The sequence below is a fragment of the Liolophura sinensis genome, chromosome 7 (genome assembly GCF_032854445.1).
Source record: "Liolophura sinensis isolate JHLJ2023 chromosome 7, CUHK_Ljap_v2, whole genome shotgun sequence".
Classification (NCBI taxonomy): domain Eukaryota; kingdom Metazoa; phylum Mollusca; class Polyplacophora; order Chitonida; family Chitonidae; genus Liolophura; species Liolophura sinensis.
The window spans coordinates 20,710,234-20,820,806 of NC_088301.1; the positions used below are offsets into that span (position 1 = coordinate 20,710,234).

Consider the following 110,573-nt stretch of genomic DNA (forward strand, 5'->3'; position numbering starts at 1 on the left):
TTAAAGCATATTTTGTTGTCATTAACAGTGTTGGGATATGATTACGTACGTACACCAAACATACATCAAAAATTGCGTCAGTTCTGTGGCATATCCAATCATAATTCACTCCTCCACATGACCACAGCTATTGGTGGTTAGATTGTTATATTTATTTGGGGTTTTAATGTCACTTTCAGCATCATACCACCACAACGAACACGTGGCAGCATTCCGGTCCCACTGACAACATACCTTTACTGGATGAACACGTCGAAGACACCTGTCCGCTTTAAGTAAAACGTTAGTTAAGTATGCTTAAGTAAACTACTTACAGCTACACGATGCCATTTGTCGTATAAGTTGGTCGAATTCGAAAAGTGGAGTGAAAATAACTCGTTCATAGCGATACGAATTGCTAAAATCGCATGAAATATTGTTCAATTTTCATTTAATTCGACGGCTCGAATGGACAATTGCGCCAATTCTTAAGACGTTCCCTAAACCGTCCCCTTGGCAGACACGACGCAGCCTTTCAGATGTCTGTATACTGGCATGTTCTATCCCATTTTATATACTGAATTACCCATTTAAGGCAAATACTAAGATTGATTACATTTATTTTAAAGTCTTAGTTATCACCTGACAGTGGACTAACCTCGGATCTTCCGCTACGCTAAAAAAAAATCTGTTAATTTTAACAAAGTCTGTTGTCTGCGTGATGCTAAATGTGTCTGACTGTATTCTGTTATTGCAGCAGATTATTCTGTTAAATGCAGCACACATATTCTGTTAATTTAACACTTTTAAGATTGTATCACACTAACAGGATATCATGTTGATTATATCATTATCAGTATTCTGTTCAAACAACAGAATGGATTCTACCATCACATGGACAAGAGACTTTCTGTTAAAACTGACAGATTATCTTTTCCGCCAGGCAAGCACTGCAACCATGAAGTCAAAATAATAATAATAAGAGAAGAAAAAAGTGAAAGAAAAGGAGTTACAATATGTCTAGTTTATTTTAACTGAGTAATTGTTTCACATTTGTGAGAGATCGTGAGATTGTGATTCACGTAAAAGGGCGTGGCTTTGAAGCTCAGAATTTCCCCTTAAAAGGCCGATAAGAACACAGCTGTGTGCAGAAGGTGGGGGAGGAGTCGGGGAAGTTGGCCGACCCCCATGACGACTACGTGCCTGACAGCTGTTCGCTGTAGGAAGCGTGCGCGTGAAATCCACGCACTGTTTAAGGGAGCTTGCAGTTTTTGTTTCAGAAGTCCAGACAGATAAAGAGAGGGCTTTTGCCTGACCCCTGGCAATAAGCTGCATGAGACCATGCATTGATACGCCAGAGACCGTCCCCTGTCCAACGGGATCTCACAAACCACTTCACATAGTACACTTTCAACAGACTGTATTGGTTTAATGGTTAATACTGGTATAACACAATATATTGAGTCTCTCTTGTTGGCGGAGCTGAAGTTTGAAAAGTGGAATGAAAATGGAAGTGGTATGCGTCCAGTCCTACAATTGCATACACTTACATGTTTTACTTTTATACCACGCGGATTAGGTGACAAGAACTTTCAGCAGTGCTCTCGAGGCGTTCTGCAGTCCTATAAGACGCGATCACATGGTGCGATTTGTCGCATCGATTCGTCCAATTCGATTAGTTGAGCGAATACAGGACAAACGTTATTTCGTACAATTTTTACATTTCCACAAATCGAAAGTTTAAAGACGATTTTTAAAATATAGCTGGACTCATTTATGTTCAGATATAATCAAATTCGACTATTTTATACGGCAAATGGCATCGAGTGAATGCGGTTTTATGTTTTTATGTTTGAATTTTTTACTTTTATGGTTTTAGGAAACCTGACAACCAAAGGCAAATTATGGATTTTCGTCAGGTATATGTGAAACTCCCCCTGACTTAAAGCAGCAGCGGAAACAGCCAGAGCTGGATTCGAACACGCGGCTTAATTTGTTAGAGGCCTGACAGTGGCAGCGAACAAGCTTTTTGAACCATGCGGCAAGTCCCCGTTTTCTCTTTTGAGGAAGTGGGCTATAATGCCATTATGCAACAACACTGAAAAACTAATTTCCAGATGGCAATCCCATCGCTTTCTGATTCTAAGAGTCGAATCACATTTATACAGAAAAGCCTTTGATACATGCGCACTAACTGATATTCATATATGTTAGCCTTTAAGAATTGTTCATTAGGAAAATAATAGTGTAAGAATGAAAACCTACGGTGCATGACATCTTTCCATACTGAGTTAGGAAATGGAACCCATGAGTCGAGATCAGGTGGCAAACTAGGACATAAAACACACCTTAATAAATATGTACATGTAAGCAATATATTTCCATCTTATATACGTTGATGTGTGAGTCACATTTTCAACTTTTGTATAAACTGACCTATAGGTCAATTCATGCAGTCTGTATACATGTTGATGATCAATGTTTTCATAGCTGAGGTTCCTGCACCGGGACTACCTACGTCAGATATGGTTTTGAATCGGCCAATTTGTTGTTTTACTCCCGATGTGACCGATAGCTGTCATTTTGCGCATTCCCGTAGCGTCGTTCCGCCAACAGCTGCATTTCCGTAGACAGCTCAGTTCACAACAACGTATAGGTTAGTCTCTGGATCACAGTTCGGCCTTTTTCACGTTCAGGTCTGTGTTAATATTTAGGCCTGTAATCAAGCTCCGGATATTTCATAATGGTATGTATTTTCATACTACGTTCATTAGACTTTAACCATGATATATATTATTTATTAACACTATTTTTAGATTTATTGCTGTTTTCATTATGATCTAAACGAATAGACCTTTCATTGATCACTCAGTTTCCATCAGAAACTTTGTTCCCAGAATCATCAAAACGTAATATATTATTTGCTTTTCATTAGGCCTACGTGTAGAAATATTTAGAATTTCAAAAAAAACCTGCTCTTATAAACGCAGTTGTTAGAAGTTGTCTTGTAACATTTTTATAGGGTTGTATGATATAGCCTTAAATTTTTTTTATGTCTGTATGGCCATATATATATATATATATATATATATATATATATATATATTTTTTTTTTTTTTTTTTTTTTTTTGGAGACCCAGTGTAAGAGAGGCCGCAGTGCATATTATTTATGGGTGAAATCCTGCAATTAAAATCTCAGAAACGGGAAATTGTAGAGAGACAATTTAGTACCATCAATTCCTGACAGTGTATTTATTTATTTGATTAGTATTAGACTATACTATAAGAATAGTACACTTCCATGACGGCGGCCATGTTCACACATAAATCATGAACTGGCTTTCGATTGTTCACCAGATATCTTCCAAGTTCCCTGACTTAATCCCGAGTCAGTTGTAAGAGATAAGAATGTATTTCTGTTAGACAGAAATGATAAAACGATAAAGAAAGATGTGTGCGTTGGTACATATAATTTACCATCGCCTTTCCCTTTAAGGGCACTTTTACCTCTGACTCCATGCACGCTTTAATCAGAGTAGGGCAGTTGGGCGATATATATACGTATTGCCATGCTACATTGCTTGACACATGCATTGTACCCGTAATTGTTAAAGGATATGGTGGTGAGCTCAATATAACTTGAAACCTTTTTTACGATTTGGACAGTAATTTTATCATGCGGATATAGACACGGGCTAATTACCACTAAATCGTTTATACTCTCTCCTGCTAATTTGCCGAGAACACTTTTGTAACAAATTTTTGTCGAATATCTCTTGGGCAGTTTCTCTACTGGGGATAACCGCATCATGTTACCATGTAGCCGGCTAGTGTTAGATTAGATTTGAAAACTGAGGCAATGGGATTGGCCCAAAATAAGTCACCATCTGAGACGTGGACGTCTACGTACAGCTCTCTAGTACATGTACTGATATATGAGCTTGCTACTTTGGCTTTATTAATGGTAACATTAATATCTTATGTTCGACTAACAAAAAAAATGCGCTTTTTAAAAGTAATACATAGGCGAAATACTGGAAGTGTCTGCGCGTGTGGTAAGATGTACCACACGCGCAGTTTGTTCTTTCTTCCTTCAAAGTTTAAACCCAACAAGTATACAAACAAAGATGTTATAGTGCAGTTTATATTCAGTGTAAATTTATCCACCGGTAGAAAACATAAATAAAACGTTATTAACTCGTCAGACCGTTCAAGTAGGCTGGCTATTACATTTCTTCTATCGTATTTCTTTTTTTCTTTTTTTTTAACTCAGGCAAATCTCGCGTGCTGCTTTAGACATAGAGAGTTGACAGATTGTGATGGTGAAACAGATCGCCTTTGGCGGGGTCCCTCGACTAGATACGTGGATGTATTTGAGAAGGCTCGCTATCTAGAGAAATACCGATCCCGCACACGGTCAGATATTGCCGGCGACGAAATACGAAGCAACACTGACGATGGTAAAGGCCAGAGGTCACCGAAAACTACTATCCCGACTGGAAAGTCAGTCTGGACAGAGGCACCTTGGATTCGAAAGAAAATGGCCACGTCGGATGTTAAATCTCCTGAGTTGGACGGAAACTCAAAGAAACTCGTCGAGAATAGTAAGGTAGTGGGACTTAAACTTCAGTCCAGTGACCAATTTTTTAATTTCAACGACTCACGTGATCAGTATACGTGTTTGACAAGGAGCACTAGTTCTGTATTTGGATGTAAGCTGTTAGAAAAGGACAACAACTCCAATTCTGTACACCCGTTCGATCAGAAAAGCTCTAACGAGAAACAAGCACTAAGCCTGTTACAGAGACACCTGCCCTCTTGCATATACAGCAAGTCGCAAAGACATACTGACCGAAAATTCGGTTTACCAACCCTTCCTGGGTCCGAGCCGAAAAATTATTGTTGTGAACATTTGAACTCTACGCCAGTCGATTGTCACGAAACGCTTCCACCAGATGTAGAAATTCCCTTTGGAGTTTGCTTGACGAAAGAAACCAGATCAAAACGCCAACCTGTGAGAAAATGTAAAAGCCCAGATCCTGATGTTCCCGATCATCTGCGAGTGTTGTATAATAAAGAAGTAGTGTGGGCTCACCATGTCCAGAGGCCTCTAAACTGCTGGCTGGGGAAATTCGGGGTTCCTCACGTGGGTGTGATCGTAACCACGGAGGACGGCGAAAAGTGGCTCGTGCACAAAGCCAAGACGAATGGCACCATGGATACTGTCGTGTCCGATCTGAACTCTTTGAAGCCCAATTGGTCGGTGAAATCGTCAAAGCCCGTCGCAGGCCACACCGTAGGGGACTTCGTCAAAGCCAGCGGCTCTAAGTACAACCTTCTTACCAACAACTGCTGGGATTCACGTAAACGTATGATGAAACTATGTGACAATGACTAACAATTTTTTTTTTTTGGTTATAATTTTTATCTATATACAGTTATCTCCCTTGAGTAAAATCAAATCCGGACTTCTTACCAAGCAAAACAGTTGCAGTAACTCGGGTAAACGTATAACGAAACTATCAGACAATGAACATCTTGAAATTCGCATACATGTTTACAGTTATCTCCCTTGAGTAAAATCGATTTTACATGTAGAGAATCGAAAACACTGACTTACAATATGCGAAGCACATACATGTTCAGTATGCGCTTTGATGTGGCATTTTCGGCCAAATATGAGGTAAGTCAGCTATGTCATTTTCAAATAGTTCCAGTTCAGTGATGTATTGCAAGAAACCTGTGAAATAAATGAAATATATCCTGCGCGACATGGCGCGTGCGCAATCTGTACAACTGGAGAGCACGATAAAAAAAAAATTCATACGAAAAACCCAACTGAACAATCTTTTCAATGACACTTCATTGAACGCATTAAGAAAGTGAATTTCAGTTTTACACTGACAAAAATGTAGTTCATTGTTCAACACAAAATGATATTTCGCTCTCTGTAAAAAAGCATCAAAACGAGATTGACTTTTCGCTTACTTCAAAGGCCAAAACAGATATCAACGCCATATAATTATTATGTTAAAGTGAAAGACAGTACCTGACTAATGTTTATGTCCACTGAAAGACTACCATTCACAGTATCTTAAACCGACATGTTTTTTTTAGATATTTTTCAATCCAAGTGATAAATAGTTTTCTCGGAAACTGGACATTCCATGAAGGATATTTCTTCCACTACTTCTACTTTTGATACTGTAAGCCTGCTATGTCATTTACAGTTTAAGCAGATACACGACCGGGGTATTACTGGTTCAGGTCGTATCCTCCAGAGGGTGAGTTTGATCCGTATTAAACATTTACAAAATTACAATAGGGCTGACCTAGTTATCGCGGAAGTCAGAGAAAGCACATCGGCTTGAACGCGGCGTTCCAATAATTTTACCGTATTTCATGAAAAAAAAAGAACAGAAAAAAAAATCATCCCTTGTATGCAAGAAAGACAAAGGAGTAAAATTTAAATTCTTCAATTCTCATGAACTTAGAGAAAGAAAATTATATCATAATGGTGTCTTCTCATTCCCATCAACTTTCGGTATCCCTAAAGAATTTTTCACTGACCCTGATATTTGTTATTTAGAAACTCCTGACTAAACGGTAAAATGAACGACAAAACATGTGTTTGTATAATTTGAACAGCGTGTCTTAGTAGGATTGGGGTCTACTGTGGAGATGAATGCGGTTCCAGTGAGCCGTGCTGGTATACTGCTGTCTCGCATAACTTGTGGTACCGTCGTTGAATATTACACGTAAATCTTGCTGCTTGTAAATCAACTCCTAGGCCTAATAACTTTACGTCTCTGGTGGTCTGTATAAATGATACAGACCTGTCCCACAGCATGTGTGAAATTGCCTATCGGTTGTAAATAACTAAATCGTTGTAAACAATCTTAAAATGATGTCTTATGCAGTAGCTCTGTGTTATCATGTGTCACTTCATAGAGCGAATGGGTAAAGGCTGCGTCACAGCGCCGGCCGCGCAATCTGATAGCAACGTGTTTGATTGAATAAAATTCTCAAGATGTCTGCCTGGATTCACACCAGCCATTTGTGCAGTACCGACATTTTGTTCTACATGTTATTCGATGAAATCTCGTTAAAATAATAAAGTATGATACTTTTTATCTGAAATTAAAATACACTGTATGCCAGAATTTTGTCGTTTTTGGATGGAACTGAAAACTTTTTTGCCAGGTAATAAAATTCAATGTCTTCACTTCCAGCAACCACGGTTCAAAAAATGGTGTTCATGGTAGATTGACTTTTGATATATTGTACAGAAAAGAGCACGCTGCATGTGATGGTATGACGTTGTACCACACGAAGTGTTAGGGACATATATTTGTGAGGTTGAAGTTAACAAATTTACTACATAAGTAGTAAGGAAAATCAATACACTCGTGAAACGTATTAGCACAGAGACACAAACACATAAAGCCTAGATCCAAAATTCCGCCAAAATGCATGGGGATATAAAAGCACAGTACAGGGCCACCTTGGCTAACTAAAACACCAATTTAGCTACAACACGAAACAAACTGATACGTGTTATACAAACTACCTAGTTCTCACACAATTATTAGAAAGCTGTGATCGATGAACAAGATTGTTTACAGGAAACAACACAGTTAATTCCCCTTGTATCTACGTTACTTCTATAGTATGGACACGCAAAGTAAAGTTGTAACCTAATTTTGACTCATGCTGCGTATGACATGTCTTAAGTTTTTTTTTTTTTGATAAAATGAGCCCTTTACACAGAACCACAGACAAATATTTTATTTATTTATTTATTTAACTGGCGTTTTAAGCCGTACACAAGAATAATTCACTTACACGACGGCAGCCATGCAGCATTATGGTGGGACTCCCATGCAGTCCCAAGATTAACTTGACCATGATTAATTGTCACACCACAATTTATTTATACTTTTATTCATTTATGCGACGTGCTCAAGAATATTTCACTTATGCAACGGGCAGCCATGCAGACTTATGGTGGGAGGAAAACCCGAAGGACCCACGGCCATCCGCAGGTTCATGGAAAACTACATACCCCATATAGGCTCGAATCCAGTCGGTAAACCCTACGTATGCCACATACCAGCCTCCTGTCATGTGGATTTTTCTAATACTAGTAAATATGTAGGAGACTGGTATATGGCAACTCTATATACACGCGTTTGAGTGTATTTGAAGAGAAAAAATATCCACCCTCCAGGCTGTGACGAAACAAACCGCACATTTTGGCACGATTTTAATAATGGGATCGATTCCATACTTTACACGTAAAACATTAGTTGGAACAATATCTGTATATTTCTGGAGACGTCCGCTACTATGGATTCTTTTGAATGTCAGCTCCGTGCGTGTGTGTGTGTGTGTGTGTGTGTGTGTGTGAAGGTGCAGGTACTGTATACAGGAACTTGACATCTGTACTTGGTGCAGGTAACTGTGTTAGGGATATCTCAGGGAGGTATTAATCCTAGCTCTGTTGTGATACCTGTATGTCCTACTGTTGTTAATAGACAATATGTCAGCCATATGTGGGGAAATTATCAGCAAATAATACTTACAGGTCTTCTCTGGGAGTAACAGTTCCAGAAATGGTCGAGTAATAACTTGGGAAAACGAGTTCCAAATTTGGGACTCAGCGTCTCACTTTGCCGAAACTGGGAATCCCAGTCCCACTGTTGCTCAGGTGCACTTATATGTAAAGACAACTTCTCCCAGTATACATGTTTCAGCACATACTTAGGAATTATAAACTTTAAATTATAAGAAAATCCCAGTTACAAACTATATACTGTCTCAATCATGGTTGGGAATACCAGTCCCACAGCCTGGGAAAGTCGGTCCCACAGCCTGGGAACACTTGTGTCACAATTTGGAACTAACAGTCTCACTGCCTCTTGGTATGCTCTAAAGCTGAAATCCCACTACAATGCTGACAACTTGTCTAACTACTACTTTAACTGCTGATATAGATGCAAAATACCTGCCTTAGAAAGCTAGGTGGAAATTGAGATGTTAACACGACGGTGGTCCGAGATCATGTGGGACTAAAAGTGAGCGAGTGAAATTATAAATTTGGCGTTTTCCAAGCCCTGAAAAGGGATTATGCACGCCAAGGGACTAAAAGTGGGAATTTGCCCAGTATTTATAGTCTACCCTCATAAATATTCATGAGTATCAAGAATGGTACTCAGGGCACTCATTGGCTAATATCAGTCACAACATCTATGTATAGAAATACTATACATGTACATGCGTATCTAATCTGTGTACATGGCGCATCCTATTTCTACGTTATAGACAAGGCTGTAAATTAACACCTATCCTGCCATACAATTATATGAAATAATATACTGTCTCTAGCAAAATCGCCACAGTATTATCGCCTTGATGAAAATATGCCATAAAATAGAACAAAGACTGAGTTTTGCTCCTGGATAGGATTTATTGATTTATTTATTTGGTTGGTGTTTTACGCCGTACTCAAGAATATTTCACTAATACGACGGCGGCCAGCATTATGGTGGGAGGAAACCAGGCACAGCCCAGGGGAAACCCACAACCATCCGCAGGTTGTTGTCAGACCTTCCCACTTAAGGCCGGAGAGGAAGCCAGCATGAGCTGGACTGGCGCATAAGAAGCCTTTCGGAGGAATTTGTAGACGTACATAGCTTCACTCCGTTTAAACCTTCCGTTTGAGTTACATTGGCCGACTTTACAAATTGCAAAATTTCGGACAAAAATTTGCGTTTCCCGAGTTTATAATACGCGCCCAATAAAATTATAGTGCGTGAATTTGCTCGAACGAATTAAACGAAATGTTTCACACCCGATTCAAACCAGTGAAGACAGCATTGAACATTCACAGCGGTGTATTTTTTTTTATATGGTTGGATCGAAAAGTAGGGGGCCAGAACATATGTTGCACCCCCACCACATCTCTTTTGAAAGTGTTGCTCCCTGCCCCCCCCCCACCCCAACCACCGCTTCATGCGCAACTGAAATACCCGCACACAAATATTAAACCTAACTTCCGACTGAAAACGTTTCTTCTCTGTAAGCACGACTGAACACCTGCACATTAGCATTTGAAAACCCACTGTGAAAAAAAAAACAAGGGGAAAAAAAAGCAAAATAGGATATAAACTTAAAAGAAGCCATATGAGGGGTCAGGATATAGTTACGTGGATCAGAATTAATGACCAGACTATATACACCATGACCAACGTAAACAACCAACAAAATAATATCTCTAGTATATAAACCTTCGACATTTTATTTATTTATGCTGATGAAGGATTGAAAGACAGCTTAAAGGTCAAAATAGTTGGCCCAAGCGGCGAAAATTATATAGACCGAACACCCCAACATTTGACGGTGCGGTGGGTATAGGTAGTGCAAGATATGGTTCTTTGTTAAGGAGACCAACTTAGTTGCGATTTAGGGCGATGCACTGTATTCTGTGACCTGTACATCACAGCGTGAATGCCATTTATACGTGGCAGCCTGGCTTATTTCAATAGGATGATAAAGTGAACACTTCTAAAATGTTGTAGATTATATGACCGTGGGCATATGATGGGGATTCCCTATGATAATACCCCGCATAACGAAACTTATTTGACACACTGTATGTATAAAATCAGTGTTTTTCTTGTCGCAGTTCTACCAACACCAGTAGAAACAAGCATACCATTATTGAACCGAAACGTCAGTTGTCACTGACGACTGGTACACGAATGCCTGGATTCGGTAAGTTCGGATGTGACTTTAATATTGTTTTCATCGCAAACATGTTTGATGGCTAGCATTCATGGCTCGGGTTATCTACGTAGGCCTACTCTGTATTGTATATTATATACCCGCTTTAAATGAGGGCATAACAAAGATATAAATAGCAACGCTATAGACTGGTATATGGCAACTCTATATACACGCGTTTGAGTGTATTTGAAGAGAAAAAATATCCATCCTCCAGGCTGTGACGAAACAAACCGCACATTTTGGCACGATTTTAATAATGGGATCGATTCCATACTTTACACGTAAAACATTAGTTGGAACAATACCTGTATATTTCTGGAGACGTCCGCTACTATGGATTCTTTTGAATGTCAGCTCCGTGCGCGCGTGTGTGTGTGTGTGTGTGTGTGTGTGTGTGAAGGTGCAGGTACTGTATACAGGAACTTGACATCTGTACTTGGTGCAGGTAACTGTGTTAGGGATATCTCAGGGAGGTATTAATCCTAGCTCTGTTGTGATACCTGTATGTCCTACTGTTGTTAATAGACAATATGTCAGCCATATGTGGGGAAATTATCAGCAAATAATACTTACAGGTCTTCTCTGGGAGTAACAGTTCCAGAAATGGTCGAGTAATAACTTGGGAAAACGAGTTCCAAATTTGGGACAAATTTGGGACATTCATGGCTCGGGTTATCTACGTACTCTGTATTGCATATTATATACCCGCTTTAAATGAGGGCATAACAAAGATATAAATAGCAACTGGATCTTGCCTCTCATTCACTTATACGCACACCCTCACATACGCGTATTTATATATGTATATATACATATACATACGTATATACAAAGTACATTTTAATGTAGGTCAGACTTTTGTAATATTAGATATCAGTTATCAAACGTGGCCCCGTAACTGGATATAGGAAAGAATATTCATATCACATTGAAAGGGAGCGAAAAAACAACATCCAAAGACCGACCTTTTTTGATTTCGAATTTTTCTGAAAATTTCAGCTTTTTCTCTTTAACTTTAATCCTTCTCCTACAGAATCAAAACGTATACAATAAAGTATAATATTCATTTATTTATTTGATTCGTATTTTACGCCCTGCTCAAAAACACTTCACTTATACGACGGCGGCAATGGAGCATTATAGTGAGAAGAAACCGGGCATAGTCCTTGGGAACCCACCCAGCAGGTTGCTGACAGACCTTCCCATGTATGGTCGGAGAGAAGACAGCATGTGCTGGACTTGAACTCACAGCGACTACTTTGGTGGCAGTGCGCCCTGTTGGCATGCTTCCTCAGTCACACAGGCCCCCTAAAGTATAATAAAGCAGATATTAGTCATAGTGTAAAATTATAAACAAATGGTTAAATGACTGTGAGACTGCTAGACTAAGATCCGGTTACAGATACCTATTACATATGAAAACCCTCATGATATGACTGAAAATTGTTAAGTACGACATAAAACCCCAAGCATACATACGTACATACTTACTTTCGAATTAATTGTAATGTTAATTGTTTGTTGTCCTTTCTTTAACCTGAGAAGAGCACTGGACGATGAACTTCCTGTTTTGAATGCAAAACAAAAATCAGGATAAATCAGGTAATTGACTATAATTTAAATCTTGCCTCGGGGAAAATGATATTGGGGTTCCTGACCCCACCTGGAAGCATCAAACGAAGTTGTCGTGTTTAACTGGTGTTAAAGAGGGCCTTGAGATCCGTCATAGGCCTAATATCTGTTGAAGTAGTCAGTCACACAGACGAGATGGAATATTTTTCACCTGACGTAAACATAGCGCCATGCCAGAGTGCATGTGATACACTGGGCTTCGAGATTTAGTGGCTCTGACATACTTCTTCATGTAGGTAGAACATCGAAAAAGGGGCTTACCCATGGCAATCCCATAACTTTTTTATAACTGATCTTGGAGATTTTCATACGAAATCCTGCGGAACATTATTTTGCCTGTGGCTATGTGGACAGAGCTGCGAGAGATGCGAGATCGAAATTTTCTCGAACCACACCAGTCCCGATAACGGTAAGTCAGTCCTTGTCTGGATTTGTTCCCTTAGGGCAAGACTTGTACTGCAGAACCTTTTACAATTTGTCCATATCTGATTATAATATGCTGAAAAATTCTTCAAATTATAACAAAGGCTTGAAAGAAATGTGCACAAAGAACAATCATCCATCATCCAAATGTAATTATTAATTATCATTATTATTATTATTATTATGAATTTATATTCGTTCAACTGATCCACTTCCACGTCATAAATCTTCTCAGCTGTCATTATCATTCTGGGTTCATAAACAGAGGCTGAAAAAGGCCTGAGTGAGCATATACATGGGTTTGCACACAAAACCAACCGTTCTTCAAATCCTCCAATATTCTAAGTGACTTTCAGTGAGCTTATAAATGGGTATGAACACACAATCCTACCATTCCTCTAACAAAAAATCAAAACAAGGGCTTAGTGAATCAAAGAAATGGACATGTCAATAAATATTTATTAATAAGTAAAGACTTTAAAACTATACATGTATATATATAAAACAATAGAAATACGGTACACTGGGTTATGTATATTTCCTAGGGATTCGCAGGATTTATAATCACCATATTTAAAGTAGCACATAGTGGCCAGGGTAGGTTTAGGCTACAGTAGCGCAGTAATGATTACTTGGTGATTGCGCAATGCTTGGTGATTATCTACATTGGGAAAAAGATGTATACGTGACGGTCGCGATGTATATCGCGTAACGTACAGATATTTGACAGCCCTAGCCTGGATTCAGTTCAGGCCGAGAGTTTCTCCTGTAAACATGATGTGCGCGTAATTCATGACGTCAATACATATATATACTTCCTGATGTTTGGGTTATGAATACATGAATCCGTGTACCCAATGTCATCCCACTGGTAAAGAGGGCTTTATGACCTCTCTAGGCGTCAGTGATCTCACACTTTTCTTATTTCGTGCCTTATATAGTTGGATTCTGCTGGTGGACATAGCATGTCCAAGATCTGGTTACTTCTGCTTATACTATGGTGGTAAGGGGCGTGTAATTTGTTACTATGTAAAAATTTAAATAGCGTGAAATGTTTGAGTAAAACCAAAAGTGAGGTTTATTGACAAGATGGCGTACTTCTCTACCACGCTCTACCAACTAAAATGACCATGTTCACGTTCATTCTGGTTAAACAACAAATTTTTGGTAGCAGTGAACCTCCATTAAAATCGTTATTGACACTAGACTTTTCGATTTTTGTTTGCACTTGGCCATCAGATTACTAAGATTTCAGTTTGAATATTCGGTTTCAGGAAAGTCCATGTCCTAGATATAGAGACAGTGACGAGGCCCTATACCAGGTTAAGTAACAATAAGAGAAATGGGCAACAACATCAGTGCTATTTATATTTTTATATTCAGTATCAAGTCACGTGTAAGGTTTACGGTTACACTCTGACGCACGAACACTATTCGAGATCACGGATATACGGGCATTTGCCGTTTTGCTCCCGCCAGAGACCTGTATACATGTATCTATGGAAGCACCTAGGTTAGTGGTGTAACTCAGAATGTCTGTACACTGTTTATCTTTGCGACAATAGCTTACATACAGTTGGTACAAAGCCACGCTTGGATTTTAGTGCGCCACTCTAGAGATCGGTAACAGAACTTAGCCAATCTGTATACCAGTCTTCAGGACGTACTTGTCATGAGTAGAACAAAACGGTGTAATATTATATATTTGATAAAAAAAAAATTCACTGCTAAATGTTCACGTCGCAAGTCCTCTTACACTGGGCATGCAAACAAGAAATGAAAATGGTTTTCGATTGCACACGGAACATTTTCTATCTGAACGTAGTGTATTTGTAAATCTACCAATATCAACGTGTAAGTCTGCAATACCGACTCTCAAACTTGTCAAAACTCACTTGTATTGAGAATTTCTAACAAGACTCAGACTCTTCACAAAATAAGTTGTATTCATTCTATACAAATCATATCTGCTGTCAGATGTCAAAGTGAAACTGCTTACACATGTTTTCACCTCACTGTAAATTCTGCCCCACTACGTACGCATGTTTTCACCTCATTATAAATTCTGCCCCACTACGTACACATGTTTTCACCTCATTGTAAATTCTGCCCCACTACGTACGCATGTTTTCACCTCATTATAAATTCTGCCCCACTACGTACACATGTTTTCACCTCATTGTAAATTCTGCCCCACTACGTACGCATGTTTTCACCTCATTATAAATTCTGCCCCACTACGTACACATGTTTTCACCTCATTGTAAATTCTGCACCACTACGTACGCATGTTTTCACCTCATTATAAATTCTGCCCCACTACGTACGCATGTTTTCACCTCATTATAAATTCTGCCCCACTACGTACACATGTTTTCACCTCATTGTAAATTCTGCACCACTACGTACGCACGTTTTCACCTCATTATAAATTCTGCCCCACTACGTACGCATGTTTTCACCTCATTATAAATTCTGCCCCACTACGTACACATGTTTTCACCTCATTGTAAATTCGTCAGAAAATTCAACAATTTTCCGTTCAATCCATAGCCAGAGATACGAAAAATGAGCTTATTTATGTTCACTGAATCGAACGCTGAATTTTATAGTCGACAAAAACTACATACAATTTGCCCCTGCGTTTACATAGGTGTTTCTGTATACATGCATATAGTAAGAAAATGTTATCTGAGGTCTGCCCATGCTGTCCATCGCTTGTTAAAAATGCTTGTAAATATTTTACTTAATATGCTAGTTCCCGGGATCAGCTTTATTGCCGCTTTTAAATAAAGGGACAAGTATAGCAACTTTCCATTGTTCAGGAAATGGTCCATTTTCAAAAACATGACAACTTTAACAGGTAATCGTTTACTACTGATGGGTTCTTGAAGTATTCTCTTAGCAGATTATCTACTCCTGGGGCTGATTCCACAAAGCTGTTTTTCACTGAATTCAAAAATTAAAAACTCTTTACGATGCTTAGCTTTTGATACTGGAAATTGAAATTTAGACACGTTCGCCTTTAGATAACATTGACGAGGGAGGACAAGATTTGAATTTTCAAAGCCCCAAAATAAGCCTTAAGATCGTATTTCAGATTTTGACTTCAGTCAGAAATGGTTCGTGAAATCTGACCCATGTGTTTTACATGGATGGCCTGTTTTGTTTCCTCTCATGTAATAGGGGCATTAAACAGAGCTTCTGTACAATCATCATGTACATATTTAAAATTTGCGCCTGCTCCACTCAACTGGTCTGACAGTCTGATTCATCGTCTTTTATGTTAAAAGAGCTGCACTGTATACTGATTCTCGTTTTCCTATTCGAGCGTTAAAGTCACCCTTACGTAAAATGGCTGTTTCGGAACCTACAGAACCTCATGTCTGGTGCTGAGATACTGTAACGGGTTTTGACTTTATATCTTGTACTGCAACTGGGTTCGACATCATGTTTGGTGCCAAAACTGTAACTTTGAGGGACGTTATGTCTGGCGCCAAGATACTGCCACTAGGTTTGACGTTATGTCCGGTGCCAAGATTGTAACCGGGTGGGACGTCATTTCTGGTGCCAAGATACTATGACTGGGTGGTACGTCATGTCTGGTGCCAAGATACTGTAACTGGGTTTGACGTCATGTCGGGTGCCAAGACAGTAACCGGATGGGACGTCATGCCTTGTGCTAAGATTATAACCGGGTGGGACGTCATGTCTTGTGCGAAGATACTATTACTGGGTTTGACGTCATGTCTGGCGCCAAGACACTGTAACTGGGTGGGACGTCATGTCTGGTGCGAAGATACTGTTACTGGATTTGACGTCATGTCTGGCGCCAAGACTGTAACCGGATGGGACGTCATGTCTGGTGGCAAAACTGTAACTGGGTTTGACGTCATGTCTGGTGACAAGATACTGTAACTGGGTGGGACGTTATGCCCTGTGTCAAGATACTGTAACTGGGTGGGACGTCATGTCTTGTGTTAAGATACTGTAACTGGGTGGGACGTCATGTCTTGTGTCAAGATACTGTAACTGGGTGGGGCGTCATGTCCTTGTGTTAAGATACTGTAATTTCACCCCGTGTGAAATTACACAGTAAATACGCCTGTTTGGGTTTTTTGATGGTCACAGAGATGACCGAAAATGAATTGAAAATGACGTTAAACGACCTCAAGCAACCCAAGCATGTTTCGCCTAACTAGTTTATCTTTGTTCAAACTGACCTGCATGTACCCATGTGTTACACCTACTTCCTTGTCCTGCCGTCAAGAATATCAAGGATAGATTGTGGTTGAGAGTTCAATGAAATATGTTCTCCCTCTCCATAATCTGTCGAGTAATTTAACACGGAACACGCGGGTATTTCAGACAAAAAGATAAATACATGTATACCAATTTTGTTGATTACTTAAGAAGTTCTTTCTGCATGTACAAGTAATTGCCGTTCAATTATTTCAGAATCGATACGCACATCTTGACGTGGCAGATTTATCTACAAAATGACAGATGCGGAGGAATACCGGTATGGCGTTCACCTAGCTAAGTGCTCCAACTCCTCATGCGCCTGTATGCATATTCAGGAACGTTTACACGACGGCATCAAAACACTGGGTGTGACAACGGTGGTGGGTGATAGTGTATACTCCAAGGCTGGGTCGCGAAGTGACGAAATCCTCAAATACGCCGGACAGAGTTTGTTTACAGTGATTCCAGCATGTCGTGACGCGACTGTGAGTTTCCAGTACTGCTTTACCAAAGCACCAAAGAGCCTCACTGGTCGATTCGTTGTGGTAATGTCGGAGCCAATAAAAATTCCACCATTTCTAAAAGATTTTAATTGCATTCCTCTTTACAATGTTAAAGAAACGAACGAGTACACCAGTCTCATAACCTGGTTTGACAATAATGTGACACCGTCGCTAAGAGTTACTCGCAGACCACCAGTTCGAGTCGTCCCTAAACCTGTGCCTGATCGGCCCTCTCAGATTGTATCGGAGTACAGAAGACCAGAACCGTTACCTGGTGAACATAGCGTCCATTTGTCCGTGGAAAATGAAAGTAGCACTTACACCTCCGACTCCCTGTCCACCCTTGGCACTGAAGGAAGAAACAAGTTTGTGTCTCTGCCAAGCCTAGAGATCTTGGAGCATCCGGACAGCGGACCAACTGCCCGTCAATATTGTACTGACATAGATGATTGCCTTAGGACTGAGTGTAAGCGTAAATTATTATCATTTATTCATTTGTTTATTTATTTGATCCATTGGTGCTTAGTTCTTCACTTGTTCGATAGCTGTACGAGTTTCATCGTACAGAAGTTTCCCACATGTGACGTACAGATATTTATATACTGATGGAAGAGAAGTGGTCTTAAGCGAACATCAGACAATGTAATCGGCCACAGGTTTTTGTGGACCAGTTAGTGTCACCAATGCCCCATAAGCAACGTGAGCTTATCCACGAGAGCCCTCCAAGGATGACGCACTACAGACTGTTGTGGGGTAGTGAATAAAAAGCAGTCCTGTTCACTAGAATTATTCAAAATAGTGCCATAGATTACTCGCTGATGATTGGTGGAACAGTATTCCTCACCACAACTCTTCAAAATTCAGTGTGCCATAGATTAACCACTGGGTCCCAGGAGCCTCTGATTCTGAGCTCATTGTGACTTCCTCTCCGGTCGTCAGCGGGAAGGTCTGGCAGCAACCTTTGGATAGTTCACGACCTCTGCCGAGTTTACTCCCACCATAAGGCTGGCTGCCGTCGTATAAGTGAAATATTCTTGAGTACGACCTAAACAACAATCAAATAAAATAAATAAATATTAGCCATTGGTGATTGGTGCCTTATTCACTAGAACTCGTCAAAACAGATCTGATATAAGTTTCATTCTTCCCGGCTTAGTTTTCAAAAGTATAGATCTGTACCCTTCCATTCACCAGGCTGGAGCTGGGCCTTTTCGACTGTGCTGCAAAAGATGTACGCTGTGAAAGCAGGATTCTTTAATATTGCAATAATTGTGACGTCATAGCGCGTGAATAATAAAGATTATAACGTCACAATTGACTCGAATGTGACTGGCGCATCCACTGCCAGCCGAACAGCCACTTTCAAATCTATATTCGACCGCAGTCGACATCGTCCAGACGATGAACATCATTGAAGGACGATACAAACGACTTTGAGGGTCTTACTTTTATTAGTGTGAAAATATATGAAGAGAATCAACTAAATGCAACTATTGAGAAAAGAAAAGATTTTTATTTGGCAAGAGCAACAGGGTAAGAGTCCACACTAGCACCGAAGATACATGTGAACTGTCGGTTTCGCGTAGTTCGGATGCTGCCCGAGTAGATACGTCGGTTACATACTAATTACGACGTTCTGGTCATTATCATTCAAGCTGGTGATATGAAATTAAAATTACTTCAAGGCCTCTTGAAACCTACGAGGTGCCATGTTGACTTTTGAATATAACACATGGGACAGAACCGAGTTTTGGTTTGTGAATATGGGGATTAAGAGGGGTTACTGTGAAAGCTAAGCATGACCTATTGATCTCAGAGCTACGAAATGGTGTGTTATTGATTAAGCCTCTGTCGTGGTCGGTGGGAATGCAGTTCTTTTCGCTCTTCAAACTCTTCAAACATTGAAATAAAACTTTAGTGCTGGCATAGTCAATAAACTATGTGTATTAGAACTTTCATAATCAGTCATTCACTCATTAGAACTTTCATAGTCAGTTATTAATTCATTAGAACTTTCATAATCAGTCATTCGTTCAGTAGAACTTTCATAGTCAGTTATTCATTCATTAGAACTTTCATAGTCAGTTATTCATTCATTAGAACTTTCGTAATCAGTCATTCGTTCAGTAGAACTTTTATAGTCAGTTATTCATTCATTAGAACTTTCATAGTCAGTTATTCATTCATTAGAACTTTCATAGTCATTTATTCATTCATTAGAACTTTTGTAATTAGTCATTCGTTTATTAGAACTTTCATAGTCAGTTATTCATTCATTAGAACTTTCATAGTCAGTTATTCATTCATTAGAACTTTCATAGTCAGTTATTCATTCATTAGAACTTTCGTAATCAGTCATTCTTTCAGTAGAACTTTCATAGTCAGTTATTCATTCATTAGAACTTTCATAGTCAGTTATTCATTCATTAGAACTTTCGTAATTAGTCATTCGTTCAGTAGAACTTTCATAGTCAGTTATTCATTCATTAGAACTTTCGTAATCAGTCATTCGTTCAGTAGAACTTTCATAGTCAGTTATTCATTCATTAGAACTTTCATAGTCAGTTATTCATTCATTAGAACTTTTGTAATCAGTCATTCGTTTATTAGAACTTTCATAGTCAGTTATTCATTCATTAGAACTTTCATAATCAGTCATTCGTTCATTAGAACTTTCATAGTCAGTTATTCATTCATTAGAACTTTCATAATCAGTCATTCGTTCAGTAGAACTTTCATAGTCAGTTATTCATTCATTAGAACTTTCATAATCAGTCATTCACTCATTAGAATTTCATGATCAGTCATTCATTAGAACTTTCAAAATAGTGTACTGTAGGGTATGTGGTTAGTCAGTGAATGTTACACTAAAAAAATAATCTATGAAATTTAGCAGAAGTCTGTTATCTGAGTGACGCTAGAAAGTGTTCTGGTCTTGCAGCAGATTATGTTATATATAGCATGCATATTCCTTTAATTCAACATGAAAGTGTGTTATAATTACAGAATTCATTATAACATTACTCAAACAAAAGACATTCTCTTAAAATTAACAGATTATTTTTTTGTGTGTAGGTCGTTCTTTGGATTAACATGCAGCATGTGAGACATTACTATGATGGTAAACTGATATTTTGGTTTGTAGTTAAAAACGATCTACAAGAAGGGAGGTTCCATTTGGTATTTAACCACTGTGACTCAGCGGCAAAAAAACGAGATGGGGTTCTCTACGCCTTGCAGACTTTTAACAAGCGCACGTTGCCTTTTCCATTATCCTACGCGGCCCAGCTTCTGAGATGCAACCAGGAAAATCTCCGGCTTCATGGGCTGAGCTACATCGAGTACAAACTTCTCAGATGGGATGCGTACCTGAAAAGCGGAGAGTTTGAAGACCTAATGACACTGGAAGGTGAATTGTTTGAAGTACTGGCGGATCCAGGGCCCATTGGGCAGTTCAATATTCCTCAGGTTTCGCATATCGCCGGGTTATACATGCTGTGTCTGGCTGTTATTCGGGATCATTTTGATCGTGACAAAACTGACCAACATAAACGTTTCAAGAACTTTCTGAAGGAACGGCAATTCCAGATTGATGAGGAAAATGACCGAAACTATTATTACAAGGCCCTTCAGATCATTTTACGCGAGGCTTTTGAGAAGGGAAACAAAGGAAGTGTGGCCAGTATTCTTCAGTTCAAGACTACCTTGAGAGACGTAAGTACTCAATTGTTCAAACAATCTGGGGAAGGATAATTGAAGGATACATAAGTCCTTTAGGATGTATCCAAACACGTGAAAGTACAAAAAAATCTGCGGTCGTGACGTCAACAATAATAGATGTCAAATCAACACTGTAGGCGGAAGAGTCCAATTGCGTGGAGCTTAGCTGTTTCCAAATTCCGACCAAATCTCAGATTATTAACTGATAATATGCACGAAATAGAAAGGATGTTAAAAAGTATAACAAAGATCCTCAAAGATGAATTGACATATTTGTCCTCCTTTTCCTTAAAACCATAATCTTCGTTTTAGAGTTTCGTTTCATGTATCCTTAAATTCACTAGAGCTGCTAAATGAACCGTTAAATAGGTAGTGCACTTCATTAATCACAAGGGGCCTCCGTGACCGTGGTCTTTATCACTCCAGCGCGGCGTAATGACTCAGGAGCCTTCTCGCCAATGTGATCAGTGTGAGTTCAAGTCCACCTATCGCTGGCTTCCTCTTCGGCCGAAAAAAGAAAAAAGTACTGCAAAGAATAAAGATCTTTCGACCATATTTAAAAAGTAAAATGAGAAACTCGAAGCAGTTTTATATCATATCGAAGATATGGCTACTTTATAGACGGCTATTGTGCTATTGTGAGCGGAAGTTTAAAAACATTTCTTTGGAGATTTTTTTCTTTCTCTTATTTTCGATGTTTACACTTTAGTTTCAGAGAGACCACACCCATGCGTCTCTTCAAGATTTAAAGAAGGTTACAGAACGGACTCTGAGGCAAACTTCAATGTATAAATTTCGAAATCGTGAGGCCCGCAAGATGGAACGGATGTTAACGTACCAGGTCATCGTAAGGGCCGTCGTCGCCTCGCTCAAGGACAAATGTGGCACAGGTATAGATTAGGATTACATTAATCTTAGCGATTTTTGTAACACATTTAGGAAAAATGTGAATATGTATGGTGTTCTTGTTTTAACACCTTTTCTTCATGGTCAGTGTGTACTTGTCATGTCATCATTTCATTTGTCTCTGACTGGAATCCTTTACGCGCAACTCTCAGTCATGAAGTAGTTAAGTTCACGAGTCAATGCCGGGAATGTGGAGATTCACACATTGCGTACAGCGCGTGTGCCGCTCCCTACGCTCTCGTCCACGCTTTACGTCACTGCCACCATTACACAAGCTTGACTTTTGGAGCCTGTACGGCGCATGAAGTCGTGTTAGGAATAGCCTAACCACCCATATCCTTACGCGAGACTACTTGATCAACATTCAGTAATAAGGTAACCGTTGTTTCACGTATTTTCTAGAATCATGTATGCACACCTTAAGAGGATGCATGTGTATAAATTATCACTGAAAACAAAAATTGAAAAATTGAGTTTTTGTGTTTTCTGACATAACTTCCTGCCTCATCGCTGAGCCCAGTGGCTTCGGCGTTGTTCAAGATTTCTGTACAAATTTTGCTAGTGGTGGCAGTGATCTAAAGTGAACGTAGACATCCGCGCATGCGTTGTAAGGAGGCTCCTTGCTCTCGTTCGGAGGTGACAATAAATGGCGGACGGCTCTAGTGTATAATTTTCATTGAATACCGCTTGTTTTGAAATCCATCGATAAAGCTTCCACGTTTGTACATCACGTGTAGGAATGTTCATTTGTTACCTACCTAAGGTGGGTGGTTTTACCAAAAACATTCTGGTTTCTTCAGCATATAAAACTGACTTTCAGTGTATAAGTGAAATACCCTTGAATATATGGCTAAAAACGTTTTAAAAAGTCAATGAATTAAATCATGCAATAAACATTTATCAGTTAACGCACCTAATAAGGTCTATGGAATAAGGTAAAATGTAATTAGTAAAGGTTTATTTGGAATATCATGTGACAGTTAGAACACCTAATAAAGCCTACGGGATGAAATAAAATGTAATTTGTAACTGTTTATTTGGAATATCATGTAGCAGTTAGCGCGTCTAATATGGAATGAGGTAAAATGTAATTAATAAACAGTTTATTTGCAACAGAGCATATCATATTGCGGAATGCGGAACTTTTGCAGGAAAGGTAATGAACCTAACGTTTGGTATGTAAAATGAGCTTTCAGCAGCACATTATGGCCTTACAATGATACGTCTGATCACAACATTCAACTTTGTCTTATCACAAATTAATCACACTGTACAAAAGATTCTTAAGAGGCTCTATTAGGTACAGGAATCAGTCAGAATCAAGCAAAATGTATCACTTGATAAAAAAAAGTCAACTTTAGCTGAAGTAAAGCAGCACCACCTTACTCTCCCCTGTGCAGATCAGCTTTATTTGTCTAGGAATATAAGTCCCTTGGAAGTCTCTGGTGTATGCGGTGTGTCACAGATATTACAACAGAATTCTTTGGTCTCGGATACTCATTGTCACTGTCATGATGTGCCCATTAAGATTTTGGTGCAACTTACAATATTCTGTGAAAAACCTTAGGCACAGGTTAATTTCCTAATTAATCAGCTATAAACCTTTTAAAGCTTTATAATAAGTAACAATGCTAATGACTAAATTATTTGGTATCGTGTTTGATAAACATTTTCGACATATCCTCGTCACTTTTTTTGATATACAGTGTGTAGGATATATATATGTATATATATATTTATTTATTTATTTATTTATTTATTTATTCCACTGCTGTTTAACGCCATATTCAAGAATTTTTCACTTCTACGATAGCCATCAGTGTTATGGGTGGGAAAAACCGGTGGGCCCGGGGTAAATCACTTACCTTTGGCAAGTTCCTGACGAACTTGACCACATGTGACGTACAGGCTTGCGCACTATATTGGTGAAGAACGAGTGATCTTCAAAGAACGTTAGACTGTGCAACCGGTGACACGACCGTTGCCGACCGTCTGTTGTCTACCAGGGAGAGCAGTGAGATTGTATGGAAGTAAGAATGAGTGTTATGCCGGAAGCTAATGATACAAAGCTAAAGGCAGATTTTGGAATGTCAGGAAGTTCTTTGGCACACACTTAAAACACCAACAACACATATAAAATAAATACTTAACCATTCAGCTTCAGAATCAGCCTACGACAGCCATGAGATAGAGTTGCAATCCAACAGTGATTTGCTGGAGCTCTTACAATTCTTTTCCACACAAGGCATCAAGGCAACGTCAGTCGTCTGGCAGGAACAATTCAAACAAGAGCTCTGTCCACTGCTGTTTCACGACAGTGCAAAAATTGTGAAGTGTATTCGCCAGATCGTGCAGTATCCAGTTATGTCGCCGAAAGAAAGAGAGCACCTGCTTCTAGGGCACTTCTTGGAGCTGTTCTCCACGGTGGGTCTTGAATGGAGAGGCGCCTACTCTGGTGAGCTAAGTAAGGCCGAAAAGTGTCAACGATGGAAACACTACATAGGCAAGATTGGGGGCAGCAGGAAACCTGCTGGTGCACTTGTTTCTATCATTTTCAACGGTTACTCACCCAGCGATGACTGCTCAGAAATGTACAACTACGGCCTTGATGGAGATAGAAAACGTAGAACCGAATGTGAAATCCTTGGACATCTGGGAGAAAGCAGTTTGATTCTTCAGCTTTACGCTGTTAATTCCTCCTCGGGTAAGTTTTTGTACGTTATGGAAATGCCGCCCGGTGGACCTTTGCAAAAGTTCCTCTTAGAACGACGCTCACAGAAAAACTGGCTCTTATTGCAGGAGTTGATAGACATTGCAGTACAAGTGATCTGTGCCATCGAATACTGTCACAGAAAACAGATCATTCACCGAGACATCAGGACTGAGAACTTTCACTACTGTAAGGCTGACCGCACCTTGAAGCTCGATAACTTTGGGATCGCCAGTCACTTTCATGGTCCGGACGTCACCGGTAAGTCCTTTATTGCTTTCTGTTCTCCATGCTAGCTTTTAGAATTTGTCGCTAGGACTACAGCCATCGTCGGCCATCAACATCTACGCTTCGGTGTTCTTGGAGGCCTCTGTGGCCGAATTGTTTGCGTGCTAGCGCAGGACAATGGCCCTGGAGGATTTCACCAGTGTGATCGCTTTGTGTTCAAGTCACGTCGTGCTGGCTTCCTCTCCGGCCGTACGTGGGAAGATCTGCCAGCAACCTCCGTATATTCTTGGGTTTCCCCCGGGTTCCGCCCGGTTTCCTCCCACCATAATGCTGGTCGCTGTGGTATAAGTGAAATATTCTTGAATACGGTATAAAACTCAAATGAAATAAATAAATCAATGCTCGTGTTAAGGTAAATCAATTAACAAGCAGGTCATATACGTCACATTAATGAGTCCAAACCTTGTTATGTTCAAAGTTCTATTTTCTGGGATCGCCAGTCACTGTATGCTTCAGTTTGCATGCAAACTTGACTGTGATGCTGGGTGTAGACATTTAACAATTTGCATTACTTTTTAAATCCATCAAGTATCTACCGCTGGTGTGGCTATTACATGTACATTGTCTTCCATCTTACTTATTTTAATATAGCCCGGTTATCTCTCATCATAATGCTGGTCAGCGTTGTATAAGCTGAATATTGTTGAGTACGGCGTAAAACTCCAATAAAATTGATAAATAAACATTTTAATATACGGACGTCATCTATAGTGTCAAACTTCTCTTTTCTCAGACGTGAATGCAGATGAGATTGCAACATTATGGTCAAGCCCTGAAACACTGAGGGACAAGAGAACTTCGACGAGTTCTGACATTTGGATGCTGGGCCAAACACTGTATGAGTTGTTCATGCATGGCAGCTGGCCGTACTCTCCTCGGTTGATGACTTTTCCATATGAAAAAGTTATTTATTGGGTATGTGTCGATATAGGCCAAGTCTTATCATTCGTTATAAATGGAAGAAATCGTGAAAGAGTAACTTGAATAAGTTTTAAACGCAACAAACATGAAGGCAAAATGAACATAAGCGTCTTTTCCGGCGTTTGTGTGCATGCCGTAATTCGCAGAAAATTTCCTACAATCCTAAAAGTTAGGGCCTGAAGTATTGCCCACAGTCTGTTTTAAGTCGGTCCATGTCTCAGTTGTCTGTTTTTGTACCAGAAAGGATCAAACATAAACTCTAGCGAGAACCACTGTTGCCCAGTTTAGTTTTTATGTTTTGGCGTGTAATTCAAAAAAAGCGGTAAAGTGTGTTAATTTTGAAATGGCGATGCCGAATACAGAGGCTCTAATATAGGTATTAATGACCTTCTGACCAAATATTTTTAGTCTGGCACGATGTAACATGTTCTTAACGCTATGCGCTCTGAAGATACTGACTCCTTCACATCTCCTCCTTATCATATCCTCCACAGATCGCATACAAAGGAATCAAGCCCTTTGAATCATCAGGATGCATTCCTCCTGAAATTTGTAGAGCGATTCTCACCTGCTTGGAAATGGAAGAAGCCGAGAGACCAACAGCCACGAGCCTGCTTTCGCACTTTGGGGATATGCAGTCTGAGTATCACAATAGTAGGTGTTACAACTATTCATTTCAATTCTTCTAAACTTTATAGCAAATAATTTTTGTAACAGAGGTCTATCTTTCTTCGAGACTTCACCAGAAATGCTTTTCATAACAGAGCCCTGTATTTCTTCTAGACCTCACCCGCGGAACTTTTCATAATAGAACCCTGTATTTCTTCTAGAGTTTACTTGAGGTACTTTTCATAACAGAGCCCTGCCTTTCTTCTAGACTTCACCCGAGGTGCTTTTCATAATAGAATCCTATCTTTCTTCTAGAGTTCACTTGAGGTACTTTTCATAACAGAGCCCTGCCTTTCTTCTAGACTTCACCCGAGGTGCTTTTCATAATAGAATCCTATCTTTCTTCTAGAGTTCACTTGAGGTACTTTTCATAACAGAGCCCTGCCTTTCTTCGAGACTAACCGAGCCCTTACATTCTTGGAAACTTCACCTGAGGTACTTCTCTTAATAGAGACGTATCTTTCTTCGAGACTTTATATGAAGCACATTTTGTAACAAACAAGTCTTTCTTTGATACTTTATATGAAGTACATTTTGTAACAGAACCTAGTCTTTCTTTGATACTGTAAATGAAGTATTGTCGTGTCAGAACATTATTCCAAGTTGAGCATTCCTCACTGTATATTATGTTATCCACACTCTTTACCGTCTAAAGACCACTTGTGTAGTGCACACCTGTAGGTCAAAGGTCGGTGATTTACGCTGAGCCCTCCTGTTTCCCGCGCATTTTAAACTGACCGCCATCGCAAAAAAGCAAAAACGATAATGCCGTTAAACAACAGTCAAATCACTTTATTGATTTATTGATCTATTTATTTATTTATTTAATTATTTATTTCTTTATTTCATTGGTGTTTGATGGCGTTCCCTTAGAATATTTCACTTATACGACAGCGGGAACGCCTCCGTGGCTCAGTTGGTTAGCGCGCTAGCGCAGCGTAATTACCCAGGAGCCTCTGACCAATGTGGAGTCAAGTCAAGCTCATGCTGGCTTGCTCTCCGCCCGTACGTGAGAAGTCTGCCAGCAACCTGCGGATGGTCGTGGGTTTCCCCCGGGCTGCCCGTTTTCCTCCCACCATAATGCTGGCCGCCGTCGTACAACTGAAATATTTTTGAGTACGGGTAAAACACCAATCAAATAAATAAATGAGTAAATATACGACAGCGGCCAAATTTATAGTGGGAAAGGTGTAGGATACGCCCAGCAGAAAACCACGTCTGTCCACAGTCTATTGGAAGACTTTCCCACGTGAAACAATCAAATGAATATTAAAAAATAAACAAATTCTGCTGATAGGCAACTGATCCGTTTGAACAGAATGATAAAAATGCCTTTGGTCGTTGACAGATGAGGTGCAGATCCCTCATGTGAACATGGAGCAGCTGCCTTACCCGCGTCTGTGTAAGTTTCAGGTTGATCGAGCATCAAAGGCAATTAAGGTGAGTTACAAGGATTTATTGATTTATTGATTGATCATTGCGTAATGAACAGTGAGATCAGGGGAATGAGAGCGAATGAACAGTATTGTGAAAAAGATGAGTGCTCTGCTCTGTAAATGCAACACACAGACAGCTGTATAGAATAGCTACATAAAAATGTGGTCCTGAAAATCAACAACGTTTCAGGCATCAGGGCCAGTATTTATCAAGCAGCCTAAGACTTGAGTCACAAATTGCATGTCCTTAAAAAGCCAAACTCGGAACACGAAAGAACTTAAACTGACTCAAGTTAAAGTTTCGTGACCCTGGGGCCACAATTAAATCGCCATCTGAGCTCCTGTTTTATTCAGTACGCATTTAATGACATCATCGGAATTTAACACTCTGAACAGTCAATATTTGGTAATGGTTAGGCATGGTGTAACGGAAGCCTTGGAACATGTCATTTCTGAGGGGAGGGACAGGCCTACAGGTGCTTGAAAGGAATGTTTACTCAATTGAAGTTGTACGAACGAGGACATATCTAGAAATTGTCATGACAAATCATGTAAATTAACTTTTGCTTTCAGGGAATCCCGCCTGAACTGTCTTTTCCTGATTCACCAGACGGTGAGTACATGTGTTCTTATAGCCGAGAAGAAACTACCTTTGTGTATTCAAGTCACTGACAATTAACAGTCATCAGCTTTTTTGCTAAGTGCCCAGTGGTCATACCAGTAAAATTGTCCAAATAGCTGAACAGAAACTTTCTAATACCGGTCCTCGTTTCTTCAAATCCAACTCAGACTATACAGTCATTAGGTGTTGCTCAACACTCAGTCGTCATAGCAGTAAAACCGGCAAAATAGTTGAACAGAAATCGTTAAAGTCAACTGTGTTGGCGTTATTCCTTATTTGTTTTCTATTTTGTTTACTTTTAGTTATATTTATTGCTTTAAATGGTCGTGGGTTTTCCCCGGGCTGTGCCCGGTTTCCTCCCGCCAGAATGCTATTATAAGTGAAATATTCTTGAGTACGGCGTAAAACACCAATCAAATGAATAAATAAATTAAAAAATATATTTTTGAGTCAGACCTGTTTCATATCCTTGGTACAATGAAATTTCTGAATATGGAACCTTTGTCAATCGTTGGAATAATGAAATATAGTAAGACTGTTTTGTTTTGTTTTCTTCGCAAAGTTGTATATTTGCCTTCATTGTATTGGTAATGAATCAAGTGCCTCACTTCTGTTACTCAGGCATAGAGGAACATTTCGAGCCAGACCACTGGGAAACTGACTTCATTGAAGACGATGATCCAGAGTTTTCAAACCTGGTAGGTCGGCATTATCAATCCTCATGACATTATAACTATAAAACAATAACAACTTTAATTTGTTTATTTATCTATTTAATTGTTGTTTTACGCCGTACTCAAGAATATTTCACTTACACGACAGCAGCCAGCATTGTTGTGAGAGGAAAAAGGACAGAACTCGGGGGAAACCAACAACCATCCGCAGGCTACTGACTCGACTCTCCCACGTATGGCCGGAGAGGGAGTCAGCATGAGCTGGACTTGAACTCACAGCGACCACATTGGTGAGAGGTTCCTCAGTCATTGCGCCGCGCTGGCGTACTAACTACCTCGGCAACGGAGGACAAATACAGCTTTTAAAAAGTAATATTATGGTAATTAGGCCTTACAGAGATCCATATATGCGTGCTGTTTTAACTCTTTATTATAAAAAAAATACGACATCGATTCGATCTCATGGTGTCCTTTTATGAAAATCAAAAGAGAACCATATGGAAAAGTATTGGTCAATTGTTCAAATTTATTCTGATCATAACACTCGTTGAAAGTCACATGCACCTGCAATCCTCAGTACCGGTATTGAGAATCGTCAACAAGGCTGGTTACATTTTCTGATTCCAAACATTGGTATAAGAAATCATGATCCAGTAAATACAGAGCCAAACCTGAAAAAAACGTAGAACTTTCTAACGTCTGGCGTGTAGAAGTGCACACCCGTATTGGCGGAAGACGAGTGATCCTCAAGATTGCAATTGCAAATGTACAAAATCCTTGCTCAAGGCCGGCTTTGAACCAGCACCTAGTGTGTATTAGTGATTGGAAGGCAAGCGGCTTAACACTCGACGATGACCTGTTTCCACACCTACAAAAACAGTAGCATATGAAGCCATTAGCTTTAGGCTGCTTATGCCGACTGTGTTATAAAGAGATCCATACTGTTTGTACAAACAAAAGAACATGTCCACACAAGCATGGAGCATTCTGTACAATGCAATTAAAATCATACAAAGAACGATCGTATAATGAAAAATCAACTACAGAAAGCAAACAATTATTTCATAATATAAATTTATTTTTCTAATATTTTGCATGCTAATAGTGAAGGCGTAAAAATAACTCAATATATGGAAATTGCTTAAAACGCTTCTTCACCATTGCAAAATACAACACCAATACTTCTATTTCCCTGATTAATAACTGTATTTATTAAACCTTAAAACGTTTATTAGCACTGTGATGCATAAATCAAGTAGTTTGTATACTGGAAAGAATCACTAGTTCTAGTTTTACAGGAATTATTGGTGTACATGCATTGTAAAATTATCACAAACATGTGACAATGTCCCGGGAAGTGATCCGCACGTGAAGTGAATTCCCCAAGAATTCATAAATGTTTCTTGATGAGACAAACTGTTCTTGTGCTTTTCTCAGACTGTCAAGACCGTTACGCACGAGAGTCCGTTGTATCAGCATACAACAGAAGAAGTGAAGACTCTGTCAGGTCCAATTTCTGGTCTTATTCGACTCACAGCGCACACAAGGCAACAAGAAGAAACAGTTATGGTAAGCTTTGGTTTTTTCTTATTAGATCCAGACCATCGAAAAAACGAGCCAAATGAGACAGGAACGTTGCGCTCTTGATATACATGTATACACATCCTCTTTGTTCTAGTCAACCGAAGAAAACTGACATTCAATCACAAAGAGAAAAACAGAATTGAGAATCAAAAGACGGTGAGAAAAATACAGGAACAATCAGAACAAGGAATCGCTCAGAACGACCATCGAGAATGACTGCTAAGTAAAGACACACAAGTCTTTGGCATAGCCAGAACGACTAGACTACTTGGAAAGGAGAATATATATATATATATATATATATATATATATATTCGTTAGCCCCATTCTAACGAATGATTTGTGCCATAGCTCAGCCATTAGTACCAGTAGGTACATATATGTACTATAATAAGCATATGCATACACACACATATGTATACGACACACAATTTTTCCATGTCTGGGTTTGTCTCAGTAAATACACACCGCCAAACAGTCAAGTATGAATGACTAAACAACATAACTCTTGAGGAGGCATATTCACAGAGGGCACGGAGTCACACCATAGTTTGGGGTTGACACAGAGGGTCAAACAATAGACAAACAGTCATGGATTAACAAAGGTTAACATAAAATGCTTATTGCGGTGTCAGAGCCTATTACAGCGCATCAGGAAGGAGGTAATAGCCTGAAGGACCTTAGCATGCTGTGGCCTAAAGATTGTCTCCATAGAGGGATTAAGGACGCCAGCTTTAATGAGGTCAGCAAACAATAGTGCCATACCACGCGTGTGCAGTCTGGAGTTAAATAACAAATGCTTAGTATCATCAGCCACAAAACAATAATCACATAGACCAGTGGGATGAAGATTAAATCTATACAAGTATGAGTTAACGGGAATATGACCTGTTAACAAACGATGTACTAAAACCTCGGCACGTCTAGATTGTAACCGTGCCACCTGAGACGTCACCAGAGGGGAAAAAGAATAAAAGAAATGGCCTTTACTGTCACCATCCCAATCATTCTGCCATAAGTTGACAAAGACAGTTTTCAAAACGCACATCGTTTCTGAAAGGGGAGTAATATTAGTGATATTCTCAAGCATTAGCCCAGCCTCGGCTAGTAAGTCGGCTTGTTCATTGCCATCAATGCCAAAATGACTGGGAACAATATCAAAAAAAAAACATGAACCCCTTCACGGAGTAGAGCAGTATACATATAGAATATTTCATAGACAATTGGCAAGGATTTGCCAGCATTAAAACTGACTAGTGATTGTATAGAGGAGAGAGAATCACTAAATATAACAGACTTGAGCGGTTTAAAATCATTTAGAAATTGAAACGCTAAAAGAATAGCTGTAAGTTCTGCAGAGCATACAGACACGTGGTCAGAAAATCTACATGTTTTACTGTAACCAAGCTCTGGGATGCATATCGCTCCCACTACTTTACCCGTCTCCTGGCATTTGGAGGCATCTGTAAAGATCTGCAAATAGACCGACCAGTTTGATCTAATGTAATCATTACAGCACAATCTACTGACATCATGGGGATCAGACTTTTTAACTTGAGACAACAAATTACATGGAATTTGTGGTATGCAAATATGCCATGGTGGAAATCGTGGGGTAATACAACCTTGTGTAACAAGCTTATTAGCGCCAGAGTTTTGATAGATATCTTCAGCACGAATCTTAAACAAACGAGGAGCTTTCGTATTATCCTCGTAGAGAACATCGTAGACAGAAGATTCCAACACGGCAGATGCCGAATTACTTCTACTGGACTTAAGCTTAACAGCATACTTTATAGTACGGGATTGTCGTCTAATATTCAATGGCCATTCTTTACACGAAATCTGGAGGACATTAAGGGGCAATGTTCTCAGAGCCCCTGTACATACGCGTAAGACAGTGTATTGAAAAAAATTTAACTTAGACTTCGCAACAATAATTTAAGCGGGATCTTATCAGTTCTCCGGAAAGCAAAAGCAAGGTGGACTTGTCAGCTTCCCATGATTTTCCTGAAATACAGCGCATCAAATTCTTAACCTTCTGACATTTACTAATGACCATGCTGATGTGATCAGACCAAGTTAGACACTTATCGAAGATCATACCCAAGTATTTAAATTTACCAGACACTCTAACCACACTGCCACCTAGATAGAGAAATGGTGTATAATTCGGCCGCCTTCTAGTAAACAGCACACACTCTGTCTTCACATGTGAAAACTTGAAACCCCATAACTTGCCCCATTCGACGATATCATCCAACCCTTGCTGGATGAAACTTGATGCTACAGAGAGATTACCAGAGACGCACTAAATGGCCTTGTCGTCAGCAAATAAAGAGCGCTCGGGCTTTGGGTTTATAACTGAAGGTAGATCATTGATGGCCAAGTTGAAAAAAGTAGGTGACAGAACACTTCCTTGGGGCGTACCGTTTATAATTGGGACAGGATGTGAAAAATCTCTTCCAATCCTTACTCTTATAGATCGGTCGGACAAAAAACTTTTTACCCAGCCCAACATCTTACCCCCTATGCCCATGGCTTGCATTTTCACCAGCAGGCCTTCTCTCCATAACATGTCATACGCCTTTTCTATATCCAAAAAAACTGCAAGAACATATTCTTTATTGATAATCGAGCGTCTTATTGTATTCTCTAGTGTAATGAAATGATCAGTAGTGCATCAGTTCTTTCTGAACCCACTCTAGACAGGCGACAACAAACCATTTTTATCTAAAAACCATATATGGCGAGAGTTTATCATTTTCTCCATAATTTTGCACATCATTGATGTCAAAGCAATAGGACGGTATGATGACGGAAATGAAGGATTCTTACCAGATTTAGAGACAGGAATAACAACAGACCTTTTCCAGGAAAGAGGTAGCTGCATATTTGTCGAGATGGTATTATACTGTGTGCGTAGAACAGAAAGACATTGATCTGGAAGATTCTTCACCATGGAATAAACAATCCCATCTTCGCCTGGAGACGAGTCTTTTGACGTATGAAGCGCCTGCTTAAGCTCAAACAGAGAGAAGTCCTCATTGATTGGCATGTTATCAAAAGCAATGATGTCAAACTGACACTTTTCCTCTACTTTATGTTTATGAGTCAGAAAATCAGCAGAATAATTGTCTGAGCTAGATAAGTGGGAAAAACTGTTAGCCAAAAGGTTACATTTTTCAACATTGGTGATATATTGGTTACCATCACAAGTGAGAGTAGGCACACTGTTAGATTTCTTTTTGCCGCTTATCGCTTTAACCTGCGACCATACAATCTTAACAGAGGTATTTCTAGAAATGTTTGAACAGTAATCTCGCCAGTGATCTTTTTGGGCTCCCCTAATTACTCACTGAACCACTGCCTTACACCTGTTGTAACACACAATATCATCGAGGGACCCTGTACGTTGCGCCCTGTTCTTAGCCCGCTTTCTATCCTTGACTGAAACAGAACATTCATCATTCCACCACCGGAACAGGGATTTTCTTCGCAGGGTCACCAGATGTACGAGGAATGGATTTAGTAGCAGCAGAATTAATACCATTTGTCACATTATTCAGAAATACATCCACATTTTCATTGGCCAAACTATCAGTTATTGTAAATTTACATTGTTCTCTGTATGCAAACCAGTCAGCTATGTTCACCTTCCATCTTGGAGGATTACCCAGGTGATCAGAATATGGAGCCACCCAAAAGTAGCCGTAACAGGGAAATGATCACTTCCACATGGTGATTGTTGATCTGCCGACCACGAGGATGCAGCAGCCAAATCACTAGAGCACAAAGTGAGGTCTATAGCTGACAACTTACCAGTGCTGATATCTAGCCGAGTGCCGGACCCATCATTTAGAACAACAAGATTATTATCATTCATAAAGTCGTACAGGCCTTTGACATTTGCATCGCTATGGGAGCCACCCCAAAGCATGTGGTGGGAGTTGAAGTCACTACAAATGACGAACGACCCAGTCAGTGATGTAATAAGCGAATTCAGATCCGCTATACTCAGCTTGTTGCAAGGGTTGTATAGATTAACTATGCAGATAGGTTTACGAGATGATTGGGATAGCTGGTAGCACTGACATTCAAAAGATGTAAATACATGGAGCTTTACCTCAGTAAACGAAATGTCATCTTTAATGAACACGGCAAGTCCACCCCTGCAGGCTGATTCCCGTTCAGCTCTATTCACTGAATAACCTGGAAGTGTGAACTTAAGGTGTGGTTTCAGAAATGTCTCTTGTATACAAACAACATGAAGAAGAACCTCCAGATTAGTCATATATAACTTAAATTCCTGGCCATGCGCACAAAGGGACTGGATATTTTGAGGAAGTATTGAGAGGGCCATTAATAAAGTAACGAATACAGAGCGAGATTGATACACATATGTGTGATACATTGTTTACGGGTAGAAGCTCTTTGTTTTACGAATGCCAACAAATCAGTGGAGGCAACAACATCACTCCCCAGGTGGCGCTTGGCTGACTCCGTGATAAACTCAATGACTTTAGTGCCCTTCGGAATCTTAACACAGTGGAAGAGAACTTCTGTAAACAAGGCAACAACACTGGACATACATACTGGCGGAACAGCATCTGTCTGAACAGCTACATCAGCCTCAGTTTGAACTGCTGTGGACTTCATCACACGACTGCCAACTCGAGTAGAAAGAACTTCTTCCTCCAAAATATCCTCACCAACACCGTATATGACCCCTTTCACTGACGGTTTGCTCCCTTGCCGACATTTTATATGTCTACCCATAATATGCTCTAGATTCAATATCTTTTTAACTTGGGTTTGACTGGAGCACGCAACAAGGTAATCTTTTGCAGCTAGCTTTTTGAGAAATTTTATATTCCCCAGAGCTTTCTGTAAGGCACTACCAAACTTAACAGGATTAATATTTACAATGGGAGTCTCCCCCATAGCCGACATTATCACATTAAGGGTCTTTACCTGTTGTTCTGAGCTTGTGGTAGACCTTGGTTTTTTACCATACTCTCGGTATGAACCCTCCGACCTATCGCAATCTCGTTTCCCTCGATCAGCTCTCGATAAGCTAAGATAAATTCCATATCAGAGTCCTCACCTTCTTCCATGGAAGCCTAAATAGATAGGTTATAAAACCTTACCAATAATAATAATGCCTAATCCTGATTCAGGGAGTTTAATTAATTAATTAGGTGCACTGGACAAGGGACGATATTATTACATATTATCACCGTTAAGAGAAGATGACCCCTGGGGCGACTCAGGGCGAGGGGAAAGACGAAAGGAGCCCTAGAAAGAAAGAAAAAAAAAAAGAAAAAAGATAGTGTTGAGATTCACAGTGCAAATACAGGATTTGAACTTCGGAGCTAGATTAAACTAAGCATCGATCAATCTGAACTTAACTTAGCTACTAGAAGCCGAAGCTGGGATCAGGCCGGGCTAGGCGCTGTGAACAACAGGTGTGCACAATACAACAACAACATAAACAACCAACAGAAACAGTCAAATCCAGACCAAATACGAAGTTTTTCCAACAACTAACTATGTACACAACTTATTTATCACATATACACACTGAGACATGAGACAAACCCAGATTTAAAGAGACCAAAACCTGAAATTTAGTCAAATTTTCTTTGATCAGCCAAAATCAGCCAAGGGCTGATAACTCCCTCTGGAAAGGAGAAGCCTTTAGAATAACGACAACGACATGACAACTTGGAACGAGAAAGTTTTTAAATAACCACAACGACTAGGCGACCTAGAACGAGAAGCTTTCAGAATAGCCACAACGACTAGAAGACCAGGAACGAGAAGTCTTTAGGGTGACAGCACAGTTTAGATGACCTGGAACGAAAAGCCTTTGGAGTAACAACATGAAATATACGACCTGGAACGAGAAGCCTTTAGAATAACGACAGGGATTACATGACTAGAAACAAAAAAACCTTTAGAACAACGGCAAACAGAAGAGGAACCTAAGCACATAGAATTACCAGAAGAAAGGCCAGAACACGTATAAAAAGGCAAGAACTCATATAGAAAGGCTAGAAGGCATACAATAAACAGAATGGCTAAAATACAGCCAGTACGGAAGAATAGACGAGTAACTATTTAGGGTGCGGTACAAACTGAAACCAAAATATTATTTTCAAGCTAATTTGGTAGCTTAGAAAGATTTGAATATATGCGTCGAAACAGACATTCGTACATCAACCAAGATAGACGTTCCAGGTCAATAGTCGTAAGGACAATTCCCAAAACGGCGTTTAGCACAAACAACTAAAGAAGTAAGAAAGTATGTAAAGTGCGAAATTAAGACGAAATTATGTAAAGAGAAGCAGTGAAAAATTTTTAATGATGTTGTAAAGGCGCAAGGAATGTTCTAGACGAATGAGTGAAATCATTATTATTATTTATACATTATTCAATGTACAATAACTACCATAAATTATCGATAATAAAATGATCTAACAAATGGTGCAAGGCGGCACAATATATTAACGTCATCCTCATGTAACAGGTTATCCACTTCAGTTGTGTTTATTTCGATGACTACTTTTCCAGGAGTCCGAATGGAGCTGTCCAAACCCTGTATTTCTCAGTCAGTACGTAACCAGGGCAATTGACAGAGATGACTCGTTCATTGATGAAGTTATCCAGATCTTCAGGGACGTAACCAAAACTCTGACAGAACTCCACAAGAACCGATGCATTCACCGAGACATCTGCGCCAAGCACATTCTGGTTGACCCACAAAGCGGACAAGTAAGCATACTTATGACAATAAAAGCAACAATACTAAAAACAAAACGCATATTGATGTCATTAATTTAAGGGTTAACTTTCAAAGGAAATAGGGCGTCTCCGTGGCCGAGGTTTTTGGAACGCCAACGTGACGCAATGACCCAGGAACCTCTCACCAATGCGGTCGCTGTGAGTTCAAGTCCAGCTTCCTCTCTGCAGCAACCTGCGGATGGTCATGGGTTTCCCTCGGACTCTGCACGGTTTCTTCCCACCATAATGGTGGTCGCCGTCGTATAAGTGAAATAGTCTTGAGTACGCTGTAAAACTCCTATCAAATAAATAAATAAATAAATCCAAAGAAATCAGGGCGTTTGACCTTGCCAAACAGCTGTAGAAATCATAGCTCAAAAAGACAATTTGTCAGAGCACTTTCATGTAAGAATTTGCATATACCATAGAAATCGGAACGTTGTTTTAAAGATTGTTATAAACTGTCCACTTGTCTTCATCGTACATGTATATACTTCCATTTGGTGTCTCCGACATACTTGTATGTATGTACATTTGCTCTTCTCAATATGCATGTGCATACTTCCATTTGCTACCCTCAATGCGCATGTATATACGCCCATTTGCTGTCCTTAATGTACATGTGCATACGCCCATTTGCTGTCCTCAAGGCGCATGCGTATACGTCCTCTTGCTGCCCTCAACGTGCATGTGCATACGTCCATTTACTGCCCTCAATGTGCATGTGTATACTGCCATTTGCGGTCCTCAGTGTGCACGTGTGTACGTCCATTTGCTGCCCTGAATATGCATTTTCACACGTCCAATTGCTGTCCTCAATGTGCATGTGTATACGCCCATTTGCTGTCCTCAATGTGCATATGTATACTTCCATTTGCTGTCCTCAATGTGCATGTGTATACGCCCATTTGCTATACAACAATATATACATTCACTTGCTGTCTACGATATATTTATGTCACAATCACGCTGATCAGCATATGTTTTAATTGACATTAGGCCTGCGTGTACAGAATAGCGCGGGTAAAGCAAATCAAAAGGAAGCATGGAGTCAAAGTTGAAGGTTTCAAAGAAAACTGGTCAACTCATGAAAAATTCTTCAAGCGAGTTAGATGGTAAGTTGAACCGACACGTTCTATTCCTATGACTTGCTGATATTATTTCAATTGGCACTGCAGGCCTATTACAAATAGCTCTGCAGATATGTTGCAAATAGCTCTGCAGATATAATGCAAATAGCTCTGCAGATACACTATATGTACCTCTGGAGATATGTTACAAATAGCTCTGCAGATATAATGGAAACATCTCTGCAGACATATTACAAATAGCTCTGCAGACATATTACAAATAACTCTGCAGACCTATTACAAATAGCTCTGCTGACGTATTATAAATAGCTCTACAGACCTATTACAAATAGCTCTGCTGACATATTATAAATAGCTCTGCAGACCTATTACAAATAGCTCTGCTGACATATTATAAATAGCTCTATAGTGCAAGTGGCTGACTTCTCCCGCAAAGTTTCGTTGCACGTTTGTGATGTCAAGTCTGTGAAGAAAGCTGACAAACATTCAGCATCACTCAGCGGTTTCTCACAACAGAGAAGAACCAAAATTTGATCACAGTTACATTATTGGTCCTTAAATACATAACTCGTGAAGTTTTGCGAACTGCCATTTTTGTATTCCTGAACTTTCATCCAGTTTTAATACAAAGTTTAAAAGTTTTATGTGTTCCTTGCCCTTGGTAGTGTGGTCCACAAGGTCCCCTTCACAGTTGGATCATTTGAGGTCTATTTGGATTTAATTCAGTGAAAGAAAGTCCCCAAAAAATTACCTTCCTTTTTCCTTCAAGTTCGATCAGCAATAGAATCAGGAAACTGCTTCCACGAGTACGACTGGAACAGCAATTTTGATTTTTGGGAAATAGTCAGAAGCAAAGCATAGGTCTGACTATGTGAAAACACTACACTGCTTCCAAGCATTTACGTACTGGATTTTCACGCGCCGACTTTGGTTCACAGGTTTCCAGTAGAAGTGCTACAAGACGCATACTACTCATTTAAAGGGGACGTGTACATGTTGGCAATAACAATCTGGGAGACGTTCAACATCATCAACCGAGTAAGACAGAGGCGCTCATTAACCCTCCCATTTAGCACCATCTCAAAAGATAAGGTGAGCAAATGATCTGTGGGTAAATACAAATGTAAATCCTTATATTTGTATGGTATCATTTTGCAATTGGTGAAAAATTTCTACAAAGAAATTGTCTTCAATAATAATGTGTTATCTTTTGGGCACACAAATAATTTATATTTTATTTATAATTCCTTCACAATAACCTCATATGTTTTATGTTTATCAGTAATAAAGCTGTATAAGTAGCTGACATCGCCGTCAAAATAAATCAAGCATTCAGGAGATGTATTTGAACACGTGGGCCTGTACAAGTGGTTGACATGGTTTTGTTTTATTGGTGTTTCACGCGGTACTAAAAATATTTCACTTATATGATGTAATTAAGACATACAGCATAGAGAGAAGAACTAGAGCAGCTGCGACAGTGTGATAGCTGGCAAATGGTCACATGTACCCGGTGAAATACGGCTTCTTGTCAATTTACCTCAGTCAGGGTTTTATTCTAAATGTTCATGTAAATATATAAATAGCAGCAAATTCCAGCATTATGACGGGAGGTTCCCTGGGGAAACCCACGATCATCCGCGGGTTGCTGGAAGACATTCTAACGCTTGACTTGAACTCACAGCCCCATGGTGCCATGGCAACCACATCGGCCACGGAGGGCCCTTAGATGACATGGTTTAAAAAAAAAATAAAGAATTCAGAAGATTTGAGGAGATCCATTTGAATACGTGGGCCTGAAAGTAGTTCATATCAACCTCAAAGGTAATAAAACTTTCAGGCTCTCTATTATATATATATATATATATATATATATATATATATATATTTTATTTTATTGTCTCTATTTTAGCTATCTGGTCATTTAGCCAAAGGCGCTATTCTGCCTTCCCCCGGGACCTGCTGCCCTAACTGGCTGTATGACGTTATGAAGGAGTGCTGGAGCACTTCACCTGCGGCTAGACCAACAATGGCGCATGTCAACTTGTGCTTAGAAAGAAGGTGGGTATCCCGTGTGACGGAAACATAAAATCCTCGCCTCCATGTATATGTAATTTTGGCATGTATCTGAAGCCTGCTTCACCAAGTCACTTCGGGTGGAAGTGCAAAACTATAGTCTTCTTTACAAAACAAAATATTTAAAACTTGCTTCTCAAACTTAGGTTAAAGTTAGAATCAGCGGTCAACAACTTATCAATTTTCAGCATGTATATGTTCAGCTTTATGAAATTGGCCCGGATTTCTAAGAATGTATTCAGTGTTGCTCATATAGCAATCGCATTCTCGCAAAACCTCCTATGAAATTAAGACAGCTTTCTCAAGCAGTTAAACGAGCCATCTGTGCCGGAAAATTCACCATTGAAAGGAGGCAGCATTTATGGAAAGACGGTGATAAAAGATTCACAATCTAATTTTCAGTGTAGCCGTGGTCGAGGGGATTAGCATGCCAGAGCGGCACAAAGACAAAGAAGCGTCATGCTAGCTTCCTCTCCGGCCGTTAAGTGGAAAAGTCTGCTTGCAACCTGCGGATGGTATTCGGTTTCCCCCGGGCTCTGCCCGCTATCCTCTCACCATAATGCCGGCTTCCGTCGTATAAGTGAATATTCTAAAGTACATCTTAAAACACAAATCAAACAATAAAAAAATCAAAGTAGCCTTAGGGCGCATTCGATTCAATTAAATGGCCAGACCATGACGCATGCACAGTGACTCGTGACGCAGGCGCACTAGTAAGACGTATCGAACACTTTGTGATTAATGGAGGCATCCATAAAGATGCCTTGCTCCGATGTTGTTCACCCTTGTAAAAACACCTGATCTAATCGTGGCATACTTTTCCTGTGCTCGTGTCACTCGACATTCATAATCGAACACATCCTAAGAATTGCACGTGGATCAAAGGATAACAGTACGTGAGTGCAGGAAATTGATGACTTGCTGTGATTTATAGAAACATAATCTGTGACATACAAACATATACATTGTACTTAATCCTAGCTTTTTTATATATTAACTAAAGAAGAAGAAAACATAAAAATGATGACAAAATCAGATGGAAGAGCACGAAAACTTGCAAATATGGTCTTTAATATTTTTTTCATTTTTCTCTCCCAGGAAAGAATGGTAATTTGGAAGTACTTTTGCATCATGGGATCACCTCTTGGTGTATATCGTCTTTGCGTAATGTTGTTTTAAATAAGGATCTGATGCACGCCTAGTAAATTATCTTAATAGCAATGTGTTGTTCATATTACACGTGCATGAAATCTGAATGTTTATGAATATATTCAAAAAAAGTAAATATGAAAATCCAGGTTGAACACATTTTTATTAGCTGAAGAGACCGAATCCTGGTGCAAATATATTTACTAAACATGTGTTACATCCTCATTTATAAAGTTATAACACTAGGACTATACATACAAAGATTTGGTCCCAAATACCAAGAGGTGGTTTGCAAGTATCTTTTTCTCTTTCACGAAAAATCGGGAAAAATATTAAAATCCACCTTTACAACTAACTTTTTGGCACTCTTTCATTTGAACTTTATTATTTTTTATGATTTCTGCACCTCTGACACTCGTTCTTACTGTCACATACTGTCGCTGGTGCGAAATAATGTTACTTGATTGGCTCTGATGGTATCACATCACGAGGTGAACTCTCAAGACATGACAGCTTGATGCAGTCTCTTCACAAAAAGGTGAAGGTCATCATAACAAATAAACTTTTTTCTGCCGCAGCATGTTCAATCGGCAAAAATAAACCTACCGGCTGTCCACATTAGTTTCAGTTTTAAGCTAATCAGGATATGATATCGCTCTGTCTTCTGTTTGCAGGGAATATATCCCATCATTTGAGTTCAAACGACGAACGGATCTTAACAAGAACAGGAAAGCAAGCTGTTTTCCGCAGGGAGGTAGTATGTGGTTTGACGGCGAGGATACAGTGCCTAAGAGACCTTACACAGTAGACTTTACCCTCTGCCGCGAACCCTGGGTCAACGACCCAAGCAATCGCTTCACGAACGTTCCAAGGCAAATGTGCAACAGGGTCGCAAAGACTTTAGCAAATATTCCACCAGTTGATTCCATTCCACAGGCGAATAAGGGGGATCACATGTATGAACAGTTGATTCCATACGATCCCACTGTACAGCTGGAGGCCGAGTCGGATGCCGCGGTGTATGACGATATCCCGTCATACCATGGGAGCAGTAATGCTATGCTGCATTATGAGTAGTTACTTGTTACAGCCTAATATAATACTAGGTCGTTTTCAGAGGCGTGGACAAACATCTGAAATAAGCTCAATACGCAGCATGAATATTAACAGCATTAACTGGTGTTAACACCCATATATGCCCATGACGACAGCAACATAACGAGAGAGCAGGGACAAACATCTGTTCACACATAACCAGCCACGACCATGCTACAACTACCATCTGTTCACACATAACCCACCACAATCGTGCTACAACTAGCATCTATTCACACATAACCAGCCATGACCGTGCTACAACTAGCATCTGTTCACACATAACCAGCCATGACCGTGCTACAAGTGACATCCGCGGCACTAAAAATATTTCACTTATATGATGTAATTAAGACATACAGCATAGAGAGAAGAACTGCTGTATCGGCATCGACCCGTGTCAGAACAACCATTTAGTCAAACATAACTAACAGCGACTATGCCATAACATCAACTTGGTCACACATAACTAACAACGACTATGTCATAAAACAACCACTTGGTCACACATAACTAACAACGACAATGTTATAACAACCACTGGTAACACATAACTAACAACGACAGTGTTATAACAACCACTTGGTCAAACATAACTAAAAACGACTATGTCATAACAACCTCTTGTTCACACATAACTAACAACGACTATGTGATAACAACCACTTGGTCACACATAACTAACAACGACTATGTGATAACAACCACTTGGTCACACATAACTAACAGCGACTATGTCATAACAACCACTTGATCAAACATAACTAAAAACGACTATGTCATAACAACCTCTTGTTCACACATAACTAACAACGACTATGTGATAACAACCACTTGCTCACACATAACTAACAGCGACTATGTCATAACAACCACTTGATCAAACATAACTAAAAACGACTATGTCATAACAACCTCTTGTTCACACATAACTAAGAACGACTATGTCATAACAACCACTTGGTCACACATAACTAACAACCACTATGTGATAACAATCATTTGGTCACACATAACTAACAACAGTTTTATAATCACCATTTAGTCAAACATAACAGCAACAATGTCATAACAATCACTTGGTCACACATAACTAACAACGACAGTGTTATAACCACCACTGGGTCACACATAACTAACAACGATAACGCCATTACAACTATCTGACCAAATACAACCAGCAATGACAGTGTCATAACCATGCAAAACAAAGAACCACCGTGTCATGACCACCATTTGATCACACATGACCACCAACGAAGCAACATTAAGTGGAAATAAGCAAGATAGATATGAGTGGAGTTTACAAAAGTCATGGAATTGATCCTCCTATATAATCCTTTCTCCACCAGCAAATACGATAATCCACTGGTATTTCTGCGGGTATATATGTTTTTTTTTGTTTTTTTTTCAAATATCCAGGTCTACTTGTTACATAAGTTACAAGATTCGACTTTCGTATATATTTACTTTTCTACCAAATTCGGTATTTCTGTGTCGTATATATTTACTTTTCTACAATATTCAGAATATCGCTGAAAAATGAAAACGTTTGTACATAAATTCATGTGGTAAATTCATTTTTGCAATAAAACCATCGTCATCACATACATCATTCGTTGTTTATGGGTAATATAGTGAGTTTTGTCTGATTGAGTGATCTTTTGATTAATACTTGCACGATTACGATGGGTTTCTTAGGTGGATAGGTTCCGAGAGAAAACAAAACACGTTTGGTAAGCCGGTGACGAACTTGTCCACGTTTATTTTTCATTGATCTTTTACGCCGTATTCAAGAATATTTCACTTACACGACGGCAGTCAGCATTGCGGTTGGGAGGAAACTCACGACCACCTGTTTGTTTGCTTTTTGACTAAAATCACCCAGGGGATACGTTAGGCACACACGAGGCCTTTGCCGTTCTCACAGTCATACATTCGTTGACGGCCATCTTGGTGGAAAACAATTGCCAATAACTTGCCAAAGGTCAGAGCTGTATACCTGGAGCCATGCGGTTTCCTGACTTATGGCGTTGAACAATCAATATATCAATCGATCAATAAATCAGTCAGTCTCATTTTCGAAATAACGATTATTGATATTTCGTTGCCCTTGGAGGCATTCATAGCAATGGACAATCGCAGACTTGTATGGTTGTTTGAGGGTTCTAACATGAAGGTACTTTGCCTATATCCCATAGTGCATTTGTACCTCACATATGGCAAAAGTATACCGTACGTTTATACCGTTTATTTCCCTGTGGCTACTGTGTTGTACCACATGGGCTAAATGGTTTTGGTTGGCCACAGGTATAGGTTGCCTTCTTTCAATATCCCTTGGTGCATTTTTACGTCAGATACTGGAAAATTGTACCGTCTATCTCCGTGTTGCTACTGAGTTGTATCACACGGTCTAAAACTGTTTTTGGTAGGCGTACAGTGCCGCGGGGAGGCCGTACAGTGTCGTGATCATAAGGGCAGTGCCGGTGGCCATACAGGGCCGTGCAGTGGCCCAACTGGGCCGTGCGGTGGCTGTACAGGTTCGTGCGGTGTCCATACAGAGCAATGCGATGGGCGGACAAGGCCATGGGTTTGACCATACTCGGCTATATGGTTGCGCTCTTTGGCCATACTAGGCCATGCGTTTGTCATATTGGGCCATGTGTTTGTCATACTTGGCCATGCGTTTGTCATACTGGACCATGTGTTTGCCACACAGGGTCGTGCGGTGAACGAATTGTTGTGCAGATTATATCACACAAGAGATTTCTACCCGAGACAACCTCTCTGCCACTTAGAAAGCGAAACGGTGGACGGGTGCGATTCACCTGGTTTTTACCCTTTTCACAGTCGATTCCCAGCTTAAGAATGACGTTGCAAGTGTGGCAGTAATAAAAACATGTCGGTACTACATGACATCAATATAATCTTGACAGCCACGTGCAATCCCGAGCAAACGTAGAATTAAACAAGTAAATATAAAAAAAAAACATCACACCGTAACCTAAAAACGTGAATATTTATTAGCCTTGTTTATAATACGTATACCATAACTGATTAAACGCCATCAAGTACCCTAAATTCGCCCTATGGCTGACAAAACATCCGTTGTTATGGCAACTGCTCCGTTGGCCTTACCAGTATATCGTGAATCTGTGAAGGAAAAATGGAAGAGCAGTCATCATCTTCAACAGCATTGTATGTTTGCTAACTGGTCATTGTTATCCCCTATATATTGCCTCTTTACACAGGACAGATAAGGACATTACATTACATTACATTACATGCACAGCAGACTAAAAGTAACGTGGTATAAGTAGGCTAAACGTGGCGTAAGTAAGCTAAACGTGGCATAAGTAGGCTAAACCTGGCTTAGGTTAGTATAAGTTCCGCTTGAGTTCAGATAATGACCATGTGTGCCATTTCAGGGTCTGTATGAACTCAAAAACATAACACATTCCCACGCATGGCCTGGACGTGACAGTTTAGTTTACGTCGACCTGGCCTCGTACATTGCCCTCCCTCTCGTGTTCGTGGGGCCTTGAATGGTAAGGATTAACTGTCCACGACGCTCCTGTGATCACAAGAATAGTCCGCTGTCTCCTGAAGACCACTTGTCAGTATATGGTGTGCAAATTTGTACGTCACATGTTCGGTGCCAAAGGTTGGTGGTTTACACCGGACATTCCGGTTTTTTCCACCCATAAAACTAACCACCATTGTATAGTGATACATTCTTGGATATGGCGTTAAGCAACAATCAAATAAATAAATAAATAAATAAATAAATAAATAAATAAATAAATTAAATAAATAAATAAATGTACGTATGCTTGAGGGTTAACGTCGTACTTAACAATTTTCCAGTCATACCACGATCAGGAGTCAATAGGTATATGCACATATACTGTGTGTTCTTGCGGCAGGGCGATTCCTTGCCGCTGAAGTGCTGCCACCACTGGAGAATCATGCTGAAGACACCAGATATGACACCCCACCCAGTCACATTATACTAACACCGGGCCAACCAATCCAGTTTCCTTCCTCCAACCTCTCAGTATTGAACGCCAACCGAGGCAATAGAAAGCACCATTTTTAAAGTCTAATATCTCCCTACCCGGGTTTGAACCCGGAACTCCCGACTTCGAGAAATAAATAAATAAAAATCAGTTTACCTGGACATGCTTAGGCGTAGACAACACGGTTACGACCATGTCAGCGATATCTTTGGCCTCCAAATACTGAAAATAAGCAGAAATTGTTGCAAATGTTTATTCTCTTAAAACGCAAATGCAAAAACGTATTGTAAGATGTTACTCCGCCTAATGATTGCAGGTTGCAAAGTAATGTTACATTGCAAAGATTTTTAGTGTTTATAATGCGGAGAACTACAACTGTCACAGTTTAGTTTAACATTTAACAATACAGTGTTAGATTACAACATCTTCTAAACACTTTGGAAAGTGTTAACCTAACATTATAAACGTAATAACATTATAAATGTAATAACATTATTATAACATATCAATTTTAAGAGAGTAAAAAAATAAGGCTACGTGGAATGCAAAGTATTACATAAAACAGAATGCAAAGTATTACATAAAACAGAATGCAAAGTATTACATAAAATCAACCAATCTTAAACTGAGAGGGTAATTGCCATTTTTTAAACTGTCCACTTGGTGTAAACCATGAATTTCATGACAAGCTATCGATTAACCACTTGTCTACTACCAATATAGACATGTAAACGTTTGTCACTAAATTACCGCAGGTTTGTGGTTTTCCTCATGCACCCTGGTTTCAGCCGCCCATAAAATTGACCGCTATCGTTTAAGTGAAATATTAAACTACAATCAATCAATTAAATAAATGAAGACTGACAGAAAAATGCAGAATATATAATTGAAAAAAATCTTGATTACGGCGTTAAATATCTGTCGTTGAAGACCACATGTGAGAAAGTCCTTAGGAAATTGTCAAAGGTCGGTGGTTTACGACGGAATTCCAGAAACTACCACCCATGAAACTAACCACCATCATACAAGTGAAGAACTAAGCAACGGTCAAATAAATAAACAAATAAATAAAGGATTACATTAAGATTAAGAAAAGTTTATGATAATGAGATTACTTGTCGGGTGTTGTATGTCTCCGCGGCTCCTGCCTCTCCCATCAAAACGCTGGCAAAGTTCGTCTTCACCAAGCCTGGACTAATACTCTGAAAGAAATCAGGGTGTAGCAAATCGGCTTTAACATGTAGCACAGAACATATAGTGGTTTGTACCATCTCCGTGTAATGTGAACACAGATAACATTACAGGCAATGTGTGATACACCCAAAATGTAATAGACAATACCCAATTAGTGTGTTATAGATAGTATAACAAATAATGCAGGCCTTGTAATAAGGAATGCAGAAAAACGTAAAAGAGAATGCATATTGAATGAAATGATTCATTTCTTTGACTCTGATTATTATATCCAACAATGTTTCACTTAAACGATGGGCATTATGGATACTGGGTAATTATTATTTATTGCTGATTTTTTCTATCTGTTTATTTATTTTTGGGTAGGCGATTTTGCGTTTGACCGCCTTCGCCTGGTTGCCTACCTAACAAACCCGCTGACTTAAAGCGGCAGCCATTGCCACGGTATACACGACGAAATACTTAAGCGTGTGTCAGCCAGGGTCAAAAAGAAAACGAGTAATATAGATGTAACCCAAATAGCAGACTATATATGAGTGTGGTTCAAATATGCATGATAATCTATAACCCAGTAGAGGGCTGCGTGGCCGAGTGGTTATCGAGCTGGCGCAGTATATTGACTCAGAGGCTTCTCACAATTGCGGAAAATAACAGTAAAGATAGAGTGATAAGCAGTACAGAGTGAATATATTGGGAGTGTAATGGGTGGGATCAAATACAGAGCAACACCTGTACGAAATTATATTGCAATAATGAGTATACAGAAATAGTGCAATAAGCACCATATACATGACGTGTGAATGCAATCATAGAAGGCATCATAGAAGGAGAGTAATTGACCAGATGGAGTATTACTGACAGTATAGATGGAGTGTAATTGACAGTATATATGGAGTATAACTGACAGTATAGGTGGAGTATAATTGACAGTATAGATGGAGTGGAATCGACAGTACAGATGGAGTATAACTGACAGTATAGATGAAGTATAACTGACAGTATAGATAGAGTAATATTGACAGTATAGATGGAGTATAATTGACAGTATAGATGAAGTATAACTGACAGTATAGATGGAGTATAATTGACAGTATAGATGAAGTATAACTGACAGTATAGATGGAGTAATATTGACAGTATAGATGGAGTATAATTGACAGTATAGATCAAGTATAACTGACAGTATAGATGGAGTAATATTGACAGTATAGATGGAGTATAATTGACAGTATAGATGGAGTATAACTGACAGTATAGATGGAGTAATATTGACAATATAGATGGAGTATAATTGACAGTATATATAGAGTATAATTGACAATATAGATGGATTTGATTTGATGGGTGTTTTACGTCACACTCAAGAATATTTCACTTATACAACGGTAGTCAGCATTATGGTGGAGGGAAACCGTGTAGAGCCCGGGAGAAACCCACGACCATCCGCAGGTTGCTGAAAGACCTATGGCCGGAGAGGAAGCCAGCATGAGCTGGACCTGAACTCATACCGACCGCATTAGTGAGAGGCTCCTGGGTCATTGCACCACATTGGCATTCTAAGCACCTCGGCCACGGAGGCCCCTTAATATACGTTGTGTATAATTGACGATACAGATGGGATGTAACAGACAGCACAGATGGGGTATAAATTGCAGTGTAGATAGGGTGTAAATAGCAGTATAGATGGGGTTTAAATGGCAGTATAGATAGGGTGTTAATTTCAGAAAAGATGAGTGTAAATGTCAGTATAGATGGGGTATAAATAGCAGTATAGATCGGGTATGAATAGCGGTATGGACAGGGCGTAAATGGCAGTATTTATGTGGTGTAAATGGTCATATAGATGGGGTTAAATGGCAATAAGGGCGGGGGTTAAATGACCGTATAAATGGGGTGCAAATGACAGTGTAAATGGGATGTAAATTATATACATGGAGTGTAAATGCCATAAATGGTGTAAATGGGTAGTATAGCTGGCGGTACAGAGCAAGCTTATCAAAACAATATTGATCCCATACTCCTTAAAGCGCATGCGTCGCTCTACCTTTCGATTTACATCACTGCTACCACTAACAAGTTTTGTACAGCAAGCTTGAACAACTCCGAGGTCATAGGGGTCAAGGTGATGAATCTAAGCGTTGAAAAAGACAATCATACACAAGCCGTCAAACAGTTAGGATGTTCCAGGTCAATGATCCCAAGGGCAATTCCCAATATGACGTAAAACACTAGCCACCAAAGAGCTAAGAAAATATATGAAGTCCGAAAATAGAACGAAATCATGCATGAGAAGCAGTCCAAAGTTTTCACTGATGTTATGAAGACGGCAAAGTATGTTCTAGGCGACTGAGTGAAATCCGTGTTCAAATTGTGTATCATGCAAGAATATCAGTCACAGGAAAGGATGCCAGAAAAACACAAACATTCCGTCTCAACCTTTGTCTCTAATAACACTTTATACGCTTGCATTCTCTTTATCCGGAGTATGTGATGATTATGTGAACATGCTTCTAGCCAAAACTTAAAACAAATTTATTGATGAATGCTGATTAAATACCTCTACGGGAGTTATGTGGTTAAACCTAAAGGCTCCAAAGGTCAAGCTTGTCTAGTGGTGGCAGTGTTGTGAAGCGAGCACAGGGAGCAGCACATACACTATAAGGTGTATGTATAGATCCATCCATTGATTCATTGTTTATGAAGGGAGAGGACTTCAGTAAGCGCACCCCGTGCACAAAGTCAGCTCTGTTAATAGACTGGTTACTGATTATCAGAGCACTTAAAATGATAAGTAGGATACGGTTTGACAGACCCATTGTTTTGCAGATGTTCTATACACTAACTAAACAACACCGTTCTGATGAACACATGTCTTTATTTGCTCCAGTCCACCACTTTGGGTTTTCTAGAAAGCTAACCACCACATGCCTTTCGCATGATATAATAATGAAAATACATCTACCGGCGCTGTCTGTGATAAATATGAAGTTTCAATGAAAAAAAAAAAACAAGAAGGAAAACACCTTTATTCATTAATTAATTCATTTCTGCGACGTCAAAATATGTTATTGTGGGCTGTGTTCATTGGTGTAGCAAAGTGTCCGTAGAACCTAAATATGCATATATTCTTACACTGGTTTTGCCAGCGATTTGGAAGTGTTCTAGATCAGTGACGTCTAATAAATTGTAATTAACATCACCGCATGTTTTTTTACCTAATTCTGCTTACACCATGGTTCTATGGGGGGTGGGGGCGTATAATTTGATACTATTTAAGAATTTAAATAAACGGTTAGAATACGACCTTAACTCAGGTACATTGGTAAGAGGCTGTATTTCTCTGGTTATGTGTGACCATTTACCAGATATCACACTGTCGTCTCTACTTTTACTCACTTTACTGGACGTGTTTAACTATATATTTAATTATATATCACGCAGCTGGCTTGTCAGGTACAAGTATCTGGCTAAGAGCAATGGATTACTCTGTTTCCGCCACAAAAATTCTGACCGCCAAGGTATATACGAATGGGGCGTTAACCACAAATCAAATGTCTTTGATTTGATTTGTTTTTTATGCTCTATGTAATCAAGAATATTTCACTTATACGACGACGGCCAGCTTTATGGTGGGAGGAAACCTGGCATACTACTAGCCCTTTATGAAACCCAAATTCACATTAATAAATAGATAATTATAACTGTTATGTAGCCCAGTCCTAGATGTTGAATGAACTATAAGGATTTGCTGCTTTCTTTTCTTTATTTTTTTTTTGTTTTTTGAACAATAGCATAATCTATTGTAGTGTTTAATTCCGATTAACCTGGTGGCATTAATTTGCTTTAATTTTATTTCAGATTGATTAATTTAATTATTTTTATGGTCGTGGGTTTCCCCCGGTTTCCTCCCACCATAATGCTGGCCGCCGTCATAGAAGTGAAATATTGAGTGCGGCGTAAAACACCAATGAAATAAATAAATAAGTAAATTTAATTGTTTTTATGAAGTGCTCAAATGACAGTCAGACATTCAGTTCCAATTACAAAATGCGATAGAAATACAGTATTGTACTAGACTACGGTACCTATATGTATGAAACCTGGGTAAGTCTAACGTCATGCATCTACAGCGCTATCCAGACCATCGCTGTAGTTTGCTGTAGTCTTCTATATGTCTTATTATGTCCAACTGTTGACATATTTTACGGCACTGCCTCTGTGAGAGATCTGTTACATTCTTCCCATTTTACATTTCACAAATGCAGATCTGTATTTCTCCATTCACTGTCCTAGAACTACAGTCTGTTTCTTTTAAAGTTTCCCTTTCGTTAGTGAAATGTAACAAGGCAAGCTATATGCATTGATATAACGGACGTCCATACTACTGCAAAGAAAAATGCCGTTAGAATACTTATTTTAAACGAATTAGACAAAGTATTATAAATGCATTATATTTGCAATAATATGATCGTTAAACATAGCTTGTGGTGTTGCGTGTCATTAAGGAAAGCCAATTATGGTACTGAGTATGAGTGATTTTAGAGATAGTTGAGTATAGACTACTAGTTAAAAGAAACAACCAATATGTCTTTTCGAGTGTGCTGTCTCTGTACGCTACAAATACGGCACTATGAAGGAGACACTCTAATCCCTCTACCAGCGCAGTTTTAAAGATTGTAAATGAAATATCGACTTGCACCTCTTGACATCTTCAAAAAATGACTGGAATATTCAAGTTGAAGTTGCTGCACGTGGCAGAGCGAAGTCAATTCATTGAATTAAGAACAAGTTTTTCACATTGAACTTCTCAGAAGGGGTTCATTGACTAACGAAAGCATTAACCGAGTCTCTACAGCTGTCATTTTCTTCCACATGTAAGAGGTTTTATTTTAAGTATGTTTTGTATCGTAACAATAGTTGACTGACACCAGAAGTAAACTTTGCATGTGGCCATCGATTAGGTATGTCCTGCTTCCGTGGACTGAGACTCAGTATACTGTTGTCCGACAAGACGCTTAGATTTAATAAATACTGACACAGGATGCTACCAAAATCAAACTACTGACTTATCGGCACAATCAGTCATAAGGTAATGGAGAATCCGATTTTGAAACTCCTCTTAATATCTATGAAATGACACTTTCCCGTCGCCCATTGCAAGCGTCGTTCTATTGGTTACCACAAGAAAAAACTGTCTAAGACGAACAGCACTCCCACTCTTATAAAACCAATCAGAAATGTATATGGCGTACTCACTGTTACCCGGATGTGAGAGTCAATACCTCTCAATTCCCAACGAGTTCCTTCCGTTAGTGACGTCAGCGCGAACTTGGTGGCCGAATAGAAGTGAGCTTTCCCAACTCTGTGACCTGATAAGCTATAACACAAATGGATGGATCGACTCATTTACTGACTAAAACCAGGCAGAATAGAAAATATGTCATTATTATGTATGTGAATGAATGATTGACACAACTGTAGTCACACAAATCAATGAATCTTAAAAACACCAGATATGAAACCTGGACCATTCTCAATAAATTTACACCATGCAGCCATGACACCCAAACCAGTCATACTTAACGTGGATCGCAATGGCCATTCGGGTCCAAGCTGGAATCACCATTGTTCTTTTCATTCCATTTCGTTACCAGTTAGACTTTTTTAATTGTTGCTTAACGCCAATCAGTTTGTTAGTTTTCATGGGTGGCGAATATCGGGGTTCCCGGCGTAAACCACCGACCATTGTCAAGTTGTTGACAAACATTCCAACATGTGACATACAAATATGTGCACCATTCTGGTTTGCCTATAAATGAAGAATGCAACAATTGTTAGAATGCTCATATGGCCACAGGAGGGCTACACATTCCTTGTCCAATGCCGAGTCCAGGTCATTGAAATTCATGTGCCTCTGACCGCGTGTTTGCAACAAAACTTCATCGTGAAAACAGATATCAGTAATAGTGTACACATATTTAGTCCGAATTACATTGGACAGGAAAACATCCTCATTACAACCGTGCACCAAAAAAAATGTAATTTTTCACAGTTTTTTGGCACACTCTACCTGGGTTTTAAACTCTACATCTTAAGAACATTACCTGTTTATGTTAATGACTTGTCCGTCATCGACTTGCCTCCTTCTCATCGAGCGTACGGACTCTCTTGTACAGTAACAAACAGCCATAACGTTTACCTGTACAGATGATTGATTTATTCGTTTTCAATTAAAAATATTTTTATTACCGTTGAACTAAAATGAGCACACAGTAATCAAAATTTCCCGAATTGGTCCCTTATTTTTGAGAGATATTGAAAAGGCTTTTAAGTAAGTTTATACTTTTATTTTTTCGCAGTTCTTGTCATTTTTAAAGGTTATATATACCGGAGTATTTGGGCAAACCATATCGATCCTCACAAATTCAATCAAATTTTTGTTATTATTTAAAAATAGTCCTGTAATAAAGTTCGTAAATGTGTAATGCGGGTCGCTATATAGTCTTTTCATTTTATCACTATAGGTAGAGGGTAAAGGTACGAGATCTGATATTTTCAGAAAAACAATAATATTGCGAACGTAATTTGATTAACGAAGATCGATTTTTTTTACCAAAATCTCTAGTATGGCCTCTTTAAAACTTGAGCCTATGCAATATTTTTACAACAAAATGATACTTATGAAGCAACAAAAAAATAAAATATGAACAAAATAATATAGCATTTTTAGGTATTTGTCAGGATTAATGTTCGTGTGGCCCCAGGTGTTTGAACACTGACATCAATCATTGTCCTCCAGTCTTCGCTGTCACCGTCAATAATAGAAGCGTTCAGCGCGAGGCCGGCGTTGTTGACGCAAACGTCAACGCCACCCCAGCGTTCCTCTATCGCGGCGAACATCTTCAAAATGTCTACCTCCGATCTCAAGTCACAGCGTATGGGAAAGACATCTCCCATGCTGGATTGTAGTTCCTCGGCCAATTCCTGTTAAGATATAATATTATCGAGGATTTAAGAAAATGTTTTTAAAGAAAAGAAGAAGGGCAACATTTACTGCTCACCACCAGTAAAACGTTCGCATAAAACAACCATAAATAAGCTATGTATCGTATATTTACAGGTTTTAAGACTCTTCTATCACTACTTACTTGCACTCTTCTATCAGTACATAAATGAAATCTTTATGTATGTTCATCCCAAAACCATAATTGAATTCAAATCAATTTGATAAACTATTATAATAGACGGTCTATCTTTGTATTCACCGTTGCCTTTGCTAATTTCGTTACAAGTTGGCCACTGCTAGCTATCGCTAAGGTAGTGTGGCGCATGCAATGTGCAGAAGAACATAGGGCCTCCGTGGCCGAGGTGGATAGCACGCCAGCACGGCGCAATGACCCAGGAGCCTCTCACCAACGTGGTCTCTGTGAGTTAAGTCCAGCAACCTGCACATGGCTATGGGTTTCCCCCGGGCTCTGCCCGGTTTCCTCCCACCATAATGCTGGCCGCCAGCATAAGTGAAATATTCTTGAATTAAGCGTAAAACACCAGTTAAATAAATATAAATAAAAAAGTATTAACCCACTACACTTCCAGCAGTTAAATCTGCTAAATCCAAACGCACCTCTGCGTGCGCGATGGAAACTGCATGTGCTCGAATCTATTTTCTCAAGCTTTTATCATTTACACTCTCCTTCTTCGTTTACCTTATCTAATCCTTGCTCAAATTAAGCTTTCGTCGCTAAAACGTTTCGCCCTGATCTGCCTCTTTGAAGATTACGTGAAAAGGTAAAATCGGTATGCGTAACGTCTCTGCATGACGGCACGTACACGCAACGTTTCGTGCGCTTTGTGTCACTTAATTTTCGGACTGACCGCTGGGATCTTATAGGAGAACGCTGAGAAATTTATTTGTGTTTTTATAAGTTAGGACACATCCTGAAATGCATATTAAGAAATAAATTTGAAATATTTTATATATATTTTATGTATACAAGCCGGTTAATATGATCGGTAAGGCCCTATTCATACCATCGTTCTATCGTTCCTTCCCCACCCCCGGGCTCTGCCCGGTTTCCTCCCACCATAATGCTGGCCGCCCTCGTATAAGTGAAATATTCTTGAGTACGGCGTAAAACACCAATCAAATAAATAAATAAATAAATCAATAAATAAATAATCGTTCCATCAATTATGGAACGAAATGATGAACCCATTGTGGAAAGCGATAACACGTTGGTCCTACAGTGACTGAACACAGCGATGGAACGATACTGCAAAGCGATAATACGATACTGCAAAGCGATGAAATGATACTGCGAAGTGATGGAACAATGGTAGCACCGTTAGCAGAAGTGTGTTATCGTTTTGTACTATCCTGTCGTTGATTTGTTTCATAGTTTCATCGCTTTAACATGTCGTGCCATAGGCTTAATTCCGTTTTGAATGGTCTCAGTCTGGGCGCAGTAGAAGAATTTGCTACGTACCAGAAAGCAACCATAACTGAGGACAAAACTACAGATTGTAAGAGTAAGGGCCTTTCGTGTTCCCGTGGCTAGCGAGTGAGCATAAAACAATAACCCAGGAGCCTCCCGGCAATGTGGTCGATGCATTCGCCGTGACTTCCTCTCTGGTCGTACGTAGGAAGGTCTGCAAGCAAGCCAACAGATGGTCGCGGGTCTCCGCGGGGCTCTGCCGGATTTCTTCCCAACATAATGCTGGCCACCGTTGTACGAGTGAAATATTCTTGAGTACGACCAAAAATCACAAATTAAATAAATAAATGACATGAGTAATTACCACTTGTAAGAGTGTCGTCAATAATTATGATAATGTACGTCGCTGAGGGTACTGAGTGTTTTACTGAGGGTTTTTTTTTTTGTGCTGTGCCAGGAAGATGACACACCTGCAGTTTATCTTCACTCCGAGCACATGCTACAACCTTTAGACCATGGCTAGCCAACACCCGTGTGATCTGTGATCCGATACCCTTCGATGCACCCGTTACCAAGGCTACTCGTCCACGCCAGCGTTCCATTGTCTGAAAATAGAAAAATGGCCGTTTATGCGTGCGTGTAGCACGGAATCTTGGACGTAACATGAGACGTAACATATTCCCCCCACCTCCAAAAAAATAACAATCTTTGTTATGTGTTAGCCGAGAAAATTTTTACATAATTGTTAAAGAGGGAAAGGCATTTTCTTTTCAAAGGTGCAAAAAGACAGTGTTTTAAGCGTTATTATAACGAAATGAACGAGACCAAAGTATACATAATAGGTACAATGACTAATGCCCCTGTGCAAATATAGCCTTAACATGCCATGCTTTATAGTATGGGACATTGAAACGGGTGCCTGAACCTGTATCACGGTTCATCTCGAACGATGATCACGGTTGGTTGTGGGTTAGTGTTTATAACTTGGTCGTGGATTAGTGTTTCTGGCTTGGTTGTTGGCTAGTCTTTATGGCTTAGTTGTCTTTACGTATTTATGGCTTGGTTGTGTTTATAGTTTGGTTTTGGGTTAGTGTTGGAAATTCGGCTTCGACCGATTGATCAAAGGCGAAAGAAGTTTTTCCACAAGTCTCCATTAACACATTAGAGTGAGCACTTTCGATTAAACGTCATTGTGTTTACAGAGTAACTACTTTTACTGCAACACAATAGAAATGAAATCAAAGTCTGATCTCGTTGGAAGCAACAATGAGCATTCACAGTTTTCACTTCCATCACTTGTGTCAGGTCTGGATTTGGTCTAAGTGATCTACACATGGATAGCATTGTGCCTAAATGAGAGGTCTTGGTTGTATCGATTGCTTACGTTATTATCTGCATAAAGTAGTCGTAGAGTATGGCAATCAGTGCATTGCACTGACTGTATTTACATACTAATGCGTTTTACCAACCGAGGGACACCTTCCTGACTAATCCCTACAATGAAGCCGCCATCAAAACATCGACCTTTTTGCTGCTTCCACGGAACATGGAACACTGAATTTCTAACAGAATATTTTATTAAAAAAAAAAAACATTGTCTGCAATGTTTGTTGAAGACGTTTCCAAAATTAATTTTTAACGAGTTTTGTTCAAGTTGTCAGTTTATCATTATCAATAATTCATTTCGTCAAAATAATGGCGTGAACACTTTTATTAATTTTTATTTGGCTTATGCGGGGGCTATTCCCTTTCTGTGTAGGTCCATGACCGAAGATGATTCCTAGACAAACAAGAATTTTGCACAATTAATTTAACCTTGGCTGCTTCATAGCTTGAAATTCCTAAGTTTACAGGTAATGCATACTCCTCACAGCTCCTGCGCCGCTCTCTGCATTTACTTTACATCACTGTCACCATTAGACAAGTTTGACTTTTGGAACTCGTGCGAAGAATGTAGATGTGTATAGACCTATCTTCATTATCAATGTCCTCAGTGCTCATCAACAAAATTGTTTCATGCAGGTGTTCGTTGGAATATTTGTGTGCATACTTTAGAGGGAAAAAATGTATGTGTATTAAGTAATAATCCAGAAACAAAGGTTGAGACAGAAAATCTGTTTTGTCTAACATCATTTCTTGCCTCATCGCCATGACCCCACTGACCTTGACGTTGTTCAAGATATCTGTACAAAAATTGTGAAGCGAAAGTAGAGAGCAGTGCATGCACTGTAATGAGTATACAAGTAATGGAGAACACATAAAAATCCTTCCCGCCAGACATTAACAAATCAGGGCAGAGTTGTATGCTATAGTTTGTTTCTTTTGGAGAGTCGCATATATTCAGCTGTCTGTAAAATTAGTCATACTCGCTACCAAAATTGCCTTCAGTCAGCGACACGCAACAACACAAGCTCTACACATCGATATGCTTGTAGTTCATATTCTTGCAAGGAAAATGGAGTTAGAACACTTTCTTTCAAAATGTTTAAGTTCATTTCGACGGCAATAACTAATTGTCTCGGGTGACGTCAAAATTATTAAAAAAGCAGTGGCATGCTGGGTATTGGGCGGAGTTGAATATGTTTTGAAGGAGGGTGACGCCAGTTACCTGAACTGTTGCCGACTCTACTGTAAACCCTGTTTCTGATACTGCCAACTTTGAAATCGGTCGCACGCTTTAATATAATATAACCTTGATAAATGAATTTTACTTTATGTCTTGTAGTATATCTCACGGCAGTATAGTTTTAGAGAGGGACGTTAGGAAATTAAAGCGATCTAGTTATTCGCAGAGACATTAGTTTAAGCTGTGTTTTTACATGGAGTTTGTTCTAACCGGTTGTTGGTGCAGCCATTATACAACAAATTACTTCCCGCGCCCATTATCCAGTATGCAATTTGTTGTTGAATAATTATGACGTCAAACCAGCCAATTAGTTCTTGGTATCAAAACTAAGCTTAATGAAGTTTAACATTATGAAAGAGAAAAAGTATTCTAAATTGAGATTTCGGTGTTATAATACGGACGTCCTTCGTATCAGTGTTGTATAGCTGGATTGTTACCTGACACTAAAGACAATTTTGGTAGCGAAAATTTTACAGACAGCTGAATATAGGTGATTCTGTAAAAGAAATAGACTATTGAACTTTCCCGCAGTAAAACGCACATTTTTTCACACATTTCTGTTGAAGTTTAGATTCGCGTCCTGCTGTTTTTGATAAAAACGTATTTAGTATCTTTGGTAAACATACGACATTTACGATGTAAAGCAGTCACATGTTTACATATTGTGTCATATAATTTGTAAACATGTCACATATTTATTATAGAAACATTTTTATAAGTCATGGTTACTAGATTATTTAAATGTGTTTATTGAAAATATCCACCACTATGTAAACATATTACATGTTTACTGTAATAAATACATCTCTGCAGATTCTAAACCAGGAGGCGTTTCTAAACTGCCGAAGGAATGTGTTTAAAAACGGAACACTTATTTTTAGTGTGTGCGGTGTACAGGTACATTGTTGTATACAGCGACTCTGCAGCTTTACAACACTATGTGTTGTTTCTCTTTGTGTAGCCCTCCATAGTCTCACGAAAGAGCAGGAAAGAAGTGCCAGACAATTGAAAGAATGGAGTCAGTTTAGGTCAGACGGATAATACATCTTATAGACAAAACACTAGGTAAAAAAACAATTTGCTTATACATACATGAGCAAATCTCTTTCTTTATCGTCTTCTAGGTCTGTCCTGAACATCACGTCTGAGTCAGTCCCACGTGGCAAGCAGTCGATGACGGTGACAGCTTGGTGTGCTGATCAGGTGACTATTGATTTCAGAATGTCAGTGTCTTACATTGAACTTAGCAGCTGCAGACTGCGGTGTCAGATTCAGTGAACACTAAAAATTACACTGGAAATAATTCACCGACAAATTGACCGATTCATCAAGTTTTAGCTCGTGGGTATAAGATTTGTTGTCGCCATCGTATAAGTGAAATATTCCAGCACCAGATAAAATACGCCCCTTTGCATTGGGCAACAACGGTCATGGAGGGGTACAGAGATATTCTCGAATCCTGCAGACGACGCCAAATTTATCTCCTGAGTAGGTTATTTCCCTTTGTTGGGTTGCAAATACAATGGTCATATCACCGAAGCAATTCACCTATACACCGGTCTTCTGCACTGAATTGATGAATATTTGTAGGATAAATTCGTTACTTGGTTACTCAGTGATAGGATACACAAATACATGGTGCCAATAACCCTCATATTGGGCTCGGCTGACACCTCGCCTAGCGTAACATGAGGATTGTTGACACTATATATTAGCGTATCCTATCATTAGGTAGTCATGCAACTAATAACACGGTGTAAAACGTAAAATCAAATAAATAAATAAATAAGATTTGTATACGACGGTAGGGGAAATTAGTGTGCATTATTATAACATTCAGTGGCCTCTGCTTGTTAAAGTTGTACCAATAGTGTTTCATTTCTTCCTGCTTTATTCAAAGAATTGGCGTTTAGTTATAACGTACTCATGGAAATTTCAGTTATACGTCGGTAGTCCGGTTTATTTGTGAAGGAAATCAAAAACCCCGACCAAAAAACGCTCCAAAGACGACCCTGGGAAAGAAAACGGTAATCGCTACCAGGCGGCATCGGAAAAAATGGCACCGAAAAAAAGTGATAATCGCTACCAGACGGCATCAGAAAAAAATGGTACTCGCTACCAGACGGCACCGGAAAAAAATGGTACTCGCTACCAGTCGGTACCGGGAAAAAACAGGACATTCCATCATGTGGTCGTGCGGGAAAACAACGCACCCCACCATATGGCCATGGGAAAACAGCACTTACCACCATGTGGTATGGGAAAACAGCGCACCCCCTATGTGGTCATGCGGAAAACAGCGACCCAACCATGTGGCCATGCGCATGGGAAAACAGCACACCGATCATGTGACCATGGTAAACAGCGTAAGACACCATGTTGTCATGCGCATGGGAAGACAGCACACCCCAACATGTGGTCATGCGCAAAACATACGTACCACCATATGGCCACAGATCCCCATTAATTTTCCATAAGCGACAATGTTAACATTTAACGCTGTAGCTCATTCTCAAACATTCCGTGGTCAATAAACTTTGGTGCATACCTGGCCCAGCCTGTAAGAAACAAGCCATAAAAGCCTTGACATAGGTTGACCGTCAAAATCTGGACCTTTCTATGCTCGCAGCTGGGAGGGGTGCCTAGCAACGCCAAGGGGACGTTACTCGCAGCCTCATCACCACCTATCTCCTTGTGTCCTCTCGCCCAGAATTTCAAATTTTCATCATTAAAACTAAAACTCATACCTGCGCAAAGCTTAAACAATTTCCATCATTCTGATACCAAGCATGCACACCAAAAATGTACTGGCAGCAAAAATGGCAGGCTGGCAGCAAAAAAAGACTTTACACCCTAAACACACAATTACATTGCCTCCCGAAAAACGGAAGTTGTAATGAGGGTCTGTGTCCTAAATGGTCAAGAGATAACAGCACACCCCACCAGACGTACACAAGAGAAGTGGTACGGCTTCACGCGCTGACCGCTATGTCCGGGCCAAAGCTGAATCGAGTTTAACAGAGATGATTAGAGCTTTAAGATCAGATATAGCCAGCTAATTGCAATACAGCTTCCAATAATAGAAGTTCATTACCGAATGTCTTTTCTTAAAAAAAAATGACTTTCAAATGATACGCAACTAAAGTCTTATTTGTTTAGGAAGTCCTTACAAGGTAAAGATTTTGTAGAGCTAAACCACGTCCATTCCGTTAAATGTAAGTGCAGGAGAAACACACAAGCCAAGTGTACAAGCAGTATAAGCTGAGAAAATACGAGAAGAGTGGAGCCAGAGGGAATTGGTCTATTCCTGCAAAAGATGGTGAACATATCCAATCGATGTTAGCCTCCTGTCCTTCTAAAAACTATAGATTCCAATATGACACGCTCAGGTAAATTTCATTAAGGAGGGGTATAACTCGAGTGGTTAGTATGAAGACCTTTGACCGTCGCATAAGTGAAATATTGTTGAGTACAGAGTAAAACAGCAATCAAGCAAATAAATGCTTGTAAATAAATGAATACATTTTGGCCTATTGGCATACATCTCATAACAGACAACTGAAGCCAGGAATTCTTGTCACTCGGGTACACGCTCCTTATCTGGACTGAGATTTTCATTGTTCGCCAAATAAAAGATGTTGTATACCAGCTCTAAGACGTGATCTTGAATTTAATTAAGCGATTTGCTCGATCTAAGCTAGTATACAAGCCTCTAAAAATACCCCAAGATTTCGATCATGCTCAACATTTCTGTTAAATCTGTTCTTATTGATAATTCTTATGCAGCCAATTTGGGCCAAGTGAATCTCTACATATGATTGATGGACTAAAAATCTCTCAAAGGCAAATGTCATACTGACCCGAGTTGCGCATATTGATTGAAAGACTTCGGGAATATTGAAGCTCTGCATACACGGGAGCTTAACTAATCGTTCGGAGGTGATTCCAGTTCCCAGAGGCCATCATGTACCACTTTAACGCTCAACATACCTGAGAGCCTAAGACCGACTCAACTGAAAAAATGCTCCAGTCGTTACGTTATTATTTGATTTATTTATTTGATCGGTGCTTACGTATGGTCGGAAAGGAAGCCAGCATGAACTGGACTTGAACTCACAGCGATCGCATTGGTAGGAGATTCCTGGTGTATGCAGGCCAACCTTAAGGTCGTATGGCCATCAACGACTGGAACAAACTGGGAAAGACCAGTTGAGTTGAGTCGCATCTTAAGCTTGAGTACTGATTAGCCGCACAAGCATTCTCAATAAGACTTAAGGTTAGACATTGTTACGACGCAACTCAACTCAGTTGGAGCCATTTGTGGACTCTCTGACACTGCCGTACAGAAAACCACGACTGAATACGGCTCGCGCAGATTCCAGCTAAATCGTGGCTTTATTTTGTACGTATGAGGGCTTACGACCCCACGCAATGGTCGGGTTGTTAGAGCCTGCTCTGCAAGTAAAAAGAATTTGTTCTTCAGCTTGTTTAACATGGCTCAAAATGTCCACTGTATATAGAAATGGTTTCGTTGGGGTGTTTTCTTTCATATCATTCACACAACGTCCTCCAGAAAACCTATTTCATTGGAAGGCCTCTTGAAAAGGGTTTTGTACATTCAGTTGTGTTTCCATTAGAAAGTCACGGGATCTTAAGTGTTGCCACAAACCAGTGATGATGTCCTTTCATGAAAGTTTCCATTATCTGCCATCAATCATAGTAGCTATTCCATGCATCCATATATCCATTCCAACGCATTATTAGCGGCAAGTAATTTCCACTAATTGTCTCGCAAGATCAATCTTTTCCTTCTTTTTCATCGTACCAGCTTGTTTCAAGTATTCCAGTTTTCCCATTGTCATAGTCACCTTCTGTCACCTACGAGAGTTTGTGCTAGACCAAATCATAGACACCAATGTCAGGATTGGAATTCCCCGTCATCAGGTGAAGTGCACTTGACATATATTTTTGATGGATATTGTTTGTGTCTGTTTTTCATGAAAATGCTTAAAGGATACATGAAACGGTTGCCTTCATTCCTTAATATGCAGTTTATGATGTGTACTAATGTATAAAAGTACGTAAAAGCTTATAATCGACCGCTCCGGGAATGAAGTAGCCTGCAATGGTGACATCAACCGTCATAGCTGTCACTGCCTGTCTGTAGGGAAAAGATGTGCAGAACCTGGAATCTTGGTCCATACCTTGTTCTAACAACAAAGGCTATAGGTTAGTGCCAACGATCAAATGCCACCGTTTCATTGGCTGACACATTCTCTATGCTCACTCACTAAATTCAAAATTTTGAACTGTCGATGAGAGCGCAATCGCTTGTGAATTCTCCTTTGAGAGGCACTATTTTGCCATGATACACCCTATAGTTGGAGAGAGCGTCTTGTTTTCTCAGGGTGGGAATTCCTTTTAGGACAGATGGGGTGGATATGTGGAAAAGGAGAACACACAACCATGACAACCTGTTTACATGACCTATTAAAATAAAAGCCCTTCCTGAGGTAAATTGTTAAGAAGCCGTATTTCATCCATTACGTGTGATCATTTGCCAGCTATCACACTGTCGTCGGTGCTTTGGTTTTTCTCTCTATGCTGTATGTAGTAGTTGTGTTACAATAGTCCCAGGGGCTTCACATGACAACTTGTGAACATCATCTGTGTATTACAACCTCGAAAATTGGGGAGATCAGGGAGACAGGCTGTAGATTGGTTAGGGTAGTAAATCTATTATTTTTCGTGGATTTAAAATCATTATTGGGTTTCTCGGAAGCCCTTCCGGCAAAATACTGCTTAAACAGCTTATAATTTTATAATTAGAACTAGTAGCTAAACATGGACACTAACCGGTGTCAGTGCCTCGAGCTGACCCTCACGTTCAGACTTTGTAACAATGACTTCCTGTTTCTAGAATTTTGTTAGTGCAAAGGAGACACAAAACTTCCGTCGTGGAATTCAATTAAATAAGTGTCAATGTATTTATTTTGTTGAGTATATTTAATTGAAATTTGTTCGGGGTTAAAAACAAGTCGCTATTGACGGATTGCATTTTGTAGCCGTCTAAGTTTATACTGTTACATATATCGTGGTTGCTTGAGTTGAAATGACATTTGTCGTGCGTTGATTAATAAGACGACACTTGCTCCTCACCAAGTATTCTGCCAGAGCTACGTACGAGTTTTTGTCGATGCAGAATACAATACCCGAATATGATTTCAATACCGAGAGTATGTAGGTCTTATAAGTATTTGAGGAGTAAATGCGGTATCGATCTGTGACATGCAGTCGTCTAGCGGGGCGTTTCACTGGAACTTTCTCCGAGTAACGACCACTCAGATAGCAGGAGTCTTCGTGGAAATTGGCATCGGGATGATCGCAGATATTCTGACCGTTGCGGTGATAATTTCAATTTACGCCATTAACATCAGTCTCGGGGAAACAGATGATGGGTACTTTGATATTTTACCTGGAAGAGATGTCCAAGCCATTGTCTCGGGAGACGGGTCGGAATTGAAATCCACGGAAACCGGATCTTTCCGTTGTTTGTCAAAATGTTTGTACACCTCAGGTTGTTGGGCGGTGAAGATGACCGCCGTGACCAGCCCCAGCAATCGCAAGACGGTGGTTTGCGTCTATTACACTCTCGCTCAGCCTCTCAGCAATCTCAAAGAAGACGAATCATCCAAGCTCGCCATTCGTAAGTTGACAATCATATCGTTCACGAAAATTGTTCTGGAAAAAAATTAGTAGACGGGAAATTTTGGAAAGAGCCAAATTCAAAATTGATTTTTATTATTTACTTATTTCATTGTTGTTTAACGCCGTATTATAAAGCTGGAAATCTTTAACTGAATCAAACTTGTACAAAAATCAAACTGAACTGATCCCGCGATCCAGGTATGTTCATCGATGACGTAATTTCGGAATATTTTCAACATAGGCGTAAAAATTCATAAAATAGAAGGTGAATATACAATACACGATAGGGGTAGAGTTTGTCCAATTCTGTTAGAGAAGCAAACATCTAAATAAAATTATTCCAAATTTTTGTTGTTCTGTAAACAAGCCTTCGTATGTGAAAAAACTGTGTTTTACTCATTAATGACTTGCTGTCTGCGGACTAGCATCATGCTGCCTTACGTATATTGACATAGTACATTTAACTGTATAATTTGCTCAGCATTACGTTAAGGTTAAAGTCCGTTTGCGGCTAATTTCAGATAATTTAATTTTCAAATTTTAAAACATCGATATAAGAAAGTCCCAAAGAAAGCTCAAATTTGGACAGATCTGGTTTATTGTTACACCTATTCAGTATTCACAGTTTTATCTCTTATATACTTCAAACATAAGCGTATAAATAAGATTTCAAATTCTGACATAACTCAAGACTGACATCATACACTCAAAAATTTAATCTCTTAATGTTCACAGAAAGTCTGTTGCCTGAATGATGCTAGAATGTACTCTGATATTACAGCAAATTGTTCTGTTAAATATAATACTCATATTCTATTAATTCAACATAACGATTCTATTACACTAACAGGGTACTACATTGAATATAAGACAATATATATATACAACAATTCCAACATCACTCATACAACATACTTTCTGTTAAAATGAACAGATTAATTTTTTGAATGTATAGACATGGCTGTACTGGCCAGTTGTTCAAAGTGTGATGTGTTTTAACCTCGATATTAACGTTAGTCCAGACTGAAGTGTCATTTGGCTTATCTGATAAGATGAAGCAGGTATTAAGATTTAAGCCTTTATTAACTTTTATTATACGTGTACATTTAAACAATCGGTCCCCGAGTTCTCTAAGTAAGTTATAACGTGCTTACATCCCTGGTTTCTCTCAATAAGCTAAGCAAGTTATAACCACCTTATAGCCCTGGTTTTTCTCAGTAAGTCAAGTAAGTTATAACGTGCTTACATCCCTGGTTTCTCTCAGTAAGCTAAGTAAGTCATAACGTGCTTACAGCCCTGGTTTCTCTCAATAAGCAAAGCAAGTTATAACCACTTTAGTCCTGGTTTCTCTCAGTAAGTCAAGTAAGTTATAACGTGCTTATGGCTCTGGTTTCTCGCAGTAAGCTAAGTAAGTTATCACGTGCTTACAGCAAAGATACTTCAGCACGCGCATTTGGCCAGTCTACTTATTTCTCGCCGTGCAAAAACGTGTATCTCAGCATGCCTACGTTCTGAAGTCCAGTATAGTTTGTCCGATTTCCTGGAGCCGTTCGATAATCGTAGATGAGATTGTTTGTACTTTGGCCAGAAAGGCAAACAAAATGCGGACAGCCAATCAGTAGCGTTAATGTTTGACTCTTATCAATTATTCAAACGTCCAATACGGTTTAAATGATAAGTAAATTGGTCCGATATTCATGTATATACTTTCATCTGGAAACAATGCTTAGCTAATCTCATGTAGACTACAATTAAACAATGTCCAGTTTTAGTTAGTCTTTTGTTTAACTTTGCGTGCATTTTACTTTATCCTACATTTCGCAGTTGAGACCCATCCAAATTATACCCCTTTTTATATAAGATTTATATAATAGACATTATATACAGGTTTGCGTGCGCTACTTATCACAGTCAAAACGAGGCGCAGTCATGGTGGATTTATGTACACTCAAAAAATTATTCTCTTAATTTGAACAGAATGCAATCTGTTATAAATACGTAATATTCTATCATACTCAACATAATATCCTGTTAGTCAGAAAGAATTTTTTATGTTGAATTCATAGGTTATGTGCGTTGTATTTAACAGAACAATCCGCTGCAATAGCAAAATACATTCTGGCATTATTCAGACAAAATACTGTGCGTTAAAATTAATAGAATATTTTTTGAATGTAGTGGATAACAATATACATGTAATAATTAAGTACGTATAATGCCGTATTCCTGTGTCGTTTTGGGCTGGGTAAACAGCACTATGGATATGTAGCCATTTTGGCTCCCGCAATAAGATTCATGTAATAATACTTAATTTTGCAGAGGTATCGTACATATGTGTACTTGATTTATTTATTTGATTTTTTGTTTTATACGCCGTACTCAAGAATATTTCACTTATACGACGGCGGCCAGCATTATGGTGGGAGGAAACCGGGTAGAAGCCGGTGAAATCCACGACTATCCGCAAAGACCTTCCCTCGTCCAGCTGGAGAGGAAGCCAGCTTGACTTGAACGCACAGCGACCACATTGGTGAGATGTTCCTTGGTCATTGCACCGCGTTGGCACGCTAACCACCTCGGCCATGAAGTATATATGTAGTCCTATGCGATAAACGTACTCCTGTGAAGTACAAGAGAACTACATGGACGTATTCACCATCAATATGAAGGCTTCCCCTGAAAATCATTTTATTTCTGGCATCTAAGCGACAATGATGGCTTCCAGTTCATTTACGCTTTCTCAAAGTACTGGTATATGATAAGCTTTATGTTATGTCATAATTCACATAGCTCTGCATAGGCTGTGACTAGTTGAATATTAGTTTACATGTACCTTATCAACTTAGATGACGGGACTGACATCTCTGAAGACACCGCATGGGGGGATGAAGACACCAGTTTATTTGCCTTGTAAGCCAACAATTTTGTCAGAGCAATAGACAACCTGAGATATCACGGAATTAGCCAGTCCTAATGACGGATTTGAAGTAATTCGTTAATCTGCCACAAGTTGATTAATACTGTCATTGATCGTTTTAAAGTATATACCGTGAGAAATCTTCATCGTATATAGGCCTATGCCATATGTCTACATCTGAAAATGTTCAATAGGATATAATCTGGAAGTGTACCAAGTTCCACGCTTTTATTGTAAAATGCACAATTTTCCTTCTTATTTTACACGCATCGAATATGACTATACGATGGAAACCTTTGAAACGTCTTTACCGTGTTTGTTTACACCATAAGTAATTTGTTCGATGCATACTGTGATATAAGCCCAATGTGGATGTTTCTCAGGACTACACTGGGTATGTATTACCCACACGCATTTTCATAGTACCTTCGGTATAGATTAGGCCTCGTACAAGGAAGCACCGTAGTGAAATGACCTCAGTAAGATTGAAAGCAGCGCTAAACTCAATGCAAACAACCGACCAACCATTGCAATCAACCGACCAACCATTGCAATCAATCGATCAACCCATCAAACAACCAACGATACAAACGGGCATGCCTTGTTTCTTGTGTTTCTCAGTGAACCCAGTCAACATTCTAAGTCTACAGAATAAAAATGTCACTCCATTTACTAGGGAAGTACTTGCTGTTTCAAGTCTGAAAGGCGAAGTAATTGTAAATATGTTAATGCGTATGCCGAGACACGCATTGTGTGTTGACCTAATGCTTAGCAAATGCGGTAACGCTGTAATACAGAATTTCCACAATTCTGCTGAACAATCGGACTGTTGTAGCTCTAGCAACTCCAGGTTAAACATCAACAAATTACTCATTCCAACCTAAAATAGTACATTACAGACCGTTGTCTACCGTCTAGCAATCGATATATTACAGACCGTTGTCTATCGTCTGTCAGTCGAAAATCTTTGTGTCGGTGTCCGGTGCACTGACGTGTGTTAACGTCTTTGGTGTATTTAGGGACTTGCGTATTTTACGTCTATTCCGCCGGGCTCTGCCCAGTTTCCTCGCACCATAATGTTGGCCGCCGTCGTATAAGCGAAATATTCTTGAGTACGGCGTAAACACCAATCAAATAAATACATCTATCGACTTTTAGCAGAGTTTGCATTTGTTTTACATTTATTGATTTCAATTTGAAAAATTCAGCATTTATTGGTGAGTACGATTTGTCAATTTTTAAATTAAAATATAGTCTGTTTTGTTTATCTCTAGGTCGGTGGGGCCAAGGATTTGGCGTGGAAGAGAGACTTTCGGGTACCTGTGGTGTTTACCTTCTTACATATGAAAATCTGGTGCCCGATGAAAACTTTAGCTGCTCCAGTTGGGTCTATCAGACAGAGGGATGGGTGCAACACGTGGCGAAGTATGGCCGGTATGATAACATGGACCGGGGAGCTGGGGCATGGTGTGCCTCCCAAAACATTCAAGGTCCAGAATGGATACAGGTATCAAAAATAAGGTTCCTTATATATATATAAAGGCTTATATGTGCTCAATAACTAGATGATTTTGGGATCGATTAGTCGACTAATCGATGTCTCCTTACCCACTAGTTCGGGACGAAAATGGTTGTTCTTTGTTGTTTTAGAAATTACTGCTTCATTTATTAATCTATTAATCCAGGGATATGTGGAAGGAGGTCCCGTTCTTCTTTCCTGTAATATTGGTCGTGTTGAAAATATTTTTTATAACTCCTATTCATCGCTGTGAGGATCTTTTTCGGATCATTTACGTTCTGAGGTTGTTTGAAGCTTCGTTTTTATAGTTTTTCACGAAAGCTTTTATCTTTCTACCTCTTGGTTATTAATGCAGCTTCTTGCGGATTGTTTTTTGGTGTCCAGTATATTATTCGCTCCTTATACGATTCTCGAGGCTCTTGGGCTTTGTATTTGTTGTTCATTTCTGTAGTAATTTTTCGTGAATCACAGCTGTCGCCTCGTGGATACAGTGCTTGCCTTCTAATCGCTAGAAGTTTCAAATCCTCCCTTGGTCAAATTTGTAACTAACCTAGCTCTCACTTTTGGCGAGCCTTTTAGTGATAATAAGTACTCGGAGACCCTGTTATGGCTGTTTGCAACGTCAAACGGTGATTGATCCACCAGCACGGTGTACATATCTCTTCGTCACACCTATGAAAGCTTGTCATTGACTTACATGGATCGCTTTTCTGGGCAAATATGTAAAGAGCGTTCGGGATCTCCCAGGTTCTGTGTCATAACTCTGTCTAATTCCGATTAACCCGGGGTAAGTGGATGCACAAGAATTCATGTTTATTAAATCTACATGCATTAGTCTTTTATGAACAATTGCAATCAAAGCTCGACTTAGGTACTTACATATTTTGACCCGGAAATTCTTCACGGACTGTGAGTTTTGAATCGAATCTCATACCTAGAATATAGTCTTCCCTGCATATCATTGAAAACTGATGACTTCTTTTATCTTGGCTGTTACAAGCTATATGTACTAATTATATAGCCCCTTCGTAGGAATTTACGGGTGGCATACGAATGTCGGACTTGAAGCTTAGATGCAGCGATTTACCCTGCAAGGATATTTCGGTTTCGCCCACCCATGAACCGAATAAATGATTCATTTATTTATTTATTTGTTTGGTGTTTTATGCCGTACTCAAGAATATTTCATTTATATGACGGCGGCCAGCATTATGGTGGGTGGAAACCGGGCAGAGCCCGGGGGAAACCCACGGCCATCCGCAGGTTGCTTGCAGACCTTCCCACGTACGGCCGGAGAGGAAGCCAGCATGAGCTGGACTTGAACTCAGAGCGACCGCATTGGTGACTTCTGGGTCCGAATGAATGACTGTGGCTTTACGCCACTTCGGACTGTCCGCTTCGGCGGCTATATAGATCCAGGGTAGGGTCACACCTAAAACCTTAAAAAAAGTTGTAACTTCCTGGCTTGGCATTCAGTATTACGGGGACAGGACAACGACTGGTTGATCCGTATCAATATAATGGCTTGGATGGGGTGGCTTACTTGCCTTGGGTAAATCGTCTCAGTGAATCAGCACTGGATAAAAGAGCAGTGGAAATCTGTCCTGCAACACACAATACAAGCACTCTAAGGACTCCTTCGCTGTCATGTGGCTATCTTGGGTCGAGTCACACCATGAGGAAGATGTAACTTCCTCGCTTGGCGTTCAGCATGAAGGGGATAGTGCCACGACTGGTTGGCCCGTATCAGTATAATGGCTCGGGCGGGGCTGCTTACTTGCCTTCGGTAAGGCGTCTCAGTGAAGCAGTACTAGAAAAAAGAGCGGTGGAAATCCGTCCTGCAACAAGAAGGCACATTACATGCATTCTAAGGATTACTTCGTTGTCATATAACTGAATAGTTGTTAAGTACGGCGTTAAACCCCAAGCACTCACTCACTTTACGCCACATAGGCAATATTACAACCATAAAACGACCCATAAAAGTGACCGCCGTTTATATACAAAGGCTTCAGTTAAAGGGACATGGTCGCCCAAATATCGGATGTGTCGGGTATTTTTCTCAAGAAGTAAGTCACAAGCTTTTCGTTAACCCCACCTACAGCATTGTACGTTAAATGTTTGAAAATAACAAAAAAAGGAAACTTAAAATTCTACCAGAATATATAAATGATGCGCTGTCAATTCAGTGGAATGGAGCATGCGCACAGCGCTCGTTAATCTTAATAGGTAAACAAACATTGCTCATTTCACGCATAAAAGAAGGATTTGCAGTTCGCTCGTGACAGGATCGGCCAAAAAGAGGTGTAAAAAAGAGCTCGGCAGGTTGACAAGCAAGCCTAAAGTTGTAATTCTATTACGGCGCGGTTTCGGTGTGGCTAAAACAACATGGCCGCCCAATGTTAAAGCATTGGGGAAAAGGTCACTTTTTGCCCCTTCGCTAGAGACCAGTAAGGCCTATAGTTGTACACAATAATGTCACGAAAGCTCTACAGAGATACTCAGACTATCTGGAAAGCTGAACATTATACAAATCCAACGGATACAGGACCGCTTCAAAAATAGGCATTTCCCTAAGCAGTAACGATTGGAGGACGTTTTTCTTCACCCACGCCGTTTGTTACTAAGGAGATCACGTGATGTCTAGCTTTCGATCCGCCTTACGGAATTGGTGGTCAGTTTTATTGGTGGAGTAAATTAAAGAAATAAAAGGGTCTCACGAAACACGAGATGTCGCTAAACTACTGCTTGATAGGTGGGTGCAAATGTTGTGGTTGTCCGGGGTGTTAAACTTTCCAACAGACACAGGTTCCTGACTCTTAGTTTGATGAAAAGATTATTCGTGACCTTTTCTCATTGTTGTTTAAGCTGCTATACTCTGTATGTATCTAAGTGTATCAATGTTCTAAATTATCCCACTTCGTCGACTGATCGAAAGTCGGTATCATAGAGAACTTTTCGAACGCTGCGCATATGCTTTGGGCCCTTCCGGTTGAATATAAAGGGCCAATTTCCACTGCACTCCGCGCCGCACGACGCGCTCCACAACGTAATACAATAGAACACTACTTGTTATGTATAACCATTTCCACTTTGCGCGGTGCGGTTTCGGTGCGGCGCCGCATCCCTTTGTGCGGCACCTCTCGATAGTTTTGTTTCCATTTCAAAGACGTGCGTCGTCATTTTAACCCAATCATTTGCCAGTACAATCGTTCGTCCATTTGTTGTCTATTTCCAAGATGGCGTCTCCATCTCGGACCGAAGACGATTTTTTCTTTGAAAAACTCATCAATCTTGTTTCTGAACGAACAGCGTTGTTTAACAAAGCCACTAATGATTACAAAGACCTAAATATTCACGACAATTCCTGGTAGTGCATAGTTGAACAGCTGAATACAACCTCAGGTTAGTTAACCTACAAAAAACAAGATGTAGCTCACACAAGATAAACACACACCTGCGACCTAACTATAGTCCATTTCTTTTAGACAGTCGCCTATATTCAGCTGTCCGTAAAATCAGTCAGATTCGCTACCAAAATTGCCTTTAGTCAGTGACACGTAACAACCCAAGCCCTACACACTGGTATGTTGGATGTTCATGTTATCACAAAGAAATTGCAGTTAGAATACTTTTTTTCTAATTCATAATGATAAACTCCATAAGCTTAGTTTCAACACCAAGAACTCACTGCCTCAGGTGACGTCATACATGTTCAAAAAACAAGTAGCACGCTGGACAATGAGCGTGGAGAGTAATTTGTTTCACAATGGGTGCACCAACAAGCGGTTAGAACAAATCCCATGCAATAACACAGAGTGTCGGAAAATAACTCGATTGCTTTAATTTCCTAAATCCACCCTTAAAACCATGCTGCCGTGAGATCATATACTACCAGAGATCAATTCATTTGTTCAGGTTATATTATATTAAAACGTGCAAACGATTTCAAATTTGGCGTCAGAAACAGGGTTTAAAGGAGAGTCGACAGCAGTTCAGGTAACTGGTGTCACCCTCCTTCAAAACATGTTCAACTCGACCCAGTAACCAACAAGACCTTTGGTGTTTTAAGTATGACGTCACCCGAGGCAATTGGTTCTTGCGGTCGAAACTGAACTTATGGACTTTAACATTATGAATTAGAAAAAATGTTCTAACTTTTTTTTCTGGCAAGAATATGAACTTCAAACTTATCCATGTGTAGAGCTTGTGTTGTTACTTATCACTGACTGAAGGCAATTTTGGTAGCAAGTATGATTTTACAAACAGCTGAATATAGGCGACTCTCTAAAAGAAATAGACTGTAGTCCTATTTCCTCACTCAACTCCTCCTTTGCAGGTGATAAGATTTTCCCCCGCTAAAGTAAAAACCATATAGACATAAAAACTTTTTGATATAAACCATTAACCACAAATGATACATGTAATTATGGGCAAGCACAGAATAATAACAAAAGAAAACTAAATGAAAAACGATGTGGCTGTTTCCTGCGTTTCCGCTGTCGCCTTGCCACAATAAGCGAAAGAAGCAATTCTTCTTCTGAGTCGTCACTGGCAGCGCCGCTATGCTTGGTAGTGGCAGCCATCTTCTATCAACAACCTTCTCGTTTGTCATCGGGGACATTCGGCAAACATCGGACCTGCGGCGCGGCGGACAGTTGCAACGTGCTGCGAGGATGTGACTAAAGGCCGTTTTTCACCGCTGACTTGTGACCATTTGCCAATTATCAGTCTCTTCTCGCTGCTCTGGTTTTACTCTCTACTCCGATAGGCTTTTATTACGTGTATATCCTATCGTTACCAGGTGTATTTGGGCAGGGTGAGGCAGGTCACTGGTGTAGTAACACAAGGGCGAGCGAAGGATAACGAAAACAAATGGGTGAGAACGTATACGATAGCCCTCAGTAACGACGGCTCCAACTGGTACAGTTACCCTGTAAACAGCCAAAAGCGGGTGAGTATACCTACATGCATGTATGTTGTTACTGGTGAGTATGTCCAAATATATATGGTTTCTTGTTTCTTGCCTCCGTCGGAAAGTCTGCAGGCAACCTGCGGATGGTCTAGGATTTCCTTCGGGTTCTGCCCGGTTTCCTCCCACCACAATGCTGGCCGTTGTCGTATAAGTGAAATGTTCTTGAGCATTTATTTGAAAGAAATTGTGCTCATATGGCTTGGCTTTTGTGCAAGCCGTATACATGATCATTTTAGTGGCGATGCGGATCTGGATCCACTGATTTTTTTAAACGAATCTTAATCATTAGCTGACAAAAGATAAATGGCCATATATAACCTCTGACAGGGTTCTGTCAGAGAGAACTCGCCACGCAGTCAAGAGTGGTGGTGCTATGGTGGGGAAATTTGCCCATTTAGCTGTGGCGGAAGTTTGTACCAGTAAATATTTAGCACCGGAATAATTTATGCACTGTATATGTACATTACCAAATGCAGTCGCCTCAGTTCTACTGAAACAATGTACATGGTGAATTCAAATACATTGTTTCTTATAAATAGCCTCTCAAAAGAATATGATCATTTGGCAATGTTTACAGCCATCAAAATCCTTTTTTATTTCCAGATATTCCAGGGAAATTTCGATCAGTCAACACCCGTCGTCAACAAGTTGGATAGCCCAGTATACGCGGCCTATGTGCGGATCTACCCATTGCTTTACAATGACTGGACGTGCCTCCGGTTTGACGTATTAGGATGTTAAGGAGGCACTCTGCACGACATGCCTTTCGGGTCTATCGATTCTACACCTGGCTTTCTGATACGACTGAAAAGTGACGTAATCCGTGTTAGTCAATGAACGCTCCGTACGAAATACTTTTGCAGCATGAGAACAAATTTTATCAGTCAAAGTACAGGAGTGTCTTTATTACTGAGTCTCGCATTTCTAACGAAAAAAAAACTACCTCAGCAGTACTTGGCATCCTCAATTGCCCACAGGTGACCCATACATAATCTCTATACTTAAAACCCGATCTCTTATCGACGAATTTGGTAAGACTGGGCCTGTACTCAACGTCTTGCTTCGCTCAGTAACAGGGACTCAGCAGCAGCAACATGCTAGCTACGGCTTACGACAGTACGGTCGTTTTCACTGGTCATTCTGGGTTATATTAATTAGCCGTCAATATCAGATTTGCGAACTCTTTCAGCAGAGGTAGTAGAAGGAAGGCTACGAGTGTCTGCACGAGAAGAGTATTAGGAAGGGTCCTCGGCTTGTGCTTCTGTGTGACATCTCTGAGAGTCCCCCGCACCCGAGGGAAAGGGGAGGGGACATTTATAACATGCACGGTGGTCAGAGAGCGTTTTTGTCCTTGTCACGTGTGCTTGCGGTTGAACATACCGACACACCATCAGAAGCTGTAGTCATGTGCTCGACTCGCCTCGTTATTCCAAATATCGATACAAGCTCTGTACATAAGTAGCCTACTGGCCAGTAAGCTTCTCGAATTATGTCTGAATTAAAGCATAGTTTTATCTGTGGATCAATTGGTCAGGGAAAATCGATTTAGTATAAAGCTCAGTATAAACAATGGAAGGCTGCTTAATGTATTGACTATTAAAAAGACCGAGCCGGACATGTTCAGCAAAAATCCATACTTGCTAATATAATCAAATTTTCTTTATTTACCAAGAAGAGCTGAAATTATTGCCTTTCATAAAATATCAGATATGTACTATTCGTAGTATTGAAATGATTCCAAAAGATATGAAATGACTCGGGTTTCAAATTTTACGATCTTAATTACCGTACCGATTGTGAACGGTAACACGTGCACATACAGTATACGAGGCTGATATTTTCGACTATACTTTAAAATAATAGCAAATTTACGATTGAATCTGCGCTTATCGATTTTTTGTCAAACATCTTGGTTTGGTCTCTTTAATCTCATTGATCATGGTTTCTGCATGCCAACATTTGGGATTACAGTAATTAATAGAAAGTACTGTAAGGTGTTGACTATATATGCATGGGTCATGAGTTCATGACCGATGCTGTATACATGTAGCCCTGTACATTTAAATTCTACTAATGTACACAGTAATCATGACATCGTGACAGAAAAACACCAGGTCTTTAATTGTTTAAAATATGAGATCTATTACGCCATAGAATGAATGAATGAATGAATGAATGATTCTGGCTTAACGCCATAGAAGAGATATGTATTATATGGCGACTTGCATTTATAGAGCTGTAACAATCAAGAGTGACTTTTCCAGAGAGAATTCATTCGGTCTACAAGAAATTGTATCAATGCACATAAATTGTATAAAACATCTATAATACATGCAGGCCTGTAAAGATCAAAGCTGAATAAAAGACTCGCATCTCTTACTCCTTTAATGAAACTTGTAATTACATATAATTTGACTAACCGCAAGTATATAATCTTAAGTTCACCAGTTTACTTTCTTTTTTTTTTGGTGTCGGTTCAATTCCGATATTGAATAGGGAATTTGGTGGAAGACCATTTGTCTTCCCTCTCCGGACCTACGTGGGAAGGTCTGTAGCAACAGGCGGATGGTCGTGGGTTTACCCCCGGCTCTGCCCGATTTCCATCCACCATAGTGTTGGCCGCCGTCGCATACTAAGTGAAATATTTTTGAGTACAGCGTAAAACACCAATTTTTCTTCCATCGTCATGGCACAAGTATATATGCACGTTACACGTGAAAAAAGTATTTTACCAATTTTAGGTCGATGATTTATATAAGTAAAAGAAGTTAGTATAATGAGCGGTAGAAAATGACAAAACAAAGGAGGAATAATTCAGAAATAAAACGTAACTTGCCATGTTCAAATCACCTAAATATATAACGCACAGCTCAGGGGAGTTGCGCGCTGTTTGAGAACAAGGGGCCGCAACTCTGATACTTGAGTGAAACATTCTCCTTGGGCAAGTCCAAGTCAGTGGCTCGGGTGTGAAATAAACTCCCACTTATACTGTTTGTCATTTATGCCAAATTGAACGGCCATGGCCATTTTCTCTAACGTGCTTGGTAGCTCTAAGTTGGAACATTTATCTGGAATTCTTACTATGGCCATGGAGTGCGCCATGTTACAGCAATCGGAAATACGATGTGATGACGTCACTCGTGCCTCACATGGCTAAAAGGTAAAACAGTGTTCGCGTGACGTCAGCGGAAACGGCTGCTTCCTCGAGTAATACTCTCACCTGATTGGCTAATGTTCATAAAATGGCTTGGGGAGGGGGCTGTCGATTTTCTTAATGTGAGCGGTATTACTTATTCCGAACGGTGAAATCTAGGTAATTCAAAATCACAAAAGCAAAAAGGTATGCTTTTTAAACTTTATGTGGCATACTTTATGGATATATCCTATGCATACATGATAGATATACATACATTTGGTCTAGTGTTGTCCTTGAAAACAAGCACGCGTCCCGACAGCACAACCCACAAACCCTATTTTATGATTAAAATGGCTTATGCATGAAGGTGTTTCCAATTCGGGTACTGTTTAGAGTTTAGGAGGCATGTTAGAAATAAAGTTACATCCCACACGTATACAAGGCCTCCTGGGACATTTCCTTCAGCACTAATATATCTGATGTCTGTCTGTTGGTAACTTAGTTTTGTGCGTATTTAACAAGTCTTTCTATGCAACAGATTCTTGCAAATCAGCGCCTAAGACACTGGCTCGATCATCAAAAGATATAATTTGCTTGAACCAGCATAACAGCGGCATGATTCAAGAGCGTATAAAAATGGAAATAATATATTCCTAGCCAGAAACGGGGAACGGGTCATTACATCGCTATAGGGCACAATATTAAGATTGATTCATTTATATGATTAGTGTTTTACGCCATATACTCAAGAATATTCCACTTATACGACGGCGGCCAGCATTATAGTGGGAGGAAGCAGGACAGAGCCACCACGAAACCAGAGACAGAAACCCACGACCTTCCGCAGGTTGCTGCAAGATTAAGAGCTACACACGAGCTTACATGTAAATGCAGCTTTTAAAGGTATCGTTTGTTTTCTGTGGAACTGCTCTGGCTTTTAATATTTCCGTCACATAGGAGTATCAACGAGTGACATAACACTATAAATGTAAACAAGTAGTGCTGTTGTAACTCTCTGTCTCATATCCTGGACAGGACGATCCCACACGCGAGACCAGTATTTGTCCTATTTCCTTGTTTGATGGTTTCATCATGCACTGTCAGAAGTACGTATAGAGTGTGCTACGCTCTCTTCATAGGCCTTTTTCACAATTCCCCTTCAACGTACTCAAACGCACAAGCGGGAAAGCAGAAATCTAGCGGTTTCGACTTGGGAGAGAAAGCAGAAATCTTGCGTTTCCGACTTTGGTCAGGACATCTCCCAGTAAATAGCAACTTGAAGGTAAGAATTCACATCTGTGTAATGTTTGTCAGGTTGAAAGACAACCCAGCATGTTTCACTGGTGTGTGTCACCCTCCACTCAAAATCAACAATCCTAACTCGAAAGCGGGCGATTGTATAGGCATATATGTGAAAAAGAAACAATGGGTAGCATGAAAGCTAGGCTTGACATCTTTTTTCGTTTATTAAAGGATCCAGGTTGACGATTTCGTCTGATAATATTTTGATTAAGGGCGAAGAAAATATATGTCAGATGAAAGACCATTAAACACTGTTCATAAATTTAGTTTGATTTTTTTTTTCTATATAGTTTTTTTGTAAAACCTATTTAAAACTTTGGATTCTACGGCAGCCTTTTCTGCCATATCGGGACCACTGACGTCATTTACCACACACAATTTGATATATTGCACACTGCCAATAAGCATAAACGACGCGTTATTTGGTTCATGTCTCCCCAAAGCTGTTGTGTGATTCTCAGACAAATTATTTCCTACAATTCCTCAGTATCGTGTTGTCTATATTTAGTAAAATCGCTCCATTGCCCAGTCTCATGTACAACCGAGTACATGCATCAATTGGCGTGCTTCTATCTATCTGTTTACGTATACTTGTCAACCTATATTCTGAGAGAGAAAGTACAAGGATTGAGCTTCTTTAAAATTCCCCCCGAACAGAGATAGAATTCACGTCTGTTTTTCACATGAGCATTCCACACTACTCGGCCACCATACAGTGCGATGTGCAATGAATTATGCGACGTCGAAAATTAAAGCCGAGATCATGCTGCGCGATTTTACCTATCCATGCAGTGAAAATACAGGACAATCTCAGTTTCATACCACCTTTCCACTGAATACATTGAGAGTTGACCAATCAGTAACTTGATGAAGTCTGCAAGTCGACAAGGTACAAATCGCGCAATGTGAACGGTGTATACCCCGGTATCCATGAATACTGATACTATTGATGCTCAGTCGCATTGTACATGTAGGAATTATATACACATGTACATAGGAATGGCGTGGCTAAGTTGGTTAGCACGCTAGCGCAGCGTAATGACCCAGGAGTCTCTCACCAATGTGGTCGCTGTGAGTTCAAGTCCAGCTCATGTTGGCTTCCTCTCCGGCCGTATGTGGGAAGGTCTGTCAGGATGGTCGTGGGTTTCCCCCCCCCCCCCCACCGGGCTCTGCCCGGTTTCCACCCACCATAATACTGACCGCCGTCGTATAAGTGAAATATCCTTGAGTACTGTGTAAAACACCAATCAAATAAATAAACACACGAATGACTGATATCCAGCCTACGCTTTCGTTTTATACATAGATGATGGCTCTAACTATATGTACGTATGATTCGGGTTTTACGGCATACTTTGTAATTTTTCAATCATATTGAAGCGAGAAGACAGTAGATGTGTGTACATATACTGTGCCTATATGTGGTAGGGCGAGTCCATGTGCCGATGTGCATTCACCATTGAAGTATCATACCACAGACACCAGGCATGACACCCCACCCAGTCACATTATACTGACACCGCACCAACCAATCCAGTTTCCGTACTCTAACCTCAGTGCTGGACGCCAAGCAAGGCAGCAACAAATACCAAACAAGTCTTTGGAATGACACGACCCAGGTTAGATCCAAGGCCTCCCTGCTTCGAGGCGGAAGCTTTATCCATTTGACCTCTGAAGCGGTAAACAAAGAAATGTCTTCCACTGGTTCCGTGTGGCCGTATGCCAGCTATCACACTGCCGTCGCTGCTCTGGTTTTTCTGTCTATCCTGTAAGGCCTGTCTTAATTATGTTATATGCATTTATGTACGTCTGATTAAGTATGCGCTTCAGCTGTGTCTTTATATCTGTAGGCGTGCCAAATACCTATAGCCCTTTCTTCCAGCCATAAACCTGGCCACCGTCAAAGGCGAATTCTTGAGTACCGCATTAAACACCAATGAAATAAAACCAAATAAAATGTGCAGGCTCTATACTCCTTACGGCGCATGCGTGGCTTTCGCTTTACATCACTGCCACCAATAGACAAGCTTGACCTTTGGAACCCGTGAGACGCACGCAGATTTGTTTAGGCTTAGCCTCATCACTTATCTCCTCCCGGGAACTATATAATCAGCATTCATTAATAAAATTATTATTAGAGACAAAGGTGAGACATAGTTTTTGTGTTTTCTGACATCACTTTCTTCCTCATCACCGTGACCCCACTGACCTCGGTAGAGATGGTAGAGATGGACGCATGCGCTGTAAGGACTACGTGTCTATAGGTATAACAGTGTCCGACTTTCTCCGCAATAATCGACGTCACATTTGGGAGGATAAAAGGAACTACAGTGTTTAGTATTCACAACACTGATCATCACTGCAAATTAGACTGTGCAGACATCAGTAACCGCACTACAATAGTTTCACTAACACCCAATCAGAAGTTGTAAATGCCCTGTGAGGAACATGGCGAGAAGAAAGGATAATACCATATGTCGACTTCAATCACCACATTCTATCATCAACATCGCCATGTACAACAGACAGGCCAATATTTTACAATTAACGAGGTTCCAAAATAAAGCCATGATTAGGCCCTGTCACACGATTAAACGTATCATTTTAAGATGATTATAAGCGCGGATACACGATAAAGTGCAGCATCTTGGCAAAATTATACCCTGCTGCACGATAAAGCATGGTATACCATGGACACGCCCTGGTACACGATTATGCCCATCGTTTAAACCCAATCAGGCCATTTTATAAGATGAAGCACATCATGGTTAGGTGGAGAGAGCCTTAAGCATTAGGCGCTGTTCAACGATTAAGTCTAGCAGGCACTGTTATGCAACTAGCCGCTCAACACCCCTTAAGCTCCTTCCTCCCTAATAAACTTCAGCGAAAGCGTGGTTAGAACACGATACGCCACCAGTCTTCAGGAGTGACATGATACAGGAGTAAACCTTATGCGCAAGAAAGAATAAAGGGAACTCTGAAAGCATTCTTTTCCGCTAAAGACTCCTCAAAGAAAAAAATATTGTTTCTTTTTTCCATAATTTAGTTATTTTTCACACTTTTTATAAATATTTATTGCATTTTGAAGATTGACAGCCACCGAAAAGCAGCACACAGATATAGATTGATTATATATATATATATCTTATATACATAGAGGTACCATAAAATTTCCTAAAACCTACAGTAACCGGTTACCATCAGTTGTAATACTTGACAATATCTGTGAAAATTCGACATAAACCTAGCAAGTGACAGGGGAGATCACTCTTGATGTGCTGTTGTACACATGTACAAGCATCTCACTCTCACTTCTTCCTCTATCTTGTGCCTCCATAGTTCGCCAAGTCATTGCAGCTTGCAACTCCTTCCTAAATTGAAATACAAGCTTACTGGTCACAACAAATGTTACAAATCCTCAAGTCTATGTAATTCTATATAACAGCTTAACCCACCCATAATCAAGGACAACCTATCAGAGGCAAAAGGATGATCTAAACCATGACGTCATCCACCGTAAACAGAAGCCTTTTCACTACTTAACATTCAAGTGAACATTTTTCTTTTCTGTTTTTTACTTTTCGGAAAAAAAAAAAAAAATTATCGATCAAAAACAAAAATATTTCTGCACTAAGTATTAGTAAGCATCAAACATACAAATCACCAAACACAAAACCTAAACCAAATCAGGTACAAATTCTTGGCAAATTAACAAAAAAAAAAATTGTTTTTTTTTTTGGAGAACCTATCATCTTTTTATAAATCTTTTTAAACACATAATGATGAAGAAAGCCACAATGAAATAAACTTGAGTAAATACTGCTGTGTATGCAGAACAAAGGTAGTGATGCAAAAACCACAGAAGAAAAAAATCTGAAAGAATCATAAAAGCACTCCGATGGCTACGTCACCTAAACCAAACAACAAGGAGACCACTAGCAGTAAAATATATAAGGCCATAGTACTGCCATAAAATTTGTTTCTACTAATATCATGTACGTGAAAATCTGTACACATAATCTGTAGGCAATCCACGTGGTTAAAGAGTTTTATGTGTACATCATTTCTGCCATGCTTGACATTTTCTTTGGTATGTACACATAATTTTCAAAGTAAGATGCCAGCTCATTGACAGAAAAATCATCCACTGACATCTTGGCCTGTTGAGAGCAAGACTTTTCATGCTTCCTTTCACAAGAAAGAGATTTTAACCGCGAGGGACTTTTACGTTTGAGTCCTTGCTGGCCCGTTTCAAAGCAAAATCCCTTGGCATTTGTCTCCACTGGCCGCTTGGATGGACGGCTCAGAGACTCGGACAAAACTTCACTAAGAACTGACGACACACCTGAGAAAGATTCCCTGCCCTGATTCTCAGCATCTGCAAACCTGGACGCAGTGATCGAAAGAAAATCTGGCGAGCAGTCTGCCTTTGAACCAAACACTGGCAGTTCCGCTGATGACGTTATGGTTGTTAATGGAGATGACTGGCGACCAACACGAGCATTCTTCAACACTTTCCCGAACGGAAAGAAGGGCCGTGCTTGAAACCCTTTTCCTTCTCGATACAATCGCAGTTTAGCAGAGCGAATTATTTGCTTTCTGTCTTTTTCAGAGTTGCGCATTTTTAATTTATCCTCCCAGACTGCATCGTGGTGGAGCGAGGTCTTGCTAGGCATAAATGATAACCCTTTTGCATGGCTACTTCCTTTCTGTGGCTTGGATTTCTTACAGCCACAGTTCACTTTTGTACAGAGCTCAGACTTAAATGAGAGATGTTCCATGGTGTCTATACAGTCCAGTGTGTAAGGCTCTGTCCGCGAGCGAGAAGACTTGCGGGTGCTGCACGACTTGGTCGAGCCGCATCCTTTCAGGGTCTCTCCCGTTGGACAGCATGTTCGTTGATAGCAAGTTCTGTCTTTCCCAATTAAGTTATTCCTTCAAAATTAAAAATTAGTTCATGATTAATGATTATAGAATTGCAGATGTGAATATCATATAAAGTGCTGGACGGAGACAAAGTCTCACAATCTGAATGCTATGAACATCATAATAAAATGTGGAAATTTGGCTTGCAAGTAAGTGAAAAATCGCTTTTTATTTTTTGATACTCCATACTGAGGGATGTCACGATGGCTTGCTCGTGTCTGAGTCCAAGGAACAAACGCGATGTCATATACCCCAAGCTTATATGCTTCAAAGGCAAACCAGGGTTAGGAAGACTTTAGCAGAAACAGATGCTTTCTCAGATTACAGGGATAATTTTTGCCTGATTGATCAAAACTGATAACAGGGCGACGCCTTCAATTTTCTTAACATGTATGAACTTACCTACTTTGAACTGCATTATATCAGTTAAACAACACCAGATATGCTCTTATACTTCATTGATGCATATATACATGTAATCTGGCAAGTTCGGTGTGGTCTGTTCTTTTACTGTACAACAGTGTGAACTAGAAGACTCTATTCCACACAGAGGAGTGTACTTACCCAGCCCACAACCTGTGTAAGGAGTCACTGTCTGGACTGTTGATTGATGTACTCTCATTCCTGCCACCAACAAAAAATTAGATTAATTTTTATTTGATTAAAGTTTGAGCCATGCTCAAGAATATTTCACTTATATAATGGCAACCAGCATTATGCTGGGAGGAAACCGGGCAAAAACCAATGACCATCTGCATTTTCACAATGTTACATACATGTATTTAAAAAAAATATTTCAGTTAGTAGGAAGGTCTGCCAGCAACCTGCAGATGGTTATGGGTTTCCCCCGGGCTCTGCACGGTTTCCTCCCACCATAATGTTGGCCGCCGTCGTAAAAGTGAAATATTCTTCAGTACAGCATAAGACACCCATGAAATAAATAAATAAAAAAATATTTCACAGCCCTTCACAAATGAGGTTGTAGGCTCAAACGCAGCCCTTCACCAATGAGGTTGTAGGCTCAAATGCAGCCCTTCACAAATGAAGTTGTAGGCTCAAGCGCAGCCCTTCACAAACGAGGTTGTAGGTTCAAATGCAGCCCTTTACCAATGAGGTTGTCGGCTCAAATGCAGCCCTTCACAAATGAGGTTGTACGCTCAAATGCAGCCCTTCACAAATGAGGTTGTAGACTCAAATGCAGCCCTTCACAAATGAGGTTGTACGCTCAAATGCAGCCCTTCACAAATGAGGTTGTACGCTCAAATGCAGCCCTTCACAAATGAGGTTGTTGCCTCAAATGCAGCCCTTCACCAATGAGGTTGTCGGCTCAAATGCAGCCTTTCACAAATGAGGTTGTATGACCCAAAATTTTTAAGGTGTTTTATGCCGTACTCAAGAATCTTTCATTTATACGACTGTGGCCAGTATTATGGTGGCAGGAAACAGGGCAGAGCCCGGGGGGAACCCACGACCATCCACGGGTTGCTGGCAGACCTTCCCACATACTCAAAATTTATGGTCACTTGTGGTATATACACACATGTATATATAACACTGTGATGAACTGTTCAATATGGCTGATTACTCTTTGGTTAACTTACATGGTAGGAGTTCATACAGAGAGGGATTTCTCGGTGAAAACCTCTGTATCGCATGGTAACCAAACTTGCATAAACATGTCTATAATCCTGCGAGTTTGCCTCATTACAAAACAATGGCACATCTAATATATCTATATACATGCTTTAATTCTGCGTTGAATGGTCAGGGGAGAGTGAAGTCTGTGGCAGTGGACGTATGTAATGCTGTATGTGTAACAGACAATCCAAAGATTTGTCACAGAGGACAGCATCACATTTAACATAAAACATTTGTTGTTGATGTCAGATATGTCCAATTTGTGGTCACTCATTTTTTCACAGCACATTAATGCTAAATGGTCTAAAATTTCATTCATGACTAAGTTGTGCAATTTACCCAATTCTGGGAAATCTACTGATCTTAGAAAGGTATGTTTTGGTTTGCTTTAAAGGAATGACCATATCCTACTGCAAAAATATCAGTTTCAGCACAAAAAGTAATATTCCGTGACATTTATTTGCCTCTATAACGGCATGAAATGGGCAAAATTTTAGGTCATTTACCATACATGTACATGAAAGTATGTTGCACAGTTTAAGATTAATACAGGATTCCTAAAATGAAACAAAAAAAAAAAAAAAAAAGCTTGCATTACAGTGCTAAGATGTAGGCATTTCCAGGAAGCCTGTTAATGACGACGTGTCATATGTAACAACATTACCATTCAGGGTCAATTTTTAACTTCTTAAAAGCAGCCTGTAGAGTTGTGCAGTTCTCAGTGGAGGCGTCAGTTACAGGGTCATCCTCACCCATTTCCCCCCGTTCTACAACCGCCAACCCTCCCCTAACCTGCAAGAGAAATGAAAAATTAATCAAGTATTTGGTTGTGTCTTAAACTTTCTGTTCTCCAGGCAACGACTTAAATAATCAGTTTAAATTTGATGGCCATTTTCAAGAATCTGTAAACTTCATGCTGTCCAGTACAATGTCACAGTACACATTGTGGCACTGGCATCAACACTTTCTTGCTTTTACGTTGGTATACCTGATGTCAATGGAGTGAGTGAATGCTCAGAGTTTAATGTCGTACTTACAAATTTTTCAGTCATATGACAACGAAGGAGTTCTACCCATATAATCATTCCTTCCGATCATTTAGAACTGCACAGAATGGAAGGATAATTATGGTTTAACGTGACTTTAGCAGTATTGCAGTCACACTCTGCTGATGATCTGCCCAGAAAGTGTAAAGATGACCTGAATGCTATGGTTATCCTATACATCTTGTCTTTGCTTACACTCAAAATACACCATCACTTAACACTGCAATCCACAAAAGGACAGCCAGTTGAAGAAATAAGATAAAAGTATGGTATCCAATTTACATCTAATGGCGCAATATGAAACCTTTCTGAACTGAAGTAACAAACTGTGCTCAAACAGGCAATGTTCTCAGTTAGTCATGTGCTATAAGAGATGTTACAAGGTCATCTTAGCTTGGGCCCTGAGTCACCATTACACCTGAAAAGGTACTCCACTCTGCGTAAGGAGGCAGTCTGACCATCTGCCAAAAATAATGAGATCTGACAAGCATAACTTAATTTAAATTATGTTTACCTCCAAAGGAATGTATTAATGTGTTGATGACCCATTACCTCTATACTGACAGACAAAAACCTATGACAGTCAATGCTTATGTCATATGTGTCATGCTTACAAATGCCGTAAGATTTAAGTATCAATCTCACTCTGTGTCAGACTGAAAATGACAATAACATACGGTAAAGCAAACTTTTTGAATATGGCCTATCTGAATATTTCTCAACCAACAGTCAGCGCACTCGGACTAACTTTTTTCTCCCCAACAGAAAGCTGAGATGCTCTGTCCTAATTCACCACTACGCCTGAGTGATTTTGTTTGATATTAACAATTCACAAGCCACTAATCATTACGACTGGGTGCAAATGTAAATCAATTTCATCAGTTTTGTAGCCTAGATTCTGCATTAGTCATTTCCGCCATCATGACTGAGGTATGTCAACAATAAAGAGGTCATCTGCCAAATTTGCCGTTAGTAAACAAAGTCTAATCCAGCACAGCATGACTTCTATGACCTCACTTCGTACTGAAGAAACATGAATGGGATTCAAAATAAAGTACTTACGCGTTTAGTAGCTGCCACAGGCCAAAAACGTAGAGAAAATTTCGAAAAAAAACGGACCGAATGCTCCTACTTTTTACGGGTAGCCATGTCACTCACAACAACACCAACTGCTGACGTCACTATTACTGCTGTCCGTGTTCCTACTTAAAATTTACCTAGGTTGAAATATCCCATATTTAAGCCCGTCATCAAAGTGGTTTGCCATACTTTAAAAATTGATTTAAAAATGAAAAACAGATTTTGGCATACATGATCAATTATTGAAACCTTATAATTCACAGGTCTGTCTCTACAACATCTTTGAGAATAAATAAGAAGTTTTAGTGCCCGCTCTATTTTTTCGCTTCGACCGTTCTATGATAACATACATGAAGAGGTCTGGTTAGAAGGATCAGGTTTTTCTAAATATTTACATGCATGGACTGTACATCGATCAAGACGACGCTTGCAAGCGTGTGTATCATTGTAGATATTAACTGCTACTTAAATCCACTACTACCGCGTACGTAGGAGTCATGTTAAGGGTGTTTGTACATATTTTGCCTTCTTGCAGCAGGGCGAGTCCATGAAGGCCGCCATTAAAATGCTGCCGCCACTGAAGTGCCATGCCGAAGAAACCAGACGTACGTGACACCCCACCCGGTCACATTAAATTGACACCAGGCCAATCAGTCTTGTTTCCTTGCTCTAACCTCTCACTGCTGAGCGTCAAGAGAGGCAGCAACAATGAAGTAGTAGTTTTCAATGCCTTTTGATGGTAGCCTATGGGCATTCGGACTTCAAGGCATATGTCTTGGAAGAAAAGCAATTTCTAACAAAAATAAGATAACATATATTTATATACATGTAAATATTTTTAAATCTTTTGCCTACATATAATAATATAGGACTATGTGTCCAAGCTGCAGTGTCTGTGTTGCGCTTTTTACGGTAACATATTGGGCCTAATCTGAATTTGTGGCATGAAAAAGAAAGTAGAGATCTGCATTACCGTATTACACTAAACGATCCGGAAAACTGTGACGCCAATATTTGGAAAGTTTGGAAAGCTAACATCCGTTCTTAAAAATGTATTTTGTTAGATCTACAGCTACCGAAGGCAACAGTAGGCTTACTGGTCAGCGCACATCCGGGGACCGGAAGTACATTCACAAGAAACTACTGAAGTTAAGCTGCGCAAGTCAGAAACATACGCGTACTGTTAACGTTTATAATTTACTACAAAGCTACTTCAGATTATCACACTAGTGATGAAGGATGATAAATATACCAGGCTACCAGTTCAAACTACACCTGCATATATATATATATATATATATATATATATATATATATATATATATATATATATATATATATATATATATATAGGCCCAGTGGTACTTCTCAGTATAGGCCTATCACACGCGTTATATATACGTGTTCATTTGGGGATTTAATAAATGAGGAATATTTCACTTAGGCCTATATACAAAAAGTGTTGGGGGCAAGTTGGGGAAACTCCAGGGAAAACGACTGGGATATTTCCCTGCATTATTACGTAAATAATGTAACGTCCACGATCAGAAGGATGGTTGATTATAAGTCTGCCTGATTTCTTTTTTGTTAAACAGTTGCTATATATTTACTGATTTTTTTGATTGCTGTTTTACGCCGTATACTCAAAAATGTTTCAATTATACGACGACAGCAAGCATTAGGGTGGGAGGAAACAGATCAGAGCCCGAGAGAAACTCAGAAACATCCGTAGGTTGCTGGCAAACCTTCCCATGTACGACTGGAAAGAAAGCCAGCATAAGCTCGACATAAACTCTCCGCGACTGCCTTGGTGGGAGGCTTCTGGATCACTGAGCTCCACTATCACCCCAACCCACTGGCCACAGGGGCTCCTAAGATTTTGTATAAGCTACAAAATGCATCATTATTCATTATTATTGTATGTATTATCTTCTGGAAAATCAATAGCATCACAATGGATTTCGAATTTTTTTCAGTTTTATCGTGTTGCGTGGGTGGGGGAGAGCGTCAGCGATATTGTGCATGTTGCAAACTCATGCTAATTTTTCTGTACCAGTAATTTTGATGGTTAAATGAGTTCATTCACCACCGAATCCCATGTAAATTGAGGTAAGGAGACATCCAGCATCAGGCACGTGAAACAACATATGAAACATATGAACAAATTAGAAATTAACATTGTATGTGGCGACAGATATCTAAAGTTCCTAAACTAAGAAACAAGTTGTCACAGACGTATGCTGCCTGTGTCGTTGTAAACAGAACTGTCTGTAATATGCACCCAATGCCACAAGACGAACAGGTTGTCGTATTTGAAATGCTCTCTTTGTCATACCTTGTTTCCATCCATTTCTAGAGAATTTCATTATAGAAATATCATATAGATTACAGCATATGTCGAGAAAGTGAAACAGCTACTGATACAGTCTGCCCGGATTCAATTTAAATTGGACCCTGGAATAACAGCTGCTTGAATGACGGAGACGCTCAAGGGAAAGCAAATTTGAATAACACACTGTAGGTTGATACATACAGCAACATCAGCTGTATAATTCAGTGTACTGGATTGCAAAGTATCAAAACACATAAGCAAACAAATAAATAAAGCAAGTGACCTTATGGCACACATGAAAAACCTATAAGATGCAGGCTACTAATTTACCTTCCGTACGTGGGAAGGTCTGTCAGCAACCTTCGGATGGTCGTGGGTTTCCCCGGTGCACTGCCCGGTTTCCTCCCACAAAAATGCTGGCCGCCGTCGTATAAGTGAAATATTCTTGAGTGCGGGCGTAAAACACCAATCAAATAAATCAATTAGTCAGTTTACTTTCACTTGACTCCTTTCACTTAATAGAGCATTCTGAAGCAATAAAGTTGTCTCTAGTCTATCAGTGAAATCTGATATGTAAAGGGATACAAGCCTCCGTGGTAAATATGAACTTATTATCACTGGTCGGGTCAGAGGTCAAAGACACGGTGTTAAACCACCTATACCATAACAGAAAATAGTGTGTGAGTGTCGTATGGAGTAAGGTCATGAAATTCGATTTGATATCCTTGAAAAACAAGTTTTGCCTCAAAACATGCATCTGTCTTTTGAAAAATTCTGATCTCAAGCTTTGTGTTCTTTGAATTTATGTAAGAAACAGCATACAACCTACAAAGGCATATAGTAAATCCAGTGATTATAGGTGTGTGGGTATAAAAGTGAGAGATATAATAGAATAGCAAACATATGCGCTTTTCTAACTTATACATGTACATCTCTTTATTCCGACTACATTTGGACGGGTTTTTCATATCAAGGAATGAAGTATAACAGTTCGTCAAGCTTTGTATAAGGTCATCTTTCCAGTGAGTAAATGATCACTTCTCCTCACTGATGTTGTACTTTATACATACAGGAACGGAAACTAGTCACCGTCCTCCTCATGGATGTTGTACTTTATACATACACGAACGGAGACTAGTCACCGTCTTCCTCATTGATGTTGTGCTTTATACATACAGGAACGGAAACTAGTCACCATCCTCCTCATGGATGTTGTACTTTATACATACAGGAATGGAAACTAGTCACCGTCCTCCTCATGGATGTTGTACTTTATACATACAGGAACGGAAACTAGTCACCGTCCTCCTCATGGATGTTGTACTTTATACATACAGGAACGGAAACTAGTCACCGTCCTTCTCATGGATGTTGTACTTTATACATACAAGAATGGAAACTGGTCGCCGTCCTGCTCATGGATGTTGTACTTTATACATACAGGAACGGAAACTAGTCACCGTCCTCCTCATGGATGTTGTACTTTATACATACAGGAATGGAAACTAGTCGCCGTCCTCCTCATGGATGTTGTACTTTATACATACAGGAACGGAAACTAGTCACCGTCATTCTCTTGGATGTTGTACTTTATACATACAAGAATGGAAACTGGTCGCCGTCCTGCTCATGGATGTTGTACTTTATACATACAGGAACGGAGACTAGTCACCGTCCTCCTCATGGATGTTGTACTTTATACATACAGGAATGGAAACTAGTCACCGTCCTCCTCATTGATGTTGTACTTTATACATACAGGAACGGAAACTAGTCACCGTCCTCCTCATGGATGTTGTACTTTATACATACAGGAACGGAAACTAGTCACCGTCCTCCTCATGGATGCTGTACTTTATACATACAGGAACGGAAACTAGTCACCGTCCTCCTCATGGATGTTGTACTTTATACATACAGAAATGGAAACTAGTCGCCGTCCTCCTCATGGATGTTGTACTTTATACATACAGGAATGGAAACTAGTCGCCGTCCTCCTCATGGATGTTGTACTTTATACATACAGGAATGGAAACTAGTCGCCGTCCTCCTCATGGATGTTGTACTTTATACCTGTATGAAGGCAAATTACCCACCGTCCTCCTCGTGGGTGATTTTTTTTCTTTTTTGGTACACACAGAACAGCCAACATTCTTTTGGGGCATATTGATCTATGATATACATTTATGAAGGTAGCATGAGTTATTTAAGCGATACGATGAAAGTCTTACATGGAGAGTTACATTCACATGTTTTATTCCATCTGATATCAAGTCTTCAATAATTTTCTTTTGGACATGGCCCTGTTGGCCTACACGTATCACATGAGTAGCACTGTATCACATAGCCCCCCCCCCCCCCACCCCTCACTAGTCTCGTACCTTGCAAAATGTGTGGTAAAGGAACGAGTTTTAGGCTCCGTTCTGCACACGGATGTCCGTTCCCCTCGGGGACGTGCTGCTCACGTAGGTAGGCTGACTACTACTACTTGCCGAAGGGCGCAAAACAATGCCACGTGCAAAATAAACCTAAATGAGACACGTCATCAATTTCGGCCTACTATCAGCAAAATATAATCCTGTGAAATATTGATCTCAGCCTTATCAGAAGTAATTTCTAGATAATGAAATCTGTTGGTTTCCCTCCCTTAAATAACTTTGATGACATTTTAAATCATCACATTATTTTACGCCATAATCTCCACAAAAATGAAACAAACTACGATCTGGAAATTAGGTTACACACAAACTGATGACGAAGGAAACATCTGTGATCCTCGACGTCAGCATGAAGCAAAGCTGATGAGCACTTCACACGAGGTTTTCTTTGACATATTTTCATTAGTTTTGACAAAATTCGTTTGATCTTTAGCGAGTGGAATCATGGAATTAGCAGAAGTGGTTTGCCCACAGGTAGCCTTGCCAGTTGTGGGTGTTTTAGTCTGCGCTGTCCTCGTCTTTGCCTTCGGTTTCAAGTCCCCCGGCCAACCCCCGAGTTTTGATTTTGATGATAAAAAGAAGATCCGACGAACTAAACAGAAGGTAATGCAAGTAGTCATACGTGGACTGTCTTACTCAAAAATTCTTAATGTTGTGTTAGTATGGTGATTGATCTGATGGGTTTAGTACTTCATTAACAATAATCTACTACAGTTCTACAACCAGCCAGTTACTGAAACACTGGTCCGTGGCTGATTTTGGTGGCACTATGTGGCTACAAGTTAACAGTAATACTGATGCTGGCCCTGTCACACTAGACTCACTCTACTTAGCACGTAGAGCCATGGACAATCAGGTCATCTTGTAGAGATGTCAAAATGGTGTATCGGTAAATCGGTATCCTTTAACAGTATTTCAGCCGTTGAAATTTTTTATTCAGACTTTTTATGAAACCAACGTTTGGCATGTTTTAAATTGAACAATACACTTTTCAGAATTTGCAAAATGCTAGTACAAATGTGGTCCAAAGAAGGAATTGTACATGTAGTTTAGCCTAAATGTAGTATGCTTAGAAAGATGCAAAGGTCTTAATCGTTGTGCCATTTTCCCTTTCATATGGAAGAAAATGGTTGACAAGTTTTCAGGCTTGCTGCACATTGGGGAAAACATGAGAATTGGCTGGTACTCTGATGATGCGCAAATGTGGCATCAAAAGTGAAAACTTCATAATGTTTTTAAAATCACTACATGTGGTGTGGTTTAAATGAAGATGTTGGAATGTTGTTTCTGCACCTTTCAGACAAGCCGTTCCCACACGGGAAATGGACACGTGCCTGTCACTACTGATGAAGTTCCCAGCAAGTCGTCGACGGGAGGAAAAAGTCCTCGAAGCGTGTCCAGCAGTTCACCAACTGCATCAAGTAAAAACACAAGTCCTGGGTCCAACAGAGCCAGTCCATCAGTGAAACAAGATGTCAAAAAGGTAACATTTGAGCTGTTTTTACAGGCATAATAAGGCATTGTTACACTGCTCAAGTCACACTTTTTGTTCATTGGTAGTCACTGGTGACAGGATCATCCAGGCAAAATCACAATTTCTGTGGAGTTCATGCATTTTTATAAGTAGTTAAGTAATTTACTTAATTTGCCTCTAGATTAAACTTAAAACCTGTAAGATTGAGGATGTTAAATATCTTGTTCATGTACATTTTTATTCACCATTTACCGACGATGGGGAAAGTTCATGTTTGAAAGCTTTGTGAAATTGTACCAAATAATTGTCCCTAATGAGGATAGTTCAGTTGCTCCACTCAGAAACGGAGAACACAGAAAAGTGCTGTAGGAAAATGTTTCCAAATCTCATGTAAATTAGATAAGACTTTAGTCTGAAACCTGAACGCTACCCTCCCGAATTTTTCGACTAAAAGTAATGCATTCAGCCTTCTGAAATGCCCTCTGAAATGCCCTCTGAATTGAAAAAAAGGTTACTTGCCTTCAACACATTGATTACAGCCTGTCATGTGATGGTGGTCCAATCTGAATGCACAGTTTGCAATTTTGTGTATGTAAATAATCAGTGCTTCAGTGTACATTGTAGTTGTATTGCTAAGCCTTCAGGAACCATACCACCCTACCCCACCCAAGCCCACCCTAGCCCACCCCAGCACAGCTGTTGCCACTCATTGTCAATGCCATACAATTTTCATTCAAACACGCATATTATTTCTGTAGGCCACATCCATTGTGATTAAAAGCTGTAATTTTAGTGTTTGAAAATGTTTGCATTGGCTTTTTTTTTCATTATGTGCGTTTAATTATAAAGAACAGTATCTGCATTTTGGCTGTTCTCACTTTCCATATAATGAACTAGATCACACTCCCAAGAGCACAAACCTCACTGTTACAGCACCATCTCTAAACACAGTATGCATACTGTCACTGTTGAGTTACACAGTACTGTTACAGCAACCTGCCTAACACAGTGCACATGTTGTCAGTGTTGACTTGCACAGTACTGCCTAACACAGTGCACATGCTGTCAGTGTTGACTTGCACAATACTGCCTAACACAGTGCACATACGGTCAGTGTTGACTTGCACAATACTGCCTAACACAGTGTACATGCTGTCAGTGTTGACTTGCACAGTACTGCCTAACACAGTGTACATGTTGTCAGTGTTGACTTGCACAGTACTAACACAGTGCACATGCTGTCAGTGTTGACTTACACAGAACTGCCTAACACAGTGTACATGCTGTCAGTGTTGACTTGCACAATACTGCCAAACACAGTGTACATGCTGTCAGTGTTGACTTGCACCGTACTGCCTAACACAGTGTACATGCTGTCAGTGTTGACTTACACAGAACTGCCTAACACAGTGTACATGCTGTCAGTGTTGACTTGCACAATACTGCCAAACACAGTGTACATGCTGTCAGTGTTGACTTGCACCGTACTGCCTAACACAGTGTACATGCTGTCAGTGTTGACTTACACAGAACTGCCTAACACAGTGTACATGCTGTCAGTGTTGACTTGCACAGTACTGCCAAACACAGTGTACATGCTGTCAGTGTTGACTTGCACAGTACTGCCTAACACAGTGCACATGCTGTCAGTGTTGACTTGCACAATACTAACACAGTGCACATGCTGTCAGTGTTGACTTGCACAGTACTGCCTAACACAGTGCACATGTTGTCAGTGTTGACTTGCACAGTACTGCCTAACACAGTGTACATGCTGTCAGTGTTGACTTGCACAGTACTGCCTAACACAGTGTACATGTTGTCAGTGTTGACTTGCACAGTACTGCCTAAAAAGTGTACATGTACATGTGGTAAGTGTTTAGCTGCACAGTACTTTTGAAATGGCCTTGTGTGCCGGTTTGTGCATTCTAAGGTGTGTTGAGACAACTTGGCCTCCACTAATATGGTGTGCATATCTGATAGTCACACCTGGAACTGACCATCACAAGTGAAGATTTCTTGAGGCTACATTGTAGCTTTAACGCAGCAATCAGTCTTTGATGAGATTACATGTATATATAAGATTGATACAAATTCTTGGGCCAGAGTTTATCTCATTGTTAAAAAGCATGGCTACATGTATGTAAAGCTGTATGCTTTGGGGCAGTTCTGTACCTGGTTTGTATAGGGCCTTGGAAGTGAAAAAATTGGAATTCTAGAGTAACTTTTCCATGCCTTGAAAAGACTGAAAAAGCATTGTTTTTAGTGGTTTGGCCTGGATAATCCTAAAGTACAACATTTTGCATTGCTTCAGGCTCGCATAAATGTGTAGAATATTTATTCCAAGTTGCCTGTAAACTGTGAAAAATATGAGTTTTGAGGGGCCTCTAAAAGCATTGCAAAAAAAAACTGAAAATTCTACAACCTTGTCTGTAAGGCATTTAAGGAATAGAGGAATAGAGCTCAGTAGAGGAAAGCATTTAAAAGGCTTCATGTGAGGATGTTCTAAAGATCAGCACTCTCATCACCGATGCACTTTCCTGAAAACAAGAAATCTTATTATTTCTTGAGAACAAGACTATTCCTGTCCGTCTTCAATTCTGCTATTGTGTGTCTTGCATTCGTTTGAAACACAGGGAGACAAAGGAAGTGTGCGTCTACGTCATTGCCACCATAATTTGTTAGCCAATCACTGTTATTACCACACCACTGTTCTCTGTTAGTCTCCATTTCTGTTTGAGAGAACAAAGGCAGTGCAAATTTATTGGTCACACCCTGCAAGCTGAAGATGATTGTATCTTTGTGTTTCTCTGTTTCGCAGTATTCTTAGGATTTCTGCGATTAAAGCTGAAATTTTGAAGCCAAAGGAACAAATATATCAGTTCAGTGTAGTATGCATCTCTGACATTTAGTATTTACGTGACCTATTTGGGGGGTTTATGCCTGTGGATGAATTTCATAAAAAGTGATAATAATTCATCTTACAACATAAGCTGTACAAACAGTGGGGTTTTTTCTTGTGAGTGTTGATATTAAGTATAGGCCAAGCAGTAAATCATCCTGCTAGTCAAATTTTGTGACTACATCAAGTTAAGGAGATATATACACACACATATATATACACTTGCTAGATATATATATATATATATATATATATATATATATATATATATATATATATATATATGCATTGTGAAATTATTTTGACCATAATGCTGGCTACAGTCGTGTAAGTGAAATATTCCTTAGTGCGGCATAAAACACCATGCAAACAAATAAAAATCAAAGGCATTAATCATCATTCAAGAAATCAAGAGTACATAATGCTCACATTAAATTTGATGGTAAATTTTATTGTGCAGTTTATTAATGTTTGGGCACATGACCTGAGATCTGCATAACTTCTCACTGGTCGTCATCAAGCCTGGGCTATATTTTCATTCAAAATTTTCAAATTATCTCAGTCAAATTTTGTATTTGAATATTTTGAATTGATACCTGTATACTAGTGTGCCACAATGAATGTTTACCAGTGTAAAGTTGAATTTATTTTTATTCCATTGCAAAATTGTATCAGTCTATAAACTCATTGCAAGCTACTTTTTATGTGAGAAAAGAATGAGAAAATAAGGTATTTTTATTCTTGTTGAATTTAATGTGTTGGCAGGGCGTGAAGAAGGGTTCAACCTCTAAGGCTGCTGTAGAAGAGACAAAGGCCAAAGTGAAGTCTGTCCAAGATGTGGATGATGGTAAGTATCATGTCACAGGTGTATGATGTTGTAAACATGTTTCTTTTATCACAGAACTGTGTATAATCTTACTAATTTGTCATTGTGTGATAATAGCCACAGAATTCATTGGGGAGTGATAAAAATACTTATGTATTGTGTGTGTTGTGTGTGACGTGTAATGCGAATAATATTTCACGTTGTCTTGACTTCAGATACTTCTGAATTTAGTTGTCTATCTATTTGATATACTCAGGAATATTTCACCCATACAACAGCGACCAGCATTGTGTTAGTGTACCAGCGCAGGGCAATGACCGAGGGGCCTCTCACCCATGTGGTTGCTGTGAGTCCAAGTCCAGCTCATGCTGGCCTCCTCTCAGGCCGTATTTGTGCGTGGTAAGGTCTGTCAGCAACCTGCGGATGGTCACGCATCTCACCCCCACCCCCTGTTTCTCAGCTTTACTAATTCAGATGTACTACCAGAGACATTGCATGGCAGCCTCTTTATTTGTTGAGGTTCTGAAGTGTTCAAAATCAGGTTTGGTCTATGATGAAATTACACAGCATATATACAATATGTAATTGGCAAATGCCCAGACTGGTCTACCTGTAGGCATACAAGTTATACATGTACAGTATTTTAGTATTCAGGTCAATGTTTATAAAAGGCATATATTTTGCCGCGATGTCACGTACGTAAACATTACAGAAAGACCAAATCACTTCAGGGTAGGGGTTATTCTTAATTCTAAAGGAGTGCCGGGTCTAATGGGAAAATCCATGGAAGATTGGCTTGACATGAGACAACGCCTTAACCATGTTCACTTAGTCTTCCTTGTGTAACAGTTGCCTGTGTGGTGGAACGGGAAGCTCCACATGCAATGATATTGTAAACTGATCTAATCTCCTGTGTTTTGTATTGATTTTGGATCACATTACCAACTTCCTGTTGGTAACAGCTGAAGAGAGTAAAACCTGCCATCGTAAAATAAATATTCATGCACATGTAGGTATACATGAATATGTAGGTAAAACATTGTGGGTATACATGTAGGTATCTCACTGTGGGTATACATGTAGGTGTCTCACTGTGGGTATACATGTAGGTGTCTCATTGGGGGGACATCTAGGTGTCTCATTGGGGGTATACATGTGGGTATCTCATTGTGGGTATACATGTAGGTATCTCACTGTGGGTATACATGTAGGTATCTCATTGTGGGTATACATGTAGGTGTCTCATTGGGTGGGGGGGGGGGGCATGTAGGTGTCTCATTGTGGGTATACATGTAGGTGTCTCATTGGGGTGGGGGGACATCTAGGTGTCTCATTGGGGGTATACATGCACATGTAGGTGTCTCATTGTGGGTATACATGTAGGTATCTCATTGGGGGTATACATGTACATGTGAGTATCTCATTATGGGTATACATGTAGGTATCTCATTGTGGGTATACATGTACCTGTAGGTATCTCATTGTGGGTATACATGTAGGTATCTCATTGGGGGTATACATGAACATATAGGTATCTCATTGTGGGTATACATGCACTTGTAGGTATCTCATTGTGAGTATACATGTAGGTATCTCATTGGGGGTATACATGTACATGTGAGTATCTCATTATGGGTATACATGTGGGTATCTCATTGTGGGTATACATGTACCTGTAGGTATCTCATTGTGGGTATACATGTAGGTATCTCATTGTGGGCATACATGAACATATAGGTATCTCATTGTGGGTATACATGCACTTGTAGGTATCTCATTGTGGGCATACATGTAGGTATCTTATTGTGGGTATACATGTAGGTATCTCATCATAGGTATACATGTACCTGTAGGTATGTCATTGTGGGTATACATGTAGGTATCTCATTGTGGGCATACATGAACATATAGGTATCTCATTGTGGGTATACATGCACTTGTAGGTATCTCATTGTGGGCATACATGCAGGTATCTCATTGTGGGTATACTTGTACATGTAGGTATCTCATTGTGGGTATACATGTAGGTATCTCATTGGGGGTATACATGAACATATAGGTATCTCATTGTGGGTATACATGCAGGTATCTCATGGTGGGTATACATGTACATGCAGGTATCTCATTGTGGGTATACATGTAGGTATCTCATCATAGGTATACATGTACCTGTAGGTATGTCATTGTGGGTATACATGTAGGTATCTCATTGTGGGTATACATGAACGTGTAGGTATCTCATTGTGGGCATACATGAACATATAGGTATCTCATTGTGGGTATACATGCACTTGTAGGTATCTCATTGTGGGTATACATGTAGGTATCTCATTGTGGGTATACTTGTACATGTAGGTATCTCATTGTGGGTATACATGTAGGTATCTCATTGTGGGTATACTTGTACATGTAGGTATCTCATTGTGGGTATACTTGTACATGTAGGTATCTCATTGTGGGTATACATGTAGGTATCTCATTGTGGGTATACTTGTACATGTAGGTATCTCATTGTGGGTATACTTGTACATGTAGGTATCTCATTGTGGGTATACTTGTACATGTAGGTATCTCATTGTGGGTATACGTATACATGTAGGTATCTCATTGTGGGTATACTTGTACATGTAGGTATCTCATTGTGGGTATACATGTAGGTATCTCATTGTGGGTATACTTGTACATGCAGGTATCTCATTGTGGGTATACTTGTACATGTAGGTATCTCATTGTGGGTATACTTGTACATGTAGGTATCTCATTGTGGGTATACTTGTACATGTAGGTATCTCATTGTGGGTATACAAGTACAGCGTAAAACTTAAACCAATCCAATAAGTAAATTCATGTAATTCATATACAGGTTCCCATCTCAAGGATTTCCATGTTATCAGAATTGAACATCACAGCACATTTTTTTTTTCCTGGCTGCATGTTAACACAATAGATCATTGCAAACACAACTTTTCTCTGAGGTGACTAGATTGATTTATCATTATGAAGATCAAATTCATTTGATTCATTGTTGCCATCATTTGCATTTGAAGTGTCGTTAGAATTGTTATCAGACCTATAAATGCACACACCTAATGACTCTTCATGATCGTATGAAAATTGTTAAGTACGACGTAAAAATACCTGAAGCATGTTTAAGGCAAAGCATATATCAAGCACTAACTGAAGGTAAAACCATGTTGACCTTCCCTTTACGATGGTGTAGTTACCATTGGATTTGGTGACCAGAATATGGAACACTGATAATTGTATTTGTAATTCTTCAACCTTTTCGTCGCGAGTGGTAGATCCAGGATTGACTTTAAAAGTTGTAATTTCCTCGCTTGGCCTTCAGCATGGAGGGGATAGAACAACAACTGGTTGACCCGTATCAGTATAATGGCTTGGGCGGGGTGGCTTACTTGCCTTCGGTAAGTCATCTCAGTGAAGCAGCACTAAATAAAAGAGTTCTTTTATCCAAAATCCTGGTAAAAATTTGCATGAAGTGCACTGAAAGTTGTTTATTCATATCCAAAAGGTTGAGGAATTAGGATGCTGTAGTAACAGGCCTTTATTTTGTCATTTTGACCAGAACCTATTTAAAATGGATTGACAAAGCAGTTACCCCAAAGGTATTGATATATGTTAAAATAAACAGATTTCAGGAGTCCCATGCTCAAAACATTAATCATGTCAAACAATGTAAGTTTTATTGTAAAAAGTTTGAATGCGACTTTTACGGAAGTCCAAAGATTTTCTTAAAGACATGGGTGATTAAACAACATGGTTTGATTTTGTGATGACTTTCTGTCTGCAGAAGGCTGGATGACACAAGTGTCAAAGAAAGGTAAAAAGCATCGAGGAAAGAAAGATGAACCAGAAGCTTTGGACAAAAAAACAACAAAAGAGGAGGCTGCGGAATCACCAGCCCCAGAACCCAGGGAGGGGGAGGCAGCGCCAGTGGAATCCGCCAGTCCTCCGTTGGAGAAACGCAAGAAAAAGTCTCACAAAACCTCGAAGGTCTGACATATTTGTTGTATAAAGTGCGCATGTTCATGGGAGACTGAATGGTTAATAAACATATCAGATCTGTACCTTGTTTGTTTAATTTTGTAACGGAATGTTTCAGAGTCTGTGAGGGTGCAAGGATCTTAACGGAAAAATTACTCAGAGAATATGTTGGAGATTTTTTGCCAAAACTTTTTTGCCGAAAATCAGATTTTTGCCATTATTTTAGAATAGCACAAATAATTACCTTTCACAAATTATGAGACTCTTTGCTACTCTTTGACTCTTTGATAGTGTTACGATTTAAAATTCCTGATAAAATCTGTAAACTTTATAGGGGGTCACTTACAAAAATTTAAATAACATTTTGAAATAAACCATTTGGAATATTAATACTATAATTACAGTAGTATCTGTACTAGACTGATATTTTCAGAAAGGCTATTTTAGCCATTCGCAGTCTTAAAAATAGAGAAAATTGGATTTCAGTAGTGAATATGGAATGTTTTTTTGGCCAAAAATCTCTGGTGTTTAAGAAAAACTAGATGCACAGAATGAGGAGGATCCAGGATGCTTACTGGTACAAACATTAATGATGTGTAGTGAAGTGTATGTAGTGTGGATATAACTGCTCAACATTTTCAACTGCCTCTGGGAAAATATTTCAAAACATTCGGAGATAACTTACAGTTGCCAGAAATGCATATATAAGAACAATAACTGCAGTTGGATGTATAGCTTTGTTCACAACATGCTGACATCACCTACTGTAAATTGCCGACCTTTTGACCTCCAAATAATATTTTTGTGTAGTAGTTATGCATACATGTGCAATTATAGTGAAAATGATGCTAAAATGATATGCCTGTGTCACTAAAGATGTAAGCTTCACAAAAATGTGCAAATTACAAATGCATGTAGCTAAAACTTACAACTTTGGAAAATAGTCTGAATTGTAACAGATTTGAATGAGTGCTGTGTCACATTGATTGCTTATTTGATGGTACTTTACACGTGCATCCTCAAGTGAGGTTGGGAAACCTCGAGATCAAACCCGGGTATGTCAGGTTATAGCAAAGACTTAAAAAATGGCACTAGCTGCTGCCTTGCTTGGCACTAAGAGGTTAGAGTAAGGACACATGACTGTTCTAGGCACTTGAGTAACGGCAGCATTTTGGTGGCATGTCATTATATGACTGAAAAATTGTTAAGTATGATGTTAAACCTCATTCATTCATTCATCAAGTGTCCCCAGATGTACAGGTGTATTGTAAGTCAAGCTTTTAGCATGTTTGCTAGGTGTTAATTCAAGCATATGATAAAGGTCTTATTCTGTGTAGACGAACAAAATTACACTTATTGTGTAGGTCTGAAATGGGCCAACCCAACCAATGTTGTTTTGTCTCCAAAATCAAACTGGAAAGGTGCATAAATCACACTGGAAGTTGCTTTTTGATCTGTGAAAAGGTTGAGGAATTACAGGGTAAGCTGAATTAGAATGTATAGAATTCCTGCAAATCCACCCTAGTCTCTGCGGAATCTTTCATGGACTACCAAAGCAGCCGACTTTGACCTTCAGGGCACAGGTTCAAAAACTGCTTTTGTGGTTTTTAAGTCAGGAGGTTTGTCAGGTGTAAAGTGAGGTGCTTGGCGAGGAGCATGACTCACTGCCATCATGATATGGGCAGTCCATCATGTAAAAATTCTTAGTGGGTAATCCAACCCTGTCAGAAATATATGATACATCAGTAGGGCATTTTTTTACATATTTATTCTGGCTACTAAGAAAGATAGGGATTTTGAGAATAAAAGGAATTGAGTAGGGTTCCTCTACCAACATATTTATGTTGATGACCTAACTGGAATATTCTTGAGTATAGCATAAACATAAATCAAACAAATAAATAATGAGTGTAGGGCATGTAGATGTTGTGTTCAGCCAGGCAGAGCATACAGGTATGCCTGGAGCGTTATACACCTGTCTGAATCTTCTCCAAATCACAGGTATGGATATTTTAGTGCGGTTGTTTACAATACTGAATAGAAAACATTTCTACGTTTCGTGTTTCCTGCTCTGCTATGTATCTCCTTTGTGAGAACTGTATACATGTTAATAAACGTAACATGTAAATGTACACTGTGTACTGTAAAGCTTTAACCTTTTCAACCTCTTAAGCATTTTTAGCTCACATGTATATAGTACAGGCGTTGCTTATGCTGTACCCTGAGCATCAGCTTCGGTGTCCAATAATAGAGAAAGTAATGTTAAACAAAATGTTATGGTAAAAAAAGGACAGCAGGTGTTGAGCTCAGGGTTTGCACACAGCTTCGGTGTTGGGCATAATGTCAAGCGCACGTTGCCACTGCTTCGTAAAACGGGCACCAGGAGGCGAGAGATTTGTCACACATGTAGATACAATCACTGGTTATTATCGTTATATAAGTAGCATCTTGCATTTATAAGTATTGTTACACAAAAATGAAAAAAAAAAACATGAAAAAAAGGAAATTCAGATTGTAAGCAACAGCCATGGACAGTTACAGAAACCTGGCATAGGTATTGCTGATCCACCAGTAAACATTCATATACATGTATCCCGTAGAATAAGTCACATATTTGACATTTTAAATTTTATATCTATGCTGTGGCATCATGTTATTAAAGATGGCATTAACATTTGTGCACGTGTTGGCCTGCCATTGTCTAGACATCATCTTAATGTAGTCAATGGTTAACCAAGATGAGTTCATAAAATGTGGAATGTTTTGTTGTTGTTGTTATAAAGGGTGCCCCTGAAGAGGGCTCATCTACAGGTGGTTCAGGAGAACCGGCCCAGGCCCCAGTTGAGGAGCAAAGCAAGGAAAAGAATGCAGCTGCAGTGAAAATTGAACCTGAACCAGAAGCTGAGCCTGAGCCTGAGCCTGAGACTAAGCCGGAGAGCCTTGCAGAGCAGGTGAGTGAATATCAGATAATTAAATACAGGATATTCCACAATTAAACATGCATACCATGCATTCTGTTTAAGTGAGAAGTGAAAAGTGATAACCCACAAAATGCTACATGTAAGCATTGACTGGGTTATCATTTCTACTTTCCGCAAAAGTAATGTTTATCACATTCACCCTTCATTGTGCAATAGGGGCCTCTGTCGCTCAGTTGGTTAGCGCGCTAGTGCAGCGTAATGACCCAGTCTCACCAATGTGACCGCTGTGAGTTCAAGTCCAGCTCATGCTGGCTTTCTCTCCAGCCGTATGTGGGAAGGTCCGCCAGCAACCCTAACCCTAACCACCCACCATAATGCTGGCCGCCGTCGTATAAGTGAAATATTCTTGAGTACGGTGTAAAATATCAATCAAATAAATAAAATAAATCATTGTGCAATATTCCATTTATTGATTATATTTTGACAGTATCATGATTTTGTGTAGATGTATCTGAGCAAGTTAAGCCATGATTTTTAGCTGTAGGCCTATACAGACTTGTAAAATAATGACTGCTCCTGGAGCCAAGATGCACTTTCCTAACAAACACAGTAGAAGATATTGTGTTCTTTTAAATTTTCAGTATTCCAAGGCTTGATAACAAGAATCAGACACGAAACCTTGAATGGATCATTTTTGTGAGATTTCAAACAATTGAGAAGTCAACAAAAATGGTGGCTCTGAAGTCATCCAGCATTTTTATTTGTTTGCTTTTTTTTTTCTTAACAGTCTGTAGATGTGATGGAAGACAGTACCCCAAAACCTCAGAAGAAATCTAAGAATAAGAAGAAAGAAATAGACGACTTTGAAATCCCAGATGTTTACACAAAATCCCCACTTGTTGAACCAGTGGCCCTTCCAGCGATAAAACCAGCTAAAAGTCCGAAGAAAAACAAGAAGGATAAAAAACAGGAACAACAGGTTTTTCTCCTTTTGTAATTTTGTCGATTCTGTGATTTTTATACTCACATTTATGCCTTTTGATTCAACACACTGAATGCTGACCAAAAGAATATCCTTCACATTGATGGCCAGATGTTAAGTTCAGCAGAAGAATCAAAAGATGTTCCTTTACACTCCAGCCAAAAGTGGGAAGTTTTGGCAGCAGCCTGCAGATGGTCAAGGGTTTTCCCCGGACCTTACTCGGCTTCCTCCCACCATAATGCTGGCCGCCGTCGTATAAGTGAAATATTCTCGAATACGGCGTATTACACCAATCCAATACGTGTAAATATAAATAAATCAAAAGATGTTGAGACACACCTTGGAAGAAAATGATTATTTGAAATGAAATTGAAATTTAAAATTTCATGGGGTTTATTATACATTCTATTTTGTACATGGACATATGTATTACTTTTAATAGTGTTTCTGTCCTTACTTCACCAGAGTCTCATACCCACCAGTTCTGCTCTCTTCTGAGTTTTCAGCAAGAGTTAAAGACATATTGACCAAATTCACAAACGGTGATTCTCAACATGAAAATGGATAGCCTGATGCCAAGCGTGTACTAATCATTGACTTTTAAAATCAAGCTAGTGACCTGTCTTCTAGTGTGAGAGAACATTAAGCAAAATCTGGAGTAAGCCTTGAATTAGTGGTTGTCTTTCAGTGCGAGTTCAAACCCAGTCTTCAGTCAGGGAATTTGTAGATTCCGAGGCTCTGACTGTTTGGTGACAAAATTAAATGATGCTCAACGAAACTTGCATGGCATTCTCACTGTCTGATGATTGCTGAAGATCGATAGTCTTTGACTAATGTGGTGTATGTATCTACGTGTCATAAGTTTGTCACTACATGAATTTTCCCAAAGGTTTATCCTGGGCAGTCTGGTTTTCTTCAGCCGATGTTAAACATTAACTAAAATTCAAAGTTGTCAGAAGGTTATAATATCCAAAAATCTTCTGCATGTATTAACAAAAGTTGTGATATGTATTATTCAGACTATATTATGAGGGAAGATTTGTATATCATATTATACTTGTATATATATAATTTGCCATATTATTTAAGTCATTCATCGATTTAGCACCTTAAGATTGTCAACTTTATTGTTCAACAGACAATTGCAGATACAGTGTCTGAAGCCTTGGATTTGGAGGTCAACAGTGATCCAGTACCAGCTTCAGGTAAGAAAGTGATTCTGTAACCATAGCTACCCCGATAACTCAGCTGGTAGAGCGTCCATGTTGGGAACGGTAGATCCAGGGTCAATCCTGGTTTGGGTCACACCTAAGACTCTAAAAGAGAAAGTTGTAACTTTGTCTCTTGGAGTTCAGCTTTAGCGGGATAGTGCAATGACTGGTTGACCCGTATCAGTATAATTACTCTGGTGGGGCGCCTTACTTGCTTTCGGTAAGTCGTTTCAGTGAAGCAGCACTAGATAAAAGAGTGGTGGAAATCCATCCTGCAACTAGGAGGCACATTACATTCACCATAAGGACTACTTTGTCGTCATATGATAGAAAAATTGTTAAGTACGACGTTAAACTCAAGCACTCGCTCACTGTAACCATAGCCACTGGTATGTGAGTTATGCTTCAGGGCTGTTAATCCGAGACCCATTCTAATAGCCCTGAAACCTAATCACATCATCAGTTGTTTGTCATGTAGCATTGTGGGTACATGTGGCATTTTAACAGCAAAATTTAAGCAGCTCCCAAAAACTGCATTTTGTTTTTTTAATGTTTAACCTGTAACAGATTGTTATAATGTACTTGTAGCTGTGAGTCAATTATCTGAAGCCATGCAAGACATCCCAGCTGTTCCAGGGGTTTCCCCTGTAGAGAGCCCAATGCAACCTGATCCTTCTTCCACTGCTCAAACAACAGAAAACGTCACTTTTGACGAATTAGGAGGTGAGTAGTGAATATGGAGAGCTTAGGACAATTAAAGAGAAGTAGCTGTAACATATGAAGAGAATAGAAAGCGTGGTACTACTGTTATCTGTCCCCTACCAGTACATAGTGGGTGGGGAAACTAAAATTTTGAGCCCACCAATCTATCACAGAATTTTTTCGGACTTTTTTTGAAAATGGTTTATCATGTGAAATTGAATATTGGTTACCATGACAAGTTTTGGGTCAAGTTTGAGTTTTCCTCACCTATTTCCGATGGGGATCTGTGTAAACGCCTAGCTTTTGGACCTTGGCGTCATTTTAATGATGTCAATACGTGTTTCTCAACACATTATTATGACATCACAATGAAGACTGAATGACATTACCACGGTCCACTTTTGGACTTCCTTTATAAATGCTTTGTAGTTGCGAATTTAAACTTGGTAGACGCTTTCACCCTAACAAGTTACAGATCAGACTCCAGTTTCGGGCTGTTTTGTCAATCCATTACTTAAAGGATACGTGAAACGCTTTTTTTTTGATTTCATGATGTGCAGGTTATGATGTGTAATAACATATAAGAGTACAAACAAATTTTTCAACTTTCACTGGGCTCGGAGCATTTTGGGGATGTTCAACAAATTCCGAGCAAGATTAAGGATGACATAATTTCTGAAAAAATCTGATGGATTGACGGAAAATATGCATAATATAGAGGGGGTAAATAGCTATTATAAATATACCCCAAATTGATATAAATTGATATATCTGGGGCTTAATTTTCTTCATTTAGCATAGAATCTTTGCTTTCTAGTTGCTTTTCATGTATCTTTTTAAAAAGATTTCCTCGGAACAAGTTTAAACTTGGTCCTTGGCTTTACACTCAAAAGTTAGAGGTCGAGTTAAAATTGTACATTATGAAACAATATTATGACCAATTTTTTCGTGTTTTATTTAAATACTACTACAAGAAAAATAGTAATAAACAGCTAGAAAAAAAACCCGTCAATGCTCTTAACATCAGTTGAACACATACATTAACTGTTTAATTCCTGGAATGTATACCGACTGATGTGCGTTTTTTTTTTTTTTTTTCTCGTCCTTAATGAAAATGTTGAGCAATTTGAGGCTTTTTCATCAAAATTATGACTATTTTTGTCCTGTCTTGGACTTCCAATCAACCAGTGAAATATACATGTTTGATTTATGATAATATTTGTGATATATGATATGGCTTTGTTGCAGATTCCTGATTGAAGCAAAGGTCAAGACGAAAAAGAAGAAAGCCAGAAGAGAAAATTAACTAAAAGAATAAATTATATTTGAACTGTCTATATTTTCCAAATCTTAAAAAAGAAATATCAGAGGCTCAGCCCCCTATTATCAGGTTTAAGGGGCCATAACTTTTGTGTACATTGTGATTGGGAGTTATCTCCCTTGTTGTAGAATATTTGGAGGCCAGACTTATGGTTTGAACAGAAGGTTGTAGGAAACATTGATCTAGTCAGCAAGCAGCACAGGACAAGGCTGTGACGTTCTCATCATTCTGTAAACTGATGAAACTGAACTGGAAGGTCATTAGCAGGAGGCAAATGAAATCACCGAAAAGGTGAGACATAGTATAGCACCATGATCATTTCCAAAAAACGAAAACCTGAGACCTTGTCTGACATGCTCTTAAAGTCCTCCTTGAAAGGGGATATATCTCATGTCTACACTTATATAGACATATATTAATGTACTGTTGTTGCAGGACAAGAATAGGTAGACTAAGACTCCTGTTTCGCTGGTTCAGTACACAGTCGTACTGTTTGTTTTGTGTTATGATAAAAGCTTATTTTTTTGTTGCACAGTCTATTGTTTCCCATGTTAGAGTGTTGAAATCCATTTTAAAAACCAGCACTGTATGATGGTATGGTTGGGTATGGACAGAGATGGGGGATGGGAATTTGTCACCAG

General features: G+C 39.5%; 4 protein-coding genes across 6 annotated transcripts; 2 read left to right on the forward strand and 2 right to left on the reverse strand.

Moving 5' to 3' along the window:
- The first annotated feature begins 10,450 nt into the window (after nucleotides 1–10,450).
- LOC135470523 (uncharacterized) lies at nucleotides 10,451–44,898 on the forward strand. Of its 3 annotated transcripts, none has more exons than XM_064749516.1 (16): nucleotides 10,451–10,755; nucleotides 17,281–18,036; nucleotides 20,716–21,284; nucleotides 22,000–22,180; nucleotides 24,355–25,167; nucleotides 25,928–26,109; nucleotides 26,610–26,769; nucleotides 28,133–28,224; nucleotides 28,794–28,833; nucleotides 29,464–29,540; nucleotides 30,954–31,085; nucleotides 37,677–37,877; nucleotides 38,886–39,001; nucleotides 39,916–40,069; nucleotides 40,890–41,038; nucleotides 42,877–44,898. In XM_064749516.1, the coding sequence occupies exons 2-16, from the start codon at nucleotides 17,322–17,324 to the stop codon at nucleotides 43,277–43,279; spliced, it is 3,984 nt and encodes a 1,327-aa protein (XP_064605586.1). In that variant the 5' UTR covers nucleotides 10,451–10,755; nucleotides 17,281–17,321; the 3' UTR covers nucleotides 43,280–44,898. The 3 variants fall into 3 exon arrangements, with proteins under 3 accessions (XP_064605586.1, XP_064605585.1, XP_064605588.1); XM_064749515.1 differs by lacking the exon at nucleotides 10,451–10,755 and adding an exon at nucleotides 12,285–12,808; XM_064749518.1 differs by lacking the exons at nucleotides 10,451–10,755; nucleotides 24,355–25,167 and adding an exon at nucleotides 12,286–12,808.
- A 1,424-nt stretch (nucleotides 44,899–46,322) lies between these two features.
- Nucleotides 46,323–57,548, reverse strand: LOC135471576 (dehydrogenase/reductase SDR family member 11-like). The gene is made up of 7 exons (XM_064750860.1): nucleotides 57,416–57,548; nucleotides 55,291–55,494; nucleotides 54,615–54,709; nucleotides 53,767–53,887; nucleotides 48,432–48,518; nucleotides 47,473–47,538; nucleotides 46,323–46,450 (listed from the first exon to the last, which is right to left on the reverse strand). The coding sequence occupies exons 1-7, from the start codon at nucleotides 57,545–57,547 to the stop codon at nucleotides 46,409–46,411; spliced, it is 747 nt and encodes a 248-aa protein (XP_064606930.1). The 5' UTR covers nucleotide 57,548; the 3' UTR covers nucleotides 46,323–46,408.
- Nucleotides 57,549–82,640: 25,092 nt separating this feature from the next.
- LOC135470539 (uncharacterized) lies at nucleotides 82,641–88,896 on the reverse strand. The gene is made up of 4 exons (XM_064749543.1): nucleotides 88,801–88,896; nucleotides 87,357–87,484; nucleotides 85,619–85,678; nucleotides 82,641–85,063 (listed from the first exon to the last, which is right to left on the reverse strand). Exons 2-4 carry the CDS (start codon nucleotides 87,446–87,448, stop codon nucleotides 84,178–84,180), a joined length of 1,038 nt encoding a protein of 345 aa, XP_064605613.1. The 5' UTR covers nucleotides 87,449–87,484; nucleotides 88,801–88,896; the 3' UTR covers nucleotides 82,641–84,177.
- Nucleotides 88,897–98,385: 9,489 nt separating this feature from the next.
- LOC135470725 (protein TsetseEP-like) lies at nucleotides 98,386–109,867 on the forward strand. Its single transcript, XM_064749762.1, has 8 exons — nucleotides 98,386–98,406; nucleotides 98,730–98,811; nucleotides 102,602–102,804; nucleotides 105,579–105,746; nucleotides 106,504–106,695; nucleotides 107,837–107,903; nucleotides 108,498–108,632; nucleotides 109,860–109,867. The coding sequence occupies exons 1-8, from the start codon at nucleotides 98,386–98,388 to the stop codon at nucleotides 109,865–109,867; spliced, it is 876 nt and encodes a 291-aa protein (XP_064605832.1).
- Nucleotides 109,868–110,573: the final 706 nt, after the last annotated feature.

Coding starts and splice junctions, on each gene's coding strand:
- LOC135470523 (XM_064749516.1), top strand. CDS start 17,322: ATGACAGATGCGGAGGAATACCGGTATGGCGTTCACCTAGCTAAGTGC. Junction 26,770..28,132: donor GCAGTCTGAGTATCACAATA/GTAGGTGTTACA, acceptor GGTCGTTGACAG/ATGAGGTGCAGATCCCTCAT. Junction 28,834..29,463: donor TTTTCCTGATTCACCAGACG/GTGAGTACATGT, acceptor TCTGTTACTCAG/GCATAGAGGAACATTTCGAG.
- LOC135471576 (XM_064750860.1), bottom strand. CDS start 57,547: ATGGAACGCTGGCGTGGACGAGTAGCCTTGGTAACGGGTGCATCGAAG. Junction 54,710..55,290: donor ACTGGAGGACAATGATTGAT/GTCAGTGTTCAA, acceptor TCATCTGTACAG/GTAAACGTTATGGCTGTTTG. Junction 53,888..54,614: donor CAAGTCATTAACATAAACAG/GTAATGTTCTTA, acceptor TTTGTGTTATAG/CTTATCAGGTCACAGAGTTG.
- LOC135470539 (XM_064749543.1), bottom strand. CDS start 87,448: ATGGGTGAGGATGACCCTGTAACTGACGCCTCCACTGAGAACTGCACA. Junction 85,679..87,356: donor TTAAAAATTGACCCTGAATG/GTAATGTTGTTA, acceptor TGTTGGTGGCAG/GAATGAGAGTACATCAATCA. Junction 85,064..85,618: donor TTACACAGGTTGTGGGCTGG/GTAAGTACACTC, acceptor TTAATTTTGAAG/GAATAACTTAATTGGGAAAG.
- LOC135470725 (XM_064749762.1), top strand. CDS start 98,386: ATGCTCACATTAAATTTGATG. Junction 105,747..106,503: donor CGGAGAGCCTTGCAGAGCAG/GTGAGTGAATAT, acceptor TTTTCTTAACAG/TCTGTAGATGTGATGGAAGA. Junction 107,904..108,497: donor TGATCCAGTACCAGCTTCAG/GTAAGAAAGTGA, acceptor ATGTACTTGTAG/CTGTGAGTCAATTATCTGAA.